General features: G+C 45.8%; 2 protein-coding genes across 7 annotated transcripts; both read right to left on the reverse strand.

Annotated features, from left to right (window-relative positions):
• Nucleotides 1-58,574: 58,574 nt before the first annotated feature.
• Nucleotides 58,575-77,318, reverse strand: FBXO5 (F-box protein 5). 3 transcript variants are annotated; one of them, XM_066595963.1, is made up of 5 exons: nucleotides 77,194-77,318; nucleotides 71,303-71,988; nucleotides 69,707-69,797; nucleotides 68,643-68,816; nucleotides 58,575-59,399 (listed from the first exon to the last, which is right to left on the reverse strand). In XM_066595963.1, the coding sequence occupies exons 2-5, from the start codon at nucleotides 71,953-71,955 to the stop codon at nucleotides 59,130-59,132; spliced, it is 1,188 nt and encodes a 395-aa protein (XP_066452060.1). In that variant the 5' UTR covers nucleotides 71,956-71,988; nucleotides 77,194-77,318; the 3' UTR covers nucleotides 58,575-59,129. The 3 variants fall into 3 exon arrangements, with proteins under 3 accessions (XP_066452060.1, XP_066452061.1, XP_066452062.1); XM_066595964.1 differs by having other exon boundaries at nucleotides 77,208-77,298; XM_066595965.1 differs by having other exon boundaries at nucleotides 77,174-77,289.
• Nucleotides 77,319-81,487: 4,169 nt separating this feature from the next.
• MTRF1L (mitochondrial translation release factor 1 like) lies at nucleotides 81,488-102,851 on the reverse strand. 4 transcript variants are annotated; one of them, XM_066595966.1, is made up of 7 exons: nucleotides 102,481-102,851; nucleotides 101,332-101,411; nucleotides 96,883-97,066; nucleotides 96,633-96,796; nucleotides 93,334-93,451; nucleotides 89,504-89,640; nucleotides 81,488-81,716 (listed from the first exon to the last, which is right to left on the reverse strand). In XM_066595966.1, exons 1-7 carry the CDS (start codon nucleotides 102,791-102,793, stop codon nucleotides 81,507-81,509), a joined length of 1,206 nt encoding a protein of 401 aa, XP_066452063.1. In that variant the 5' UTR covers nucleotides 102,794-102,851; the 3' UTR covers nucleotides 81,488-81,506. The 4 variants fall into 4 exon arrangements, with proteins under 4 accessions (XP_066452063.1, XP_066452065.1, XP_066452064.1 ...); XM_066595968.1 differs by having other exon boundaries at nucleotides 102,468-102,590; XM_066595967.1 differs by lacking the exon at nucleotides 102,481-102,851 and adding an exon at nucleotides 101,546-101,728.
• Between the last annotated feature and the right edge of the window lie 41,328 nt (nucleotides 102,852-144,179).

Genomic DNA, 144,179 nt, shown 5'->3' on the forward strand with positions numbered 1-144,179 from the left:
TTTAAATATACAACTCAGGGCTCTTTCACATGAGTGTATATCGGCCGCCATTTTCACAGCCGGCTGATATACGCTACGATCTGATGCATTGGATTCCAATGCATCTGATCACGTGGCCGTATTCCCGCAGCGCAAAAGCGCCCGGCCGGGCCAATGTAGTGCCAGGCACTTTTACCCTGGGCCGGAAAGATAGTCCTGGAACTATCTTTCCAGCTGGAATACGTCGGGCGCTGCATGGGCTCCTATGGGAGCCAATGACAGTGGCCGGGGAAGGGAGGTGGGAGGGAGTTTAGCAGCCTGACTGCTAAATTCCCTCCCCCTTCTCTCAGGCTGTTTGCAATGGGAGGGGGAGGGTTGGGTCAGAGCTAAGCTCCGCCCCACTGCCATTGCTGGCTGCGGAAAAGGGGCAGGAGCTTAACTCCACCTAGCCCCACCCCCTCCAATTGGAAATAGCCAGAGGGGAAGAGAGAGGAGGTGAGCGGGCGAGGGAGACGGAAGGGGGAGACAGCTAAACTGTCTCCTCACGCCCAACAGCATTGCAGCCTCGGCGTATATGCGTCGGGGCTGTGCTGTTTGAATGGGCGCACACTAGACTTGTGCGCCCGTTCACGCGGTTTTACGGCGCAGTTGGGCACACATTAAAATGCCTACAGCCGTGTGAAGTGTCCTTCATTCCACAAAAAAACAATTTAAAAAGTTTATGGCGATTAGAATGCGGAAAAAAAGAAATCCAAAATCAAATGCTGCATCCTTAAGATGCAAACTATGTCATCTCCTGTAGGGGTTAATGACAAGCAATGAAATTTGATGATATATAAATATATATTTTATCTCCATATACACTTACAGATTGCAATTTTCAGGAATGTTTCTATAAAAAAAAATTTTTGTGCTCTTATGCCCTCTACACACTGAACAAGAACATGTCATCATCAGCTCATTCACGCTAGGGTAACTTGTTTACTCTGCACGATTCTCATTGAGAACTATACAGTTCTCGTTCACTTATTGCTCAATATTTCACAGTCCTATGAACGATCAGTGTTTAACCCCTTAGTGACGGCGCTATCGTAAAACTACGTCCTGCTGTCGCAGGACGTGTATGGAGGGGGGTAGCGCCGCTATCTCCCTCCATACAGCGCGGGCGTCAGCTGTTTATTACAGCTGACACCCGTGGGCAATAGCCGCGCTTGGCCGTTTGGCCGATCGCGGCTATTAACCCTTTAAATGCCGCTGTCAATTCTGACAGCGGCATTTAAATCCCCCGAACGTTGTTGGGTGGCTTGATACACTGCCTGTAAAAAAGCAGTATGACGTAATGCTACAGCATTACGTCATAGTGCAGGAGCGATCAAAGCATCGCATGTTAAAGTCCCCCAGGGGGACTTCAAAGTAAAGTAAGAAAAAAGATCAACAAAGTTTTTTAAATTGTAAAAAAAAAAAAGTTATAAAAGTTTAAATCACCCCCCTTTTGCCATATCAATTATTAAAAAATCTAAATCATAAAATAAAAATACGTATTTGGTATCGCCGCGTCCGTAAAAGTCTGATCTATCAAAGTAGTGCATTATTTTTCCTGCACGGTGAACGTCGTCCGAAAAAAAAATAAAGAATGCCAGAAATACACTTTTTTAGTTATCCTGTCTTCCAGAAAAAATGCAGTAAAAAGCGATCAAAAAGTTGTATGTATTCCAAATTGATACTATCGGAAACTACAGGACATCCCGCAAAAATTGAGTCCTTGCACAACTACGTCGACAGAAAAATAAAAAAGTTATTGCGCGCACAAAATGACCGCAGAAAATAATTGAAAAAAATTAAATATCTTAAAAAAAAAATACAAGTACTACAGCAAAAAAAACTATATAAGTTTGGTATCGTAGTAATCATACTGACCCATAGAATAAAAATATCAGGTCGTTTTTGTTGCAGTTTGTGCGCCGTAGAAACAGGACGCACCGAAAGATGGTGGAATGACGTTTTTTTTTCCATTTCTCTCCGCTAAGAATTTTTTAAAAGTTTTTCAGTAAATTATATGGTACATGGTATATGAAAAATACAACTCGTCCCGCAAAAAACAAGCCCTCATACAGCGACGTCGATGGATAAATAAAGGAGCTACGATTTTTTAAAAGTGAGTAGGAAAAAACAAAAATGGAAAAAAGCAAAAAAGCTCCGTCACTAAGGGGTTAAACCTACTGACACGTGAACGCGCCGGACGGCTGAAACTGAACGACAAATGAGAACTGCATGATTCTCATTCATTAATCAGTGGCTGGCTCGTGGTTAAACTGAATGATTATTGTTCAGTTTCGCTCATTTGAATGATTTTCTTAAAAACTTCAGCCTAAACGCAACATTATTTACAGATGCAGCAAATTTTACCTGGATTGTGATATCACTTCGCAGAAAGTTATCTTGATTGTGATATCACTGTGCAGAAGCTACTGTCCTTTTATATTAACAACAAAACCCATTGTACAGCAAGTGGAAGTGGAAATAAACCACCGATAGCGCAGCACACTGCGATATCCCCTCATGTTAACCCTTTCCAATCCACTATCTGACGTCTAAAGACATTCTGATTGAAGGCTGTACAGCTCTGATGTCGAAAGATGTCCGGCAGGGTAATCTTACTGTATATTACTGGCCGCTTTGTTGTCGGGGGCCTCTCCGGCATGTCACATACTGCAGTACTGGCTCTAGCCAGCAGATGGCACCATTATATAATAGCAGAAAGAGAAAGCCCTCTAGGAAACCATGAATCAAAAATTGGATTGCAAAGGGTTAAGAGTCAAGCTAAAGTAAAATACATCTGTAATACACTTCTCTACTGCAGTCTCTTTGCATTAAGGCCACCTGAATGATATGTTGGAACTACAGGATTTGTTTTCTGTATTCTCGACATCTAGAATGCTAAAAGTGGATCCCAGTTGGTAACCCAGCTGTGGCCCTACGTATGGCTGAGTAATGTACTGCGCATAACTGCGTACTCACACAGGTGGTCAAGCGCAGTACACCTTTTTGTTTATATTTCTAGCACCGTCGCTTAGAGATGACATGGGTACCCGCAGTCCGTACACAATGTAGTTACGTATGGGCTGTGGGGATATACACAACCATAGAGCACAATAGGCTCTATATTGCGGATATCCGTGGTAAAATAGAATATGCTGCGTTCTTTTTTTCTGCGAGTGGATTACATAATTCCGACCTGCTAATGTGAGCGGAATTGTGTAATACAGTGCATTTGATTAATCCGTGGATTACCACGGATTAAACGCACATGCAAACCGCAATTTCTACCTGTTCATGTGAGACCGTCCTAAGGTAGATTGCTACCTTTTTATCATGTGACCAGGGACCGCATACAGCAGTCCCCCATGACACCTCTCTGCTCTCAGCTACTAATGCTGGCCGAGAGCAAGGAGATTTTAAATCTGACGTCTGGCATGCATGTGTAGAAGGCAGTATCAGCACCAGGAAGGACCAGAACACAGCGTAACATCGAGGAGAACGGAGGTGAAAGTTTAACTTTATTTGACTTTTTATTCACTTTTATGCGATCGCCGTTATCCATTGGATAACGGCAATCGCGTAACTGGGGGTCACTCACCGTGGCCCCCCATGAGAGCTCCAGGCTGTCGGTTACTTCCGTCAGCCGACACCAGGGACCTGTCACCCGCACAGACCACGGGGCTTTATTCAACAGTCAGCCGTATAGAATAAAGCCCATCTAGTGAGCCCGACAAAAGGCATATCGGCGGTCACTAAGGAGTTATGGTTAACTTAAAATCCATCGTTCAGCCACTGAGAGATAAAGCAAACACCTATCTCTCAATAGACTGCATGCTGGAATCTGCCCAACACTTGATACATTCTTCCAATTGGATGTGAAGCACACTGCGATATCTCATTGTGTCAAGAGTCAAACTAAAGTAAAATACATCTGTAATATACTTCTGTACTGCATACATTTGGTAACATTGTGTTTACACAGTTGTGTTAGTGGCAAACTAATTCCCCCTGCACACGGGTGGAAATTCTGCAGCAGGATTTCCTGCAGAATTTTCGCCCGTGCCTGCCTGCATAGGACTGCATTGCAAAACGCAATCCTATGCACACAGTCGCAATTTGTCCGCGTGAAAACACACGCGGAAAACAAATCACGTCATGCTCTATTATTGTGTGGGTCTCGCAGAGGCCCGCACAGAAATGTCAGTAGTGCCGGGCCGGCTCCGCTCTGCACATACGCTGGCTGGCCGGCAGTCGGTGCATAGCAGAGACGGGAGATGCCGGGAGCGGGTGAGCCGCAGGCCTCTGCAGGGGCACGGGTCCGCATCCCGCTGCGAGAATTCTCTCTGCAGGATCCGACCCGACTGTCTGCAGGCAGCCTACGTGATATTATATATCATTGCTGATTACAGCGGTGGCTAAGATTCAGCAATACCGTGACCCATGAATGCCATGATGTGGCTCATTAGTACCTATATAGCAAATACAGTGCTCATATGATGCTGACAGACAAGTAAGTAAACAGTAGACCTCGCTTTCATATTACTGCTTCTTTAGCTTGTTCAGTCCCACAGACTATGCTCATAAATGTGTAGCCAAACGAAGCTTAAAATCCACACTATTTACAATACAAGTCGTGTGGATGAGATATTAACAAATGTCATCCATTTAACAAATCTCATCCACATGGTGCAGAAAAAAATCCATGCAGAATACACAGGAGAATTGATATGTGATGTAGATTTTAAATCTGCAGCATGCTAATTATATTTACCATCGATTTTCACAGTGAATTTCATGATTTGCAATGCATAGAGTGATAGCTAGGGTAAATCTACACTGAAATTACAACAAAGACCACATTTTGTAAATGCAGAAAATCCGTTGCAGATTTGCTTACTGTGCACTAGAGATGAGCGAACGTACTCGTCCGAGCTTGATATTCGTGCGAATATTAGGGTGTTCGGGATGCTCGTTACTCTTAACGAGTACCACGCGATGTTCGGGTTACTTTCACTTTCATCTCTGAGACGTTAGCGCGCTTTTCTGGCCAATTGAAAGACAGGGAAGGCATTACAACTTCCCCCTACGACGTTCAAGCCCTATACCACCCCCCTGCTGTGAGTGGCTGGGGAGATCAGATGTCACCCGAGTATAAAAGTCGGCCCCTCCCGCGGCTCGCCTCAGATGCCTTGTGAGTTAGCTGAGGGACAGTGCTGCTGGTGCCGGAGCTGCTGTAGGGAGAGTTTTAGTAGTGAGTGTAGGCTTCAAGAACCCCAACGGTCCTTCTTAGGGCCACATCTACCTGTGTGCAGGCTGCTGTTAGCAGTGGATATATTTTTTTTTTTCTCAAAATCGGCTGTGCAGAGCATTGCACCCTGCATTAGGGACAGAAGTGGTGGTTAGGCAGGGAGAGTGTTAGGAGTGAGTGTAGGCTTCAAGAACCCCAACGGTCCTTTCTAGGGCCACATTTAACCGTGTGGAGTACTGTGCAGGCTGCTGTTAGCTGTGTTGCATTTTTTTTTTCTTCTCAAAATCGGCTGTGCAGAGCATTGCACCCTGCATTGATACTACAGGGACAGAATTGTGTAGGCAGGGCCAGAAGACATATATTATTGATTGAATATAGTCAGTGGGCCTTTTCTTTAAAAAAAAAAGGGAAAAAAGTATATTTGGCCTGCCTCTGTCAGGGCTCTGGGTACGTGTGTGCTGCGCGGAGAACGTAAAAAAATCAGACGCAGCCAGCTACGGTTGACTGCAGGCTTGCGCCAATTTCTTTCCTGCCTGGGAAATACCTGCTCTGCCATAGTTAATAACTCTGCAACACTAAAGTTCTGTGACACATTTGCAGGGGCACAACACAGTTATTATTCATTGAATAGACGCAGTGGGCCTTTCCTTTTAAAAAAAAAGGGGAAAAAGTATATTTGGCCTGCCTCTGACACTCCTCAGGGCTCTGGGTACGTGTGTGCTGCGCGGAGAACGTAAAAAAATCAGACGCAGCCAGCTACGTTTTACAGCAGGCTTGCGCCACTTTCTTTCCTGCCTGTGAAATTCCTTGCTCTGCTCTAGTTAATAACTCTGCAACACTAAAGTTCTGTGACACATTTGCAGGGGCACAACACAGTTATTATTCATTGAATAGACGCAGTGGGCCTTTCCTTTTAAAAAAAAGTGAAAAAATTATATTTGGCCTGCCTCTGTCAGTCCTAAGGGCTCTGGGTACGTGTGTGCTGCGTGGAGAACGTAAAAATAATCAGACGCAGCCAGCTACGGTTGACTGCAGGCTTGCGCCAATTTCTTTCCTGCCTGGGAAGTACCTGCTCTGCCATAGTTAATAACTCTGCAACACTAAAGTTCTGTGACACATTTGCAGGGGCACAACACAGTTATTATTCATTGAATAGACGCAGTGGGCCTTTCCTTTTAAAAAAAAGGGAAAAAAGTATATTTGGCCTGCAGGCTTGCGCCAATTTCTTTCCTGCCTGGGAAATCAAATCACTGGTAATACAGCATGCTGAGGGGTAGGGGTAGGCCTAGAGGACGTGGACGCGGCCGAGGACGCGGAGGCCCAAGTCAGGGTGTGGGCACAGGCCAAGCTCCTGATCCAGGTGTATCGCAGCCGACTGCTGCGCGATTAGGAGAGAGGCACGTTTCTGGCGTCCCGACATTCATCGCACAATTCATGGGTCCACGCGGGAGACCTTTATTAGAAAATGAGCAGTGTGAGCAGGTCCTGTCGTGGATGGCAGAAAGTGCTTCGAGCAACCTATCGTCCACCCACAGTTCTGCGCCGTCCACTGCTGCAAATCCGAATCCTCTGTCTGCTGCTCCTCCTTCCTCCCAGCCTCCTCACTCCACTCCAATGACACATGCTCAGGAGCGGGAAGACTCCCAGGAACTGTTCTCGGGCCCCTGCTCAGATTGGGCAGCAGTGGTTCCTCTCCCACCAGAGGAGTTTATCGTCACTGATGCACAACCATTGCAAAGTTCCCAGGGTCCGGGGGATGAGGCTGGGGACTTCCGGCAACTGTCTCAAGACCTTTCTGTGGGTGAGGAGGACGATGACTATGAGACACAGTTGTCTTGCAGTCAGGTAGTAGTGAGGGCAGTAAGTCCGAGGGAGGAGCGCACAGAGGATTCGGAGGAAGAGCAGCAGGACGATGAGGTGACTGACCCCACCTGGTTTGCAACGCCTACTCAGGACAGGTCTTCAGAGGGGGAGGCAAGGGCAGCAGCAGGGCAGTGCGGTGGCCAGGGGTAGAGGCAGGGCCAGACCGAATAATCCACCAACTGTTTCCCAAAGCGCACCCTCGCGCCATGCCACCCTGCAGAGGCCAAGGTGCTCTAAGGTCTAGCAGTTTTTCACAGAGACGCCTGACGACCGACGAACAGTGGTGTGCAACCTTTGTCGCGCCAAGATCAGCCGGGGAGCCACCACCAACAGCCTCACCACCACCAGCATGCGCAGACATATGATGGCCAAGCACCCCACAAGGTGGGACGAAGGCCGTTCACCGCCTCCGGTTTGCACCGCTGCCTCTCCCCCTGTGCCCCAACCTGCCACTGAGAAACAACCCCCCTCTCAGGACACAGGCACTACCATCTCATGGCCTGCACCCACACCCTCACCTCCGCTGTCCTCGGCCCCATCCACCAGTGTCTGTCAACGCACCGTCCAGCCGTCGCTAGCGCAACTGTTGGAGCGCAAGCGCAAGTACGCCGCCACGCACCCGCACGCTCAAGTGTTAACCGTCCACATAGCCAAATTTATCAGCCTTGAGATGCTGCCGTATAGGGTTGTGGAAACGGAGTCCTTCAAAAGTATGATGGAGGCGGCGGCCCCGCGATACTCAGTTCCCAGTCGCCACTACTTTTCCCGATGTGCCGTCCCAGCCCTGCACGACCACGTCTCCCGCAACATTGTACGCGCCCTCACCAACGCGGTTACTGCCAAGGTCCACTTAACAACGGACACGTGGACAAGCACAGGCGGCCAGGGCCACTACATCTCCCTGACGGCACATTGGGTGAATTTAGTGGAGGCTGGGACAGAGTCAGAGCCTGGGACCGCTCACGTCCTACCCACCCCCAGAATTGCGGGCCCCAGCTCGGTGCTGGTATCTGCGGCGGTGTATGCTTCCTCCACTAAAGCACCCTCCTCCTCCTCCTCCGCAACCTCTGTCTCGCAATCAAGATGTGTCAGCAGCAGCAGCACGTCGCCAGCAGTCGGTGTCGCGCGGCGTGGCAGCACAGCGGTGGGCAAGCGTCAGCAGGCCGTGCTGAAACTACTCAGCTTAGGAGATAAGAGGCACACGGCCCACTAACTGCTGCAGGGTCTGACAGAGCAGACCGACCGCTGGCTTGCGCCGCTGAGCCTCCAACCAGGCATGGTCGTGTGTGACAACGGGCGTAACCTGGTGGCGGCTCTGCAGCTCGGCAGCCTCACGCACGTGCCATGCCTGGCCCACGTCTTTAATTTGGTGGTTCAGCGCTTTCTGAAAAGCTACCCACGCTTGTCAGACCTGCTCGTAAAGGTGCGCCGGCTCTGCGCACATTTCCGCAAGTCCCACACGGACGCTGCCACCCTGCGCACCCTGCAACATCGCTTTAATCTGCCAGTGCACCGACTGCTGTGCGACGTGCCCATACGGTGGAACTCTACGCTCCACATGTTGGCCAGGCTCTATGAGTAGCGTAGAGCTATAGTGGAATACCAACTCCAACATGGGCGGCGCAGTGGGAGTCAGCCTCCTCAATTATTTTCTGAAGAGTGGGCCTGGTTGGCAGACATCTGCCAGGTCCTTGGAAACTTTGAGCAGTCTACCCAGGTGGTGAGCGGCGATGCTGCAATCATTAGCGTCACCATTCCTCTGCTATGCATCTTGAGAAGTTCCCTGCAAAGCATAAAGACAGATGCTTTGCGCTCGGAAACGGAGGCGGGGGAAGACAGTATGTCGCTGGATGGTCAGAGCACCCTCCTGTCTATATCTCAGCGCATTCAGGAGGAGGAGGAGGAGCATGAGGAGGATGAGGAGGAGGGGGAAGAGGCAGCTTGGCCCACTGCTGACGGTGCCCCTGCTGCTTGCCTGTCATCCTTTCAGCGTGTATGGCCAGAGGAGGAGGAGGAGGACGACGAGGATCCTGAAAGTGATCTTCCTAGTGAAGACAGCCATGTGTTGCGTACAGGTACCCTGGCACACATGGCTGACTTCATGTTAGGATGCCTTTCTCGTGACCCTCGCGTTACACGCATTCTGGCCACTACGGATTACTGGGTGTACACACTGCTCGACTCACGCTATAAGGAGAACCTTCCCACTCTCATTCCCGAAAAGGAAAGGGGTTCGAGAGTGTTGCTATACCACAGGACCCTGGCGGACAAGCTGATGGTAAAATTCCCATCCGACAGCGCTAGTGGCAGAAGGCGCAGTTCCGAGGGCCAGGTAGCAGGGGAGGTGCGGAGATCGAGCAGCATGTACAGCCCAGGCAGTGCAACAGTCTTTAAGGGCCTGGACAGCTTTATGGCTCCCCACCAAGACTGTGTCACCGCTCCCCAGTCAAGGCTGAGTCGGCGGGAGCACTGTAAAAGGATGGTGAGGGAGTACGTAGCCGATCGCACGACAGTCCTCCGTGACGCCTCTGCTACCTACAACTACTGGGTGTCGAAGCTGGACACGTGGCCTGAACTAGCGCTGTATGCCCTGGAGGTGCTTGCTTGTCCTGCGGCTAGCGTCTTGTCGGAGAGGGTGTTTAGTGCGGCTGGGGGAATCATCACAGATAAGCGTACCCGCCTGTCAACCGACAGTGCCGACAGGCTAACACTCATCAAGATGAACAAAGCCTGGATTTCCCCAGACTTCTCTTCTCCACCAGCGGACAGCAGTGATACCTAAGCAATACGTAGGCTGCACCCGCGGATGGAAGCATCGTTCTCTCTCACCATCCAAAACGGGGACATTTCTGCTTCATCAATCTGTGTATAATATTCCTCCCCCTCCTCCTGCACCTCCTCCTGAAACCTCACGTAATCACGCTGAACGGGCAATTTTTCTTAGGGCCACAAGGCTCACTCATATAATTTTTCTAAAATTTTTTTATACGTTTCAATGCTCTTAAAAGCGTTGGAACTTTAACTTGAAACAATTTTTCGTTAAACTGGGCTGCCTCCAGGCCTAGTTACCACTTAAGCCACATTAACCAAAGCGATTAATGGGTTTCACCTGCCATCTTGGTTGGGCATGGCCAATTTTTACTGAGGTACATTAGTACTGTTGGTACACCAATTTTTTTGGGCCCTCACCTACAGTGTAATCATAGCAATTTCTATGTTCTTCGCCTGCACTCATGGTACAGAAAGATGTGTGGGGTTGGCCTACACTTTAGCTACATAAATGTAACTTGGGCCTTGGCTATACTGCAGCTACTGAAATGGAACTAAGACTGCGCTCCCACTATACTGCTGCTTCGGAATTGTTCCTGGGGCCTGTGTAGGCTGCTACTATTACTTAAATGGAACTTAGACTATGCTCCTCCTATACTGCTGCTTCGGAATTGTTACTGGGGCCTGTCTTGAGTGCTACTATTACTGAAATGGAACGAAGACTGCGCTCCCACTATACTGCTGCTTCAGAATTGTTACTGGTGCCTGTCTTGAGTGCTACTATTACTGAAATGGAACGAAGACTGCGCTCCCACTATACTGCTGCTTCAGAATTGTTACTGGGGCCTGTCTTGAGTGCTACTATTACTGAAATGGAACTAATACTGTGCTCCCCCTATAATGCTGCTAGTGATATGTTAGTGGGGCCTGTCCTAATGCTACGGCTGAAATGTTACGAATTATGGGCTCTGCCTATACCGCTGCTAATGGTATGTCTCTGGTGTGTGGAAACAGAGGCTTCCCAAAGACATGATGGCGGCGAGGCCATTTCCCACCAACGCGGTTACTGTTAAGGTGCATATAACCACGGACACGTGGAGAGGACACATAGTGCCTCAAAAACATCCCCCTCCTCCTCCAACAATGAAAACATTCTTGGCAAATGCCTTTGCATTGGTTCGTCTGGTGGCAGTCCAAGAATTTCACCTTTACCGACACAACAAGAGAGCCCCCCCACCATCCCCCCGCCACGGCCCACTTAATCCTGGCCACATTCCGAAAACCAACAAAATAAAACCGCGCTACCAGGTCCGCAGTCACCACCACATTACCACCAACGCGGTTACTGTTAAGGTGCATATAACCACGGACACGTGGAGAGGACACGTAGTGCCTCAAAAACATCCCCCGCCACTGCCAACTTAATCCTGGCCACATTCCGAAAACCAACAAAATAAAACCGCGCTACTAGGTCCGCAGTCACCACCACATTACCACCAACGCGGTTACTGTTAAGGTACATATTACCAGTCTGACTGGGGCATGCAGACACCTTGACAGAATGAATAGTGTGTGGCACATAGGTTCCCCATTGCTATGCCCACGTGTGCAGCTCCTGATGGCGGTGGCACAGGATTATATTTCTCATTGCTTCTGTACAGCATTGTGGGCAATCGCCCCACCACTTTTAAAGAGGGTCGCTGTCTAGCCGTGCCAACCCTCTGCAGTGTGTGCCTGCAGTTCCTCCTCATGGCAGACGCACTTATAAATAGACATGAGGGTGGTGTGGCATGAGGGCAGCTGAAGGCTGGGCAGGGACAATTTGGTGTACGCTGTGGACACTGCGTCGTGCAGGGGGGAGGGGGGTTGGGCAGCATGTTACCCAGGAGAAGTGGCAGCAGAGTGTCATGCAGGCAGTGATTGTGCTTTGTTGTAGGTAGTGTGGTGCTTAGCTAAGGTATGCCATGCTAATGAGGGCTTTTCAGAAGTAAAAGTTGTTGGGAGGGGGGGGGGCCCACTCTTGCCGGTATTGTGGCTTAATAGTGGGACCTGTGAACTTCAGATGCAGCCCAACATGTAGCCCCTCGCCTGCCCTATCCGTTGCTGTCGTTCCCATCACTTTCTTGAATTGCCCAGATTTTCACACATGAAAACCTTAGCGAGCATCGGCGAAATACAAAAATGCTCGGGTCGCCCATTGACTTCAATGGGGTTCGTTACTCGAAACGAACCCTCGAGCATCGCGATAATTTCGTCCCGAGTAACGAGCACCCGAGCATTTTGGTGCTCGCTCATCTCTACTGTGCACATACCCATATAAAGATTTTTTTGTTTTAAAAGAAGTCTGTCATCTAAAATTAACCCTACTAACTATTAGCGCTATCAGATCAGCACTCAGATGTGGAGGGGTATCATACAGACAAATCTTTTTATTCGGCCCTGCACGCTGTATGCAAACAAGCCCGAGACTGTCCGATGGAAGGGCTGCTTGGCTCAGACTCATCCTGGGCTTCTGTTCTCGGTCTTCCTTCCTTCCCTAATGACTGCAGAAGAGATCTTTCAATCATTAAGCAAGGAAAGAGGCTGAGGAAGACCAAGAGCAGAAGCACAAGATGAGTCTGAGCCAAGCAGCCCTCCCATTGGACAGTCTCGGGCTCATTTGTATACAGCGTGCGAGGCAGAGGAATAAAGATTTCTCCGTGATGGGTGCGCCGCCAGATGAAATCATGGTTTGCCCCTCCATGTCACAGCGCTAATAGTTAGTAGAGTTAATTTCAGATGACAGACTTCCTTTAATACCTAGCTACTCAGTTTCTGTGCCAGTATCTCCTGGATAGCGCTCCCAACCCTCGTATACTCTATTCTATTACACAGTTTACAATCATATATATATATTTAAAATTCTGCTCACATAACTTTTATATACTAATGCAGCAGACTCCTGTCTTAAGTCATGTCATTCCCCCTTCTACACTTTCCACCTTTAGCTATATATGTTCCAGCTGTATTTATTGTGCTAGCTGGTTATATTTCTAACTTCTAGTGTTGCAACAGCACCATCTTGAGGGCATAATATGGAACTGTTATGGTTTACCTAGCTACAGTTGCAATCAAAATTATTCACCCCAATTAAAAATTAGGTTTATTTGTCAAACAACAATAATTTCAGTAGCGCAGCACAATAATATGGGATTTCTCCATATTCAATATAAAATGCCCCTTTTAATGACTACTGCAGTCTCAGAATTATTCAACCCCCTGAACAGAAACTCTGAGTTAGAGTTAACATTTGCAAATCAGATGTTGTCTCAAGCACACCTGATGCAACAAATCAAGGGCTTCATTAGTGACATCAGTTGTGCTTATGATAAAACACATCAAATACTTGGACTGGCTATGGCTTTGTTGACTGTGACATTTGATTGCATGTTATAAATATGGTTATGTCAAGAAAGTGGTCCAAAAAGAGTAAAGAACATTGCCTAGCACAGACAAGGAAAAGGTTACAAAAAGATAACAAAGGTGCTGAATGTTCCCAGAGATACAGTTAAAAGCATAATTCACAAGGTCAAAGTTAAAAGAACACTGGCTATATTTTTCGGATGTGGCAAAAAGAAAAAGCTAATCAACAGCTGCCACCAGATTCCTGATTAGGCAGGTAGTCAATAACCCTAAAGTGGCAAAAGACCTGCAGCAAGATTTAGTGGCAGCAGTTACTGAGGTTTCCATTTGCACAGTAAGGTGCATACTAAACTCTGAAGGTCTTTATATCTAAACTCCAAAACGTTCACCTCTACTGACCCAAAGGTGCAAGAAAAGTTGACTCCAATATGCTCAAAACCATATAAATAAGCCACAGAAGTTCTGGGATTCTGTTCTGTGGAGCAATGAAACAAAGCAGGAGCTTTCTGAGCCTACAGATCAGCAGCGTTTCTGGAGAAGGAAGAATTAAGCATACACTGAAAAGAACACTGGGTCTGTAGTGAAGCATAGTGGTGGCTTGGTGATACTTTGGGGCTGCATTCCTCTGGCACTAGAAACCTGCAGAATGTGGAGGGCTAGATGGATTAAGTCACGTATCAGGAATTGCTACGAGAAAACATCATGTGTTCTATAAGGAAGCTGAAGCTTGGGCATCATTGGACCTTCCAACAGGATAATGATCCTAAGCAAACCTCAACAAATTCTGACAGCGGCATTTAAATCCCCCGAGCGATGTTTGGGGGTCCTGTACGGCCCCCCCCCCCCGCCCCGTGGTGAGATTGGGAGAGCCGTGCAGGTATCATGGCAGCTGGGGGTCTTCTGAAAGGCCCCAGGGCTGCCTTAGCAGACTGCTTATCAAGCCATCCCCGTGGGGTGGCATGATAGACTGCCTGTCAAAAAACAGTATGACGTAATGCTATAGCATACTGCAGGAGCGATCAAAGCATCGCTGCTTGTAGTCCTCTAGGAGGACTAAAAGAAAGTGTAAAAATAAGATCAATAAAGTTTTAGTAATTATTTTTAAAAAAGTAATAAAAGTAAAAAAAAAACCCTTTTGCCATATTTGCAATAAAAAAATCAAAATAATATAACAAAAAATATGTGTTTTGTATTGCTGCGTCCCTAAAAAGTCTGATCTATCAAAGTAATGTATTATTTACCCCGCACGGTGAACGTGGTCCGAAAAAAAAATAAGGAACGCCCGAAATGCACTTTTTTGGTCACCCTATCTCTGAGACAAAATGTAATAAAAAGCAATCCAAAAGTCAATTGTATGCAAAAATGGTACCAATGGAAACAACAGGACACACTGCACAAAATGAGCCCTCACTCAACTATGTCGACAGAAAAATAAAAAAGTTATTCAGCGCAGAAAATGGACACAGAAAATGATTTTAAAAAAATTAAATATCTTAAATACAAAATACAAGTAGTACAGCAAAAAAAAAAAAAAAACTATACAAGTTTGGTATTGTAGTTATCGTGCTGAGCCATAGAATGAAGTTTGTTGCTTTTGTTGCAGTTTGTGTGCCATAGAAACAGGACGCACCGAAAGATGGTAGAATGCCGTTTTTTTTCCCATTTCTCTCCATTTAAAATTTTTTTAAAGTTTTTCAGTACATTATATGGTACAATAAATAGTACCATTGAAAACTACAACTCAAAAAACAAGCCCTCATACAGCTACATCGATGGATAAATAAAGGAGCTACGATTTTGTAAAAGGGAGAAAATGAACAATGGAAAAAAGCAAAAAAGCTCCATCACTAAGGGGTTAATATAAAATTGAAATGAAACACTATTACTATTCTTATGATTTATTCTTCTCCTTCAGGTATATTATAGATACTTATACTTAGTTATATTTCACTCATGGTATTATACTACATATTTATTATAACTATCTGGTATCTTTTAGCTTGATTTAGAATTTTTTTTAGAATATTTATCCTCCCTGATTCCCCTTTGGAATACGTATAACTAGAGATGACCGAGCACCAAAATGCTCGGGTGCTCGTTACTCGAGACGAACTTTTCGCGATGCTCGAGGGTTCGTTTCGAATAACGAACCCCATTGAAGTCAATGGGTGACCCGAGCATTTTTGTATTTCGCCGATGCTCGCTAAGGTTTTCATGTGTGAAAATCTGGGCAATTCAAGAAAGTGATGGGAACGACACAGCAACGGATAGGGCAGGCGAGGGGCTACATGTTGGGCTGCATCTCAAGTTCACAGGTCCCACTATTAAGCCACAATAGCATCAAGAGTGGGTGCCCCCCCCTCCCAACAACTTTTACTTCTGAAAAGCCCTCATTAGCAATGCATACCTTAGCTAAGCACCACACTACCTCCAACAAAGCACAATCACTGCCTGCATGACACTCCGCTGCCACTTCTCCTGTGTTACATGCTGCCCAACCCCCCCCCCCACAACCCAGTGTCCACAGCGCACACCAAACTGTCCCTGCCCAGCCTTCAGCTGCCCTCATGCCACGCCACCCTCATGTCTATTTATAAGTGCGTCTGCCACAGGAAAAGCAGGCACACACTGCAGAGGGTTGGCATGGCTAGGCAGCGACCCCCCCATAAAAGGGGCGGGCCGATAGTCCACAATGCTGTACAGAAGCAATGAGAAATCCAATCCTGTGCCACCTCTATCTGGAGCTGCACACGTGGGCATAGCAATGGGGAACCTATGTGCCACACACTATTCATTCTGTCAAGGTGTCTGCATGCCCCAGTCAGACCGCGGTTTTTTATAAATAGTCACAGGCAGGTACAACTCCGCAATGGGAATTCCGTGTGCACCCACAGCATGGGTGGCTCCCTGGAACCCACCGGCGGTACATAAAAATATCCCATTGCATTGCCCAACACAGCTGAGGTAGTAATGTCGTGCTTAATGCCGGTGGGCTTCGGCCCACACTGCATGCCCCAGTCAGACTGGGGTTCTTTAGAAGTGGACACAGATGCATTTACAACTCCCTGTGGACCCACAGCATGGGTGGGTGCCAGGAAGCGACCGGCGGTACATAAATATATCCCATTGCATTGCCCAACACAGCTGAGGTAGTAATGTCGTGCTTAATGCAGGTGGGCTTCGGCCCACACTGCATGCCCCAGTCAGACTGGGGTTCTTTAGAAGTGGACAGATGTAGGTTAAACTCCGTGTGCACCTACAGCATGGGTGGGTGCCAGGAAGCCACCGGCGGTACATAAATATATCCCATTGCAGTGCCCTACTCAGCAGAGCTAACGTCAGATACAATACAGGTGGGCTTTGGCCCACACTGCATGCCCCAGTCAGACTGGTAATACGTACCTTAACAGTTACCTCGTTGGTGGTAATGTGGTGGTGACTGCGGACCTAGTAGCGCGGTTTTATGTAGTTGGTTTTCGGAATGTGGCCATGATTAAGTGGGCCGTGGCGGGGGGAGGGTGGTGGTGCTCTCTTGTACTGGTGAAATTCTTGGACTGCCACCAGACGGACCAATGCAAAGGTATTTGCCAAGAATGTTTTCATTGTTGGAGGAGGAGGGGGATGTTTTGGAGGCACTATGTGTCCTCTCCACGTGTCCGTGGTTATATGCACCTTAACAGTAACAGCGTTGGTGGGAAATGGCCTCGCCGCCATCATGTCTTTGTGAAGCCTCTGTTTCCACACCCCAGTGACATACCATTAGCTGCGGTATAGGCAGAGCCCAGAATTATTCACATTTCAGCGGTAGTATTAGGGACAGGCCCCACTAACATATCACTAGCAGCAGTATAGGGGGAGCGCAGTCTTAGTTCCATTTCAGTAATAGTAGCACTCAAGACAGGCCCCAGTAACAATTCTGAAGCAGCAGTATAGGAGGAGCGCAGTCTTAGTTCCATTTCAGTAATAGTAGCACTCAAGACAAGCCCCAGTAACAATTCCCATTGCAGCAGTATAGGAGGAGCGCAGTCTTAGTTCCATTTCAGTAATAGTAGCACTCAAGACAAGCCCCAGTAACAATTCCGAAGCAGCAGTATAGGAGGAGCGCAGTCTTAGTTCCATTTCAGTAATAGTAGCACTCAAGACAAGCCCCAGTAACAATTCCCATTGCAGCAGTTTAGGGAGATAACAGTCTCTTTCACATTTCAGTAGCTGCAGTATAGACAAGGCCCCAGTTACATTTATGTAGCAAAAGTGTAGGCCAAACCCACACACCTTTCTGTACCATGAGTGCAGGCGAAGAACATAGAAATTACAATGATTACACTGTAGGTGAGGGCCCAAAAAAATTGGTGTAGCAACAGTAGTAATGTACCTCAGAAAAAATTGGCCATGCCCAACCAAGATGGCAGGTGAAACCCATTAATCGCTTTGGTTAATGTGGCTTAAGTGGTAACTAGGCCTGGAGGCAGCCCAGTTTAACGAAAAATTGGTTCAAGTTAAAGTTTCATCGCTTGTAAGAGCATTGAAACGTATAAAAATTGTTTGGAAAAATTATATGAGTGAGCCTTGTGGCCCAAAGAAAAATTGCCCGTTCGGCGTGATTACGTGAGGTTTCAGGAGGAGGAGCAGGAGGAGGAGGAGGAATATTATACACAGATTGATGAAGCAGAAATGTCACCGTTTTGGATGGTGATACAGAACGATGCTTCCATCCGCGGGTGCAGCCTACGTATTGCTTAGGTATCGCTGCTGTCCGCTGGTGGAGAAGAGAAGTCTGGGGAAATCCAGGCTTTGTTCATCTTGATGAGTGTAAGCCTGTCGGCACTGTCGGTTGACAGGCGTGTACGCTTATCTGTGATAATTCCCCCAGCCGCACTAAACACCCTCTCCGACAAGACGCTAGCCGCAGGACAAGCAAGCACCTCCAGGGCATACAGCACGAGTTCAGGCCACGTGTCCAGCTTCGACACCCAGTAGTTGTAGGGGGCAGAGGCGTCACGGAGGTCGGTCGTGCGATCGGCTATGTACTCCCTCACCATCCTTTTACAGTGCTCCCGCCGACTCAGCCTTGACTGGGGAGCGGTGACACAGTCTTGGTGGGGAGCCATAAAGCTGTCCAGGGCCTTAAAGAGTGTTGCACTGCCTGTGCTGAACATTCTGCTCGATCTCCGCACCTCCCCTGCTACCTGGCCCTCGGAACTGCGCCTTCTGCCACTAGCGCTGTCGGAGGGGAATTTTACCATCAGCTTGTCCGCCTGGGTCCTGTGGTATAGCAACACTCTCGAACCCCTTTCCTCTTCGGGAATGAGAGTGGAAAGGTTCTCCTTATACCGTGGGTCGAGCAGTGTGTACACCCAGTAATCCGTAGTGGCCAGAATGCGTGCAACACGAGGGTCACGAGAAAGGCATCCTAACATGAAGTCAGCCATGTGTGCCAGGGTACCTGTACGCAACACATGGCTGTCTTCACTAGGAAGATCACTTTCAGGATCCTCCTCCTCCCCCTCCTCCTCCTCCTCCTCCGCCTCCTCCTCCTCAGGCCATACACGCTGAAAGGATCACAGGCAAGCAGCATGGGTGCCGTCAGCAGTGGGCCAAGCTGTCTCTTCCCCCTCCTCCTCATGCTCCTCCTCCTCCTCCTCAACGCGCTGAGATATAGACAGGAGGGTGCTCTGACTATCCAGCGACATACTGTCTTCCCCCGCCTCCGTTTCCGAGCGCAAAGCATTTGCCTTTATGCTTTGCAGGGAACTTCTCAAGAGGCATAGCAGAGGAATGGTGACGCTAATGATTGCAGCATCGCCGCTCACCACCTGGGTAGAGTCCTCAAACTTTCCAAGGACCTGGCAGATGTCTGCCAACCAGGCCCACTCTTCTGAAAATAATTGAGGAGGCTGACTCCCACTGCGCCGCCCATGTTGGAGTTGGTATTCCACTATAGCTCTACGCTGCTCATAGAGCCTGGCCAACATGTGGAGCGTTGAGTTCCACCGTGTGGGCACGTCGCACAGCAGTCGGTGCACTGGCAGATTAAACCGATGTTGCAGTGTCCGCAGGGTGGCAGCGTCCGTGTGGGACTTGCGGAAATGTGCGCTGAGCCGGCGCACCTTTACGAGCAGGTCTGAGAAGCGTGGGTAGCTTTTCAGAAAGCGCTGAACCACCAAATTAAAGACGTGGGCCAGGCATGGCACGTGCGTGAGGCTGCCGAGCTGCAGAGCCGCCACCAGTTTACGCCCGTTGTCACACACGACCATGCCCGGTTGGAGGCTCAGCGGCGCAAGCCAACGGTCGGTCTGCTCTGTTAGACCCCGCAGCAGTTCGTGGGCCGTGTGCCTCTTCTCTCCTAAGCTGAGTAGTTTCAGCATGGCCTGCTGACGCTTGCCCACCGCTGTGCTGCCACGCCGCGCGACACCGACTGCTGGCGACGTGCTGCTGCTGCTGCCACATCTAGATTGCGAGACAGAGGTTTAGGAGGAGGAGGAGGAGGAGGAGGGTGCTTTAGTGGAGGAAGCATACACCGCCGAACATACCACCACCGAGCTGGGGCCCGCAATTCTGGGGGTGGGTAGGACGTGAGCGGTCCCAGGCTCTGACTCTGTCCCAGCCTCCACTAAATTCACCCAATGTGCCGTCAGGGAGATGTAGTGGCCCTGCCCGCCTGTGCTTGTCCACGTGTCCGTTGTTAAGTGGACCTTGCCACTAACCGCATTGGTGAGGGCGCGTACAATGTTGCGGGAGACGTGGTCGTGCAGGGCTGGGATGGCACATCGGGAAAAGTAGTGGCGACTGGGAACTGAGTAGCGCGGGGCCGCCGCAGCCATCATACTTTTGAAGGACTCCGTTTCCACAACCCTATACGGCAGCATCTCAAGGCTGATAAATTTCGCTATGTGGACGGTTAACGCTTGATCGTGCGGGTGCGTGGCGACGTACTTGCGCTTCCGCTCAAAGATTTGCGCTAGCGACGGCTGGACGGTGCGGTGCGAGACATTGCTGGATGGGGCCGAGGACACCGGAGGTGAGGGTGTGGGTGCAGGCCATGAGACGGTAGTGCCTGTGTCCTCAGAGGGGGGTTGGATCTCAGTGGCAGGTTGGGGCACAGGGGGAGAGGCAGCGGTGCAAACCGGAGGCGGTGAACGGCCTTCGTCCCACCTTGTGGGGTGCTTGGCCATCATATGTCTGCGCATGCTGGTGGTGGTGAGGCTGTTGGTGGTGGCTCCCCGGCTGATCTTGGCGCGACAAAGGTTGCACACCACTGTTCGTCGGTCGTTAGGCGTCTCTGTGAAAAACTGCCAGACCTCAGAGCACCTCGGCCTCTGCAGGGTGGCATGGCGTGAGGGTGCGCTTTGGGAAACAGTTGGTGGATTATTCAGTCTGGCCCTGCCTCTACCCCTGGACACCGCACTGCCTCTTGCAACCTGCCCTGCTGCTGCCCTTGCCTCCCCCTCTGAAGACCTGTCCTGAGTAGGCGTTGCACACCAGGTGGGGTCAGTCACCTCATCGTCCTGCTGCTCTTCCTCCGAATCCTCTGTGCGCTCCTCCCTCGCACTTACTGCCCTTACTACTACCTCACTGCAAGACAACTGTGTCTCATCGTCATCGTCCTCCTCACCCACTGAAAGGTCTTGAGACAGTTGCCGGAAGTCCCCAGCCTCATCCCCCGGACCCTGGGAACTTTCCAATGGTTGGGCATCAGTGACGATAAACTCCTCTGGTGGGAGAGGAACCACTGCTGCCCAATCTGAGCAGGGGCCCGAGAACAGTTCCTGGGAGTCTTCCCGCTCCTGAGCATGTGTCATTGTAGTGGAGTGAGGAGGTTGGGAGGAAGGAGGAGCAGCAGACAGAGGATTCGGATTTGCAGCACTGGACGGCGCAGAACTGTGGGTGGATGATAGCTTGCTCGAAGCACTTTCTGCCATCCACGACAGGACCTGCTCACACTGCTCATTTTCTAATAAAGGTCTTCCGCGTAGACCCATTAATTGGGTGATGAATGTGGGGACGCCAGAAACGTGCCTCTCTCCTAATCGCGCAGCAGTCGGCTGCGATACACCTTGATCAGGAGCTCGGCCTGTGCCCACACCCTCACTTGGGCCTACGCGTCCTCGGCCACGTCCACGTCCTCTAGGCCTACCCCTACCCCTCAGCATGCTGTATTACCAGTGATTTCCCAGGCAGGAAATAAATTGGCGCAAGCCTGCAGGCCAAATAGAATGTTTCCCTTTTTTTTTAAAGGGAAGGCCCACTGACTATATTCAATCAGATAAGATTAGATGTGTTCCACAGAACTGCAGTGTTATATGAAGTGCAGCAGAGCGGTGATTTTTCCCAGGCAGGAAATAAATTGGCGCAAGCCTGCTGTTAAACGTAGCTGGCTGCGTATGATTTCTTTACGTTCTCCACCCACCACACACGTACCCACAACGCTGAGGACTGTCAGAGGCAGGCCAAATAGAATGTTTCCCTTTTTTTTTAAAGAAAAGGCCCACTGACTATATTCAATCAATAATATATGTCTTCTGGCCCTGCCTACACAATTCTGTCCCTGTAGTATTACTGCAGGGCGCAATGCTCTGCACAGCCGATTTTGAAAAAAAAAAAAATGCAACACTGCTAACAGCAGCCTGCACAGTACTGCACACGGTTAAATGTGGCCCTAAGAAGGACCGTTGGGGTTCTTGAAGCCTACACTCACTCCTAACACTCTCCCTGCCTAACCACCACTTCAGTCCCTGTAGTATTACTGCAGGGTGCAATGCTCTGCACAGCCGATTTTGGAAAAAAAAAAATATGCAACACTGCTAACAGCAGCCTGCACAGTACTGCACACGGTTAAATGTGGCCCTAAGAAGGACCGTTGGGGTTCTTGAAGCCTACACTCACTCCTTACACTCTCCCTGCCTAACCACCACTTCTGTCCCTGTAGTATTACTGCAGGGCGCAATGCTCTGCACAGCCGATTTTGAAAAAAAAAAAAATTGTGCAACACTGCTAACAGCAGCCTCCACAGTACTGCACACGGATAGATGTGGCCCTAAGAAGGACCGTTGGGGTTCTTGAAGCCTACACTCCCTCCTAACACTCTCCCTACAGCAGCTCCAACACAACAACACTTTCCCTCAGCTAACTCACAAGGCATCTGAGGCGAGCCGCGGGAGGGGCCGACTTTTATACTCGGGTGACATCTGATCTCCCCAGCCACTCACAGCAGGGGGGTGGTATAGGGCTTAAACGTCACAGGGGGAAGTTGTAATGCCTTCCCTGTCTTTCAATTGGCCAGAAAAGCGCGCTAACGTCTCAGAGAGGAAAGTGAAAGTAACCTGAACACCGCGTGGTGCTCGTTAAGAGTAACGAGCATCCCGAACACCCTAATATTCGCCCGAGCATCAAGCTCGGACGAGTACGTTCGCTCATCTCTACTTATAACATTTATGCATAGGTCTCTTGTAGAGATGAGCAAGCGTACTCGTCCGAACTTGATACTCGTTCGAGTATTAGGGTACTCGAGATGCTCGTTACTCGAGACGAGCACCACGCGGTGTTCGAGTCACTTTCATTTTCTTCCCAGAAAATTTTGCGCCATTTTCTGGCCAATAGTATCACAGAGAAGGCATTACAACTTCCTCCTGTGAAACTCCAGCCCTATCCCACCCTCCTGCAGTGAGTGGCTGGGGAGATCAGGTGACACCCAAGTATCTAAACTGGGGCCGGCCGCGGCTCGCCACAGATGCACGCGGAGAGAAAGTGCCATCTTGCTGTAGCTGCTATAGGGAGAGTGTTAGGCTGTTATATTCGTCTTCAAGAACCCCAACGGTCCTTCTTAGGGCCACATCTGACTGTGTGCAGTACTGTTGAGGCTGGTTTTAGCAGTGTTGCACTTTTTTTTTTTTTGGTATATCGGGCGTACAGACCATAGCGTCCTCAGTCTGCAGTCATTTTACTGAGTATAGGGGCAGTACTGGTGAGGCAGGGCTTTTTCAAAAAAATTGGAAAAAAAAATCTTTGGGCTGCCTGTGACCGTCTTCAGTTTACTGCGTGTCTGCTGGGGGTAGTAGTCGCTCACTTATTACCCAGCTAGGTGTTACTGCAGCCTTGCGCATAATTTTTTCTGGCTGCACTGTGCTTTCAATAACCACAGTCATCCTCCAACAGGGAAATCCATATACAGGCTACATAGGCAGTGTGCTTTTTCCCAAAAATTGGAAAAAAATTCAATATTTGGGCTGCCTGTGACCGTCTTCAGTTTACTGCGTGTCTGCTGGGGGTACTAGTAGTCGCTCATTATTGCCCAGCTAAGCGTTACAGCAGGCTTGCGCATAATTGTTTCCTGGCTCTGCTGTGTCCGTTACATGATCGCCGTCATCCCGCCAGAGGGAAACAGTATACATATATACGCTGCATACGGTATCTGTCTGGTTTCTGACCTCACCATTTTAAAAAATGTAAGCAAAATACTTAAGGCCTACCACTGGCCTTTGGCCACTTGACTGGTTCTTTGCTTTGAATTCCAGTAGCTCAGTCATAAGCACCTAGGTCTCACTACAGGCTTGCACATAATTGTTTCCTGGCTCTGCTGTGTCCATTACATGATTGCCGTCATCCCGCCAGAGGGAAACAGTATACATATATACGCTGCATACGGTATCTGTCTGGTTTCTCACCTCACCATTTTAAAAAATTGAAGCAAAATACTTAAGGCCTACCACTGGCCTTTGGCCACTTGGCTGGTTCTGCGCTGTGAATTCCAGTAGCTCAGTCATACGCACCTAGGTCTCACTACAGGCTTGCGCATAATTGTTTCCTGGCTCTGCTGTGCGCTCCGTAAGCAAAGTCAGCCTCCAACCACAGGCCAATAAGCGGCACATTTAATTACAGCGTTCTGTTTCTGCTCTACTCGTAATACACCATGCTGAGGGGTAGGGGTAGGCCTAGAGGACGTGCTCCCCCTATACTGCTGCTAGTGATATGTTACTGGGGCCTGTCTTGACTGCTACTACTACTGAAATATCTGTAGGAAGGTTTAAAAACCACCCGCGCTCCTTTGTACAAAAAACTGTTTAAGATGTTGCTCCCAGCTTAGGAGATAAAATCTTCTTTATTGTACAACGCGTTTCATCTCCCACGTAGAGAACACTGCAGGCCTGTTTGTTCCTGCCTGGACGTCTCACTGGTGGCTGCCGACACACTGCGGGAGGAGAAGTAACCTGAGAGGAGCCACGGCTGCAGTGTTCTCTACGTGGGAGATGAAACGCGTTGTACAATAAAGATTTTATCTCCTAAGCTGGGAGCAACATCTTAAACAGTTTTTTGTACAAAGGAGCGCGGGTGGTTTTTAAACCTTCCTACAGATATTTCTTTGATCTGGTTCCCGAGAGGGAACGAGAACATCCGCATAGCTCTCCTGCTTACTAGCTCAGCGGGATTCCAGTAACAGCTGTGGATATATTTTTTTTTTTGTAAATCAAATTTTATTGGTATTTTTCATATAGTAAATCAACAACAGTTACAAGGTACAGGGTACAGTAACCAAAGATAAACACGTATGATCCAACAGGCAAGGGGGAGAGCATGCAAGGATGACACACTGCAGCTGTGGGAAGTAAAGTGCAAATTATAGATACATAAAACAGTATCCCAGTCCCAGAACGACACCCCCTTCGTTGGAACCTAGTTGGGTTAGGTTATTAGCGAAGAGAGGGAATATCATCGGTGTTCATAGGATAGAGCATACTATCAATCCCCTCGCGCATCAGCGTGGGGATCATCCTCTGCACCAATCAACCAGACAACTGTGGGGAAAGGAAATATGTAGGGAAGGAGGGTGGGGCAAGGGGGGAGGGGAGGAGGGGGGGGGAATCCCAGAACCATAGTCTCCAGTTCATTCGTTCCATATTGGTGAGTCTCTCACCGTCCACCACATGGACCAAACCTGGCTAAATTTTTCATGTGAATTTTTGGACCAGCTGTATAGTTCCTCTATATTGTAAAGGTTGTCCACTCTCTCTCTCCACTGTCCCATAGTGGGAGCCGTTTGTTGTTTCCAGAGAGATGGTATCAGGGATTTGGCTGTGTCCAGGATCAAGGCTACCATCTTGTTTCTCTGTGGTTGAAAGTATTTAGAAGGCTTCCAGAGGAGTACAAGCTCCGGTGACACTTTTAAGTTTGGTGAAATTAGATGTATTATCTTTTCTACTCCCTTCCAAAAGGGTGCCAGTATCGGGCACGACCACCAGAGGTGTAGGTAGGAGCCCAAGTGGTTTCCACATCTCCAGCAGGAACCATCAGAGGTAAGGTTGTGATCAAATAGCCACTGTGGGGTCCGATACCAGCGAGATAGCAGTTTGTAATGTGTTTCTTGTGCGAGAACACAGGGAGATAACCCAAAGGCGGTTTTTAATATCGTTTTTACCTCACTTGAAGATAGCGTGATTCCTAGATCCCTTTCCCAAGAGCTCAAGAAAGCTGGTTTGTAAGGGAGATTGGGAGCGACAAAGTTCTTCTTTAAGTAGGAGATTTTCCTAAAGGGCGATTTATTGTTCTGTACCGCCTTCTCGAATGGGGTTAAGGGTCTAGTAGATTTATATCTTGTGAGGAAGGCTTTTAGCACCCCTTCCAGTTGTGCTTGTTGTAGAAAGGAGAGTCTACTCTCGGGGAGGAGCCTCTGCAAAATTGTGGACGGGGGTAAGTGTGCCAACGGGTATAAATCCGACAGTAGCAGGGGCGCAAACTTTCTCCACACTGAGGATGAGCTCGGATCTAAAGGTAGTTCTAGTGTTTTAGTGATAATGCACAGCGGGAGTATGGGAGAGGGAGATGGGGCTAGATCTTTATTTAACTCATCCCAAACCTCGCAGGGGCCTCTAAGGAGAGGGTTAAATCCTTTGGCTTTGTATCTGCTTTTAGAGGGGAGCCACAGGTCTTTCAGCAGTTGATCTCTATTGTAGCCTTCCACTAATGTGGTCAGCAGGCTGTCTCTATGAGGTTGGGTTAGATCGACCCAGTATCGAAGTTGGGTGGCGCGATAAAAGTCCAACAGGTTTGGCAGGTCAATCCCCCCCTCTGATCTCCTCCTGACCATCAGACAGTAGGCCAGTCTTGGCCTCCTCCGCCTCCAAATGAATCCCGTGAACGCAGTGCGTAGTGTTTTGAAGAAACTGGTCGGCAAATGAATAGGTAACATTCTGATTTTATACAGAATAATAGGAAGTATGTATGATTTAATAATGTTTTTACTGCCGAACCATGACACAAATGGTATATCATAGTTCTTTAGGAGGCTTTTGACCTGGTCTAACAGTGGAGTAAAATTTGCACCATAGAGATCTTCCGCTTGCCGGGATAGTTTGATACCCAAGTAATCAATTGAGGAATTCGTCCAATTGAAGGGGGAGTTGGCTCTCAATGCGTCAGTCTGGACCTTTGGAATAGAGACATTCAGAATAGTTGATTTTGTGTAATTGATTTTGAAATTAGAAGCAAGGCCGAATCCTTCGAGCACTTCTGTTAGCCTGGGTAGGCTCTTTTGGGGGTCAGTTATTAAGAAAACTATATCATCCGCAAATGCTGCTACGGAGAGCATATGCTTGTTGATATGGAGACCTCTGATTCCAGCGTCCTGTCTGACCTTAAGCAGTAGTGGCTCCAAGGCCAGGACAAACAGAGAGGGGGAAAGGGGGCACCCCTGCCGAGTACCATTTTTTATGTCGAAGGGAGGGGAGAGAGTGTCATTGATTTTAAGCCTGGCGTGTGGACATGTATAGAGAGAGAAAATCGCCCTGATGAACTCCAATGGAAAACCAAAGGAGTGCAGGGCTCCCTCCATATATCGCCAGTCTACCCTATCAAACGCCTTTTCTGGATCCGTGCTTACTAAGGCTAGGGGTATTCTATGGCGTTGTGCGTATCGTGCTGCGTGTAGCAATCTGATGCAGTTATCCCTCCCCTCCCTTCCACTGACAAAACCCGTCTGCTCCCTGTCTATTAAAGTTGTCATGAAGGGCTCCATCCTTTTTGCTAGGAGCTTAGCCACAGTTTCATGTCTTGATTTATAAGAGAAATCGGGCGGTAACTACCGCACAACTCCGGGTCTTTGCCCTCCTTATGGATCAGAGTGATGTGCGCCTCCTGAGATTGTCTCGGCAGGGAGCCCCCCTCCATCAAATTGTTGAATAACTCTGTTAATTTAGGTTTTAAAATGGGGAGAAAGGATTTATAATACTGGATAGGTAGGCCATCAGGGCCTGGACTTTTGTTGGGCGGACAGGACGCAATTATCTCTTCCACCTCTGACTGGGTAACCTGAGCCATTAGGGTGGAAGCATCTGTAGGATTGATCCTAGGGATGTCAAGTTGGCTAAGGAAGTTACTTATCGTGGTAGAGGGGTCGTGAGGGGGGTTGGGTGAGGAGGAATCTCTCAGGTTATAAAGACTGGAGTAGTACCGTTGGAATTCCTTTGCAATCTCGGAAGTCGAGGTGCAAGTTCCGTTGGCGGAGGTTTTTATAGCTCCTATATGATTTTTTTTTCGTGCTTTTTTAATTAAAGAGGTCATCAACTTACTACCTCTATTGCCCTGGGCGTAGACCAAATGCTTTAGGTGAAGTTGCTTTTTATTAAATTTGGATTCCAACAAGCGCTTTAGGTCTGTCCTCAGGGAAGCAAGATTATCTATGTTTTGTTTTGTCTGCGTAAGCTTCGCAGCCAGCTCCATCTTAGCTATCTGCGAGGGCTTCTCGTCGATTTCTTTTTGTGTGCGTTTTTTAACGCGGGAACCTAAGGCTATTAGAAGACCTCGGATGAAAGCCTTATGTGCTTCCCACACAATTGGGATTTTTGAGTCGCCCGAGGAGTTAATATCGAAGTACTCCTCTAACAATTTAGATAGTTGTTCTCTCTCTTCATTGGAATCAAGTAGTGACGCATTGAGAGACCACCTCCATTCCCTAGCAACTGGGTGTGGGTCTCTTATGTTCAAGTGAACCGGTGCATGGTCAGAAATTGTCATAGAGTCAATTTCTGCCTGGATCATAGATAAGAGTAGGTCGGAGGAGACCAGGACATAGTCCAGTCTTTGGTATGACGAGTGAATTGCCGAAAAGTGAGAATAGTCCCTGGTAGTGGGGTTCAAGGTGCGCCAGGAGTCTATCAATCCCAATTCCTGTAGGCTTTTACTAAGTTTTCTCAGCCTTCTCTGGGAGGTTTGAGATCTACCCGCGGAGGAGTCCAAGAGCGGGTTGAATGTAACATTGAAGTCGCCTGCTAGGATTATTTGGCCCGTTGCGAAGTGTTTTAAAATTTCTAATTGTTGGAGTAGCCAGGGTATCTGATCTATATTAGGCGCATAGATGTTTGCGAAGGTCATTTTAACATTGTTTAGTGTACCTCTTATATACAGGACTCTTCCCTCGCCGTCCCTGTATTGGGCCTCTTCAACAAAATTAATTGTTTTATGAAAAAGGGTTGAGACCCCTTTAGAGGCCGACGAGGGGTGAGTGCTGTGAAACGCTTTGGGGAAGTGTTTGCCAGGGAGGGAGAAGACTTTAGTTCCTTTATAGTGCGTTTCTTGTAGAAAAAGTATTTTGGTATCATACCTTTTGATGAGAAGTGCGAGGTTATGTCTCTTGCAGGGGGAGTTGAGACCTCTGGTGTTGAAGGAGGTGATGCGAAATCCCACCATGGTTACGTTCCTAGACTACGGCGAGAGAGAGTGGACAAGTGAGAGAAAAGCAAACGAGGAACCAAAGCAGGTACCAAGAGGTAGATTAGATGGTAATTGGATCCGGTCCTTTGGGTGGTTCTGGTGAACTGGGTGGCTGGGTGTACGCAGTTCCGGGGGAGCTGAGGTACTGGGAGGAGTACACGAGGAATGAGAGGGAAGATAGGGTAGGGAGGCCGAGGGGGGGTAGGATGGGGAGACAGCACAAAACAGTAACGCGCTATAAATATAGCACAAAACACAATTTAACTTAACTTATGCAGCTAACTTAATGCTTTTGTGCAGGCGAGGGGGAGGGAGAGCCAAGGGGGCCCAATCCCCTGTCCTGCGATTGGGCGGACTACTGAAGTCTCGTGGGGTCAGTGACCACGACGAGAGTTCAGAGGAGTAAATACAGCCTGGACGGACCAGCAGCCCCGCGGCCCCTGATGAGGCAAACTAAACAGTAGTCACCGGACCAACAGTCTAGTGATTTGTAAATAAAGTAAACATACTAGACGGAATTTTAAACTTGAAAGCGTAAACATTCCTGACAACGCAATTTTCTGGAAAACCAACAGTAATATAGTATATGATGGAGACACTCAATCTGGCAGGGCAGGTGTTACAACTCCTCTAACATCCTCTCCCCCACTTACGGCCCCCGAATCAAGAGTCCAGGAGGAAAAACAGCGGTCACAGCCAGGGAAGAAATGAAAAAGGAGGGTGGAGCAAGACCCAGTGAGGGTAGTGGAATATTTATGGAGTACAAAGAGTTTTCAATGATTGAGTATTTTGAATGGTGGAGGTGCTGCCAACCAGATGACGCTCCACCAGTGTGGGCGTAAGTGTAGCGAAAAGAATGTGAAAAGAACTGGTATGGAGGCGCAACACTCTAAGCTACTAGAAGATGTAGATCATAGTCCAATGTGTGATGGTGAAAGCACTTCTTTTTTATTATTATTTTTTTCAGAAATTAAAAACCAGCAATGGAATACGCGTTTCGGGGAAGAACCCCTTCGTCAGTTCGGCTGGATAGGACAACAGGATGCCTAGGGGTGACACGATTCCAAAGATGTATAGAATGTGTCGGAGGTCCTGTGTGCAGGAGGACAGGGGAGAAAAAAAAAAAAAGGTTAAAGCATTTTTTTTCTCCCCTGTCCTCCTGCACACAGGACCTCCGACACATTCTATACATCTTTGGAATCGTGTCACCCCTAGGCATCCTGTTGTCCTATCCAGCCGAACTGACGAAGGGGTTCTTCCCCGAAACGCGTATTCCATTGCTGGTTTTTAATTTCTGAAAAAATAATAATAAAAAAGAAGTGCTTTCACCATCACACATTGGACTATGATCTACATCTTCTAGTAGCTTAGAGTGTTGCGCCTCCATACCAGTTCTTTTCACATTCTTTTCGCTACAGCCAGGGAAGGACATCGGTAGCCTTGGTCGACCGATTGCCAGACGAGTTCAAAGTTCCATATAAGGTTCGAGTCGCTCTCTAGTAGGCGATCAGGTTGAGTCGTCTCTTGGTTTTTTCTTTTTCCCCTTTGGGGATTTAGAGCTACCCGCTACCATCCACGCCTCAGGACCCTCCAGCTGGTGGAATTGGGGTGGGTCCGGCAGTGGCTGCCAGTAAGGTAGTTCAATAGGGTCAATCCCAAGGGTATTCCAGAGATTCTGTAGGTCTTCGTTAGTGCGGATATTAATTCTTTTGCCCTTATAGAAGCAACTCAGTCCAAAGGGAAAGAGCCATGAGTATTTTATGTCCATAGACTTCAGCGCTTCTAGGAGTGGGCGAAGCATGCGGCGCTTTGCCAAGGTAGAGGGGGCAAGGTCCTGATAGATTTGTATCGGGGACTCTGCAAAGCACACTTCTCTGTTGAATCTTGCGGCTCTCAATATGGCGGCAGCGTCTGGGAAGGCAAGAACCCTGCAGATGATGTCGCGGGGAGGATCCGATGCATTCGGTGGGGGCCTGAGTGCTCTATGGATCCTCTCAATACAAATGGGGCTGGCTCTGTCTGCCCCTAGAAGCGAAGCAAAAATTTCTTTCGCGATCTTTGGCAGATTCTCAGCAGTATGAGATTCGGGCAGACCCTTAATACGCACATTATTGCGGCGGTTTCTATTTTCAAGATCCTCCTGCATCAGGAGGGTCTTGTTGAGGTAAATATGCTGCTCCTTTAAAGCCTGCTCAAGCTGCATGGAGTGGGTAGTAGTGGCTGATATAGCTGTCTCCAGCTCCTCCACTCTGTGCCCCATCTGTTTAAGATCCCCTTTGATCTCAGCGAGGTCAGTACTTATGGGGCGCAGAGCATGTGCAATCAGTTCTCTCATGAAGGTTTTAGAGACTGTCTCCTCACCTTCATCCTCGGAGCACGTCTCCTCCTCCTCTCCCTTGCTGGGAGCAGCTATTAGTTCCCTCGCCGGCGCCATCTTGGCGGGGGGGTGCGGGGACCGGGCAGATCTTTCCCTGAAGAAGCGTTGCATCTCTGCTTGCCGTTTAGCCGCTCGAGGTGTTCCCTGCAGGTCGGTACTCTTTTCTTTCGTCGGTTTGCCCATTAATCCGTCAGTAGGTTGCTATTTGGGGTCAGCGTGGGTGCTTGGTCGGGGGAGCGCTTCTCTCAAGCAGCCATCACGCTCGGCGTCCGGGCTCCGCCCCGGATATTAGCAAAAATTAAGTTTTACAATTGTGGCAGACATATCAAAAAGTCCTGAAAAATTGAGTTGAAGAACTCTGTGTTACAGTTCCGTAAAAAATTAAAGCTATGCTCTTGGAAGGGTTTCTGCTTTTCTGTGAGCCAGTAGGCTTTTTGCTTATTGGTAGTGAAAAAATTGTTTAGCTTGATGTGATAGTAGTAGACTTGTGTCTGGAAACTTCAAAAATTGTGTGGTTTATGGAGCTGGTTAAACCAGCTCCTGAAAAATTGGGGCAGCACCCTTGTATAAGTTTTAGATTTGCTTTTGAACAGTTTGAGCTGGATGCTCTTTTGAGAAGAGAAGCCTCTGTTTTGCGGGGTGAGCCACTTTCTCGACTTGGCGATCTTTAATTGCAGGGGGGGGGGGGGTGAGATATTCTAGAGTTCTTCTTTGCCTGATGGCTAGGATTGACTTTAAATGGTAGTGAAGAATGCGTTGAAGAAGGGATATGTAGGAGTTCAGGTCCTGCTTTTATTAATTTTGGCCACTAGATGGTGCTGTGGTGCACTTTAATGAGGAGACTGGAGTTTTGCTTAACGGAGCCTGCTGTTGACAGAGAGTCCTTAGAAGCAAGTCTCCGTGCCCCTGCTGGACTTCAATGCAGTGAGTAAAGCCGTGGGGTGTGTGTTTTGACTTTATATTCCCCTTTGTTGCCGGTGTGGATGTGCTGGGGTTGCAGATTTCTCCCTGCCTGGCTTTGCTGCCCTGCTCCAGTAGCACTGAGCACACAGGGCGATTTATTAAACAGTCTTTATGCAGGATGGCCGGCTCCTCACAGAGCTGGACGCTGATCTCCAGGTGCACCCTCCCGTGGAGCCCTGTTAAAGGGGTTGTCTCACGCCGAAACGTTTGTTTTTTTTTATTCAATAGGCCCCCCGTTCGGCGCGAGACAAACCCGATGCATGTGTTAAAAAAAAACAACGGGTAGTACTTACCCGAATCCCCGCGCTGCGGCGACTTCTTCCTTCTTCTTACTTACCTTAGTAAGATGGCCGCCGGGATCTTCACTGTGCAGTCCATTGCCGATTCCAGCCTCCTGATTGGCTGGAATCGGCACACGTGACGGGGCGGAGCTACAAGGAGCTGCTCTCCGGCACGAGCGGCCCCATTCAGAAGACAGAAGACCGCACAGCGCAAGCGCGTCTAAAATCGCCAGAAGAGGCGATTTTAGACGGATCCATGGAGACGGGGACGCCAGCAACGGAGCAGGTAAGTGAATAACTTCTGTATGGCTCATAATTAATGCACAATGTATATTACAAAGTGCATTAATATGGCCATACAGAAGTATACAACCCCACATGCTTTCATGAGACAACCCCTTTAATTGCAGCTTCCGAGGAGTGCGTGGGGGGGGGGGGGTGAGTGTGTTATGTGCCGGTGGTATACCTAGCGGGAGTGCGGCCGCCGATAGTGTCGGAGGTTCCCCTCTCCGGGGGTTACCTTAGGCTGCTTTCCCCTGCCTGGAACTCCGCTGATCCTCTCCCCCGGGTGTCTCCAGACGCGGGTCTCCCGGTGCAAGCTGTGGGCAGGCGCACGCTGCTGTGCAGGGCCGCGGCTCTCCGGTTCTTTCCCGGCGACTAGGGACTCCGGGTAAACTCTCCCCGGGTCGGGTGCAGGTTCTGGAGGGTCCCTAAGTGTCTTATCTCTGCTTTGGTCCCTGGGTTGGGTCCAGAAAAGGCAGAAAATGCGGGTTCTGTGGAGGAGCAGGGCAACGTGCGACTTCTCTCTTCGCTTGCTAGGCCACGCCCCCCAGCTGTGGATATATTTAAAGGCCTTACAGGATACTGTGTGCTAGTGGAGACCCTGGTTTAGGGCTCTACAGCACACCGGGTGAGTTGAACACCATATAATTAAGTATATATTGCTGTGGAAAGTGTTTACTCTGTGGAGCGCTATTCTCATTTTCTTGTATTTATTATACTACTACTGAAATGGAACTAATACTGTGCTCGCCCTATACTGCTGCTAGTAATATGTTACTGGGGCCTGTCTAGACTGCAACTACTACTGTAATGGAACTAATACTGTGCTCCCCCTATACTGCTGCTAGTGATATGTTACTCGGGCCTGTCCAGACTGCTACTACTACTGAAATGGAACTAATACTGTGCCCCCCCTATACTGCTGCTAGTGATATGTTACTGGGGCCTGTCTTGACTGCTACTATTACTGAAATGGAACTAATACTGTGCTCCCCCTATACTGCTGCTAGTGATATGTTACTGGGGCCTGTCCAGACTGCTACTACTACTGAAATGGAACTAATACTGTGCTCCCCCTATACTGCTGTTAATGCTATGTCACTGGGGTGTGGAAACGGAGGCTTCCCAAAGACATGATGGCGGCGAGGCCATTTCCCACCAACGCGGTTACTGTTAACGTGCATATAACCACGGACACGTGGAGAGGACACGTAGTGCCTCAAAAACATCCCCCTCCTCCTCCAACAATGAAAACATTCTTGGCAAATACCTTTGCATTGGTCCGTCTGGTGGCAGTCCAAGAATTTCACCTTTAACGACACAACAAGAGAGCCCCCCCACCATCCCCCCGCCACGGCCCACTTAATCCTGGCCACATTCCGAAAACCAACTAAATAAAATCGCGCTACTAGGTCCGCAGTCGCGACCACATTCCCACCAACGTGGTTACTGTTAAGGTACATATTACCAGTCTGATTGGGGCATGCACTGTGGGCCGAAGCCCACCTGTATTGTATCTGAAGTTAGCTCTGCTGAGCAGGGCACTGCAATGGGATACATTTATGTACTGCCGGTGGGTTCCAGGGAGTCACTCATGCTGTGGGTCCACAGGGACTTCACATTACGGAGTTGTACCTGCCAGTGTCTATGTATTAAAAACCCCGGTCAGACTGGGGCATGCAGTGTGGGCCGAAGCCCACCTGCATTTAATCTGACGTTACTTCAGCTGTGCTGGGCAATGCAATGGGATTTATTTATGTAACGCCGGTGGCTTCCTGGGACCCACCCATGCTGTCGGTCCACACGGAGTTGTACCTGCCTGTGCCTTCTTATAAAGAACCCCAGTCTGACTGGGGCATGCAGTGTGGGCCGAAGCCCACCTGTATTTAAGCTGACGTTAGCTCTACTATCCGGGGCACTGCATTGGGACAAACTACAGGAGCAATACAGCTCTAATGAGACGTGCACAGCTACGCTAGCATTGGAGTCTGCTGTAGGCACGCGATTGCTGAGGGTTTGTGCAGAGGCCTATGTCCTGGGTGCAGTGAAAGTCCGCTTTCAGCCTAGGATTGCTGAATCTGTGGGCCGAGGCCTATGCCGTGGGCGCGGTGCAAGTCTGCCATGTTTGGCCGCTCAGCTCAATTTTTGGTTCATGTCTTGGGTTCCCTAGGACCCACCTATGCTGTTGGTGCAAACTTAGTTCCCATTGCGGTGTTTTACCTGTCTGGCACAAAGGCACTGACTGATTTGGGTAGGGGGCAGAGCGCAGATGGCTTTCCCCTTGCAGTGTGGATTGAGCTATGCGACACCTTGACAGAATGAATACTGTGTGGCACATGGATTCCCCATTGCTATGCCCACGTTTGCAGCTCCTGACGGAGGTGGCACAGGATTGGAGTTCACATTGCTTCTGTACAGCATTGTGGGCTATCGCCCCACCCCTTTTAAAGAGGGTCGCTGCCTGGCCCTGCCAACCCTCTGCAGTGTGTGCCTCCGGTTCCTCCTCATGGCAGACGCACTTATAAATAGACATGAGGGTGGTGTGGCTATGAGGCCAGCGTGTGGCATGAGGGCAGCTGAAGGCTGCGCAGTGACACTTTGGTGTGCGCTGTGGACACTTGGTCGTGCGTGGGGGTTGGACAGCATGTTACCGAGGAGAAGTGGCAGCGGAGTGTCATGCAGGCAGTGATTGTGCTTTGTTGGAGGTAGTGTGGTGCTTAGCTAAGGTGTGCCTTGCTAATGAGGGTTTTTCAGAAGTAAAAATTGTTGGGGGGGGGGGCACTCTTGACGCTATTGTGGCTTAATAGTGGGACCTGGGAACTTGAGATGCAGCCCAACATGTAGCCCCTCGCCTGCCCTATCCGTTTCTGTGTCGTTCCTATCACTTTCTTGAATTTCCCAGATTTTCACAAATGAAAACCTTAGCGAGCATCATCGATATACAAAAATGCTCGAGTCGCTCATTGACTTCAATGGGGTTCGTTACTCGAAACGAACCCTCGAGCATCGCAGGAAGTTCGACTCGAGTAACGAGCACCCGAGCATTTTGGTGCTCACTCATCTCTAGTCTCTTGTCCTCTTTTTTTTTTTTCCATAATAATTTTTATTGAATTTTATAGAAAGGTAGAAGCATAAACATATCATAGCGTATATAAGAAATAGTTAAATACATCGTTACAGATTTATACATTGTGATGAGAGATATTTCAATTTCATATTTCACACAACGATATGCTGTAAATGATATAAATTTCTTTTTGTGTTTAAGCGGTAAGAGAAATAAATCAACTAAACAATTTTGAACATGTTAGAACTTATTTTTTAGTTCAAACTGCTGCCAATTATTCCAAATGCTGCCAAATTTAGAAAGACAGTTAAATTTTGCATATATTTTTTCGTAACAGTAGTGGTCTGAAACTGCACCCAAGAGGTCCCCAATCAAGGGGGGAGAAGCTTTCCTCCACTTTTTGGCTATGACGCTTTTAGCGGTCAACAGGAAGTGGCATATCCATTTTCTTTTCTTTTTTGGTATTTCCTGGCAGCCGATAAGAAGGAGTGCCAATTGAGGCGTACACCCAAGACGAATGCCAGTTATGACTTGTATGGTATTAAATACTGTACATCCTTCCAATAGTTACGGATTTGGGGACAATCCCAAAACAGATGATATAGGGTGCCTACTTGACCGCAGTCTCTCCAGCAAGAGTTGGAATGGGTCGGGAAAAATTTTGCCATTTTTGAGGGAGTATAGTACCAGTTAGTTAATACTTTGTAATGTGTTTGGAGAATGTTGGCAGAGAGAGTGGCTTTATTAGCCCATTCAAAGGCACTCAACCACGTTGGGAGTGGTATGTTTTCTTTTATTGTCTGTTCCCAATTTAGAAGGTGTATGTTTTTTGATCTATTGGTATTTTGGGCAATTGTGCTGTAGAAGGTTTTAATTTGGGAAGCTTGGGAAGTTTTGCACTTGGTAAATATGACTTCCAATTCTTTCGGGAAGGAGAAATTGTATATACCAGCTTGTTTGAGAAAGGAGAGAATTTTTATATATGAAAAAGCTTCTGAATCAGGCATACTGAATTTGTTTTGGATTTCCTGAAAGGAAAGAGGTTTGTTTTTATCCAAAATGTCAGAGATAGTTTTAACTCCCCTAGTTGTCCATTTGTTTAAATTTAAATCTCGAATGAAGTAAGAAAGAATTTCAATTGGAAGTTCAGTTGGAGGGTCTCTGGAGTTGGCCTCACACCCAAATGCTAGTTGCTTCAAATATTGAAGGGTGTTTGACATTAGTAGAGATACTTCGGGGATAAATTAGTGGTGAAATCCTGGGGACCAGAGCTCCAAGGATGGAGGCCTTAATCAAAGAGCCTAGGTGTCTGTCTCCGTTTCTATTTTCCTCTATGTGGCACCAGGATGGAGCTGGCCGAGATTTCCCCAAACCACCGGAGTACTTCAAATGTAAAGCCCCAATGTACTCTATCGAACGCCTTCTCCGCATCCAGGGAAAGGAGAAGAGAAGGCGTCCGACTCGAGGCGATCTGCTCCAACAAATTCTGTATCTTACGAGTGCCATCTGTGGCACCTCTGCCTTTCGTAAAGCCCACTTGGTTATTATGAATGACCATGGGCAAGACCTCCTGTAGTCTGCTGGCCAAAATTTTAGCATATATTTTAAGGTCGGAGTTCAGGAGGGAAATAGGCCTGAAATGTTCTGGAGTTGTAGGGGATTTGCCTGGTTTGGGTATGGTGACGATAGTGGCCCAAAGTATCTCTTCGTGCATAGAGCCCTGTTCCATCACCTCATTAAATAGTGAATCTAGGTGAGGGGATAATAGTTGAGCAAAGTTCCTATAGTACTCATTTGAAAGACCATCAGGTCCTGGGGATTTGTGGTTTTTTAGATTTTGTATGGCCTTATGTATTTCTAGTTTTGATATTGGTTTGTTTAATGTGTCTCTTTGGGTATCTAGTGTGGGGAGATCCAATCCGTCCAGGAATTTATTTATTACCTCTGGGGTGGGCTGAAAGATGTTAGGGTTATCTTTAAGGTTGTAAAGGCTGTTGTAATATTCCCTGAACTGTTCAGCTATTCGCTGGGGGTGGGAGATTTTGTCATGGGGGGCATTTTTGCTAGTGATAAATGGGATTTTTGTTTTTAATTGTTGTTTTTTTTTTACAAGGTTACCCATCAATTTTGAGGGCTTATCCATATAAGAGTAAAAGTTTGCTTTAAAGTAAGTCAGGCCCCTATTGTAGTTGTCTAGGAGCGTTTTTTTTAAATTCCCTCCTCAGTGAGGATAGCTCCATTAGGTGGTCGTTTTGTGGAGATTTCTGGTGGAGAGATTCCAATTTTTTTATTTTTTCCAATAGAAGGTCTATTTTTTCTTGCTTGTTTTTATTTTGTTGTATTTTGAGTTTTATTAGCACCCCCCCCCCCCCCCCCATCCCTTATAACTGCCTTGTGGGCATTCCACAACATGGCAGTACTTACATCAGGTGTGGAGTTAAAAGAGAAGTATTCCTCTAAAGCTTTGCTGATAATTTTTTGATTCTCAGGGATGTTGTACAGGTTGGTATCGTTTCGCCACATTTTTGATAGGGTACAGGGGGCGCCTACGTTTAATTTTATGTATATCGGCGCATGATCAGACCAAGTGGAGACACCAATCGTGGAGTCAGTTATTGAGGTGAGGGTTCCTCTATCCACCAAGAACATGTCTATCCTCGAGTAAGTTTTATGCCTTGGGGAGAAGAAGGTAAATTCCCTTGAAGAGGAATTGAGACATCTAAATGTGTCGTATAAACCTTCTCTATGTAACCAAGGGTGAAGAACTGGCACATTCCTAATGGATGCAGTGGAGTCCACCTTTTTGTCGGCTATTATGTTAAAGTCCCCACATAATAATAATTTGCCTATAAGGACTTTTCTGACCTTCTTTATTACTTTGTTTAAGAAGGAGATTTGGGATTTGTTAGGTACATAAATGTTCACCAAAGTAATTGGTGAATTATCTATGGTACCCTGTAGTATCAGATATCTTCCCTTGTTGTCTGAGATTTGTTTATTAAGAGAGAAATGAAGAGTGTCTCTTAGAGCAATCAATACTCCAGCGTGTTTTTTATGGGCGTTTGAGAAGTAAATATGCGGGTATTGTTTATTTGAAAATTTAGGGCAAGATTGCCGGGCGAAGTGCATTTCTTGCAAACATAAGATGTCTATTTTGGTCGCTTTAGCATCCTTCCAGACCATTGAGCGTTTGAAAGGGGAATTTAATCCCCTAACGTTCTGGGAGCAGATATTTATATGCATTGTTAAAGTGGGTTGTGAGTGTATTTGTTTGGGATACATTAGCAGCATAGCAAATATACAAACTTAAAACAAAGATACAGGCGAAAACAGAAATATGCCTGTTAACACTAAACAATATATGAATTGCGTTGTTCATGTTATTCGTGAGAGCATGTTTACGATAAACTTATTATGTGAAAACATCAATAAGAGCCCTCCAAGGAAAGAGCAATAAAACTGTAAAATTAAACAGATAAAACTTTAGATAAGAGCAGGTATAAAAACCTGAAACCTGTTATGGGGGAAAGTTCGGCTTGCAGACCATCAGCCCGGTATTGAAGGTCGGCGAAAAACGTGTCCAGCATCATACGAGGAAGAAACTTGTGATGTTGATGTTGTTTTCATGGCGGGGTAGAAGGAAGCGTGCGGCGCTGAGGGGACCTCTGGGGTCTCTGAGGTTTGCCTGCCTGTGGTTCCTCTGGTAGTAAGATATTCCACTTGGAGAGGACATTTGCACCATCTTCTGGTGAATTTAGAGCATGCACTGCGTTATCTTTGTGGACTATTATTTTTGCAGGAAAGCCCCATTTGTAGGGAATTTTTGCAGCTCTCAGCGATGAGGTGATAAGAGAGAAAGCCTTTCTTCCTTGGATAGTATTCTGCGACAGGTCGGTGAAAAGGCTTATATTTGTAAATGGAGATGGTAGGACGCCCTGCTTTCTTGAAGCTGCCATCAGAGCATCCTTTATATGGTAAAAATGAAATTTGGCGATTACGTCCCTTGGAACTGAATCTGGTAGAAAGTTCGGCTTTAGTAATCTGTGCGCTCTAGTGCTCTGTGTGCTCAATAGTGCAATCTAATTCTGAGGCATCTGGAAGGATGCTTTCGATTAACTTGGTGAGGAAGCTTTTTAGATCATGCTGTGGGACATTCTCTGGGATGCCTCTGAACTTGACGTTGCACCTCCTACTCCTATCCTCCAGATCTGTAAGTTTTTTCTTTATGTTTTCTACTTCCTCCTCCAGGGAGTAGTGTGCATCTATTAATTTGTTGTGGGATGCAGTTACTTCTCCCATTTTGGTTTCAATATGGTCGGTCCTCTCTTCCAGATCTTGTATAGAGGTGTTTAGGGTATTTGACAGAGACTTAATGTCCTTTTGCAAAGATCCTCTTAATGCTAGGATCATTTGTTTTATAAAGTCTTCCGTAGCTGGCATATTGGAAGATGGGACACTTGTAATAGGGTCAGGCTCAGAAGTGGGGTCTTCTTGCTGTTGGTTAGTATGTGGAGAAAGTCGGGGGCGCTGTTTTTCAGGGCTTGATAAAGGAGTGGAGAGGGAAGATGGCGGTTGTGAGCTCAACGGCGCCATTTTGCGACCGTATGGAGTGGCGCCAGCACCCTTCCCAGAAGAATCACTCACCCCGTGTCTGGATGTGGTCTTCGGTGTCTCTTCACTTTGTATTTCTTTTTGACTTCTTGAGACGGGTGACCGAGGGGGAGAAACCCCTGTGTCTTTTCTAGGGCCTGCAGATGAGGGGGAACCCTCTTTGTTCGTCGGTCCCTGCCTCCTCGGGCCGCGGGTGCTGAAAAAGTCTGAGACTTTGTTGAGTGGTGTTTTAGTGTTTCTTCTCTTGGGCATTTTGCTGCCGAGGACCCTTGGGCTACTTTTAGGTGTTTTTTTTTTTTTGAAGGGGTTAAGGTCTCTTCCGAGCACTGCAAAAACTGCCGTCCGGCAAGGCTTTTTGATGTGTAGCTGACCTAGTCTTCGTTTGGGCTCCTCCTCCTCCAAAAGAGCTTTTTATTAGGTTTAAGTATAGTGAAGGCAAGAAGTGTCCGATTTGATTTACAGCTTATTTCAGCTTGCAGCTGCACCAGCACTGCTTAAAGGGAGCTCAATCTGAAAGCCCCAGTTCAGGGGAGAGACAGTCTCCAGAAGTTCTATCACCGGTAGTTAGATGTCACAGAGCTATTCTCTCTGTTGTCAGCCCTCTGACTAGTACAGTCAGTGAGCTTTCCCGATCTCAACCTTTTGTATGAGTGAGCAACTGCAGTTGTTTGTGTTGTAACAGGGGATTCAGGGAGGCAGCATGTAAGTTAGTAATGTCTCTTTCCTTTCTCTCTGTATACTGTGCTCAGCCGCGGTTTCTGGTGTCTAAAATGGCGGTCCGTTCCCGCGCTCCAGAAGGCTTAAGTTACGAGACTCAGGAGCTCTGTCTTTGGCACCTGTGCGCTGCGGAGCTGATCTCTCCGTTCTCAGCTTTTTCTTTAGTATGGGTAAAGCCTTTCAGAGCAGGCAGTAAGCCGTTCTGGGTTCACTTTTGTCGGGAGGTTTGGGGAGGTAATGTGCGGTCTGGTACTAGCGCTGTCACCTTTCTCTGCATGCAGCGCTCAGCCGCGGCCACCGGAGACTAAGCTGTCACCCCTTTCCCGTGCCACAGTAGGATTCTGAGTGTGCCACTCACCGGGGAAACCTAGCGGAGGTTGTGCTGGTGCTCCGGTCTAATTTCTCCATTATAGAGCTTCTTTCTGTGGATAATTGAGTCTTCTGACACGTCTCCAGGGGGATTTCACCTCTCCGATCACCCTGGATGGCAGAGAACTCTATCCCTCCCGGCTTCTCTCTTTGGTAAAGTGCTTTTACCTTCTTTTCTTCACTCTAGGGATCCTTAGTATAAATTTTGGCAAGATTTTAATGCTGGAAATGCTTTTAAAATTGCTTAATAACCGGGCTTGAGCAGAGCTTAGGAAAACACGACTGCTCGGGTCTGCATCTAGGCCACGCCCCGTCTCTTGTCCTCTTTTGAGACCTATGCACATAGTAGTTTTATCCTGAATCAAACATTATTAGACTTTAGGCCCCCTGTCCATGGCAGTTTATTAGTCGGTGGTAAACAGCTGGCAAATCACGCCAGCCAACGCTTCCCATAGCATTGCTATGGAAAGCGCCAGCACCTGTCCAAGAGCAGAGAATCACTGCGATTCTCCGCTCGTGGCGGGCAGTTCACAGCATGCGGCAAATTGCCCCGATTCTCCGCTCAGCCTATCTATTAGATAGGGCTGACTGGCGGAGATTTGCTGGCGGCTCCTGCTCCCGGGCGGCGGCTCCTGCTCCCGGGCGGCGGCTCCCGCGGTGGATACCACATCGCCTGTGGACAGCCGGCCTTACACCCATGACATAAATGCCATTCATGGGTGCCTGCAATGTGTTTAGCGCCTGTTGACAAGCATGTGGAACGCGACATTCTTCTTGTGTCACACGTGACGTCCATATTGTCACCATGGGGCAGTCCAAATTAAGAATGCCTATAATGTTCCTTATGGCACACACGCGGAACGCAACGTCGTCCTTGCATGCTGTGTGACGTCACTTGGAGGCGACAAGCCCCGGAGATACATCATCAAGACCTGACCTGCTCCAATATGAAAAATTACAAATGATAAACAGGCCCCCAATAAAAGTAAGCCTCTCTCTGACTATGTTATGCTTGATAAAGGGGTCTCCTGCACCTTGAAACACGTTTCCAGGCTATATACTCTTTATATTCATGTGCTTTGTCTTTATTTTCTTTTTGCGTATTTGCTTACATTTTAACCTATATTTTATGTAGTACTAATCCATGGGAATTAAATGGCTGGAAACGAGCCATTTAATTCCAATGGCTTCGGCAAGGCTGAGAGCAGCGGGCCCGAGGCTTTGAGGTGACCTCTAATCTGCCAACCTAGACTGGAGGAACCAGGTGGCATCCAAGTCCCCTCTGTGAAGTACCGTATATACTCGAGTATTAGCCGACCCGAGTATAAGCCGAGTCAATAAGTTTTACCACAAAAAACTGGTAAAACTTTTTGACTTGAGTATATACAAGCCTAGCTATACTTGAGCATATACTAGGTAAAAAAAAACGCAATACTCACCTCCCAGCCGACGTCTGTGTCCTCAGCGGTGCAGCAAGCTGCTTGAGAATTCTTCCTGCTGTCATCTCCCTGCTGGGCTTTGAATTCCCCCGCTGTCAGCTCTAAGTAAGCGCTGTGATTGGATCGAGCGCCAGCCAATCACAGACATTTAGTGATGTCATTCACTGACTGGCTGTGAATGATCGAGTGCCAGCTGTGATTGGCTGACGCTCAATCCAATCACAGCGCTTACTTAAACAGTGCTGAAAGCGGGGGAATTCAAAGCCGAACAGAGAGATGACAGCAGGGAGAATTCTCAAGCAGCTTGCAGCACCGCCAGGGAGACCATATCACCGGGTACACACACGCCGGCTGGGAGGTGAGTATTGCAGGGGCTTTTTTTGTTTTTTTTTACCTCTCTCGATTATAAGCCGAGGGGGGCTTTTTCAGCATAAAAAAAATGTGCTGAAAAACTCGGCTTATACTCGATTATATACGTTAAGTTCCATGTTTTTCCTTTACCTTCAAGCATATTTAGCAGCACAGGAAAACTTTTCTTCGTTTGTAATTATATTTTCTGTGACTGAGGTCGATTGGCGACAGGTATTTCCATTCCAGCTCTCCCTGCTATCTAACACCAGACGGGATCATATGCTTGTCATGACTATTGAACGCTAACTTGGACCATAGGTGTCATACCTGTCATTCGACAAGCCCTATCCCAGGTGAGTCCAATTATATATAGCAGTGGTGGCAAACCTGCGGCACACAGAGCCCTCACTCCTGGCATGCGCCGCCATCGGCCGCTCACCACTTGTGAATACCGGTAGGGGCCACGGCTTCCTGCCGGCATTCACTCAGGTGAGCTGTGCATATTAACTTTTTGCACACGACTTCTGCCCTATTCAGCAATTCCAGCAACCTGATTGGTTGTTCAGCCAACCCAAACAATCAATCAGGTTGCTAGTATTGCTGTATAGGGCAGAAGTCTTGTGGAAAAAGTTAATATGCTCTTGGTACTGGTGTACTATGTCGCCAAGGGAGATAAAGGGTGGCGACATAATACACCAGTCAATCAACTGATTCGCGCCCCCAGCTTCTGATTGGCTGGGGGCAGTGGACTGCGGCAAGGCTGAGAGCAGCGGGCCCAAGGCTAGGACCGCTGGCCTGTGGAGCTGAGACAGGCGGCGGCACAGGTAGCGCAGAGTCTGCCCATCAGCACCAGCATACAGGACAGCGGCGAGGCTGGGAGCGCCAGGACAGCACCACCCTGGGAGATGGTGGCAGAGGCTGAGGAACAGGAGAGCGCACCACAACAGTGACTGTGGGAGGGGTGTCACTATTACACCGGGGCGAGGTGAGGGATGTCACTATTACCACTGGGGCCACCGTGGGGTGTCACTATTATCGCTAGGGCCTGACCAGGAATGTCACCTTTACCGCTGGGGCCGGCGTGGGATGTCTCCTTTACCGCTGGGGCCGCCTTGACATGGCAGGGCTCTTTCAAAATAGACAGCATGCAGATTTTGACTGCTTTTTAAATGCGGAAATACTGCAGAATTTTCCAATGAAATTTCCACTGAGGACATTCTGCAGTATTTCTGGATTCAGAAAGCAGTTAAAATCTGCACACTGTCTATCTTGAAACAGCCCTGTCCTTTTTATAATGACGGAGGTAAAATCATATGTCAGGATAGGCCCCGCCCCCTGACGTGTTGGCACTTTGCGATAAAAAGTGGGTTTGGGGTTGCAGTTTGGGCACTCGGTCTCTAAAAGGTTCGCCATCACTGATATATAATAAAGTAAAATATCTATAAAAACCCCACCTTGAAGAGCAGATACTACTACATAAAACTTTAAGGGGATCCTGTCAGAAGTCAACAAATGCAATCTTACCTCCAGGTCCCGATTTGGGCAGTCCTTGAGGATCAGGGGCTTCTGGAAATGGGTCAACAGGACTCTCCTGTCAAGGAACTTTCCAGACATGACCTGAACTCCAACATTTCCAAACCCAGATGATGTATCATCTACAGAACCATGCTAGTGCAATGCAGAAGATGTCCATGTGGTGTGTAAAGATCCCTTACTATCTCTCCTGGCTCCCATTCCTAGAAGGACCTAAACCATCCCCAACAGAAAACCCACAGAGGAAGCCTCTCTTGCCAGAGGTTGCCTATGTTGATCTTCACAAAAGGTGTTTCTTGTAAACATCACTGGGTCCTATTCTCCTCATGGGGTACATAACATTTCTCCTTACTAGGTTCAACCTATTTTCCCACAACATTAAGAACAGATTGCGGGGGCGTGTCCTGACATCCCTTAATGGCGGAACGTCTCTTACTGGAGCTCTGACAGTCTGACAGTAAACAGAGCATACTAATACCTCCAACTGCCAGAAAACACCATGGAAAACAAGCCACAATCTTCTGAAACAGCAGAGCACCTAGTGGCCGTCATTGATATCGTTAAAAAAAAAGCCACATCAGCAACCTTGGATCAACTATCTAGCGATCCCGGGGCTGCATAACATCTCCTCTACCATGTAAGAACCCTAAACACAAACAGACCTTAAACCCCCAACAAACCCATACTCGGAGGGAGATGTGGATCCTCCACGGCCCCCTGTTTCGTTTAATTCCCCCTGTTATCCCCTCCCCAATACTTTAAACCAAGAGTAAAAGACTATACTGTACTGCAAACCAACATGTACCAGAATGCTGAATATAAGCCCCCTGCGTGGGCAAACAAAGATGTACATACTTGTTACACTCTTGGAAAAAAAAACCCTTAATAAAAACCGTTGAAACTAAAAAAAAGCCACATCAGCTCCACTACTGTGATTAAATTAAGTACAAGAATATCCAAACCTTTGCAACAAAAATAAACGTCACACGCACTAATACTATAGTGTGCAGCACAGAATTTAATAGAAGAAGCGACTTTAAATAACCAAAAACATGATATCCTTCTAATGTACCCTTAGCCACATGCAGCTCTGTACGGTGGCTGAACCCCCAAGTAGACCCCAAGCTCCTCACTACTAGAAATTTGAACAAGGAAGGAGGGAGGGAGACGAGAAAGAAGTGAGAGACAGGAAAACTACCAAAAAGCATAACCATGCTCCCTACACAAACCAGAATGGGGAAAACTACCCAAACCCCACAACCGCATACCAAAAAAACATTAAAACATCAAGACACCCCTACTTCCTCTGATGAAAACTCCCGCTCATCAATAGAGGAATCACAACTCTTATCACAATCAAACAGCGAAGAACTAAACCGAAACCCCACGAGTTTCGCTTCAACTCTCCCAGAAAATCTTTTAAACCAAATAGAATCGCTACTACAAAAAGAACTGTCCAAAACCTCCTCAGAAATAACAACCAAACTCTCAGGCGAAATCCGAGAACTTAGTCAGAGGACAATCGCTCTTGAAGACAGAATGGACAATGCTACCATAGTCCTTGAATCTCACGAAAAAGACATAGAACAACTCCACGACAAAAACCAATTCCTACATGATAAATTAGAGGAAGCGGAAAATAGAGCCCGGCGAGATAACATACGTATTCGTGGAGTCGCTGAATCGATAAAAGATCTGCAATCAACAATAACTGCACTATTCCAGGAACTCTGTCCCAGTATCCCAATCGACTGACTGGAATTCGACAGGATCCACAGAGCTCTGAGGGCGCCAAACCCAAATGGGCCCGCCAGAGATGTAATACTTAAACTCCACTTTCATTGTACTAAGGAACAGTTGATGCGTTCAGCTCGTTCCTCCCACAAACTAACCTTCCAAGGTTTCGACTATCAATTATTCCCCGACTTGGCTCCATCAACGCTATTTATTCCCCCAATACCCTACATTTTACTCAGCAAACGTACCAACCAAAACTAAAGGAGTAACCATCTGCTTTAGCAGATCTGTCCCTTTCTCACTCTCCTCGACAATCGCGGATCCCGAAGACCGCTACCTAATACTAACGGGCTCAATTCAAGATGTCCAAACAACTATTATTTCCTATTATGCCCCAAACCCGAGACAGATTCAATTTTTCACAAAACTATTTGAAATAGTTGAAAACAATAAAATAGGCATGGTAATCCTCTGTGGAGACTCAAAATACATTGTTGACCCGAGCCTGGACAGGAACTCCACCACCCTCCCAACTCATTCTCCGCTACCCCAACACTCCATCTCTCACAATTTTAAATCTCTTCTCCAACAAAACCGCTTGGTAGACATCTGGCGGGAAATAAACCCAACTACAAAAGACTACACACATTTCTCAGCACCACACTCATTATATAGGAGAATAGACCACATCCTAGTCCCTGATACTTTTGTACCTCAAATACCACAATCAAAAATACTATCAGTCCCATGGTCTGACCACAGCCCAATGTCCATTACCTGCAATTTCCTAATGTCCAAACCCACAAACACATCTTGGATTCTTAATGACTCCCTTATTTCAATGCCTGAAGTAATAACCTTACTAGGACCACAAATGGAAGAATATTTCCAAATAAATAGCCCATCCGTATCCTCCCCCATTTCCCTTTGGGAAGCACATAAAGTAGTTATCCGAGGCCACCTGATACAAATAGCAGCACGACATAAACGAGAACACCTAGCACAACAACAAAAACTGGAACAAGTAGTCACCCAATTAGAAGAAACTACCAAAAAACACCCAACTAAAAATAAAAAAATCTCCAAGCACTATCACACGCCAAAAACGAACTTGACCTCTGCCTCACTGATATAATAGAAAGAAAGTTACGCTGGTCCCACCAACGGTTCTACGTCTTTAATAATAAACCTACTACGCCACTTGCACGTAGACTCCGTTCGCACCCAGACACAAACTGTTTCTACAAAATAGGTATAAACCAGAATAGAATAACAGCTAACCCACTCACTATAACACGAGAATTTAAAAAGTTTCTAGCGAAACTATATTCCCAACAACATACTATCCCGAAAGTGGAAATCACTTCCTACCTACAAGAAATACCCCTCCCAGATTAGAGCCAACAGCCCTTGAATATCTAGCCTCCGAAATCACCCAAGAAGAGGTAACTAACGCTATCAAAACACTTAAAAGCAACAGGCCCAGACGGCTTCTCTGCCCCTTATTATAAGAAATTCTCTTCAATCCTTATCCCCCATCTAGTAAACTACTTCAATGCAATAAAAGAAGGCAACCACATAGGCCAAACGGCCCTACTGGCCACAATATCCATGATACCGAAACCAGATAGGGACCCATTAGACATACAAAACTACCGCCCCATATCTTTAATAAATGTTGATGTAAAACTCCTTACCAAAATCCTTGCAATACGCCTAAACACAGTTCTTCCCTCAGTGATAGGAGGAGACCAAGTAGGATTTGTCCCAGGTCGACAAGCCCCAGACAGTATTCGAAGAATAACCCACCTTACCCACCTTTGCAAGACCAGGAAAATCCCAGCAATGCTTCTATCTTTGGATATTAACAAAGCGTTTGACACCCTGAGCTGGGACTACCTATTTTCAGCCCTTGATCAGTGGGGGCTCCCTGGCGGGTTCCTTTCCTGGATTCGGATGTTATATACTCACCCTAAAGCTTCTGTACGGTATCGAGGCTTCTGCTCTGACACATTCCCGGTCTGCAGAGGGACTCATCAGGGCTGCCCATTGTCCCCGTTACTTTTCATTATGGCCATGGAACCCTTAGCCATTAAAATCCGTAACAACTCGAACATAAAAGGAGTCGAGATTGCCTCAGTCCACCACAAACTCTCAATGTTCGCAGACGACCTGCTCATGCTCATAACCTCTCCCCACATCTCCTTACCCAACCTAGTTGGGGAGCTGTCCAGGTTCGGGTCAATATCAGGACTAACTATAAACCAAACAAAATCTAAAGCATACAATCTTACACTACCACCTGATATACAAAATACACTCCAGAAGAACTTTCCCTTCCAATGGGCAACAGGCTCGCTGAGCTACCTGGGCATCCAATTAACTAACGATTATGCATCTCTATATAGCCAAAACTACATCCCCCTCCTTCGTAAGATAAGAGTTCTTCTGGAGAGCTGGAGTCGCTATCACATTTCCTGGATAGGGAGGGTTAACGCCCTGAAAATGACACTCCTCCCCAAACTACTATACTTTTTTCGAGCACTCCTGATCCGAGTGCCTGGATACTTATTAAAGACTTTCCAACAAATATCCCTCAGATTTGTCTGGAACGGAACGATTCCAAGGAGTATCAAAATCCACGCTATACAGACATAGATGGAGAGGGGGCCTGGGAGTCCCAAACTACCATAAATACTACCAGGCTGCATAGGTGGCTCAGTTGGCCCTACTACATTCTTCTTATAACACCCCACTCTGGGTCTCTTTGGAAGCCACCGAGGTACATCCTCTTAAGATAGTAAGGAGTCTATGGACCATTCCCAAACACAGACCCATAATCAATAACCCATTATTAACCACTCTCTCCATATCTGGGACTCCATAAAATACTCGGGGAAATTGATATCGCCTCATTTACCCCTTGCGCCACTACTGCGCAACCCTATGTTCATACCAGGCAGAGAGTCGCCGCAATCATGCACGAATTGGACAAATTCAGGTCTTACCAAATTATACCAATTATACTCAATAAATGGACCCATTTCCTTCCCCACACTACAAGAAAGATACAATCTGCCATCTTCAGAAATCTTTCGATACTTGCAAATAAAAACACTTTATATCCACCCTCCTCAAAAATACGAACTCTCCACTAACTCTTACACCATTTGAAAGACATTGCAATAAAAATCCAAATGCAAGAGGCCTTATATCACAGATTTATTTAGACTTAACTCATTCCTCCTTCCGAACACAACTCCCATATGTAACGCGCTGGGAAAGAGACCTGGGTAAAACCCTCCCAGAAGAAGAATGGACCCAGATATGGGAGACCACCAACAGCAGCGCCAGAAATATATTAATGCTGGAGACATCCTTTAAAGTACTACACCGCTGGTACCTAACCCCAGATCGTGTAGCTCATGCAATCCCTGGACAATCTCCCAACTGTTTTCGCGGTTGTTCAGCCCCAGGAGACATGCTTCACATATGGTGGACATGCCCTCGAGTCAAAAGGCTCTGGATTAGAATCTACTCTCTAATATATTCAGTCACAAACCACAATATCCGCAAGGACCCTTGGGAGGCTCTCCTAAATAAACGTATAAACAATATCCCCTCTGACTCTAGAAAGCTAATATACTTTTTCTTTCTAGCCACTAAGCAAGTAATCGCCAAATTGTGGCGCAAAACCTCCCTAGATTTCACAGAAGTCAAACGTAGACTAGACTGGTACTTAACAAACAAAAAACTAACCTCTATCCTAGCAAACACGAAAAATTTCAAAAAATTTGGTCTCCATGGCTAGATTATTCATACCCCTCACAAAACAACAGGTTCTTGACCTCTTTATAGGAGGTAGAGAAAAACACCAAACAAAACCTGCTCTACAGTAACTACGCAGAACGGAGCGGTCCCCGACGACATCCACCCCATGGGAAACCCTCAAGCCGTTTCGGATACACACACACCCCTCCACCCCCCCCCCCCCCTCCTCACCTACCCCCTCTACTCCTCTAATCTTCTCTATAAAACCAAATTTGGCCCTGGCCAGGCCGATTATACTGTACTTTGTTTCTTTTACTTAACAGTTTAAAGTTAAGACTAGACTGGGATACAACAAGAGAGAACCGCACAATAGGCTTCTAAGAAAGTATCCCCTCAGTCTATTCTACTTCTTTGTTGACAATGTTTATTGTACATCAATATGACAGAACTACATTTTGGTAAAATGTCTACCATTTTATTGTAAAATTTGAAAACTTCAAATAAAAAACAAGTATTAAAAAAAAAAGAACAGGTTGTAGACCAAAGTCCAGAAAGGGTCCAGCGAAATGCATACACTGCCCAAATAGATAAATAAAGGGAGCAGGTATGTTTTGATCAGATTAACCCTTTACGGAAGAGTCAAAGACTATTGCTTCCACTGGAACCACCTTCTGAGTGGCACCATCAAGCCTGTTCAATGCAAACAAAAGGTGCTTACCCCCACAAAAAGGTTTTCCTTCATGGAATTGAAATTTCCTTAACTAACAGAGCTTGAGAATTAGCTAAAGATTTACAGCAATGCAACCTAGTTTGTCTAGAGAGGATTAAAACTTTATGCTCTTTCATAACAACAAAGAGCAATACATTTGAGGGGGTAGTGGGGGGGAAGCTTAACGCATTAGAAAATCGGGTGTTCAATTTAAGGATCCAGAATGCTTCCCGTTTGAAAACTCTAGTTCTTCAGTCACCTCCTCATGGCCCTGGAGAAGCTAAAAAAAAACACCTCAGAGTAGCGATCCACCTGTGACATCACATACTCTGCCTTCTGTCTTGTGGACACAAAGATGACCTCATCAACATGCATTACCAGAGTGGATTTCAGCACTGCTAGCTCCATCTCAACCCCCAGCCACAATCAATCCTCTTAAAAATTTTTTTAAAAAATCAAAGGCAAACACATATAGCAAGGGGCTCAGAGGCCAGCCTTGACAGATACTAGACCCAACCTCAAAAGGGCAGCTTACCCAACTAATCACCAATTGGAAAGTCTCAGCTCCTGCATTCAATGCTCTGAGCCATGTCCACCATAAAGACTGAGAAGTCATAGCAGAAGAGTGACTCCTTGAGGGTCAAAATGGGTACACTTGACTCCAGTCTGGCAAGTTGCCACTTGTGCAGCAAAATGTTGCCAGCTAGGCTCATCTTTCACCAGTTTATGTTTCCCTCAAAAGAGCTCAAGGCCTGGGTAAACAAAGCTGATGCTGAACTCCAGTGTGCCATAAGAATAGATTAGAGCATAGATCTCTTCGACCTTGAAGCCCATCTTCAGTATAAACTACAGCATCATTATGACCTCTGCTCAAAAAACAGCCCATGTCCCTATTACAATCCTACTCAGCTAGTGGCAGGGACAATACAGTCGCTCCTCTATGCCATTGGAAGGCACTAAGTCTGTCTCTACCCAGAAGTAGGCTACCAACAATATTGAAGGCTCTCGACTGACGTAAACCTTTTTGCCGCCTCCTTCACTCCTCCACTTCCACTAGTGTCACAAGCAGGAAAGCAACTAGTGGCCGCCTCAACCCTTTCTACCCCCAATCCTTGCCCTAGAACCCACAACTCGTTATCCCGCATCTTGCAGATTACTTAATGTTACTGGAATACCGCTTTAAAATTTTTCCTTAGTGTTTAACCCCTTCCCTCCCCATGACGTAAGGGTAAGTCCTGGGAGCGGGGTACTTCCCGGAAAATTACGTACCCTTACGTTATAGGAACAGCGTGAGATCATGACAGATCTCACGCTATCCGGCAGCGGGAGCCGGTTGTCACTGATGGCCGACTTCCCGCTGCAACAGCGGGGGGTGCATCACAGAAGTCCCCCCTGCGCTGTTAAACCCTTCCCTGCTGCAATCTATGTAGATCGTAGCATGAGAAGGGTTCGCAGAGGGAGCGCGCTCCTCTGTGAAGTTGACGGGCTCTCTCTATATAATCGCAGAGAGCCCGGCTGGTTGCTATGGCAACAGGAAACCACATACTGGCGTCCTGTATTGCCAGAGCCTGTGATCGCTGTATAAGCGATAGGCATGGCAGGACAGAAGACCTGCCATGCCTTTTCACAGCAATCATCAGTGCTGTGCTTTAGACCTCCAGAAGGACACAGCTGCTGTAAACACAAAAAAAACCTTTTGGGTGTTTTTCTCATATTAGCGTAAAAATTTTAAATCCCACAAACTTGGTATTGACGCGTCCGTAACGACATGTACAATAAGTTGATCATGCTTTTTATCCTGCACGGCAAAAAGTGTTAGAAAAACCACTAAAAAAGCTAAAGGCAAAAATGCTAATTATTTGCATTTTGCCTCCCAAAAAAGTGCAATAAAAGTGATCAAAAAAGCCGTATGTTCCTCGAAATGGTAGCAATAAAAACTACAGCTCGTCTTGCAAAAAAACTCAGAGCTCCGTACATAGAAAAAAAAAAGGGGGGGGGGGGAGGTATTGCAGTAAAAAAAAAAAAAAAAAAGGAATTTTGGTATCGTAATCGTACCGGCCCACAGAAAAAGACAAGAATTATTTCTTACCGATAATTCTTTTTCATGAGTCCATCATGACAGCACACATGGAGGTTGCTCCACCTGTGATCCTTGGGACAGGAAGAGGAGTTCTTTAAAAGCCACCTCCCACCGCTTGACTCCAGTGACTTCCAAATCATCACAACGGATACGAGGTCCAACAGTTTTTTAATTAGCACTGAAAGACATCAATCGTATGTACTGGCATTATATACATCAATCAAGGGTGGAAAAAACATGTGCTGTCATGATGGACTCATGGAAAAGGAATTATCGGTAAGAAATAATTCTTGTTTTTCCATCACGTCCATCATGACAGTGCACATGGAGGTATACCAAATCATAAGACCTTCTTTAGGGGGGGGGGGGGGGGGGGGGGGGGGGGGACCATTGCCTGGAGCACTTTCCGTCCAAAGGCCAGCTCTGTATTTGAGTGGCGATCTAGTCTATAATGCCTTGCAAATGTATTTATACTAGACCATGTTGCTACCTTGCAAATTTGATCTATCGTGGCCCCCCTGCGTTCTGCCCAGGAGGTGGCGAGGGCCCTGGTGGAGTGGGCCCTCGTCCCCTCCGGAGCCACCAGACCTCTGGTCTTGTAGGTCTCCCGGATCGCTAATTTGATCCATCTAGCTATAGTGTCCTTTGAAGCTGGTCTGCCCTTATTGGCCCCTTGGCACTGTAGGAAAAATTTTTTCTGATCTCCGGAAAGTTTGAGTAATTTCTAAGTAGGTTTTTACTGCTCTACGGACATCTAGGTTATGAAGACGCTCTTCTTTAGTGTTACTAAAATTGTGACAAAACGAGGGCAGTATTATTTCTTGATTCAGATGAAAAGTGGACACTACTTTTGGTAAGAAGTCTAGGGGGGGGGGGGGGGGGGGGGGGGTCGCAGAGGCCTTCCAGGACTACATTAAGATCCCATGAGGGTGATGGTCCCCTCACAAAGGGTTTTGATCTATCTGCCCCTTTCAAGAATCTTCTTACCCATTTATTTTCCATGAGTTTAACATCAAACAGGGCGCTAAGAGCTGTTATTTGTACCCGCAGTGTTCTGGGACTAAGGCCTTTGTCTAGCCCTGCTTGCAAAAAATCTAGGATTTTGATAAAGTCTGGGCAATCTAAATCCGGGCTCTCTGGTTTATACCAAGTACAGAATAATTTCCAAATTCTATAATAGATTTTCAAGGTAAATTTCCGACTCTTGAATAATGTATTAATCACCTTGTCGGAAAGTCCCGGTTTCTTTAATCTCTGCCTCTCAGCAGCCAGGCCGTCAGTTTTAGCCAGTGGATTTTCTGGAACAAAACTGGGCCCAGGGACAGAAGATCCTCTCTGAGGGGTAGCGCTATCGGAGATTGTATTGACAACCAATTTAGCATTGGATACCACGGTCTTTTGGGCCATGCTGGAGCGATGAATATGGCGGTGGTGTGACTGTGTGCGAGTTTTTGCAGGCATCTGGCTATCAGCGGTAAGGGAGGGAACGCATAGGCCAGGGGCATTTCCCATTCCTGTGATATTGCATCCAATGCTAGTGGCTGGTCTGCTGGATCTAGGGAGAAGTCCCAGCATTTTGTATTTTATCTTGATGCAAAAAGGTCCACTTGTGGTAGACCCCACTGACCAGTAAGATGTCGGAATACTTCCGGGTTGAGGGACCAGTTTCCCGATTCCAGTCTTTTTCTGCTTAAAAAGTCCACCACCTGATTTTGAGTCCCTTTTAGATGGACCGCCGAGAGGGATGCCATGTTGACCTCTGCCCACGATAGTATTTTGCTCGCCATATACTGTAAGCGAGGATGCTGGGTGCCTCCCTGGTGACGGAGAAAGGAAACTGTAGTCATATTGTCTGACAATATTTTCCCGTGTTTGTTTCGTAATAAGTCCTCTGATCTAATCAGGGCCTCCCAGACTGCTCTTAGTTCCCTGTAATTAGATGAGTGGGTACTGGTGACCCTAGACCAGGATCCCTGCAAGGCTTCACCTGCCACTTGGGCCCCCCATCCTGTACTGCTGGCGTCCATATTTACGGTGACGCACGGAGAGAGTGACCACTGAACTCCTTTCTTCAGGTTTGATGGTACTAGCCACCACTCTAGAGATTTTCTCCACCCATAGTGGTAATTTGAATTTCTCCTCCAGGGACTCCTGAGAACGATTCCAGGTTCCCAACTATTTTTGTTGCAGGGACCTGGAGTGAAATTGAGACCAGGGTACCGCTGGAAGACAGGATGTCATTAGGCCCAGGATGTGCATTGCTTCCCTTACGGACACCTCTTTTTTTTCCTTTCTAAATTTCTGTATCTCTTTCAAGATGTGGGAAATTTTTGCTTCGGGTAGAAAGGATCGATTTTTATTTGAATCCAGGAGAATCCCCAGAAATATCTTTTTGTTTCTGGGACAAGGATACTTTTCGTAATTAACGAGCCAGCCCAGCTTTTCGAGTAGATCTAATGTCTGCTCTATATGGGACCTCATGGTTTTTATGTCGCTTGCTATCAGCAGAAGATCGTCTAAATAAGGGACAATTTTGATGTTGTGTTCCCGCAGGAACCTAACTGGTTCTATCATGATCTTTGTGAATACTCTCGGGGCTGAAGAGATACCGAACGGTAGGCAGATAAATTGAAAGTGTCGTATAGTGTTAGTTATATAAAACTGAAAATCTTAAAGAGTTTTTGAGATGTCGCATGTATGAGGATATGAAAATACGCATCTTTTAGGTCTATAGTGCACATAACATTACCCCGACCTATTAGTGGGACCGTCGAGTGTATGGTTTCCATCTTAAACGTATGGTTGTTTACATATGTATTTAACTTTTTGAGATTCAAAACAACTCAATGTGCCGCTTGGCTTTGGAATTAAAAATAAACGGGAATAATAACCCTGGCCTTGTTCTGCCGCAGGGACAGGGATAACTGCTCCTATGTTAATTAAATACACCCTCCTCCAATCTTGCTTAGAGGTCGGGGAGCTCCAGAGATGTTATGCAGAAATTGTTGGGGGGGGGTTCGAGTTTAGCCTGATTTTATAGTCTGAAGAGACTATCTCCAGTACCCAGGGGCTTTTTGAAAACTGCAGCCAATTTTCTGAATGCTGGAGAAGTCTACCCCCCACCCACCACCGTAACTCCTTTATCTTGGGTCAGATCTGGAGGGAAACCCTGAAGTTCTCCCTCTGCCCCCTTTCGGGTAGGACCACCTACCCGTCTTCCCCTTGTTTTTTCCCCCTCGGAATATAATCTCTTTGGAAGGGCACGGGTTTCTTGGGTAGGTAACCCGTTGGGAAGCCTAGTTTTTTTATCTGCTGCCTTCTCCAAGATTTTGTCCAGTATTGGTCCGAAAAGGTATTCGCCTACAAGAGGGATCGTGCACAACCTGGACTTGGACGTTTGGTTTCCTGCCTATGATGAGCCATAAGGCCAGTCTAGCCGAATTTCCTAGTCCTGCACTTCTTGCAGCGGACCTTACAGACTCCCCTGATGCGTCTGCTAAAAAAAGCTGTCGCTTTTTTAATTAATTAGAGGTACGCATTTGAGCTCTTCCCTAGGGGTTTTTAAGTGTAGGTGGGAATCCAGCTGGTCGAGCCCCAGGTGTAGGGATCTTGTCACCGATGTGGCCGCTATGTTGGTCTCTATAACCGTAGAAGCTGACTCCCATACCCCTTTTAGCAACCCTTCAATTTTCGGCTCCAGTGGGTCTTTCAATTGAGAGCAGTCCTCAAAGGGGAGCGCGGTCTTTTTTGTCAGTTTTGCGAATGGCACGTCGACTTTTGGGATTATCCGCCATAGGGAGGCATCCTCTGTGGTGAAAGAGAGCCTCTCTCTGAAGTCTTTCTGGATGATGGAACCCCGTTTGGGTTTGTGCCACTCATCCAAGATCATGTTCCTTAATTTTTTGTTAACTGGGAAACATTTCTTATGGCAGGTTCTGAGACCCCCAAACATTTCATCTTGCACTGATCTGACCTGCTGAGTATCAGTGACCTCCATGGTGTTACATACTGCGGAGAGGAGTTCCTCTAGGTCCAGTTTTGCTAAAAAAATATTTTTTATCTCCTTCTGGCGTGGGGGTTGACATTTCCGATAAGTTGAAAATTCTCCCTCGGAATGTTCAGGTGAAGAGACCCCATAATCGCCGCTGCGGGCCCTTTTCCGGGATGGCCCCTGCTGGGCGTCAAAGGTTTGCTCTTAATGCCTGTACCTCTTCACGCACCATTTCCCGAATACCCTGTAGCAGGTTATGTTGCTCGTTCTTAACTATTTTTGTAGCGCAGTCCGAGCATATGGGCCTCTTGGCGTTATCGTCCACCTTTTTGGCGCATAACGCACACCTTTTGATCCTCTTTTTCTCCTGTTTAGTTTTTAATGCTTCCTCCTATAAGGAGAAGCAATTGCTAATACCAGGTGTGAAACTCAATACTCACAAAAAAACAATGTCCCATTTTTGTCCAAGTGGACTACTTACAGTGGGCACAATCCGTTTATCACCTTCAGCGCTATCCATGGCAGTCAGTCAGCAGGAAGGAAAGAAGCCTGGGAACTTGGAGGAATTTTAAATTTGGCGCCTTTAAGCGCCCCGCGCTGCGTCTGATGTCATCGCGCACGACGCAGCGCCGCTCCATACCCGGAAGCCAGCCGCCGCGAAACAGGAGTGCAGAACAGTCGCACCTGTCGCTCCCCTCCCCACAGATGGTGTCGACGTCCGGATGGAGCGTGGAACTGCCTCCCCTGGCCGGATACTGGCGACCCGGTGAGTAGCACTTGCAGCCCCATCGCCTCCATCCTCAGCACGGAGAACTCCTGTGTCCGTTTGGGACAGGAAGACACTGGAGTCAAGCGGTGGGAGGTGGCTTTTAAAGACCTCCTCTTCCTGTCCCAAGCATCACAAGCGGAGCAACCTCCATGTGTGCTGTCAGGATGGGCGCGATGGAAAATGTATTGTATCATTTATGCTGCATGATTAACGCTGTGAAAAAAAATTATGGTAGAATTGATGTTTTCTCTCCCTGTTATTTGTTTTATGATAAGTTTTACAATATAGTCTGTGTACCCAAAAGTGGCACTAATAAAAACTAGCATTTGCAACGCAAAAAACAAGCCCTTATACGGCTGTGTCGACTGAAAAGTTATGGCTTTTGAAAAAAATTGAGATGAAAATCCGCTAAAAATCGTTGCGTCCTTAAGCCCAAAATAGGCCATGTCCTTAAGGGGTTAAGAAAAAAACCCAAAAAACCCCACATATTTAGAAGATTTATTTCACTTAGTGCAAATATTGCACACGTAAAAGTACATCACAATTAAACACTTAAATATTTACATATGTACACTGTCAAAAATTTATACAGACCTTAAAACCTTATCAGACTTTGAAATACATTAAAATGTTTTTTTGCCACTTAAATAATGTCTTTTTTGCTTATAAAAGATTGAGAAAACAATACTTTAAGATCAGTTACAATTAGGGTGGCAATTTTTTTTCTGCTCTCACCCACTTAATATATAAAAGGACAGTGGTAAATGGCTGCGAGCTAAACGACAATGTAGCTCCCAACACTCCATCTAAATGTCCTTTCAGCTGAATACTAGGTTTCTAGAGCCCCATCAAAGAAGGGAGTCTTTTGCTGTAAACATTCATGTTCTGCAGGCTAAACTCAACCTTAAAGTTCCTGGTACGAATGATAACTTTGGAGAAAGATAAATACATACTGGTTGGTAAGACCCTGCAGTAGAGTTTACCAATCAGCATTAAAATAAGTACCCGTTCCTCTTTTACAACTGGTATAAAACCAAACTCTGAACTAAAAAGGCTTGCTTATGTACTCGAACAAATATTTGATCAGTCCATTTTCTTAAAAGTTATAGCCTTCGTAATTTTGTTTGCTCTTTTACTCCCTGGAAGCGGGTCAGAAAAGTATCTGTGATTTTGAGGTTTGCTGGTTGGACAATCTTTGGAAAAGTGATATCTACAGTTGCAAAGTGTGCAGAAATCCAGACGACAGCTTTCCCTAGTACAGATCGCTCGGTGTTGGTAGGCGTCATACTTTGCGGGAGCACCACAGTCTCTGCAAGGTTTAAGGCTTTGGTCACGAGTTAGAGTTTTTCCAACCTGTCAAAGAGACAAAAATATGTTGAAATATTTACATTTTAAAACAGTTTAAGTTACAAAAAGGCACTTGGCTATGCAAGTTATATATGAAGAGCTGTTGTCCAGGCATTCAACACCACAAAAAACAAAAAAGACAGTCCATGCAGCCGGTAAAAAAAACTGTCCTAGGACAGGTGGAATACATTTGTAGATCAGAGAAGGAATGGGACCACAGCAGAACACCCCATTATCCATTCCTGTTGAGTTAAATGGTAAAGACTAATAGAAACAATGCAACTTCCTTCCCCTCCAGAGATGCATTTAACTCACAGGATGGGTTTCTCATCGGTTACATGGCAGTTATTATGAATTCTCAGACAACCCCTTTAAATATGGAGTACAGGAAGTTTTCACATTCAAGTTTAGACTATACAGCAATTCAGTAGTCAAGAAGAGATCTCAGGGACCATCTGCTACACACAGACCAAGTATAAACACTTACACTTAAAGGGGTTGTCCCGCGATAGCAAGTGGGGTTAAGCACTTCTGTATGGCCATATTAATGCACTTTGTAATATACATCGTGCATTAAATATTGGCCATACAGAAGTCATACACTTACCCCCTCCGGTGCTGGCGTCCCCGTCTCCATGGCGCCGCCCAAAGCCGCCTTCTCCCTGGATTAGCCGCTCCGGCGTGCTCGCGCCGCACAGGTCTTCTGCGCATGCGCCAATATTTAATGCACGATGTATTATTACAAAGTGCATTAATATGGCCATACAGAAGTGCTTAACCCCATTTGCTATCGCGGGACAACCCCTTTAAAGCGCCCCCCCCCCCCCCCCCCCCCCAAGTCAATTCCTGAGCTTTATTTTAGTTTTATCTTTTGACAAAAGGCTAAGTGATCTGAGGCAACTTGTGTTATGATAGTCAAGTGGGACAACTACAGCGTTTCCCTGAAAATAAGTCCTAGCTAAATTAAAAAAGAAAAACAAAAACATTGCCTAGCAGAAGCGGTCCGAGTCCTCCCTCTGCGCTCCAGAGCTCTACGAGAATCATAAATCCCGCCTCCAAGAATCGATGCTCCGATTGGTTCATTGAGAGCTGCATTGAAGGGCTCAGCAGAGCTCGAGAACCAATCACAGCTGTCACATTGGTTCATCGAGCACTGCATTGACTGGTTTTCAAGCGCTGCTCAGCCAATCAGAGCCATCGCTTCCTGGAGGCGGGGTTTATGAAACTTATAACCCGGACATGATCTTCTGTCAGCGGCCGAGGACTGAAGCAAGTGCGCTGGAGCTTCGGAGCGCAGAGGGAGAACCATGGACTGAGCCTGCTAGGCAAGTATAAGACACCCCCCCTGAAAATAAGACCTGGTGCCTTTGGGTCAAACATAAGACAAGGTCTTATTTTCAGGAAACAGGGTAGCACATGCACAAATTTTTTAACTGAAGTTTTTTTTGCGCCAAGCAAAAATAAATAAATGCTTGCCACTAGCAGTCTCCCTGCTAATCTGCTGTCAACTGCCTGTTAAGTGAAGTCTGTATCTAATAAGATAAGAGTGAACACAGAATGTGGAGCTTGATGACCCATGCTACCTATAGAATTCTAGGAGAGATGGAAGCACCTCAGAGGTGGCTGCTGCTAGTAGTAAGCGATTTTACAGTTTTATCAAAGTTTCCATCTATGAGCTTTGAGAAAACAGATTTAGGCCTCATGTCCACTGGCAAAATTGAATCGCGGAATCCGCATTTAATTTTGCCCATAGGGAATCATTGGCCATCTGGGGTCAATTAAATTGAGTTTTGCACCCGCAGATGGCATTTTAATAGATTTGCGCTTTTCACGCACGGGAGAAAAACGCAGCATGCTCCATTTTACTGCAGATTCCGTGCAGATCGGCCACAGTGCTAGCAATAGGTGCAGATATCCATATGAAAAAAAACAAACAAAAAAAAAAAACAACAAAAAAAAACACATTTTAAGCAAATCCGCACGGAATCTGCTGTAGAAATCCGCAGCAGATTCTGCACGGATCGTATTTTCCTAGTGGACATGAGGCCTTAGAGATGGACTTCTGCAGAGGGAAAACTGGCAAAAAGTGCAGAATGCAAGTCATAATGGCCAAAAGTCATACCTCATGTACACAGCTGCTTATTTCAAAGTCATAAAAAAAATTGCAGGCATGCCTAAGGCCAGCTTCACACGAGCGTACTTGCAGAATTAATTTTTTTTGTGCACGCGATGGTGTATATGGCAAAATAGACGCAGATTTTCCCGGCCCTTGAAGTGGCTAATTAGTTTGAGTTCCAAATGTGTTTTTTCCTGCATCTTAGCGTATTGTGCATCAACATTGACTTCCATGGGGGGGGGCGTGGCCTAACCAGGGACCAAGATGGAGGTTTGAGAGAGAGCTCCTCCATGAACTACGCTCATTAGCTACTGCACAGCAGCATTTGGACATCTAAATCTCTCAGATAAGTGACTGGAAGGAGTAAGGAACATAATGGCACCAAAAAAGAAGCAGCCCAAGCTTCCTCCACGCAAGCTGGAGGAGTTTTTCCCAGCACTGGAGGATACATCCAAGATGGCACCTGCCATGCGGCCGAGTGCAGTGACTGCTGCTATTACAGAGGAGGAAGAGGACAGAGGCTCTGTGTGCTCCCTATCAGAGTCACAGGAGGACAAACAGACAGATGAAGAGGCTGCCCTATTGATGGAAGCTGTGGGAGCAGAGGAGTCTGTGTGTGCAGGGAGTGCAGGCACCGAGATCTCCAGGATGGAGCCAGCCACATGGGTGAGTGCAGCTGCTGCTGCTATTACAGAGGAGGTGGATGGGGGTTTGGTGTGCTACCAGTCAGAGACCACACTGTCAGGGAGAGAGGACTGTTTATTAGTGGGCACAGTAGGAGCTGGAGTACACAGCATGGGAAGTGCAAGCAAGATGGTGCTGGTGCACGGACAGCAGGCAGGGGTAGCCACGCCCACTAAAGCAACATCATCAAAACCACACCCCCTCATCCCAGCTAACAAAGTACAGGCACAAAGTTCAGTACATCTCACCTCAGCAGAGGATCACAGTACACAGTCAGCACTGGCATCTCCTGGCCTGTCAGCCTCTGCTAGAGCATCAGTGAAGGCAGGCAGTGTGGGTGGCAAGGGAGAATCCCACAAGCTAGAGACAGTGAAGAGACCATGGGCCCGTGAGGCTCCGCCCACTAAGAGGACATCATTGAAGCCACACCTCCCTCCTACAGCTAGCATTGAAGAGCCTTGCAAAGCTCCGCCCACTAGTACAGCATCACCAAAGCCACATCCCCTTGCCTCAGCTAACAATGTACAGGCACTAAGTTCAGCACATCACACCTCAGCAAAGAATCAAAGTACACAGTCAGCACTGGCATCTACTAGCCTGCCAGCCTCTGCTGGAGCATCAGTGAAAGCAGGCAGTGTGGGTGGCAAGGGAGAATCCCACAAGCTAGCCCCAGTGATGAAAGTACAAGCTAGTGAGGCCCCGCCCATAACTGCAAACAAGAAGTTACATGGAGCAAAATCACCAAGGCTGCTGGAGGAGTTTTCACAGCACCCTGCTGTGTCTGATGGTGAGCAGGCTTGTGGCCCAGCACTGCACACAACAGCAGAGAGACAATGTGATCTGTTAACCCTTGCAGGCCCTGAGCTAGCAGACTCTGCTGCTGGTGACCCTATAAAGCAGCTTCACACTACTAATCAACCAGCCACTGAAAACTTCATCAAAGAGATTGTTATGGCTCTGAGAGATGCTTTACAATCTGAAATGAGAAGTCTGTCTAACTCAGTTAATTCCTCTATACAAGACCTCAGCAACAGGGTTGAACATACTGAACTGAAGATGGGTGAAGTGGTCAAATCACACAACGAATTGATTGATGCGCATTATACCTTAGAGGAGGAAGTACAGCAATTAAAAACCAAACTCGCAGACATTGAGGATAGAAGCAGAAGGAACAATGTAAAAATCCGGGGAATTCCAGAGTCTGTCCCTAATCAAGAAATTCAGGAATATTTAAAACGCTTGATTATAAAAATCCTACCCGAAACTCCTAGAAACGAGCTCATCATAGACAGAGCCCATAGACTGCCCAGACCCAGCTTCATCTCTGAAAAAACACCCAGAGACATAATAGCTCGCATCCATTTCTTCCATATTAAGGATGCCTTAATGTTCGCAACAAGAAATATGGACTGTCTTCCAGCTCCCTTCTCGGATTTACAAATATTTACAGATCTTTCACAAACAACAATACAAGCGAGGCGCGCATTTCTTCCAATTACTTCGTCACTCAGACAGGCGGATGTCAAGTACAAATGGGGCTTCCCCACAAAGCTGTTAATTAATAGAGATGGTAAATTCTACTCAATTAATAATCCATCATCTGGAGAAGAGATTCTCAAATCATTGGGGATCCCGTTACTTACATCATCTAGCCGTCCACAAACGGCCAAACCCTCCAAACAAGGAAGAGATTGGTCCCATAGGAAAACCACACGTTAAGTTCAAGGTTGCTGTCTAAAAATACTCTGTGTGATCCACTGACAGAAATAATCATCACCCTCATCCTTCCAGACACCAAGGCAACGACAAGAATGCATTTAGTTGAGATTGTTGCTGTCTAAAGATTTACTTTTAAGTGAGCGTTTGTTCACTGTTCCTGTAAGACTTTCCACGCTGAACCAACGCAGGTCGTATCCTGCAATGTTAATAATGCATTCATGTAGGCCGGGGGTCCGATGTGTCTTCCGTGGGGGTGCCTCAGATCTTGTGGGGGCTCCTTTACTGGGGGTCGTATTGGGTCTCAGACAAAATGTTAATTCTACAGTCGTTACTGTTTTTGTTATACTGTTTAATTTCATGCTCACTCTTCCAAAATGCCAGATGTTCTCTGTCACTAGCTTACCGCTAACAAACCAGACACTCCTAATCATCAGCAAAACACCATCACCCCTCAATGGCGGTTAATATACTGTCGCTCAATGTGAATGGTCTAAACTCCCCCTTCAGAAGAAGGTCTGCATGGAGGGAGGCATTGAAGTCCAGGGCCGACATACTGTGCTTTCAAGAAACGCACTTCATGGCCTCCGCACCCCCCAAAATGTCACACGCAAAATTCCCGGTAACATTCTTTGCCAACTCCAGCAAGAAACAAGCTGGAGTTATGATAGCAATTAAAGATTCCCTAAATTTCTCAGTTATTGATCAAATCATAGATCCTAAAGGTCGCTTTATAATTCTATTATGTACCATTGACTCCTCTCCTGTGACGCTGGTGAACATATATGTTCCGAATTCTAATCAAATCAAATTTCTACACAGAGTGATGAAAAAGGTGCGGAAGTTATCAAAAGGTAATATAATTTTATGCGGAGATTTCAATGTAGCACCAGATAAAGTCATGGATACTACAGGAAGCAGTAATAGACATGCCCCTAATCTGAATAACTGGCTTCAAACAGAGGCGCTGTATGATACATTTCGTTGTAAAAATGCCTCATCTAAGGAATACTCCTTCTATTCAGCTCGCCACCAAACATTCACAAGGATTGACCTTTGTCTTGTGAATAGATCTCTACTTTCTAGTGTGTCATCCTCAAAAATTGGAACGGCTACTTGGTCAGACCACGCGCCCTGTACCACATCTTTGGTGCTGGGCATGGCCCAATCACCCCCCCGCAATTGGAAAATAAATACCTTCCTACTAAAAATCCCCCACTACAACAGATTAATTGCGGAAGAACTAGAAAATTATTTTAAATGGAATAACACGGAAGGGATTAACGCAATGTCTATATGGTTAGCACATAAGGCCTATATCCGGGGAATTCTAATCAAAATGGGTTCACGCTACAAAAAAGAGAAAGCCTCAATAATAGATCAACTTCTAAAACAGATTAAAGTAGCAGAAGGTAATATAAGAGCTTCCCCATCAGACACAACCCACAAACAACTCTTTAAACTCCGAGAAAGCTTGAGAAATGCTTTACTCAGTGACTATGATAAAGAGTTAACAAATCTGAGAACAAATATGTATGCTTCATTAGGCAAACCATCCAAATGGTTAGCAAACCAGGCAAAAAGGAAGGAAGCTAGAACAAAAATTCCCTTTGTCTGGGATCCTGGGGGAAAAGGCCATAAGATATCTCACCCACAACAGATGGCGGACGTATTTAGGGGATACTATGAAAAATTATATAACCTGAAAAAAGACCCAAATATTTCCCAACCCACTAACCAAAACATATTGGATTTCCTTCAAAAAATCCCCCTTCCAAAAATATCTAGAGAAGAGGATAAGAGATTAGCAGCCCCAATAACATTAATGGAAATAGTAGAGGCAATAACTAAACTAAAATCCACCAAAGCGCCTGGACCTGATGGTTACGCTAATGAGTATTTCAAATCATTCTCAACGCAACTCTCCCCATATTTATTAAAAGCAGTTAATTCAGCCACCAGTATTGGTCACTTTCCTGAGGAATTTCTACAGGCCACAATAGTAACCCTTCCCAAACCAGGTAAACCCCCCCACTCACCAGAAAACTTCCGTCCAATTTCTTTACTCAATACTGATGCAAAAATATTTGCGAAAATCTTAGCCAAAAGACTTCTAGACATTCTACCTAACATAATTCACTCGGACCAAGTAGGCTTTGTTAAAGGTAGACAGTCTTCGGACGGGACCCGGAGAATTATTGACCTGCTACACTGTGTTGAAAAAACCCAAACCCCTACTATACTGCTAGCCTTGGATGCAGAAAAGGCATTTGACAGGGTTCATTGGGGGTATGCCTTCTTAACTCTAAAGAAATTTGGACTAAGTGAAAACTCTATAAACTTAATTAAAACCTTATATGCCAATCCTTCCGCGAGAGTCTTGGTGGATGGCACCCTGTCAGAACCTTTCCAAATTACTAATGGTGTGAGGCAAGGTTGCCCATTGTCTCCACTAATATTCACAATGACTATAGAACCACTAGCTGAAGCGTTACGGATTAACCCAGAGATAAGGGGAATTACCGCAGGCCTTCGCCAGCATAAAATAGGCCTCTTTGCTGACGACATCATTCTTTCATTAACCAACCCACTAACATCACTACGAAAAGCATACCAAATCATAAAAGAATTTGGAAAAGTATCCTTCTACAAATTAAATACAAACAAATGCCAGATCCTTGGCACCAACATTCCCACAAAATTAAAATCAATAATAGAAACAGAATTCCCTTTTAGCTGGCAAGCAGAATGTATCCGATATCTAGGCGTTATCCTAACCTCCCCGCTAAAACTTTTGGTTGAAAGAAATTTCATCCCCCTCCTTGAATCCATGCAAAAGGACATTAACTCCCATAAAACTCAAGGACTATCTTGGTTAAGCAGAATAATGGTATATAAAATGATCACTCTACCCAAGATTTTGTATGTATTCAGGGCCCTGCCAGTCATTGTCCCTAAACAGATTCTTAACAAACTCCAAAGGCAAATTTCCAACTTTGCCTGGCAGGGCAAAAGACCCAGGATTGCAGCAAACATACTGACACTAAGATTAGGCAAAGGGGGAGTGGGAATTCCCAAACTGGAAGCTTATTACAAGGCCATAATCATAAACCAGACCAAACAATGGACAATAGCAACACCAGCACTAGGGTGGAAAGGAATAGAAAACACAATAATTAGTCCCAAACCTTTGGGAACATTGTTATGGGCGACCACTTTGTGCCATTATCAAAAAGGACAAACATTAAGTACCACTAACCTGGTACTGCCTCCAACTATGCTAGCCTCTCTGGACTCTTGGCATGCTTTCCTTGTAAACCAAAACACATCACCCCACCGATTAACACCAAAAATACCTCTAGAGGTGATAGAACATTTTATTAATTATCTATCAACCAGCTCTTGGAAAACCAAGGGGATCACCTACATTAAGGACTTAATAGAAAATGACAGAGTCAAATCATTTCAAGATCTACAGGTCCAATTTGGATTAGGTGAGGGTGAAAGATTGCGTTATTTCCAGGTCCGCTCCCTACTAAATTCCTCTAAAATGGGCGAAATAAGAATTCCTAGATTAGTACTACAATATTTACAGAAACAAGATTTGTTAAACTGCTCATTCACTAGGAATATTTATGATTGTTTAACAGGGAATTATGAACTCAGCAAAAAAATCCACTTGTTGAATTGGGAAAAGGACCTGGGGAAGGCGTTTTCTATGGATAGCTGGGAATCAGCCCTCAGGTTAGCTTCACAAGCGACAAAAGGAGCAGCGATACTTGAAACTTTCACGAAAATAGTGACTCGCTGGTATCTGACGCCGAGAGCTCTTAAAAATAGAGGATTAAGCGACGACGACCAATGCTGGAGAGGATGTGGCCACTCGGGGACACTTCTCCATGTTTTTTGGGAATGTCCACGAGTGATACCCTATTGGGAGGAGGTTTATGACATGTTAAATAAAATAACAATTTCTCAGGTGCCCAGAAGACCTGAATTAGCACTACTCCTACTAGGCCTAGAAAATTATCAAATAGACACCAAAAAAATACTAGCCCACATTCTTATGTCAGCTGCAAATTTAATTGCCAAGAATTGGAAGGCCCAATTACCACCTAAAGGGAGTGACCTCCACAATAGGCTTCATGCCCATGCCACTATGGAAAAATTGATGGCAATGAGATCCAACACCCTGCACAAATACGAGAAAACGTGGCACATCTGGCTCACACACTATCCGAATTAAATGAACGAGAGCAATTTAAAGTTATGTTCTGTTGTTATGTTATTAAACTGTTTTTATTTTAAAGCTATAAATGTCAATAAAGATAAGCTCTTGAATAAAAACTTATCAAAATTGTATGGAGGAACAGGAACATGTTACGCATACAAGAGGGACGGAAGCCCTCAAAATTATTCTGTTGCAATATAATTGTAATGTATTTCTTATGTTCCCTACTACTAAATAAAAAATGTTCAAAACATTGACTTCCATGGGGACTTTGTGTGCAAAAAGCACAGGCTAGTAGATCATGCTGCGCATTTTACCTACGCATGTGAACGAACCCATTAAAATCAATGGGTTCTATTCATTGCATATTGCAAACAAAAATACACCACTGTGACTCTAGCCTAAGCCTTATAGAACAAAGTAAACAAGTAATTTCAGCAATTTTGGTTGTTAAAAATATCAGTAGCCAGGATTGGACATTTATGTATTCCAGAAGTCTTACCTCATTAAACTCTGAGTAACGACTGTATGAGGAAGACTGCTTGGTTTTTTTATTATTTTTCTTCTTGGAAACACAGCAAGCAGCACTGGCTACTTTCTGAACAGAGGAGAGGGGTATTCGGAATAAAGAGGAGTCTCGTGTAGCAGTATGTTCCGTCTTCTTTGCTTCTCTTTCCTGTTGAAAACAAAAAAAAAAAAAGGAAGTTTATTGGTGAAGACCCAAATAGTGAAACTGCCACCAGTCAGTAAAACAGAGGATATGGTCTTCCTGTCTCTTCAGGCTACACTTAAGACCTCATTCACACAACTATTTAGCCATGTAAAATAAAGCACCAGGAAAAATAGCACATATGCGGCCGTTTTCAGACGCCATTTTTATACGCTGTGTCAAAAGACAGGTCTTGCGGAGATATGCAGGAAGCTCCCATAGACTTGAATGGAAGAGGGAGGAAAAAAAAAAAAAAGAAGAAGGGGGGGGGGGGTGGGGAGAGAAGTTACCTGGCGTACAACACTGGGAAAGAACATTGCTCGCCCGATTTAAGAATTAGTCATTCAGAGCGTTTTACAGCAATTGATGGTTTTCCGTGCGCCTTCCTATTTTCTGCCCATCTGCAGCAGCAGCCCGTGTGATTTGCAGAAAATACACGGCTAAAGCTCAGGACTCGATCGTGGACTTTATTCATGTGATAATACAGTGCATACAGGTGAACATAAAAATGCATACGTTGTGTGAGAGAACCCTTAGAAGGGACACAACATGATGGACATGAACAGTACTTGACACCTCACTGATTATAATTGGGTCCAGTAGGTTTATATGCCACCTTGCATTTTACTGGCTCTACGCCAAAGCTCTGATATAGAGGTGAACAGTCCCCCACAAAACAGCAAATACTCTAACGCAAGAGTGAATGCTAGTAGTAGTGGTTCTTATGTCTGTTAACATTTACCTGCCTCGTCAATTTAAAACCTTTTCAGAAAGTTACATTTCGAGAACTGAAGAAGCTCTGAAGTCTGATTCATTAATCTCCTAAACAATAGCTATAGCATACAACAAATACTTACACAGATTTCTTTATGACACTTTGTATAAACACTGTAGGCCCAGCTGTCCCTCTGCAAGATCTTCCTCCAAGTCGTGCTCACGCTGATTACACTTAAAAAAAACAAAAAACAAACAAGTGACATTAGCACAGCAGTATAAACCATTAAGATAAGATAGACAAAGCAGCTATAGGACAGCCAAACCCCGATTTAGAGCTCCTGTCAATGGGCGTTTCAGTAAAATGCTGTGTGCTTTTCCATAGCATTCTACTGGTGTTTTTATGCTGGCAGAGACTTTATATGGGCAGTGAGTGTACTGCGCGTGTCCACAAGTCTTCCTTCCCATCAACTCCCCACCCCACCCATTCCCCCTCAAAAAAGAAGATAGCCACACTGTGCATTTCTGATTTCGCAGTGTCTTTCTAAATTCCCTACTTGATTTCATATCGGGGTTGCATATAAATCACCACCCTTAAGCAATGTACTGCACATGGACAGCGTTTGCATACGCTGCCCATACAAAAGGTGTGCGAGGTGGTGGTGTGTGGGGATGGGGGGGGGGGGGGGGGGGGGGGGGGGGGGGGAAGCCACCGGTGGACATAAGTCCTTAAGCTGGGCTGCACAAGCAACGTGTGATAGGAGGTGCTGTGATTTACAAATATTGTAACATCGCATGAGTGAAAACACCGCAGTTCTGAATGAAGCCATTAAAAGAGCATGGGTTTCATAATTTTGCGTTTTCACTCACATCACTCAAAAAACAGGCAATTTTCTCGCAAGTGTGAAGGCACCATAAGGCTACATTCACACAGGTGAGTGGAATATCAGACCGAGAAACACTGCCTCATATCGTGCTTACCAATGTTCAATGCTAAGTGTTTTTTATTTTAAAAAAATCACAACACTTTTGTGACATTGTGATACTTGCAAGTAAAAAGAATAGCAAGAGTTTGAAAAACAGTTGCACTCACATGCAGACTGTACGGCATGCAAGTACCATACAATGTCTTAATGACAGAATAAAACCAATGAGGGGTGAAGGAAAAAAAAATGATGTGTAAATGAATCTATTTAAAATAATGGGTTTCATATTCATGCAAGTTGTGTGTGTCACAAAACTGGTGCGAGACTTGTGTGAACTAACATTTAATGGATCTTACTCAAAGCATTTAGGTTTGAAACAATGCTGCAAGTTTTATACTCCTAGTCAGGTGCTGCATTTTGTCTGCTTTCATCCCACAATTACACCTGCCACCACTACAGGATTTCTGTACTGCGCCACCTGGATTTGAAATAAGTTGTGTTTTTAGCTCTGAACTGAATTGCAGTCTCTTGGATCTTCACTAATCTTTCTATTCTCAGGGAGATAAGCTGCTACCAGAGTTTCTGACAGGGCTTATCCCCTTTTAGTCCAATGGAAAACATGCATGCAAGGCCAAGTGCAGGTTTCCCATGCTACAAAAACCTTTAACATGTAAAAACCTTGATTTTTTTGTGCCATGGAGTTAATGAACAGGCTTTATATATGGAAGCCAGATAATCCATCTAATAAAAACACCACAAGAGAACCTGCATAATGCCATATGGCAAGTAACAAACTAAAATAAAACAACTTACTTAATTAAATCAATTGCACTAAGATGTCTTAAGATTTTGCTGAGCAGATGCTTAAAGTCCTTCTGGAAAAGCTCCCCAAGAATGTCCGTTCTTTCCAATCCCATTTTTTTGCCAATGAGTTTATCAAGGCCAAAAGTCTCAGGGTACACCACTGCTTCGACAGTGTCCCAGTCAACTTTTGGGCTTCTTTTGTAACTTTTTTTCAAAGTAGAACAAACAGCCTCCTCAAAACGGAGCACTGGTAACGAGACAGTACATAGATGGACGGGAGCAGTTTTTTCCTGAGAGACTTGCTGCGTTGGCGTCTCAAACAGAGGAATGGATGTATTGCTGGTACTGAAGTCCTCCTCATTGTGGCTTGGAGAGTCGCTAAGCAGCACCGATGAATAGCCACTGTCCTGAAGAGGGCTACACTCCAAGTCCTTGGTTTCCACAGCACATAGCCTACGCAGAAGATTTTCCTTGTTATTTACAGGTCTGTCTTCATGAATGACACCCCCTCGAGTTGGAGACAATGGTTCCACACAGATGCCAGAGTCCTCCGCCTTTGGAGAGAGTTCCGGTCCTTTGCCAGGCTCATGCTTGGTTGGGCTTGCTTCTGGTTTCACCTTTGGTGGCGATGACTTGGTTGGAGTCCTAACACCGCACTTCATTATTAAGCTTACGTGACAGTACTAGGAAGAGACCTGCAAAGAAGAGCAATAATTTAAAGACAAAAACAAGGTTTCTCAAAGTGTCAAATGCCAACCCAAGCCACCCCAGACTACACATCAAAACTGAAGAAGGCATTTTAAACTGCCTAGAGGTCTTTTACACAGGCGGATAGATTGCTAGTAGGCATCTGTCCAACCCAAGTCAATCAGCATTAGTTTACTGCCTTTTATATTCAATAATTGAAAGGCTTTCACACAATTGTTCTTCCTGGGTTACATTATTGTTGGCAGCACACTTCCTGTTTATACAAGGGAGCGTACTGCCAACAAGGGATGATATTTATGTTCACACAAAAAGATGCGATGAACATTCACGTAATCAAACATTCATGTGTAAAAACACACGGACACCCATTCAGTGTAAGGCTGGCTGCATGGTTGGATTCCAGATGCGTGAGCCTGCAGCAAAACCTGGCCTGTCTCAGTGCCGATTATTTTCTGGATTATGGATGGTCCAGACGGCTTGTGGTCAGACATGCACAGTAGATTTCTTCAATTCCCCCCCCCCCCCCCCCCTGCGCCATTGCTAGGCAATAATGCAGGTATCCACAATGTCAATTGCGGATGGGCTGTAGATCAGACAGCTTCCAATAGAAGCAGTCTGTGCGGAATCCATAGCAAACTAGAGAATGCTGCCATTTTTCTTCTTCCAACACATACAAAAACACAACGCAATTGTTGCTGTGAGCGAGCAAGAAAAAGCGCTTTTACATAGCATGTAACGACTGGTATTTGCAGTGGATCTGCAGTGCAGATTCTGCAATGCAAATCTATTTGTGTGTCGATGGCCTAAGTCTGCAAACTGAAGAGATTGAAAACACACACAAAAAAAAAATAGGTTTGTGGTAAATTGTGTTGAGAAAAAAAAAAGTTAAATTTGAGATGATAGTTAGGTTCGTAAGCCATTATGTGTCCAAAATTACTAGTTTTGCTATTGAGTATTCCTTATGGTCACCAATCAGAGGAACACACCGCAGCAGAAGAGCATTACTGAGCGTCTTGGCTCAGATGAGCATGCGGTAAGTGCTGCGTGCATAGCAGCGGTTTACAGTGGTGGGAACCGCAGTATTGTGATGTATTACAGCGATTTTTGACTGCGCATGAGTATCTCACACGCTGTCATGCAGTCTTCCGTGCTTTATTTCCCGCTCAAACACAAAACGCCACACGTTCAGAGTGTAATTGCGTATGTGCAGTGTTTTATACACACCCATAGAGAATAGGGCTCCATTGCACACAATATGCAGTAAAAACATGCGGCATTCTTATTTACGTGATTATATGCAATAAAAACCTGCTGAGGAGTGGGACAGCTAAAATCAATGTGGAAATAGATTTGAATTGCCACGCTATAGGCACCCCGCACACAGGCGGAAATTCCACGGAGAGATTTTTCCCGCAGAATTTCCGCGTGTGCCCGTCTGCATTACAAAACGCAATCCTATGCAGATGGCCGAGATTTGTCCAGGTGAAAATGCATGCGGAAAACAAATCACAGCATTCTCTATTTCTGTGCGGGTCTCGCAGCAGGCACATCACAAAGCCGAAGCTGCAGGAGCAGGTGAGAGCCGCACTGGTCTCAACAGGGGCGCAGGCAGGGTCCCTCTGCAAGAATTCTGTCTGCCGGCGGCCTTACAGTGCATTATACACGTGTACATCGCATACGTAATTCAAATATGCTTGTGTGAGTCTGGCCTGACGTGTAGTATCAGACTTGGCGGTCAGCCATTTACTAGACTGTGCGATTCTGTCACTACTGCCAAAGCCAGCACTGTGGTTGAACCCCCAACACCGGGCCATGCCACCCAAGACCATAAGGCCACCTGCAGACGAGCGAGTCGGATCCGGCAGCCGGCGCATGCGCAGACCGGAGCCGGCGGCTGGGTGAGTGCGTGCCCCGCAGAAAATTAGGACATGCCGCGGTTTGTTTGCCGCGCGAGATTTCGCGCGGCCGTCTGCATAGGAGTGCGTATTTTAATGCACTCCTATGCAAACTTTCAGCGGCGGAAATCCCGCGGCGGGATTTCCGCTCGTGTGCAGGCGGCCTTAATGTACCCCGTTACCCTATAAAGTCTCAGAGGTTGCTATTGTGTGGTACAGAGATCCTTAACTGCGAAACGCCTCTAAGATGTACATTTTGCCCAGCAGAGACATAGGGGGCGCATCACTGGAACAAGAGAAGCAGGGTTGTTTTGATGAATTGTCAGCCATCTAGGCCGCTCTGCCAAGCTGTTAAACAAATGGCAAACAAATTCCAATCAGGCCACCAGAAGAGCGGAAGGTGTGATCTGCTGACAAGAAGATCCAGCAGCTCTGTTGCCCACCATCCGGACATAGGGGGCAGCTGGATTACAAGACATCATCTCTGCCCGGACCATTCCCAGTGTCGCTGCACCCATTACATGCCCAGTCAGTAACACCCCCAAGATTGTTGCCTACATTTGCAGGGCTGTTGTGAATGATGAAGGGTTAGGCACAATGTCCACGGCACACACAGATTATCACTGTGGATCATCTAAAATTTATTTTATTAATGGCTTGCAGGTGATCGTGGATTGTGCGGTTTCATCTCCCATAGAGATGAATGGAGCATGCTGCAGTTTTAGATCCGCGTGGGGCATCCGCAAAGCAACTAAAACCAAATCCGCAGGGTTTCATTCAGTTGTGGATGCCCCATTATTATTTCCTATGGGCGTCTAGAGCTGGAGATCCACGTGTGGACATCGGGCCTGACGGTTCAGCATTTTGCATGAACCGGAGCTGCACGGAAAGCATTTACACATTTCTACAGCGCACACTCCTTCCTGTCCCCGTTGGGGCTCAGTCTGTGTTTTTTTTTTTTTTTAATTAAGACCAGATGACATTCCATTTTTCTAATACTTTTTATCTTTTGACTCCAGACTGTCATTCTATTGTCTGTGATGACCACGGGGAGCGGCCATCTTACACAAAGTGCAGTTAGTGATACAAGTTACAGCAGCCACAGACACAATGGATCACAAGGGACCCATTTACTTCTATGGGGGGGGGGCGAGTGTTTCAGTCGTTGTGCAGGGAAGGAGGTGAGCTGTGACCATCACTGTGAGTAGTGGATCTAACATCTTTCTATACAGCTGCTGGCCTTCAGTGTAATCCTGCCTGTGATAATGAGATGAGTGCTGAAAGGTCTCTACAGAACAGGAGATGTCAGACTAAGGCCGGTCTCTCACGGGTGTATTGTCATTGCACGCCACGCACACAAGGCCCCTCTCACACAGGTGGGCTTTTCTGATTTAACGCTGTGTTTTCAGCACAACGCTGTAATCACTACTGTGGATTTCTATGGGGCTTCTCGGACAAGCGCTAAAATGCAGGGTTTTAATGCCGTCTGTTCTATTTTCATGCGTCCGTTTTAAAACACGATGCTTCGCCCATTTAAATGCATGGGGTGCGGCTCAGCGCTGCTGAAACACGGTAGAATGTGGTTACTGTGTTTTCAGTTCTGGCGTTGTCAGCTTGCTTGGCTGCTTTTCTAACCGTACTGAAAACACAGCATTCTTACACGCGCCTGTGAGCGGCGCAACCCAGTGATCTCTCACACGCATTTCTTTGCGCACCTGTTACTTGCGTGAAAAAAAAAATCATGGCCGTTTCCCCATGGCAGTTATTACGCACAGTTCAAAGCCAAGATAGTGTATGGGTGTTGGCGTCACACAGTAAACGTGCCCTTGTGTAGTGCTATGTGAGACGGGGGTGCCGACGGCAGGGTGGGAGTCGCTGTGGGCATGATTACCACTAGTGACTGGAGGTGCAGCAGTCGGACTTATGCCCGCCGGCACCTATTCACATTAAACAGGCAGTCATTCATAAGGGATACTGCCTGTTCACACGGCCGATCCCTCGTTCAGTGCTATGGTATGTATGCAGAAACCGAAGGAGGGCATGAATTCTTGTACATTATTCAGTCGGGGCGTGCCTTTACACTGATTTATCAGCCTGTGACAAACTACAACGTGCCGCCTTCTTTATATGCACAACATATGCAGGTATGAGGGGAACTATCAAGATCTATGTATTTTCATCAGACGTTCGCTCGTAATACACCGCGGCGAGCCCGGCCCAATCCACAGTATTTGTGGTTACAATACGCACAAAATAAAGCCCATGGGTTACACGGTTCTGCTCACACATGTGCATGCTGGCCCTGTAAAAAAATACACAACACGGTCTCTTCTTGCGCAGGGAAACAGAAGGAGTTACACTAACTGGCCATTGGACGTACGGGACTGCGGCTTTTTCTCGTGCGCAAATGCACACAAGCCGCACGGGCCAGAGTATATTTAAAAAATGGAGAGGCTCATGCAAAGACACAGTGACAATGCGCAAGTGTGTGTAGATGTGCGGCCGTCCGGCCTAAGACACAAGGAGCCGCGACAGAGCGCCTGCGCCCCGCAGACTCCCCATGCCCATGACATCCCCTTGTTGTCTCCATATACACAGTCCCTGTACCCTATATACAGCCCCTCCCCCCCCTAGTCCACTCTGTTCCTATACAGAGCCCCTGTGCTCTTATATACGAGCCCCCCCTCCCTTATCTCCATATACAGTCCCTGTACCCTATATACAGCCCATCCCCCCTAGTCCACTCTGTTCCTATACAGAGCTCCTGTGTTCTTATATACGAGCCCCCAAGCAGTCCCTTATATACAGCCCCCCCCCCCCCCCCCTTATCTCCACAGGCCCTGCATCCCATTTATGTACAATCCTGCCCCCCTCGCCAGCTTTCCCTCTCTCCACAGTCCCCCCTCCTCCCGCCACTTTCTGTCCGCCTAAACCGGCTATTGTCTGGTCGGACGACCGCCGTGAGGACAGAGCCGCCGCACCTCCATTACACGCCGAACATCCCCGCACAAGATGGAGGAGAGCCGGCAGGCAGTTTTGGCGGGCGCCGCCTGTGTGTGAGGGGAGCCCTGTGAGGCGGGCGGACGCGGCAGCTCCTCAGGGAGGGCGTGCGGCACATACAGGGCGCCCGAGCTACACCGACCTGCCAGAGCCCGCGCTATAGAGAGCCCTGCCAGAGCCCGCGCTATAGTAGAGTTAGAGCTCCAACGTACCCGGTTTTCCCTCCAGCCCCCCACCCCACTGACCGCCTGGACTCTACACCCCCCACTAGTACTACCTGTAGCACCGGACACTTACTGCTCCCCAGTTACAGAGTCCTGGCGCTGCCGCTCTCCTCCGCTGCGCACTGAGCTCCGACGGCGGCTGCTGCTCTCTACAAGTTAAAAGGCGCCAGCTGCTGAAGCAGGCTTGGAGAAGGTTTAAATTTCGCGACGAAAAGCGCTGACCAATGAACGACCACTTCCGATCCCGGCTAACCAATCAGGAGGCGTCTGGCGCCCAAGCAGTCTGCGCTTCTCATTGGAGGAGAGTAGGCACGTAGGTCTCTGCCCACGTCAACAGGTGGACGCGCGCACGCCGCCATCTTAGTGTCTGGCAGGGCTGTGTTGCACGGAGATTACGGGGGAGGGTTACGGGCTAACGATAGCGCCATGGACGCAGCTCATACGTTGTTAACGCATTGATTTCAGTGTGTTCATTCACGTGAACGATTTTTCTCTCGCAGTGAGACCAGCGGGAACAAACGTTGCACATTTACAAGCATATGATCAGTCCAAGTTTCTCAGCCCAATAAGGCAGGCAGCTGTGTGAAGGCCTCCTTAGGCCAGCTTCACATGGGTAAGCACTTGCATGAGTTTTGTATATTGTGAGATGCACAAAACTCGTGCGACTATGAACTCCATTCTTTTGAATAGAGTCATACAGATGAATGATGCTTTCTCTTACAGCGATGCTGCGAGGTTAAAACATTGCGGCATGTACTATTTTTTGTGTTCACCAGAACGCATCAGCCATTGATTTAACTGGGACCTTAATTACACCGTACGCGTGTGATGTGCACACGAGTGCGAGGTTCCCCATTAAAAACCAACCGTAAACACTTCTCATCCCCTATCTCACGTGAAACCTATATATGGGGATCAGAATTTCACAGAAGCGATGGGAGGCATTTTACCCCCCCAAATCACTCGTATCTGCAGGTAAAGCTCACGTTAACGAGCGTGATATCGGGATGAGTTTCTCGGCCCAATATCACACTCGGCTGAGTGAAATGAGCCTGACGGTGTATTTACATGGCCGAGGACAATATTGCAGTTCTGCGGGTGCACCCACAAGGACGACAAAATCGTGTGTTTTATGCATTACAGACACACAAAAACCCACCAAAACATCATTTGCAAGAAGTGTGTTTAGCTGGGCGATTCTTGTCCTATGATATGGAAACATTGTAGCATGTTCAATTTGTTTGCGAATCTCATACGAGAATAGAACATGCGGATGTGCGGTCTACCCCACAACACGCAGCATACAGATGGGGTGTCTGTGTGATGCGAGTCGCACCTGAAAATGCCACGCATGGCTTGCTGTCACCCGTGTAAATGCAGCCTAAACTTGCAATTCTGCTTGGGAGTGCGATGCGTTTTTTTTGCTTAAAAAACAAAACTCATCTACATACTTGTGTTTTTAACGCATGTTAAATTAAAAAAAAAAAAAAAAAATCACAAGTACTTCCAATAGTTTGTGTCAAAAATTGTATTGCATTCACATGCAAATAACATGGCAGGTGAGCGCAATGCAATGTTTTTCATAAGATCCCTTAGGAAATGCGCAATTTTCCCACACATGAAAATCGCAAGTGCACCAATGTGAGTGCGATGCGATTTTCTCACAAAACACGACACTCACATAAAACTCACAGGTTTATAAGTGCCAAATTGTGTATATATATCATGTAGTTTCACAGCAAGCAGGGTGTGCTGGTAAAAACCTGCACTGTGTGGCAATATGAGGAGAGTAGGGGGCCCAGCGTCCAAACAGAGAATCCGGTGAGCTGACGGGGAGAGCTGTGAAAGATGAAGCCATATCAGCCATTCCTATAGTCTCTCTTTCTTTCTGGCATTCTGAATGTTGGACAAGAGGACCCTTGCACTCGTGGGAGGCAGCAGAACCAGCACCTTCCAGACATGCTTAGAGCCAAACAACAATACTAGAACCGCTAGATCCGACCCATGCCAGACAGAGGACAGACCCCACTTACTACAATGAGGTCCGTCCAACTTCTAGCATGTTGACCAAACGTTTACCGGACGGAGTAGTGCAGCAGCTATGAATGCCTCTTCACGTTTTATCGTGGCCCTTGGATGCGGCTCTCAGATCAAAAGGTTTGAGCGTGGCTTGATTTAGGGTCTTTTAACACTCTGTTCTGTAGTATACACCAGGAGGATTTCCCAGCATGTACCTCTGACATACAGTAGCATCTGTCACCCATAGGCTCCCAGGCCACGCAGTATACATTTTTTCTATTGCAGAAACCCATCATGTCCGGTACTGCAGCTGAGGCCCAGTTACACTTTCTTCCACTGCTTCTGAAATATGGATCGTAGGTGTAATTCTCCTTACCTCAGCTATAGTCCCCTCTCCATGATGAAGACCAGGATTCCACTTGTTCTAACATACGTCATTATCTCACACAGGTGGGAGAGAGCCCGGATCGGGATGTTTTCTCTCCCAGGTTCTACCAACTGCTCAGAGAGTATATTGCACCATTCCTTTTACCACAGACTCTCGGTGCTGTCCCCTTCCTCTACAGGCCCTCCAGGTGCACATTGTAGTTTTACCAAAACTAGGAAAGGATGCATTATTTTTTGACCCATAACCCTCCTTAATGTGACCGTTAAGCTTTTCACCAAAGTACTAGCTTTGATTCATAAAGAACAGGTAGGGTTTGTTCCTGGCAGAGAAGCTAGAGATAAGAGAGAGTTTTAAGTGTGTCAAGTATGAGGGCTTGCTATTTTGGGGACCCTCTGTGGCTTCTAGCGGTTGATATAGAACATGCCTATGAAAGGGTGTGTTAGGGGTTCAAAGACAGAACCCTTCACAGAATTTGCAGGGCGGAAGGCGGACTGGGAAAGCCCGCTCCATACAAATTCTGCCCATGCTCATAGGTGACGAGATCAAGACAAACTGTTTTTGGCAGTGGAAGTGTCATCAAGCTATACATTTTGCCTTCTGGGCAGAGGAGCTACTTTTAGCAGTCTACTTCATTTTATGGAGGAGGTGGCCTTAAAGGGGTTGTCCCGCGCCGAAACGGGTTTTTTTTTTGTTTTTTTTTTAACCCCCCCCCCCCCCCCCGTTCGGCGCGAGACAACCCCGATGCAGGGGTTAAAAAAACAAACCGCTCAGCGCTTACCTGAATCCCGGGGGTCCGGCGTCTTCATACTTACCTGCTGAAGATGGCCGCCGGGGTCTGCTCCCTCCGCGGACCGCAGCTCTTCTGTGCGGTCCATTGCCGATTCCAGCCTCCTGATTGGCTGGAATCGGCACGTGACGGGGCGGAGCTACACGGAGGCAGCATTCTGCACGAGCGGCTCCATAGAAGAGAGCAGAAGACCCGGACTGCGCAAGCGCGGCTAATTTGGCCATCGGAGGGCGAAAATTAGTCGGCTCCATGGGAACGAGGACGCTAGCAACGGAGCAGGTAAGTAAAAAACTTTTTATAACTTCTGTATGGCTCATAATTAATGCACAATGTACATTACAAAGTGCATTAATATGGCCATACAGAAGTGTATAGACCCACTTGCTGCCGCGGGACAACCCCTTTAAGCAAGGGACCCTCTCACCATCTTGATAAAACCTCACCTTTTAGGCACATTTACAAGATTACAATGTTCTAGCACTATTAATTTTATTGCATTACTAAAACAGAAAAGCTTCAGGGAAAATTCTAAAGCCCCATTGACACACGATTGTCGTTTGACAACTGAACAAATTAATGCTGAGGATTTACACTTTAAGATAATAGTATGAAAGCCATCTCCATCCTTAGCTATGTAAACTCTGCATATGTTTGCTCATGTGGGCGTGTGTTTATGCGAGGAATCTCTGGCCTGGAGGTTTTTAATCAATGTGAACAAAGCCATGGTCTTCTGCCACATCCGTAAACAAGTAGGCCTTGTGTTTAGCAAAGCAAACAGAAATCACCCCTCCACTCAGTCTTTCTAACGACTAAACAAATGTCATTTAAACCAAGCCAAAAGTGAACAAACGACTATTTTTATGCAGGCTAAAAGTCAGCGATAAACAACTGAACAAATAGTGGCTTCGCATTTACACGTTTGAACGAATTTTGACTGATGATATTGTGTGTAAATGGGCCTTTAAAAACAACACACACCCAACAGATCATTTAACCTGTAACAATACTGATTCATTTGCACTACAGAGCAAATAAAACATTTTTGGATGTAACACATTGTTTGGCCTTATGCTTGAAGCCTACAACCAGTTTTGTAGATTCACGTTGTTCCTTGTGATTTGGCAAACTATTCTGAAAAATGATTGAAGTCAAGTTGAATACATAAGACAGGAGTCTAAGAATTGCAGCGCCTTTATTTACAAATGTTCACGTTATCAATAATTTCCTTCAGGGATTCGTAGTCCGAAAAGTCACTAAGAGCCTGAATCGTCTCATCTAAAAGTTCATTACCAAACAAGAACTTGTCGATATTGTGCACAGACATGCCAATCCGATGGTCCGTAATACGGTCCTGGGGGAAGTTGTAAGTTCGAATTTTCTCTGACCTTCCTTTTGTCCCAACCTAGAGAAAGCCATTCATAGTATATGAAAATGTACCGCTCAATCATGAACACAAGCATCATTACAGCAAAGATGCTACCAAGGATCACGCCAGAAATAGGCAAAATATACCCAGCACGGACACTGTAAAAATATTGCAATTGTGTTAATATTTGATCATTTTTGTCTTTATATGAAAATATGATATTTGACTCAGACACATCATCTAATAGATGCTGGAAAAATACTGTTCAACAGTTGTCTTAGGACTAGAGATGAGCGAGTATACTCGCTAAGGCACATTACTCGAGCGAGTAGTGCCGTAGCAGAGTATCTCCCCGCTCGTCTCTAAAGATTCGGGGGCCGGCGCCGGTGACAGTAGAGTTGCGGCGGGGAGCAGGGGGGAGAGAGGGAGAGAGCGATCTCCCCTCCATTCCTCCCCGCTCTCCCCTGCCGGCCCCCGACTCTTTAGAGACGATCGGGGAGATACTAGGCTAAGGCACTACTTGCTCGAGTAATGTGCCTTAGCGAGTATACTCGCTCATCTCTACTTAGGACCAATACGTGGCTCAAGCCAACCGTATGCGACGGCTTTATTATCGTCGGGGTGGTGGCATGAGTCATTTCTTTTCAAGTGTCATTTCTGCCACGAGCTGGGCTCAGACAACCGTACGGTAAAATGCAGCATTTGACTGGCGTGTGGAGCTGTGTATCACTGCGTTTGTGATTGCGTACGTCTGCGCATGACAGCACATCTTGCGCACTGGCATCCTGGTTTCTTTCTTTTTTTTCAACTTTTACCTCATGCTTCCTAGAAATCTACGTAAAACATGCCGTACATACGCAATGTAATTGCGTATCTACTGAGTTTTTATACTCACTGATAGGGCTGTATTGTGAGTAATACATGGTAAAATAAAAAAATAATTTGCATGTTCTAAAACGCACATATTATATGTAATGGATGTATGCAAGTGTGAATGGATCAGTGAAAATCAATGTACTTTCATTGACTCCATTCCACACATATTATGTGCACGTAATAAGCTATTAAATTAGGCTCGTGTGAGCCCAGCCAAAGTGTCCTGACAGTTCAAGAGGGCAGGAGACAGCTACATAAGCTACCTAAACTGACATTTCAACACCAATTACTACCCAGCTTCCCCAAAAATAAGCCCTAGCATGATTTTTCAGGATTTTTGAGGATGTATGAAATATAATACCTACTCCAAAAATAAGCCCTAGTGACCCGTTTATATGGGGGGAAAAAATGTAAAGAGTCCAGGCAGCTATACAGGTAAAAAAGTAAAATCTTTTGAAGCAAAAATTAATATAAGACCATGTCTTATTTGCAGCAAAACAGGTTATTTAGCGCTCATTCACACGGGCATATGCAGTTTCCAGTTGCACGAAAATGCAGAATATTTACACATCGAAATGCACATATTCCCTGCGTATTGTGGGGGTTTTTTTGGTTCGAAAGCTCGCTATAACATTTTTGTTAGCCATTAAAAAGATTACTTTGTTTCTCTTACTGAGAACAATCATATTATGCTTACATATTTACACGATCCCATGGACTTTAAAGGGGTTGTCCCGCGAAAGCAAGTGGGGGTATACACTTCTGCATGGCCATATTAATGCACATCATGCATTAAATATGAGCCAAACAGAAGTTATTCACTTACCTGTTCCGTTGCTGGCGTCCCCGTCTCCATGGTGCCATCTAATTTCAGCGTCTAATCTCCCGATTAGACGCGCTTGCGCAGTCCGGTCTTCTCCCTTCTGAATAGGGCCGCTCGTGCCGGAGAGCTGCTCCTCGTAGCTCCGCCCCGTCACGTGTGCCGATTACAGCCAATCAGGAGGCTGGAATCGGCAATGGAACGCACAAAGCCCACGGTGCACCATGGGAGAAGACCTGCGGTCCACCGTGGGTGAAGATCCCGGCGGCCATCTTAGCAAGGTAAGTAAGAAGTCGCCGCAGCGCGGGGATTCGGGTAAGTACTATCCGTTTTTTTTTTTTTTACCCCTGCATCGGGTTTGTCTCGCGCCGAACGGGGGGCCTATTGAAAAAACAAAAAACCCGTTTCGGCGCGGGACAACCCCTTTAATGGCCTATTTTAGTGTGCAATTCTCACTAAAACAGGACATGCTGCATTTTTTTTTTCTTCACACGACTGAAAGTACCTTGAAAAATACACACTAATTTGAATACCCCAATGCAAACCAATAGATATTTAGCACTCCGTATTATGTGCATATAAAGTACACGAGTCATACAGAGCTTATATACACCCGTGTGAATGAGTCCTTACTATAGCTTCAGTTTTAATTTTTGCCCTTTGCTTCAAAACTTTCCACCAATTTTCACCCTCAGAGCCCCCCTCTCCTTCCCTCGAACACGTACAGCTCACACACACGCTTCTCTTCCTTAACCTCCTAATGCTATAGGACGTACAGTTACGTACTGCAGCTTCGGGGTGTTTATGGATGGGGGAATAGTCAAAGCATTGCACGTTCTCGTCCCCTCTGGGGACTGAAAAAAATGAAAAATAAAACTTTTTACAAATCATCAAAAAAATAAATAAGGTAATAAAAGTTAAAACAAAAACCATTTGCCATATTTACAATAAAAAGGTCCGTAAAAGCACATCAAAATAATGTGTTATTTACCACGCACGGTGAACGTCGTCGTCAGGAAAAAGAAAAAAAAAAAAAAAGCTTTTTTTGGTCACCTGTCTCAAAGAAAAAGATTAAATAAAAAGCGATCAAAAAGTTGTACATACTCCAGAATGGTACCAACGAAAACTACAAAACATCACACCAAAAAGTGAGCCCTCGCACAGCTATGTCAAAGAAAAAAATGTAAAGCTCCCCCAAAACCCTAAATATTGTATTGCAGTAATGATACTGACCTCATAGAATAAAGGTATCAGGACATTTTTGTTGCAGTGTGTACTCTGCAGAAACAAGACACCCAAAGATGGGAGAATTCTGTCTTTTTTTTCAATTTCGCTCCACTTTTTAAAAAAGTTTTTTAGTACATTAAATAGTACCATTGGAAATTACAACTCTTCACGCAAAAAAAAAAAAACAAGCCCTCATACGTCTATGGATAAATAAGTTATGAATTTGTAAAAGGGGGAGGAAAAAAAACAAAATAAAAAAATAAATAAAATCTATTCCATCTACTCTCCTTGTGAGTGGTGGGCATCTACTGTCCCTCCCCACCAGTTTCTAACTTCCTAATTTTGTGAAATTCAAAAACCCAGAATGAGAGTTGAACATCCGCATGATCACCGAGCCTCCCTTTCAGTTTCTTATCATCACTAACCTCCTCCCCTAGGTCTCTCACAATTTACAACTTCTCCCTCGCACAAAAACAGCAATATGCTTGATCTGGTTTAGGTCTTACTCTTTAAACTCCTCTGCCCCGCTCTCTGACCACAACTTCCTTTCCTTCACTATGAGGTATCCTTGTCATTCTAAACCTACAGTCTGTTCATACTCAGCTATGTATATACTCCCTACAGTTATTGTCCTCAATCTCTTCTCTGCCCCGATCTGGCTGCCTAATGTTATAACGAAATCCTCAAAGTGTCCTGAACAAAGCAGCTCCCCCATCCTAACGCAGACTGTAGCACACACCTCTAACACATTTCCTTCAGGGGTGCTCTAGGTGTGTTTAACACCCATTGAGAAAATCAGATGGCAGCAGATTTCCTCCATCACAACTTAACTCTTCACTGGGCCAAAGAAATCTACTTCACCACTCATCTCCTAACATTTTTTACTTTCTCCTTAGCCCTAAAGGGCAGCTGCCTAGGACTAATCTTCGTCCTGATTGGCTGGCTACTTTTTTCAAAGAGAAGATTATTAACATCCAGCAAGCAAGAATTTCAGAAATCACCGAGTAGCTTTTATTCCTTTCCCTCCCGCACTTCATCTAGTTCACCCTCAGCATTTGACTGAACTACAGAAAAAGAAGTCTCAAGTTCCCCTACTCGCCCTACAACCCGCATCACTGACCCTATTCTCTCACACCTTGTCCAGTCCCTCCATGGTTGTCATTATTCACCTTGCAACAATGCTTTCTTCTGGTATTTTTCCCTCCTCCTCTAAACATGCAGTCATATCCCCATTGCTAAAGAAATAGTCTTAACTTATCCTATGCTACTAATCTCCCCCTTCTCAAATTCTGGGAATGCTTGGGCTACTCTTGCCTAATAACTCTTCTCAACCCCTTACAATCTGGTTATCGTACTCTACATTTTACAGGAACTGCCCTTACACAAGCATCATTCAATGTCCTGATGGCCAAACCGAACGGCAACTACTCTACCGATTCTTCTGGATCTCTCTGCAGCGTTTTATAGTATAGACCGCTAACTGGTTAATACAGTTTTATGTATAGTTTCCAATTTATGTAAAAGATGGTGCGACCATTGTTCAGCACAAGCACTTCTACCTTGTGCCACACCCCTATTACCTCCTAATGTGTAGGCTCTTTCCATTATCTTAGTTGTTTATTGATTTAGCCCCTTCTTGACCGCCCTATATTGTTCTTATGTCCTGACATTGCAGAACATGTATGGCAGAAGATCACGCGGCTATCTACCTCCATACACTGCGGACGACAGCTGTTTATTACAGCTAACACTTGCAGGCGATGGCTCTGAAGAGCCACGCAGCTCATCGGGGCTGTTAACCCTTTAAATGCCGCTGTCAATTCTGACAGCGGCATTTAAATTCCTCGACCGATGTTCGGGTGTCCCGTACAGCCCCCCCGCAATGAGATCGCAGGGAGACGTGCAGGTGTCATGGCCACCGGGGGCCTTCATCCCTGTGGGGTAGCTTGGTAGACTGCCTGTCAGATTGCAGTATGATGTAATGCTATGGCATTACATCATAGGGCAAGAGCGATCAAAGAATCACAAGTTGTGGTCCCCTAATGCTGAGTTCACACAAGGCGGATTTGCGGCGGAAATTCTGTCTGAAATCTCGCCGCGGCAATTCTGCCTGCGGTTGCTAATCCCAGGTTTGGCCCACCATGTGGACAAGATTTCTCAGAAATCTCGTCCACACGGGACGGCAAATCCATCGCGGCGCGGATTTGCCAGCCGCAGCATGTCCATTCTTTCTTTTTATGTTGCGGACGGCGCTCCCATGGAGTACCGCGGGTTTCGAAGCAGCGCTTTCCTGGCGGAAATCTCGCTGCGGCCAAACCGCCTAAGGGGAATAATAATGAAACATGCCTTTTGCCATATTCATAATAAAATAACACAAAAATACATATTTGGTATCGCTGCGTCCATAGTGGTCTGATCTATCAAAATAACGCATTATTTACCCCACATAGTGAGCGCCAGAAATGCGTTTTTTTGGTCACCCTGTCTTCAAGAAAGAATGCAATAAAAAGCAATCAAAAAGTCATATGTATTCCAAAATGTTAATATATTTGAAAAAAAAAAATACTACATGTAGTACAGCAAAAAAAAAAAACAAAAACAAAAAAACAAAAACTAAGTTCGGTATCGTAGTAATTGTTCTGACCCATAGAATAAAGTGATCATATAATTTGTGTTGCAGTTTATGCACCGTAGAAACAAGATGCACCGAAAGATGGCGGAATTTCATTTTTGTTCAATTTTTCGCCACTTAGAATTTTTTAGGTTTTTCACTACATTAAATAGTATCATTGAAAAATACAACTCATCCCGCAAAAAACAACGGATACGTCAACGGATAAATAAAAGGAGTTATGATTTTTTTTTTTAAAGGGCGGGGGAGGAAAAAACAAGAAAAAAAGGAAGAACACAAAAAAAACTCGGTCACTAAGAAGTTAATACTGTAAGTAAATATATTAAGGTGCGATTAGACAATGATTATCGTTTCAAAAACTGTTCAAACGAATGAAAGTGAAAGATAATCTGTCAGTTTAAAAACGCAAGCCAACGACGAATGAGAATCGTGCGCTTCTCATTTGTCATTTAGGCATAAAAATCATTGTCCTCTGGTTGCGTTTACAACACTGATCATTCAGGGTGTCACATAGGACTGTGAAACACTGAACAAGAAGTTCACGATTCTTAACCCCTTAATGACACGGCCTATTTTGGCGTTGAGGACCAAGCGATTTTTTGGTATTTTTCCATCTCCATTTTTCAAAAGCCATAACTTTTTTATTTTTCCGTGGACGCGGCCGTATAAGGGCTTGTTTTTTGCGTGGCGAACTGTAGTTTTTATCGATGCCAATTTTGGGTACATAGACTATATTGTAAATTTTTTTTTTTTTTTTTAATGATCGCAGAGAGAGAAAACGCATCAATTCTGCCATAGATTTTTTTATTTCTTTTTTACACCGTTAATCATGCAGCATAAATGAGACTTTCCATTTTTTCTGCGGACCGGTACGGTTACAACGATACCAAAATTCTAACATTTTTTTTAGGTTTTCCCACTTTTCTGCAATAAAAACCCTTTTTTTTGGAAATCTTTTTTCTATTCTAAATTGCTGCATTCAAAGTCACGTAACTTTTTTATTTTTTGATGTACAGAGCTCTATGAGGGCTTATTTTTTGCGAGACGAGCTGTAGATTTTATTGGTACCATTTTGGCGTACATACGACTTTTTTGATCACTTTTATTGCGTTTTTAGTGAGACAAAATGCTAAAAATGAGCATTTTGCCTCAGTTTTTTAGCTTTTTTTTAGCGTTTTTTTCGGTGCACAGTCAAAAGCATGTGCAACTTATTGTACGCATCGTTACGGACGCGACAATACCAAATATGTGGGGTTTTATTTTTTTTTTACCTTTTTTTATGCTAATCTGAGAAAAAGCATAAAAAATGGTTTTTTTACTCTTTTCTTTTACATTTTTTTTAATTCATTTTTTAAATCTTTCTTTTTTTTATACTGTTTGTGTCCCTCTGAGGGACTTTAACCACTGCCCTGATGATCGCTGGTATAAGGCATGGCAGAGCTACTGCTCTCCCATGCCTTATCGCTCATACAGCGATCTCAGGCATAGGCAATACAGGACGCCAGTGTCTGGCGTCCTGTTGCCATGGTGACAGGCCGGGCTCTCGCGATGACATCGCAAGAGCCGGCCGGAGACACAGAGGGAGCCGCGCTCCCGCTGTGAACTCTTCCCCTGCCGCGATCTACTTAGATCGCGGCAGGGAAGGGGTTAAAAGTGGCGGGCGCATCTCCGATGTCCCCCCGCTGCTGCAGCGAGACGCCGGCTGTGACTGACAGCCGGCTCCCGCTGCGGGGTAGCGCTGGATCACCCGCCCTGCTTACGCCCTGCAGCGGGAATGGGTTAACAATGATCTGCCTGTCGAGTGTGAAGGAGCTGGTGATGACATCAGCTTGTTCGCTCTTGTGAATGAGACTCATGAGGTTCTCGTTTGGTGTAAAACAGCCATTACTTTGCCTTTTCAATCTCCCTCTGATTTTGTAAGGTGCTACAGAATAAGTTGTCACTATACAAATTTAGAACTATGGTAAATAAAATGACAGTCATCAGTTAATACTAGATATTACTTGGTCATATCTTTACTAGACTTTCTTTTTAGTAGTCAGCGTGGCTTAACACCATATATCTTAAAATTGTCTCACGACCTTTTAACGATTGCTGACCTCTGCCCTAAGCAATACATGCCAGAAAGTGGCTATATAGGCATAGAGATATATCAAGTGCCATCCAGATCATTACTGCATTTCACCCAACCAATAATGGACTCTCATCCCAAGCCACAAGTCTGTCATCAAATAGCGAAGGCATTTTGTAGCTTTTCAGTTAATTTACCTGGATTTTTCTTGAACTTTGTCGCTTACTACCCTGCTCTTCTAACTTCATGTTATATAACTTTGCATGAAGAACTTTCATGGCAATCTCTTTGTTTTTTATTTGCGATCTTTCTTGCTGGCATTCAGAAACTACGCCTGTAAGATAAGAAAAAAATACGTAAAAGAAGAAGTGTGTAAAAAGGGCAATATCCATTCCAGTTCAGCCAAGTTACAAATAATCAAATAGCTTTCTTTCCAGTAATCAGCTAATAAAATCAGAACGTATTAATATATTACAGTTTTAGTATTAATATTTTAAGGCCTTGACATCAAGTTAACAGACACCTGAAAAGCTCACTGGATAAGCTCTGGTTAAAGTGTACCCGAGTTTTCAACAAGTTTTCTAAACTACAACCGCTTCTAAGTTCTGATTTTCAGGTGATCTTCATTTCTCTTCTGTTTGCAACCCATTTTCAGGCAGGGGCATGTAGTGAGCCTAGCATTCTGCCAGTAGTTCATGTCCTGACTTCGCATGCTGCACTGCACTGTCTCTGGTCCAGTCAGCAAAAAGGCAGTAACTTAATGCCCGCCCTTCAGCTTTCCCAGGATGATCAAGCATTTATAGATCTTCTGGCCAAATGGTTAGCAAACCCACTATAATGTGTCTGTGTGAATTGTGTGTGCATACATCCACCAACAGCAAGAGAGGCAGAGACTGTGGAGATGGTTATCACAGTGTCTGCAGATCTGTCAGTCTGTAAGTGCAGGAAAACTGTCTGTGAAAATAGCCCCTCCCCCTGTTATGGAAATGTCCCTGTGTTCTTGTTACTAAGGAAGCTCCATACCCAACTACAGAGACTGGATTGCAGAGAAGCTGGATCCTTACCGACAGCCGGTGAAATGTGATTTACAGGGGTAAAATTACAAAATTTTTAATACAAGTATATTACAGAAATGATGAGACTCAAGGCCCATTTACACGCAAGGATCACTGGTAAACAGGATTTTTCGTTATAATGAATGTGAATGGTGTTCTTAGCCAAGTTATGGGTGCTGAATTCGAAAATGAAATCAGTTTTTGCCTATCGGGCTCAGTTTTCTTGTGACACGCTACCTTTTATAGAAATCCTTGAAAACACGAAATTTTGGTTTATTTTGCTGTGGCTTAGCATTTCTGTTACAAAGAAGGTGAATGGTGTTCTCAGCTAAGTCATGGGTGCCGAATAGGAAAATGAAATCAGTTTTTGCCTACTGGGCTCAGTTTTCTTGTAACATGCTACCCTTTTTATAGAAATCCTTAAAAATGCTGCATTTCGGTATTCTATTGTGGCTTAATTTAATTCAGCAGTTGCAATTGTTGAAAAACTGTTTGAAATATACTAGAAATTACAATACAAAACCCTTAGATTAGAAAGGCACCACCAGGGAGGTTTGGCAACATTGCCCATGAGTCATGCTCGAACATGTACAAACATGTTCCGTAGCGTCAGTTGCCACCTGTATCTCCGCATCGAGAGTTCAGTTAACAATTTCTGTTGGAAGTGACTGCTTGTAGTTCTACATATCTGAGGGTTTGTGTTATGGAACTCGCGTAGCAGAAGCGTGTAGTATTGCCAGATACATATAATAGCTACATACGCTGACGCAAGCATTTGCGAAAACCATTATCACATGAAAACTGGGGCTGATACAGAAATTCAGGGAAGAAGTATCTTCCAAAAACAGTGTGTTTTGTTCTTGCAACAGAAATATAGTTTTTTTTGTAGACCAGTATAATCTTTCAAATGACTAAAAGATTTAACGATCTATATGCATAAACTTTTAATGGACATTAACACTTTATTATTTTCATTTGCATGTAAAAGGGCCTGCACAAGTTGTTTGCAGACCCTAGTGTGTGATTAAACACATGCCCAGTTGTGTAAAAAGCTGGTGCACATTCCATATTTCTCTCTGGGTTACTGTAAACATGCCATCCAGAGAACAGCGTGTGGTCTATTGAGAGGTAAATGAGTTTGCTTATCTCTCAGTAGCTAAATGATGGATTTTAAAGTTAGCCATAAAAACATCTTTCAAAACGAAAAGTGCACGATGCCTGTGTAACGATTATCGCTCATTTTCGGTAGTTTGAACAAATTGTGAGTGATAATCGCTGCATGTAAAGAGGCCTTAAAGGGGTTGTCCCGCGCCGAAACATTTTTTTTTTTTCAATAGCCCCCCCCCCTGTTCGGCGCGAGACAAACCCGATGCAGGGGTTAAAAAAGAAAACGGGATAGTGCTTACCTGAATCCCAACGCTCCGGTGACTTCTTACTTACCTGGTGAAGATGGCCGCCGGGATCTTCTCCCTCGGTGGACCGCAGGTCTTCTGTGCGGTCCATTGCCGATTCCAGCCTCCTGATTGGCTGGAATCGGCACGTGACGGGGCGGAGCTACAAGGAGCCGCTCTCCGGCACGAGCGGCCCCATTCAGAAAAGAAGAAGACAGGACTGCGCAAGCGCGTCTAATCCGGCGATTAGACGCTAAAAATTAGACGGCACCATGGAGACGAGGACGCTGGCAACGGAACAGGTAAGTGAATAACTTCTGATAACTTCTGTATGGCTCATAATTAATGCACAATGTACATTACAAAGTGCATTAATATGGCCATACAGAAGTGTATAACCCCACTTGCTTTCGCGGGACAACCCCTTTAACACAAGCTTCTAGATGAGCCCAAGTTCTTTGAAAGGTTAGTGCCCCTTAAAGGGGTTGTCTCACGCCGAAACGTTTTTTTTTTTTATTCAATAGGCCCCCGTTCGGCGCGAGACAAACCCAAGGGATGGGTTAAAAAAAAAAAAAAAAAAAGTTTATTACTTACCCGAATCCCCGCGCTGCGGCGACTTCTTTCTTCCTTTACCAAGATGGCCGCCGGGATCTTCACCCACGATGCACCGCGGGTCTTCTCCCATGGTGCACCGTGGGCTCTGTGCGGTCCATTGCCGATTCCAGCCTCCTGATTGGCTGGAATCGGCACACGTGACGGGGCGGAGCTACGAGGACCAGCGAAAGTCATACTCACTTCACGTAATCTCCCGTAGCTGCCTCATGGTGGCCCACTCCCACCTGCAATATGCTTCTGGCTCTAGTGTGGTTGTCACAGGGTCATGTGACTGCTGCAGGCATTACCGGCTGAATTTAGCTCATAATCAGCTGGTAACTGGCTGCAACGTTCCTGCTGTAGCAGGAAGTAGAGTGCAGCTGTAAATTAGGCCCCAAGAGAACGGTAGCTGAAAGGGATTAAATCAGAAGAGTATGACTCATGTTTTTACACAGGGCTGAGAACACTTCAATTTCATTTTTTTCTCACCTCACTTACCCCCTAAGGCCCCCTGTCCACGTCCGTGATGGAATATGGCTGGGGGTGGGGAGAGAGCTGTCAAGTTCTCTGTGATGAGCCTATCAGACAGACAAGCTCACCGCGGAGAATCGCGGCATGCCGCAATTTGAATCCCGCGAGTGGAGAATCGCTACGATTCTGCGCTCGTGGACAGCGGGGCTGCGCTTTCCATTGTGGCCGCGGGTAATGCAATAAACTAGCGCCCGTGGACAGGAGCCCTATGGACCAGACATTTCAAGCATTCATTTTTTATTTTCCCTTTCGCACCTTTTTTTTTTAAATTACATTTTTGTCATTATGCTAGAGCTAAGATGGCCTTTCAGTTTGGGTATAAGCAGGCACCCATCATACCCACCCAACATTTTTTTTTTTAATGTAGATCAGTCCATTAGCCATCATGGGGAAAAAAAAAGGAGGGGGATGACGGATTATTATTAAACAAGATGAAGTCTCACATAGATCACCTACCAGTTGGTAAGTGGACAATCCTCACTGCACTGTCTGTAGTATTTACGTGTTGTCCTCCAGCACCACTTGCTCTTTTGGTATCGATACGTAAATCCTTAGGATTAATTACTAAATGAATCTGGAGACGCACAGAAAAAAAAAATCATGTATTTTCCATTAGCACTTTTTATTCTAGCTATAAAAGCAGTTTATAAGGTTGTTTTCTTGCAAGTGACCTTCGGTTTGGCTGCCCAGAAAGCAGTCTCCTTCCAGCCCAAGTAGCCACTAAATCAGTACAAGCACTGCAGCCGTTGTTCCAAGTTTTAGCTTAAAGCCGCTGTTCAAAGAGCTCAATCACCATATAAAATGTTCTTCAGCCTTCTAATATTCTTACACCCAATATACTCAGTTTCAATTCCTCGCTATTTTCAAAATCACTATTAGAGAAAGCAGCTTTGCTTGCATTCAGGGGCAGCGGCTGCTAGGGCTATAACAATGTATCACAACCCATAAGCCCGACAATGGGAGAGAAGTTTACAACTACGACTGCCTACAAAAGTTGTAAGGTGCAAACAGTCCCCACAGTCACAGATACAGAAGTATTTGGAGGTATCCTTAAGCCATGTTCACACAGTGCGGCTGCAATCCACTAAAATACTGAACAGCAAGGTTTTTAACACCTTAAAGGCATGGCCCTTCCCCACTCCTTTATAAAAAAAAAAAATTCACTTTTATTTATCCATCGCCACGGCTGTCTGAGGGCTTGTTTTTTGTAGGCCAAGTTGTATTTTTAATGGTCTTTCAATTTAAAAAAAAAAAAAAAAAAGGAAAGAAAATTTGAACGATTATTGTTCAGTGTAAACAATACTGATAATTCATTCACTTATCGTTCATTTCACGCAAACATGAAAATAATCATTGTCTCATTCACTAATCGCTTGGTTTCAATAGAGATCGCTCAGTAGTTTTTATTCACTGATACAGCGAACATAATGCAATTAATCCGCAGCACTCTTAAAGGGTCGTTCGTTTGGCTCACAAGCCTTAAGGTCCTTAATGCACATCACTTAAAAGACTCTGAGCCATAGACTCATATGCAAAATCCACCATATACAAAGGAAGTGACAGTATATCAGGCGTATAAATTCCACTAATAGTTTTATTCCTCCATAGTTCGCGATGTTTTGATCCACTCGGGGTCTTTGTCAAGCAGCGAACTGCACAGAACAATTTAGCGATTGATTCATTTTTCCGTCTGTATGAGCAGGTTTCACAAGCGAACGCCGACATCTTATGCTCATGTGAATGATAAATCGTTCCGTGTAAAAGCACCCTTAATCCCAGAATTTGTATATTGGGTATTGTTGATGGGCGTACTCTTTTGGGAATTCAGAGAGGATTGTATTAGGAAGCAGATTACTGCCCATTGGAAGCAGCCTGCCCCCTCCCCAAGTTATAATTGCATTGTTTGGGTGCGGTAATATTAGGTTTTGTGTGTGTTATGCTTATGAATGTATAAATGTATAGACATTAAAGTGTAATTGTATTTAAAAATATAACCTAAATAAAAATGATTTGATTTAAAAATTCAATAGCAGTTTACCCACAAAACTGGGTCCCTCAGCAAGCAAGTGAAAGCTGCACTGAACCGCAGACAGGCAGAGTGTTGTACTGCAACATGTGAACACAGCCTCAGAGTGTGGAAAGAAGTCTCATTTTGCATGCATTGATTTCTTAAGTAATCAAAAAATGATTTGTGGTTTGAAGAGTCATTGCTGAGGATCTAATGGACATTTCCATCATTACAGTCATCAGCAACAATAGAGAGGTTTCCTTCTGGCCCACAGGAGTGTTACATCATTACCTAGAGATAGTTCTCACAAGAGCTCTTTAACATGTCAGGAACTACGTAGACATGGTCTACTGATCCAGTAATATTTACTAATCAGTCTTTCAGAGCTGTAAGGCTGGGTTCCCATGGGACGGAAATCCTGCGATTTGGCCGCACAGAAAAAACACAAGATTTCCGCGGGATAAGCACTGCTTCAAAACCTGCGACAGTTTGCCATGTGTTTTGGAGCAGTCCGGCCGCCGGCATTCCGTTGCGGCTTTCTCTCCCCATAGAGAGGCAGCAGCGTAAAAGAAAAAAAGAAAAAGGTATTGACATGCTGCAGCTGTCAATTCCGTGTTGCAGTGTCGGGTCAGTGTGGCTTTGCCGCCCCGTGTGGGTGAGATTTTTGCAAAATCTCATCCACATGGCTGGCTAATCCCGGGATCAGGAGCCACGAGCAAATTTGCTGCACAGAAATTCTGCATGGAATTTCCGCAGCAAATCCATCCCGTGTGAACCTAGCCTTAATCCCCAACAAGACTCACCTTCCTTCTATGACCACATTCACATCAGTGTTGCCGGCTCCAATGCAGATCTGGCATAAAATCCTGGATGAACAGCATCTGCAAAATTCCGAAGGGCAGAACGGAAACTGGGCAGATGCCATTCTGGTCAGGGAGGTCCATTCAGCGCCATTTGATTCTGCCATATGACAGATCCATTCCGCCAGAGATTCCATTTTCTTGCCCCCATAACAGAGCAGAAAAATAGGAACCCAAACTAAACCCAAATGCAGATGTGAACGTTGCCAGAACAAAACATGCACAGAATGGGCCATCGAAAAGCAGACACTCTCTTTAACCATTTAAGGACCAAGCACGGTAAATATAGTGTTTTAATCCTGGCCAACAGCAAAAGTACAGCGCAAGATTAAAGCTTCTGCAAAAAAGGCAGGAACAGTTTGTACCTTTGGCTGTTAGACAGCTGGGGATCCAGATGAGAAGGGAGAAGTGTTTTTTAACACCAACCAAAACAGTCATCATATACACCCTGAATCTAAGACTATACACATTATATATCAAAAATTGAAAGAAAAAAGCAGAACTTATTTTAGCGTAAATATACAAATTTTAAAGATAGATAAGGTTTTACCCCCAAATAAGATTCTGAGGGGGAAAAAAGAAAAAAAAAAAAAAAAAAGAAATTTAAAAAAAAGCAAAAAACTGCAGTAAAGTGTGTGTGTGTGTAATATATATATATTAGCCCTTGGTCATAAAAAAAATAAAAAAGGAAAAGCAAAAATAATTTTGGTATTTGAAGAAATAAATAAAATAGGGCAGCAAAACCACCACATGGATAAAATCCATAAAAGAGGTCTTGTCCTTTAGGACCAAAACAGCCTGGTCCTTAGGTGGTTAAATAAAAAGGCACATAATACTGAATCCAGCTCTGTAGAGTCTAAACGTCATTTTTGCAACACAGTGCTTACCTCACTTGGCTGCGGTAGAATAGCGACAGTCATAGTGCTTGTGTGGATCCTCCCCTGTTTCTCAGTTTTGGGTACTCTCTGAACTCTATGTACGCCACCTTCATATTTCAAATGTCTATAAGCATCATATCCGCCCACACTTGCCGTTGCATGTCGCACTCCCCCTAAAACACACACAATATGGATGGTTATTAGCCACGACAACACGCCTTCGAGTTGGCAACACTTTAAAGCATGCAGGACTATTCACCCAAGTCACTGTAATAATATCCGAGAATGTCAAAGCTCCAGTTCTTATAGGTGGCATAACGCCGATACATATCAAATATCTCAGCCGTGAAGAGCATGGCCTCTTGTCCTCCAACACCAGCGGTCACCTCTAGTATAAGATCACTGTGGTCAGCTTCTTCTTTGGCGAGTAAGAGCCAAGCCATCTGTACAACAGAAATAGTAACGTGAGGAGATCTACAAGGCAAGCCGAATCAAGGGATTTCCCAAAGTAGGGAAAAAAACAAACTGCTGCACAAGTTTACTTTTAAGGACATGACAAATGTTTGTGATGGTATAAGAACGAATGAAAAACATGCAGAATTACAGTAAGAAGTGGTGACGGGTCACGTACTGCCCCACTGTAGTGGTGGCAAGACAAAACTGTGTGACAAGGTGGATGTAGTCCTGAGTTATAATACAAGTATGGAACAATTCCCCATGCCAGTATAGGCTGTATACTTATGTTTATGAACTCCATTTGGTCAAAATACGTCCAGAGGGCCCTATTCATCTGATGTATCCCAAAGTGGTACCCCTGTGGCATACATGAGGCTGGCATGTATCAGCATACTATTTGTTTATAGAATAGAGATGTCAGGGTGGTTTCACACCTGCGTTTGAAGTCCTTTTAAAACTGATCAGATTTTAACTAAATTACAAACTGAAGCAGAACTGATGCATGCAAATACCTTTTTGGGGTAGAGTAGCTGATATTGGATATGCAAGTCATTGTACACGCCACAAGTTTCACTCTGGGAGGTCTGCCAGAGCTATTCTCCAAACCAGCACAATGTACACTCCTGGCTAGTGGGTAGTAGCTGGGCTTTTCCCTCCCCCTTCTTGTCCCTCTGAGGTCACCTATTGTTTTGCTTTTTAAAAGGCAGAGGGAAGCCTTTCAGTTTGCTTCCCTCTGTCATTGACTTTAATGCCAAAAACAAAAATGGAAAAAGTTCTTTCCGTTCGCTGTTTTTTTTTGGGGGTGGGGTGGGGGGGTGGATGGGGGATGAGAACAATACTGCTGCAAGCTGCGCTTTTTTCTGTTCAGAGAAACTGAAAGCAATTGGAATGGAATAAAATTGAACCCAAACTGAGTTGTATCGCTCTCTATGGGTGCAGTTTGCTTCAGTTTTTTTATTTAAAAAAAAAACAAAAAAAAACACAACACAGAAAACAGAAATTGAGGGACAGATGCAGATGTGAAACCACCTCAACTCTATTCAAGGGGCTACAGTTAAAAAATAAATAAATAAAATAAGACCCGGTGTGTATTACTATACAGTTAAAGGGGTTGTCCAGTTACTGGACAACATTTCTGCAATAGCTCCAAGTACCTTACAATAAGCAAGACTTCCAAGTCCTCTGCCACAGGGATCCAGCAAAGCTGCTCTGCCAGCAACCTGGTGATTGTTGTGGAAGATGTCGTCAGCTGAAGCCACCTGACCGCTGCAGCATCTGCTCTGAATCCCTGGCCTAGGATGTGAGTGCTGATGCCAGGAGAAGGGAGGCTGCAGCATCATTGCCCAATGGGGAGATGGCAGATCAGCTTTGCTGGATTCACATGATCCCCTGTGATTATATAAGATAGACTATCACACAAGCGGGAGAAAACATCTAGCAGAGTCACTAATAATGATTACACAACTCCTGTCACATAATTTAAATAGAGGAGATCACAGCTCGTCGTCCTGACTGTATATTTATGAACTGAAGTTTATTTAGGCGAACACAGATGGTAATGGCAGTATTTTCCCTGCAGGCAGAGATGGTACTGCCTCTAGCTGGTCATGTGATGCTGTACTGATGCAGCATGGGAGTATTGACATAGTATAAAGAAATCTCAGCACCTAGATGATACTTGAAAAGCTCGATAGATAATGTGAGCAGAGACAGCAGCACACCAGAAAATAATACCACTTTTGTGGGGGAGTAACAAGAAAGTCCGTGCAAGCTTCACTATATGTCCAGACTTCAAGTGGACTCAAAACGAGCAATCCATCAGTAAGTAGGAAGCAGCACAGCAGAGAAAGTACTTATTGAGTCATTTCATAGGTAAAAAATCCTTGTCTTTAATGGAACATCTAGGTATAAAAGATGGCAGAACGCTTTTATACCTGGATGTTCCAATAAAGACTAGTATTTTTTACCTATGAAATGACTCAATAAGGACTTTCTCTGCTGTGCTGCTTCCTGCTTACTGATGGATACTTAAAAAGCATCAGACAGGAGGAAATCAGTGGGAGCTGCACTTGTAATTGGAGGCTGGGGTTGCATTGATTTCAATGAGAGCTGTGCCTGCAATTACGAGCACCGGCCACTACACAGTGGTCAGAGCAGCGGCTTCCGTTCTGACCCTGATGAATCCCAGCCGCAACAGTGGGCGCTGCCTAGAAAACCCCTTTAATTGCCACAGAGCCTCTGAGTATCCTCAGACAGCACACCCAAGTGAGACTTCCATCTTTGCACCATTTTACTAGCCTTCCTGTGTGCCACAGCTCTTAAAGGGGTATACCCATCATACACTGCTGCTATAAAGCGTTAGGTGCAGATCCCACTTTACCCACAATAACTGGCCCTTTTTGCCAGGCAATTCACAGCTGCATCGTAAAGGAGAATCAGGCTTTGTTTATATAAGCCACGATGTCCTTGCTCAGCCATCTTGACGATCAACTTTGTTAGCACAGATCTTTGTGTGAACTTATTCTATAAACTCTGTTGGCGTAATGATTAACTTGATGGTGCAGAAACTGTATTTTAGTATTGACTAAAGCGTCCTCCAGCAAGGGCCTAAGAATTACTAGACTGACTTATCAAAGGTCACCAGAGATGCCTTGAGAAGATGAGAGCGAGATAACCATGTCCTGCAGGTCACTGAGCTGGTTATATTCTACATGTACTGACAAATTTGCAACAGACATTGGAGACTTGTGTAGAGAATACTCTGGAAAGAAATTCTTGGAAAAGTGAATCACGTCAACTGGTATAATCACCCCCCACATAACACAGAAAGGCAGCCGTCGTCCCCCCCCCCCCCCCCTTCTCCTGCGCAGTCATAGGACTCCAATCTATGACAGCGATTTCTAGCAAGTTCTTCCAAATAAGACGGAGGTGGCCACTCTCGTGTGTGGCCTCTTCTATTGCAGTTCTAGAGAGTCGAGCAACTAGAGGTGGGACCGGATTTTTAACGCATCCTGTGGATATGCCATAGAGGAAAGTAATTGGAAATGCCTGTTTAACCCCTTAAGGACCAGTCTGTTTTGGTCCTAAAGTACCAGACACTTTTTAGGTGATTTTACTGCCCTATTTTTTTTCCCTTCAGCTACCAAAATTATTTTTGCTGCGTTTTTTCCTCGGGACATATAGGGCTATTTTATATGTTTTTTCACTGACTTCCCACCACCCTGTTTTTTAGTTTTATTTATTTATTTATTTTTTTAAATGTATAGTTATTTTTTAAAATAGCATATTTACTCTAAAATAAGTTACAGGAATGGGTTCCTCATTTTTGTTTCAAACATTTTTATATATAATTTGCATAGTTTTGGATTACAGGCCACATGCGGTGACGGTTTTGGTTGGCGTTGAATTTGGGTCATTTTCTTTTTTATGTATGTATTTTTATTTTATACTTTTTTTTTTTTACTTATTTTTGTAACTTTTTTTTACCATCTATATCCCCCATGACGTCAATTTAGACCCCTGGGGGGGCAGTTACAATGTCTTTTTTTTCTTCTTAATTTCACACTTGCACTGTAGCTGGGGCATCCATAGGAGCCCCAGTTACAGGGGAAAGCATCCTCCTGTAGCGACAGTAGTGTTGGCAGAGCAGATCGGGGTCTGCTAGGACCCTGCAGCTCTGCTGTGCCAGGGGACACCCAGCGGTCATGTGATCGCTGGGTCATGTAGTGGAAGTTATACTATCACATCTTAGTGCATAGTGCTCGTTGAGTGCTATGTATCCGGGAAAGGAGAAGGCAGAAGCAGTTAAAAACTGCTTCTCTCTTCTCCTCCAGGTCCTCCGTTTTGTCTAACAGCCAAGAATACGACCTGCTGCTGCTTGATTGCAGTAGAGGCTTTAATCCCATGCTGCCCATCTTATCAGCAGGGATTAAAGCCCAGGACCAAACACCATACATATATTTACCGTTCATGGTCCATAAGGGGTTAAAAAAGGTTCGCTAAACGTAACTACAACTCCCATCCTCCGTTTGCCCCTGGACAGGAGTACTGTATATTAGGCTTTTGATCATCCCATTCAAAAAAGACTTACAAAAAACTAGTGATGGCCGTGGTACCCAATCGCATTCCAGCGTTCACTTTTTTTTTAGCAATACTTGGAACATGAAGGCAGAGAACCAACTGGTTTCAGTGGGCGACGTGCATTAGTGCTGGTAAATCCCACTCAATGTGCTGTAGAGTATATATACGACACCTTGTACTTTAGCCCGATTATCTCCTCCTCGCAGGAAGTGATGTCCGCCAGCACCAGAGACTTCAAGTCTTCATTATCCTCTGCAAAGAAAAAAAAATGAGAGCACAGGTGCAACGAGGCAACAGAAGGGTCAACTTTGAGGAACAGAGCGTTTTGTACCATTCACTACACACGCCAGTCTCTGCCCTTAGTGGGCATGAGACCTTAGACTTACTTGCCCCAGGACACATCAGATGAGTCTGGCCTCCCTTATGTGTTCTAAGCCGCAGTATGTTCCAATCAACGTCACCAAGATGGTGCAGATTGTCACAAGATACCAGGGGCCAGTGAGCCCCGCACCCCATCGGTTGTCTAACTGAGGGGTTCAAAGTACTCTAGCGCAGTGATTGAGAACTTTTTAGAGACCGAGTGCCCCAACTACAACCAAAGTGCCAACACAGCAATTTAACCTGAAAACTCAGTGAAACTCATCCCAATACGTGCGATGTACCAATGGCTGCCAGGCGGTTCTCTGTAAAAAAAATGCCTCCCATCACTTTGAAGATTGGCAAGAGTTTCCCATCGCACTCGCGTGCACCTCGCAATGTGTTCCTGGCCCACTGAAAACTCCTCCTCCCTTCTCCGCACCCCCTGTGGAACCAAGGAGGAGAGGTCGGGGAGGAGGAACCAGAGTACACACACTGCCCGCAGTCTGTGCACCCGAAGCAGTGGTACTCACTTTCATGGTGATCAGAGCAGCTGAGTGCCACCGCCTGGCTACTTCAGTCAGTCACACTGAAGGGCAGCGCCAACCCAGGAGGCATATTAACAATTTCTGTAACAGCTCAGCCCTAACAACCAAATGGGTTGAATCCGACAACTTAAACAACCAATCAGTTTTCTGGAATTGCTGAATACGGGTGAGCTACTACAGAAATTGTTAATTTGCCCCCCTTTCCCGAGTGACAGGCAGGGGGACACCTGTTCTCAAGATCGGCAGGGCTCTCAGCGGTGACACCCCACCAATCAGCAGCTTATCCTCCATACTTCGGATAGAAGATGGGAGATCCCTTACATGAAACATATTAGCAGCCCCTATAGGTAACGGGCCGGAGTCACACGCCGCGGGGCGCCGATCGGGGACAGCCGCCACTTACCGCCAGTACCCACCTCCAAGCAGTTGCCGCAGCTCCAGCAGTTCCCTCTCTTTGCCCCGGAGCTCCCGCAGTACAGGCAGCTCCCGCCGCACATCCGCACTGCAGTCTGCCGCCTCCTCAGCCACGGCCCCCCATTCCTCCAGCCGCCGGAGGTGAACGGTCCACGCATCGCTCCTCACCAGCTCCTCCAGCAGCGGCGAGCGGCCATTATCACACAACGTCCGGCTGCTCCGCCCCAACACCGGGTACTTAGTTATTACATTACTGCCGCTTCTGGGAATGGTGCGGACTCCGCACAAAAGGCACTGGGCAACACGGAACAGCATGCCGGACTGCAGTTTCACCTCTAACCCGCCGCTCAAAGACGCGCCGCCATCTTTGTGACTGGCAACACGCTGATGTTTCCATACTCTGGCGCCACCGTGTGCTCACCTCTGGGTATTGCAGTACACAGGCTGAAATACTGAAGGTGACCTGAGTGATGCTGGACGAGGGGGGATGAGCTGAGTGGACTGTGAGCAGCGGATGTGTACAGGGGCTCCCCATCTTCATGTACCTAAGGCCTTAAGGCCTCCTTCCCACGAACGGATTTCCGCCGCGTAATTCGCGGCGAAAATCCGCTGCGTTGCCCGCAGCTATTAGGTTCTATTGAACCTAATAGCACAATGCTCACGATGCGTAATTCCAGCGCGGAATTACGCACCGCGATTTCTCCCGTCCTCACCCGCAGCATGCTCTATTTTCTGCGGGTGAGGACGGGCTGTACGCACTGACGGCTTCCATTGCAGTCAATGGAAGCCGTCCGTTCACGCTATCTCCCGCTGTAACCAGCGGGAGATAGCGTGAAAAAACGCTTTCCCGCCCACCGCCGCGCGTCATATGACGCCAAATGACGCGGCCGGCCGCGTCACGTGACACGGCCGGCCGTGCACGTGACACGGCCGGTGACGCGGCGGTGGTGGGCGGTGACGGGCGGTGACGCGGCGGTGGTGGGCGGGGAAGCGATTTCACGCTATCTCCCGCAGGTAAGTATAGGGGCTCTGGGGGGCGCCGTGACGGGCTTCACTGCGTAATATTACGCGGCGGACCCCGTCACGCTCGTGGGAAGGAGGCCTTAATGTGTTTTCCACCCCCGCTAAAAACACTGCACTTAGGCCGCCTGCATACGAACGGATTTGCATTGCAGAATCTGCATTCAGTGTCCGCACCACAGATCTACAGCAAATACCGTTCCTAGCATGCTATGGGAAAGAGCTTCTGCCTGCACACTTGCAGAAACGCATGGAGATTTCCGTGAGTGAAGGAAAATTCATAGCATGCTCTATTTTTGTGCGGTGTCCACACCGATGGCTTCCATTGAAGTCAATGGAAGCCATCCGACCGCCGGCCCATTTGCCATTGACATGGCAGATTGGGCGCAGGTACCCACGTCATCGCCTAGCAACAGCGCTGGAAGAAAAAAACATTTAAATAAAAATCTGTACTGCGCATGACTGACAGTGGCTCGCCGCAGCTATCCGCAGTAAAGGAAAAGAATAGAAATGACCGCTGCACAGTGTCACCAGCCAGAGGGTGCAGACGGCCTAAGCATCAATTCATTTCCATGTGGCCTATCAGACGAGTGTTTTAGCGCAGCGTTTTTAATGCACGCTATAATAAACACTGTAGGTTCTATTTTCAGCTGTGCAGCACGGTTTTGACACCCTGCGTTGCCTATCGAAAGGAATGAGGTGCGTTACAAGAGGCAGTAAAAAGGCTATAAAATCCTGTGTAGATTGTGCAAAGTTGTAGTCTGTCGAAGCTGGCGTCCCAGATGGTCCCATATATGTCTCCATGAGCCTACATGCCCACCCGTATCTAGGTACTAAAGCCTCCATGCGTGCCCGTATGACATCTTGTATCTAAGCTAGAGGCAGTACAACAGCATACTAGAGCCTCCATGCCTGCCTGTATCACATCTTGTATCCAAGCTAGAGGCGGTACAACAGGGTACTGGAGCCTACATGCCCACCTGTATCACATCTTGTATCCAAGGTAGAGGCGGTACAACAGGGTACTGGACCCTACATGCCCACCTGTATCACATCTTGTATCCAAACTAGAGGCTGTACAACAGAGTACTAGTGCCTCCATGCCCACCCGTATCACATCTTTTATCCAAGCTATAAGCGGTGCAACAGGGTACTAGAGCCTCCATGCCTACCTGTATCACATCTTGTATCCAAGGTGGAGGCGGTACAACAAAGTACTAGTGCCTCCATGCCCACTTGTATCTCATCTTGTTTCCAAGCTAGAGGCTGTCAACAAGGCACTAGAGCCTCCATGCCCGCTTGTATCATATCTTGAATTTAAGCTAGAGGCGGTACAACAGGGTTCTAGAGCCTCCATGCCCGCCTGTATCGCATCTTGTATCCAAGCTATAGGTGGTACAACATGGTACTAGAGCCTCCATGCCCGCCCGTATCACATCTTGTATATAAGCTACAGGCAGTACAACAGGGTACTAGAGCTTCCCTGGCCACCCGTATCACATCTTGTATACAAGCTAGAGGTGGTACAACAGGGCACTGGAGCCTCCATGCCCACCAGTATCACATCTTGTATATAAGCTAGAGGCAGAGCCTCCATGCCCACCCGCATCACATCTTGTATACAAGCTAGTGGCAGTACAACAGGGTACTAGAGCCTCCATGCCCACCCGTATCACATCTTGTATCCAAGCTATAGGTGGTACAACATGGTACTAGAGCCTTCATGCCTGCCTGTACTGCATCTTGTATCCAAGCTAGAGGCGGTACAACAAGGTGCTAGAGCCTCCATGCGTACCCGTATCGCATCTTGTATACAAGCTAGAGGCAGCCCAACAGGGTACTAGAGCCTCCATGCCCACCAGTATCACATCTTGTATACAAGCTAGAGGCGGTACGACAGGGTACTGGAGCCTCCATGTCCTCCCATATCACATCCTGTACCCAAGCTAAAGGTGGTACAACAGCGTACTAGAGCCTCCATGCCCACCAGTATCACATCTTGTATATTAGCTACAGGCAGTACAACAGGGTACTAGAGCCTCCATGCCCACCCGCATCACATCTTGTATACAAGCTAGGGGCAGTACAACAGGGTACTAGAGCCTCCATGCCCACCCGTATCACATCTTGTATACAAGCTAGAGGTGGTACAACAGGGCACTGGAGCTTCCATGCCCACCCTTATCATATCTTGTATCCAAGCTAGAGGCGGTACCACAGGGTACTAGAGCCTCCCTTCGAGGGGTCAGTTCTCCAGAAAAAATTATCCTTTCGCTCTGATATTGTAACCATTTAGCTATATCCACGTTACAATCACACAGAGAAGGTTTCATTGCACAGGCAATGATTAGTATACTCTGTAATACCTGAATAAGGGGTTTTGTGTCTCAGAGATTTATAGTGAGTTTGATTGATTGAAAAATTGCTTTTATTTGTGTAGTTGTGTTACACTTTCCATTTCTTCTCTATTCTAGGTGACCCTGTGAAAATAAAGTAACCACAGCCTGCAGCCCCCTATCACAGCGTGCATGCTGTTAAACCTGCAATTTCTGCTGCAACTGTGATGCGCTTTGTGAAGAAAGCACATCACGTTGCATCTAACGTGCTTTTTACACGTAGGAAGTCGCAATTAATACAAATGATCTTCCCAATATGGACCCCTCAATTTAGCGTAACTGTTTAACAGTAAAACTTTCCTCATTGCCCATAGGAACCAATTACAGCGCAGCTTTCATTTCTCAAGCTGTGGAGGTAAAATGAATGCTGTGCTGTGATTGGTTGCTCTAGTCATTAATGACAGAATTACCTTTAGACAGTTTTGCCAAATGAGGTCCAAAAAGTTTTATTCTGTCATAGTCATCGCTAAGGGGATATGAGGGGCCAATGAAGACAGGAGAGCATTTTGTGTCTTTGGTTTTCACGTCTACCAGTCTGTTATTAGTGTGCAGCATCATTTTCGAACAAACTTTGGTGAAGATGCATCTAGCGGGCGCACAATTCGTAAGTGGTACTCCAATTTTAATCAGAAAGGTTGCATCTGTAAGTGAAAATCATCCAGCCGTCCACCAGTTAGCGTGGAAACAGTGGAGCATGTCCGTGCAAGTTTCACACAAAGTCCTCAGAAATTCACCTTCAGAATGAGCAGAGAATTGGTTGTCCCGCAGCCTACTGTGGGATGATTCTTCGCAAACGTTTGTGATGTTCTCCCTACCAATTGGTATTGTTACCGGCCCTGAAACTACACAACTAACCACAGCAACGTGAAATTGTGCAAACTCTTAGGCCTCTTGTCCATGGGCAGGCTTGATTTGCGGAATCCACACAGGGCACCCACACCGAAGATCCGCAAATGAAGCCGCCCGTAGGAAAACATGAACGTCCACAAATGCATTGAAGCATACGGATTTGTTTTGTGGACCTCTTGGTCCGGAAAACAAATTGCAGCATGCTCTATTTAACTGCGTATCCCACACAGACGGCTTCCATTGAAGTCAATGGAAGCCGCCCGATCCATGGCCTGTCCACAATTCAATGCCCGGCCGCAATTTTCCTGCGGAAAGCAGGAGTTCCAAAAAATGTACTGCACTGGCGCGCGGCGACTGGCACATCTGCAGTATAGAAGATAGAAGACGCGGACAGGAAGCAGGTGAAATAGTGTCCTCAGCTGCTGGCAGGGTCAGATTTCGTTGCAGCCTCCCGCATGCAGAATGCAACCCGCCCGTGGACATGAGGCCTAATGGAATGCAATAGTTTCATGGAATCTTTAGTGGTTAGTTATGAAGCCGCCTTCCAGCTTTCAGGGAACAAACATAATGTGGGGAAGGGGAAACCCACCTGCCTATGTGGAGTGTATGGGCGACTTCTCCAAGGTAAATGTGTTTTGCGCTATAACCTATTCTTTTCCCATGAGTAAACAATCCTATTTAATACCTAGACATCCCACAGATATGGCTTCTGCCACAGCTGGAACAGAAGATCCAAGGTTTCATCTTCCAACAGGATGGGGTACCACCCTGCCCCCATTATCACAATAGAGTCTGAAGTGAACTCAATAGGTGACTCCCAAACAGATGAATGGGCCGTGCAGGTTGTGATGGTCGTGAACTTCTTCCTTGGCCTCCACGTTCCCCAGACCTTACGCCTTGTGATTTCTCTCTCTGGGGGAGTTTAAGAGTCTACTTGCCACCATTGCCAGCCACCATGATCTGCGAGGACACATCACAGATGCCATTGCATGAGTCAGCCGTGATCCGCTACAACGTGTATGGCAGGAGCTGGCCTACAGGCTCCACGTGTGTCCAGTGACAAAGGAATCACATTGATCACCTTTGAAGGAGAAAACATTTTTGATGTTGTGCAATAAAACTTTTTGAGTTTCTGTTTTCATTGATATCAAATTTCGGTATCTGAGTGTCATTAAATGCAGTTCTGAGGGTTTCACATTGGGAGGATCACTTGTATGTAACTTTCTGATTACTTTTCATTTCTGTTTTGCAGCGAGATTAACAGAAAACAGCTATTTACTGAATAAAATGTATACGGCTAAAATATAGCTTTTATCTATTTTTCATTAAAACCTAAATATCAGGCTTAGAAAATAAAGGTTTTGCCCAGAGATATCTCACTATGTGGTGTTTGTAATACTTTCTGTAACTCGGCTGGAGTCCGGTATTAGTAGCGCACATTATAGAGGTGTATTGATCTGCGTCCCGCTATCTGTGCTAGTGCTGTTGGCCATAGCTGCATGCTGAACTATCTTCACCCTACATGTGTCCAGATGTCAAATCTCATCAGGAGCTCTTTGGATTCTTTTTCCCATAGCTCATTTTGCCAATATTATAGCATTATGGTCTGTAGGCATTAATGTCAGCCGCCCATGGCTATATGCTGAGTTGCTTTCATTTTTCAGGAGCACTATAAGAAATGAGAGTTGCGCTGTGATTGGTTGCTTTAGGCAACAGAGACCGTTTCATAAATCTCCCCTAGAATGCTTATATCATGACAGGCTCAGGGTTGGGGCTGCATGAAGATATTTTGAAGCACGACTTTCCAGTTTTAACTATCCAGCTGCCGTCTAGCAGAATACTGTGAGCTGTATGCCGGGGAACTGCGGCAGTCATTCAATAGTTAACATGGGAAAGTAGTGCTGCGAAAAGTCTCTGTAGCCTTTTTTCTTTATATGCTGTATTTGTTAGGCCAGCTGCACATGACCAGCGACCCCGCGTACCTGCAAAATCTGTATTAGTGTTTCCCTCCCCGTCGCTAGATGATGACATGGGTAATCGCAGCCCGTCCGCAATGTTAATTGCGGAAAGGTTGCGGGTTGGACAGCCTCTATTGACTTCAGTGGAGGTCGTCAGCGCACAGTCCAAAACAAAATAGAGCATGCTGTGCTTTTCCCTCTGCTCACAGAATATTTAATTCATATCCGCGAGCGTGAAGGAAAAAAGCTAAAGTACATACCTTTCAATGGAGTGCGATTTGCTGCGGATTCTCCGTGTGGACCCTGACCGCGGAATCCACAATTGGAATCTATTCGTGTGAAGCTGCCCTCAGTGCACTGTGTCATGTTAAGTGATTCCTGTACATGTAAAGCACAATATAAGCTGGTTCAATCAGGTGTAACCCCTTAAAGACCGGAGTGTTTTGGTCCTAAAGGACCTGACACGTTTTAGTTATTTTACCCATGTTGTGGTTTTATGGCCCTATTTTTATATTTTTTAATGGCCTGACAAAATGATTTTTGCTGTGTTTTTTTTTCTAATCAAATTTAGGCCTTATTCACACAAGCGTGTGTTTTGCGCGCGCATAATGCACGCTTCTAAAAGAATCAATGGGTTCCTATAGAAGTGTTTATATGCACAAAATTTAAAGCGCAAAACAGCGCACACCTAAAAAAGATAGGACATGGGGCATGCCGTTAATGCACGTTTTGCAGGAGTTTCCATTGACTCCTATGAGAGCAGGTGTTAATGGAAACTCCTGCCAATAGCTTCCCCGCTGCTTAAAGCAGGGCATTTAAAACGTGCTTTTGGCCAGAAGCACCTTTTAAATGTCCCACTGTTAACTCCTTAGTCTCTGCGGGGATGAGCGGACTCCCCGAGGGCTCCGTTAATCCCTGCGGTGAGTCTCCTCATCACTGAACACTATGACAGCATTGTCACAGTGTTCAGTGATGACGGGACTGCCCATGGGGATGAAAAAATCCTCAGCCAATGAATGGCTGTGCGTTGCCTCTGATTGGTCACAGCACTCAGTCAATCACAGGCAGCTCTTTTACCAGAAAGACAGAAGAGGAATGCCGGGGACTGGGGAGAAGAGCCGGACAGTGCTTCTGGGTGAGTGAACATTTTTATTTATTTTTTTCTGCAGCTAGGGATGATTTTCGGAGAAAGGGTTATATTTCAGTGTTCAGTGATGAGGGGACTTTTGTGGAGTAGCTGCTCCAGTGAATGGGCAAAGTTTCATGCGCTGGGCATATGAAATTTAGCCTGTTCGCACGTTTTCCGCTTATGCGAGCAACGCATTTTTTTCGCACTCATAGGCGCACAAAAAAACACACTTGTCTGACCGAGGCCTTAGGGCTATTTTTTAATACCTGTTTTCCTGAAATTTTTTTACATTGTTTTCTTTCATCACGGGTAATGTGTACAAAAAAACAAAAAAAAAGATTTTTTAAATTAATAGTTCTTTTTTTAGTTCTTGTATATATTTTTTTACTTTTAAAATGATTATATTTACACTTAAAGGCTGGGTTCCCACAGGGTGGAATCCCACCGGAAATCTCACGGTTTGGCCTGCAGCAAAAAAAACGCTATGTAATTTGTATAATCTTGGGTTATAGGGCATATATGGAGATGGTTTAGGTTGCGTCGGCAGCAGGTTGTTTTCTTTTTTTACATAATTTTATTCTGTAATTTTCTTTTTACTTATTTTTGTAACTTTTTTTTACCCCCCTGTCGTCAAATAAGACCTCTGGGGTCATTCACAATGCATTTTGTTTTTCAATTTTACACTTTTCTACTGTAAGAGCGCCTTCACGTGACCGTATGCATAAAACGCTGCATGGATCACGCGTCTTACGTGTCTGTATGAGCCGGCAGAGAGCTGGCTATTGCTGTATATGGCAGCGAGTATGCTGCACATGAACGCGTATCTCTCACACGCTGCCATGCAGAGTGTGACTTTTGTCTCATTTTTCTTTTTTAATCTTTATTCTGTCTCATAGCAGGGTTGCGTATGTATTGTCACCCATATTGTATACGCATATATTGCAAATGGATAGTGTTGCATATGCTGCCCTTATAAAAGTATAGGGATCATGATGCATGATACGCTAATATGAATAAACCAATTGCAGCCATGCATCGTGTGCATCATATGCGCCGAAATCATGGTCGTGTGAATGAGCCCCAATTGGGGCATCCATAAAAGCTCCAGTTACAGGGAAAAACATTCACCAAGTGTGTTAGTAGTTACTGTCAGGGGTCTAACACCCTGCAGCTCTGACATGCTGGGCATCCACAGCGATCGCATGATCACCAGGTCCCATGCAGGAAATGTCAGTGCCGCTTCCTGCATTCTCTACATAATGCTCACTAAGTGCTGTACAGCTTGTAAAGGAGAAGACAAAAGCAGTTAAAAACGTTTCTGTCTTCTTCGGGTCCGCAGCTGCGCTGTATATTTACTATCAGCCAGGATTAAAGCCCAGGACCAATTGCCATATATTTACAGCACTTAGTCCTCGATGGGTTAAACTTGAATCTATGATCTTAACCCCTTAGTGACAGCCCTATCGTAAAACTACGTTCTGCTGTTGCAGGACGTGTATGGAGGGAGGTAGCGGCGCTATCTCCCTCCATACAGCGCGGGCGTCAGCTGTTTATTACAGCTGACACCCGCGGGCAATAGCTGCGCTCGGCCGTTCGGCCGATCGCGGCTATTAACCCTTTAAATGCCGCTGTCAATACTGACAGCGGCATTTAAATCCCCTGAACTCTGTTCGGGGGTCCCGCACGGCCCCCCCGCGGTGAGATCGGGGGAGCCGTGCAGGTGTCATGGCAGCCGGGGGCCTAATGAATGGCCCCAGGGCTGCCTTAGCAGACTGCCTATCAAGCCATCCACACAGGGTGGCTTCATAGACTGCCTGTAAAAAAGCAGTATGACGTAATGCTATAGCATTACGTCATACTACAGGAGCGATCAAAGCATCGCATGTTAAAGTCCCCCAGGGGGACTTCAAAGTAATGTAAAAAAAATCATCAATAAAGTTTTTTTAATTGTTAAAAAAAAAAAAAAAAAAGTTATAAAAGTTTAAATCACCCCCCTTTTGCCATATCCATTATTAAAAAATCAAAATCATAAAATAAAAATATGTATTTGATATAGCCGCGTCCGTAAAAGTCTATCTATCAAAGTAGTGCATTATTTTTCCCGCTCGGTGAACGTCGTCTGAAAAAAAAAAAAAAGAACGCCAGAAATACACTTTTTTAGTTACCCTGTCTCCCAGAAAAAACGCAATAAAAAGCGATCAAAAAGTCGTATGTATTCCAAATTAATACTATCGGAAACTTCAGGACATCCCGCAAAAAATGAGCCCTTGTTCAACTACGTCGACGAAAAATAAAAAGGTATTGCGCGCACAAAATGACCGCAGAAAATAATTGAAAAAAATTAAATATCTTAAAAAAAAAATAAAAGTACTACAGCAAAAACAATACTATACAAGTTTGGTATCGTAGCAATCGTACAGACCCATAGAATAAAAATATCAGGTCGTTTTTGTTGCAATTTGTGTGCTGTAGAAACAGGACGCACCGAAAGATGGTGGAATGTCGTTTTTTTTCCATTTCTCTCCGCTAAGAATTTTTTAAAAGGTTTTCAGTAAATTATATGGTCCAATAAATAGTGCCATTGAAAAATACAACTCGTCCCGCAAAAAACAAGCCCTCATACAGGCACGTCGATGGATAAATAAAGGAGCTACGATTTTTTAAAAGGGAGTAGGAAAAAATAAAAATGGAAAAACGCAAAAAAGCTCCATCACTAAGCAAGCAGTTGAATGAGGAATGCTAATTTGTTGTTCAGTTTGTACCATCTTACTGCAGAGATAGTGGTCCCAGTGAGCTGACGTACCACTAAGTTATCTAGTGCATGGTGGAAGTATGCCGTGGCACAAGATGACACACAAAGTTTGCTGCAGTGGAGTTCAAAGAGCCGGAGGGCTGAGTTGCAGAGACATTTGCTATGAAATATAAAGGGGTTATCTCCCAAATCAACACTTTAGCATCTTGCCACACGCACATGCAGTGACATGGAGATTTAATGAAGTAGCGGTCACACATGCACTGTGCTGCTCTATCCATTTCAATGGGGCTAACGGACATAGTCAAGTACAAGTATTCAGCTGTCTTCGGCAATTCTGCTAAAGATGAATGAAATGGCACTGTGCATGTTTGACCACCGCTCCATCCAGTCTCCTCTTCACCGTGGAAGGTGCAGCTAGCCTGCAAAGAGGAGGAGAGGGGAACATGAGACCCTCATTCTCAGAATCAGTAGGTTTCTAAGCGGTGGAACCCCTACCAATCCGAGTTTTATTACCTATCCTACGGATTGGTTATAAAAGTCAATCATGGTACAACTCTTTTAACCCCTCAAGGACGCAGCCCTTTTTCCTCTTCACTTTCAAAAAATCAAAACACTTTTTTGATCCATCGACATAGACGTCTAAGGGCTTATTTTTGTGGGGCGAGTTGTATTTTTCATTGGTACTATGTAATGTTTCATATAGTGTACTAAAAAACTTTACGAAATTTCTAACTGGAATGAAATGGAAAAAAGTGGCCATCTTCGGGGGGCCCTTGTTTTTACAGAGTACTGCATCAAAAATTACATGATAACTTTATTCTTTGGGTCAGCGTGATTACGACAATACAACATTTCTACCTGCTGTACTACTTTAAGGGCTTATTCAGATGACCGTATATCGGCAGGGGGAGGAGGCTGGAAGAGCCAGGAGCAGTGCACTGAGCTCCCGCCCCCTCTCCGCCTCCTCTCCGCCCCTCGGCACTATTTGCAATGTGAGGAGACTGGATGGGGCGGAGCTAAGTCCCAGAACTTAGCTCCGCCCCTACCCGGCTTTTCTCATTGCAAATAGTGCAGAGAGGTGGAGAGGGGGCGGAACTCAGTGCACTGCTCCTGGCTCTTCCAGGCTCCTCCCCCTGTAGAGAGGGACACCATATATCGGCCGGCGTGAATAAGCCCTAAAACAGTTTCCTGGGAAAAAAAGTGTTTCCTTTCTGACCAACATAACTGTTTTATTTTTCTGTCAGCATAGTTGTGTAAGGGCTAGTTTTTTTTGCGGGACGTCTTGTAGTTTCCATTGGTGCCATTTTGGAGCACATAGAACTTTTCGATCAATTTTTATAACATTTTTTCTTAGAGATGGGGTGACCTAAAAAGCACAATTGTGTGCAAAACAAATGATGCGTTACTTTGATACACCGGACATTACTGAAGCAGCAGTACCAAATATGTTTTCTGTTTGTTGTTTTGATTTTTTTTATGAATATAGGGGAACTAACTTTTTTCTAATATTAAAAAAAATAAAAAATGTTTCTGTCCCCACGTTTTTTTTTCAACTTTTTTTGTCCCTCCCTCCCCCCCCCGAGGTCTTATATTGAACTTGCGATCATTTGATCGCTCCTTCAGTATAATGTAATACTACATATTACATTATATTGCAATCTGACAGGTATTCAGACGTAGGCATGGCTTGATAGGCAATCAGTAATGGCAGCTTTGGGGCCATGGTAACCAAACGGCACGTTGCAGTCACTTCACGGGAGGGGGGGAGTCTTGGGCCTACGGATTTCAATTGGGGGATTAAAATGCTGCTGTCAGAACTAACAACGGCACTTAAAAGGTTAACAGCTGCCGGATGCCAGCTATAAGAAACAGCCAGTACCCAGTTTGTATGGAGTGCGAATGGCTCCCAAGCTCCCTCCATGCAAACCCTGAGCACACAAATTGTAACTGTATGTCCTGTGTCATTAGAGGGTTAAAGGGCTGGAAGGTTGATTTTATATGCCTGATTTTAAAAAGTCTGTCTTTGTGTTCTTTGCTTAGGCTGGCTTCACACGAAGATATTTGCGTGCGCTATATGCGGAGGATAGAGGCCATTGATTTAAATAGGTTACTTCACATTTCCGTATTTTGCATGTGCATTTCAGTTGCCCCCCCCACCCCCCCCAAAAAAGAGCATGCTCTAGTTTTCTGTGTATTTGTGCACCAAAGGTCCCCATATAAGTCAATGCAATGCACAAATGCGCACACAATACGCAACAAGATGCGTGTAATTGCACAGGAAAAATAACACATCTAGAACTCACTAAGGTTAATTAGTCATTTCAATCAATGCGTCTTTGTTTGCCCAGCGCTAATAAACATGCCCTGTGAGTGCAAAAAGTGCTGAGAGATATGCCGATGCGCACATATCGTACATTCCACAAACACGCAGCTCGGCGCACACAGATGCACATACTCTCACGTGAAACCGACCTTTAGGCCGGGTTCACACGAGCGTAAAATTACTGCATATTACGTGTGTGGTGCACACTTGTGTGATAAACTGTAATTAACAGGCAATCAAATGCTTTGCGGGTCTGCTCATATTTGTATGTAAGAATTGCGTAATACGCCAACGCAAAAAAATGAACCATGTTCTATTTTTCTGTGTATTACGTGCATGAAAGCCCATTGTTCTCTATGGGTGTGCAATCAATATATACGTGTCGTTGCGAAGGGACAGTACGGGAAATTTAAACAAAAAAGTTTTGCTATGCTACATCACGGTCTCATGAAACTGGATTGGGCATGTTGCGACTAGCAAGTTGCCACGGCCTTCCAATTGTAAGCGATACCGCCATATTGTGATTGTTGGGTCATAATAGTGGCAACTTGCGAGTCATAATGTGACGACATTCACCTACATTCAGTTGCGATGTAGCCGCCATAGTAATCTTTGGTGTATGTGTTGAGGCCAGATGTGCCAAGTAGCCCCAGCTCTAAAAGCAAAATTTAGCTGATTAGGTTTTGTGTTACAGATGAAGATTTTTCTGGTGAACAGATGAACACAGTCGAGGGAAATGAAAATCAGGACATTTATGGACCTTCATTTTTCCAAATTGTTTGTATCTTCTTCTAGTTGTGATATTGAAGGCCAGTAGGAGGCGCTCACGTACTGCGGTTGTATCACACCTGCATGACATTAAATCAATGTGTGGCAAGTGTTTTTAGCATAGGCAGTATATGGAAAGGTTGATTTATGCACAAACAAGAACAAAAACGATAGTCTATGATTTCCCATGTGCACTGCAATAGATTTACTCCAGTTTTCAGTGTTTTGGCGGTGATTGGGGCGTTCTATGTTATTGATGCCTGCAGGGTAATGAGGCGGTGAGTAAAATACCGCAGCTGGACATTAGCACTTACTGCTTCTCTAAATAAATGGCATGGTTAGTGATTTACTTATTGTAAGGGCAGAGACATATACGCTCGCTGCACACTCACAATGCAGTGTGTTTGCGCATGAATGAGTCTTTGGGCCCCTACCCACTTGCATTTTTTTAATGGTTATTCACACGGGCGTACATCAGCAGGGTTTTCAAGTTGCCCCTCTGATGCATTGGCTTACAATACATCAGTGCACAGGGGCATATTTCCGCAACATGAAAGTGACCGACTGGGCACTTTTACGCCGGCAGCAGCAGCTGCATAGCTACCTATGGGAGCCTAGGCTAGCTGCCGGAGAAGGGAAGTGGGAGGGGGTTTAGCAGCGTGATTGCTAAACTCCCTCCCCCTTCTTTTCTTCTTTCCATCCCTTGCCGCTGTTTGCAATGGGAGGGGAAGGGGATGGGACAGAGCTCCACCCTTGTCCTGCCCCTCTCATTGCAAACGGCCGGAGGGGAGGAGGCAGGGGGTGAGCCAGCGAGGGGGAGGGAAGCGAGAATGTCTCCCCAGGCCCTACAGCATTGCGACCTTGGCATAAATGCGCCAGACCCTTTGCAGCTCAGGCGTTTTTATGGCACCAGAGGGCACACGTTTCGAAATGCAATCAAAACCAATGGGAAAGACCTGCCAATCGTAATGCGCCTGAAATCCACACTGGAGGATCACTACATCACAGAAGTGATGGCAGGCATTTCAGTCAGAAAAGCGCCTTGCATATTGGCAGTGGGGGAAGTTTAATGGTAATTCGAATCTTAGGCCATGACAAGCTGAGTGGTTATACAAGTACAACACCATTAAGGAGCCACATGTTCGGGCTTGGGGAAGCACTTGGGCTTCCTGAAAGAAATTGCAGGAAGCACAAGTTGACCAATAGCTGGATAATTTATTGTCTTCATTCGCACAGTTTTTCCATGTACATCATGTGATCTGGAGCCTCCAACCACATCGACCTTGTGGGCGTGATCTGATTTTATTGGCTATTTAGCCTAATGAGCTTCAAATGTGTTCTTTTTTTCACAGAATTGCGCAACATATTGTGCATCTGTGTAACCCCTTAGTGACGAAACCTGTTTGAGCCTTAGTGTTGGAGCCAAATTTTGGAAATCTGACATGTGTCACTTTGACATAGAATAACTCCATAAAGGTTTTGCATATCCAAGTGATTTTGACATTGTTTTATTCACCACATATTATACTCCATTTAGATGGTAAAAATAGACTGATAGAATTTATGCGTATTTTTTAAAAGCGCCAACATTGGGAAAATTATTATTATTTCACATTTTCAATTGCAATATCTCAAATATTTGCAAACATACTGTACAAATTTTTGCTAAGATATATATTTCCATCTGTTTAGTTTATTCTGGACACACATTTCAAAAACTTTAGTTTTTTTAACCATTTAGGAGACGTACAAATTTAACATTGATCAACATTTTGAGGAACACTTTACTTTCCTGCACCAAGCCCAGATTGCAAAGGCTCATAGGTGTCAGAATGATAGATACCCCCACAAATGATCCCATTTTAAAAACTGCACCCCTTAATGTATTCACTGAGGGGTGTCATGAGTATTTTTACTACACGTTTTTTTTTCAGGAATTAATGCAATTTAGAGGAGAAAAAAATCAAATGTCATATTTTTGCAAATACTTAATTCTAAATCCAGTTATTTTTTTCTACAGTGCGCATGAAAATGAGTCTTACACCTCAAAATGGATACCCCTATTTGTCCTGTGTTCCATAGCACACTAGTAGAGCCCATAGCACACTGAGTGGCCAAAACGTTAGAGAACCCCCACAAATGACATTTTGAAAACTAGACCCCTTAACGAATTATTGTAGGGGTCTACTGCGCATTTTGACCACACAGTTTTTGAATGATTCTAGGCAAAACAGAAGGAAAAAATTATGATTTTCATTTTTTTGCAAATTGTGTTATTTTAAAAACTTCTTTTTGTACAGCACACATGAAGGCCTTAGGCAGACGGGCGTTTTTTGGCGCGATTTGCGCATGCGTCCGGCGATTTTTTAAAAGCATTCCTTTGCAATGGTATCGGACACATGAGCGCTTTTTATGCGCTCGTCCGATAAATTATAGAACAGAAATTGCAGATCACACCTATCTGCGATCTGTGATTCCTGTTCTTTTCTCTATATGCATTCAATGGGGCTGGCGGCAGCAGCGCCGACCCCATTGAGAACATATAGAAGACAAATCATTCTTCTCTGCCACAGCTGTGGCAGAGAAGAACGATGTTTGCCCATTGAATTCAATGGAGCCGGCAATACAGCTGGCTCCATTGAAAGCAATGGGCTGCCGGCGATCGCGGGATAAATTGTCGGGAAGGGCTTAAATATATAAGCCCTTCCCTGCAATTCATCCAGAAATGTGTTAAAATAAAAAAAAAAAATATACTTACCTTGTCCCGGCAGGCGGAGTTCAGCGCGGCCGGCCTGCAGTGGGTGTGAGTGGGTGTGAGTGAGAGCTGCCCCTATATTTAAGCCCTTCCCGACAATTCATCCCGCGATCGCCCACAGCGCATTGCTTTCAATGGAGCCGGCTGTATTGCTGGCTCCATTGAATTCAATGTGCTGGACAGCTCAGGCCCGTTTCTATTGAAACACGGCTAGGAGCAGTTTTTTCGGGCGATTTTTTTGGCCCCGGTCACGCGATTTGCGGATGCGCATCCGTCATGCGATCCGCAAATCGCGGCAAAAAACGCCCGTGTGACTAAGGCCGAATGAAGATTTGCACCCCAAAATGGATCCCCATGTTTGTCCTGTGTTCAGAAACATATCCATTGTGGGTGGTCCTAATATTATGTCTCTATGCACAACGGGGCCTAAACCGAAAGGAGCAGGCGGTGGCTTTCAGAACAGAAATCTTGCATGAAGGTGATTTAGGCACCATTGCACACTTGTAGATCCCTTAAGCGGCCAAAACAATAGAAAACCCCCACAAATGACCCCATTTTGAAAACTAGACCCCTTAAAGGGGTTGTCCCGCGCCGAAACGGGTTTTTTTTTTTTTCAACCCCCCCCCCGTTCGGCGCGAGACAACCCCGATGCAGGGAGGTAAAGAAAGCTCACCGGAGCGCTTACCTGAATCCCCGCGCTCCGGTGACTTCTCTACTCACCGCTGAAGATGGCCTCTTCCTCCGTGGACCGCAGCTCTTCTGTGCGGTCCACTGCCGATTCCAGCCTCCTGATTGGCTGGAATCGGCACGTGACGGGGCGGAGCTACACGGAGCTACACGGAGCCCCATAGAAGACTGCAGAAGACCCGGACTGCGCAAGCGCGGCTAATTTGGCCATCGGAGGGCGAAAATTAGTCGGCACCATGGAGACGAGGACGCCAGCAACGGAACAGGTAAGTATAAAACTTTTTATAACTTCTGCATGGCTCATAATTAATGCACAATGTACATTACAAAGTGCATTATTATGGCCATGCAGAAGTGTACAGACCCACTTGCTGCCTCGGGACAACCCCTTTAATGAATTTATCTAGGCGTGTACTGTAGAGATGAGCGAACGTACTCGTCCGAGCTTGATGCTCGGGCGAATATTAGGGTGTTCGGGATGTTCGTTATTCGTAACGAACACCACACGATGTTCGGATGTTCGGGTTACTTTAACTTTCTTCCCTGAGAAATCATTTCTATATGCGCTCAATGGGGCCGGCGGCAGCAGCGCCAACCCCATTGAGAACATATAGAAGACAAATCCTTCTTCTCTGCCACAGCTGTAACAGCTGTGACAGAGAAGAACGATGTTTGCCCATTGAATTCAATGGAACCGGCCAATCAGAGGCAGCCCTCACTCACCCATTCATGAATTCATGAATGGGTGTGAGTGAGGGCTGGCCTCTGATTGGTCAGGCTGTGACCATTCAGAGGCATCTTATTCAGCAGGCGGGGATTTTAAATCCCCGGCTGCTGAATACTACTCACAGCTGTTCAGAGCAGTTCAGGAGAACTGCAGCCTGCCGCGCTGAACTCCGTCTGTCGGCACCAGGTGAGTATATATATATTTTTTATTTTTACACATTTCTGGATGAATTGCAGGAAAGGGCTTATATATTTAACCCCTTTCCGACAATTCATCCCGCGATCGCCGGCAGCCCATTGCATTCAGTGGAGTCGGCTGTATTGACGGCTCCATTGAATTCAATGGGCTAACATCGTTCTTCTCTGCCACAGCTGTTACAGCTGTGGCAGAGGAGAACTTGCTGTGTCGTTCCCATCATTTTCTTGAATTGCCAAGATTTTCACACATGAAAACCTTAGCGAGCATCGGCGAAATACAAAAATGTTCCGGTCGCCCATTGACTTCAATGGGGTTCGTTATTCGAAACGAACACCCGAACATCGCGGGAAGTTCGTTTCGAATAACGCGAACCCGAACATTTTGGTGTTCGCTCATCTTTAGTGTACTGTGTATTTTTTACACATAGCTTTTGAATTATTCTAAGCAGAATGAAAAAAATTATGATTTTCATTTTTTTGGCAATCGTGTCAATTAAAAAAAACCTCATTGTACAGCACACATATAAATAAAGACTTTCACCCCAAAATTGATCACCCCTGTTTATCCCGTGTTCAGAAACATACCCATTGTGGCCCTAATCTACTTACTAGACACATAGCTAGGCCTGTAATGGATGGAACACCCGTTGAATTTCAGGGCACAACTGAATAAATTCCACGCACCATTGCTCATTTGTGCATAAAAAAATTGACTCCCTAAAAATAATCACCCCCCCACCCCCTTTTTGGCGTTCCCTAAATCCTAGATAAAAGTAATAATGTTAACTGTGTGGTATGTCCGAAGACAGGGGTAATTACAGGGACCTGGTTCGGATGGGCACATGGAGCAATAAAACCGGGTATTTCTCCTCCACCCATGCTTTTTTGGGAGGTATTTCTTGACCCCAGCGGCAGGGATGGGTTGTACAAAGTGGCGCTATGTGAGGCTTCGTAAGCTTGCTGAGGTGCGGCCGTCTCATACAGAAGGCGCTCAACAAGCTGCTCCTGGAACTGCAGGAAGGCAAACATTCCCGGGGTTTCTTGTAAATTAGGTATTACAAGTAGTGATCTGAATAACACCGGATTCACACGGCCGTACGTGGAATCCACTTGCAGAGGCCCGCAGTGGATACCAGCTGTGAGCCTGGCCATGGCCTCACATACGGCCGCGTAATGTACTGTGCATAACTGCGTATTCACACGGGCGGTCATGCGCAGTGCACAGTTTTTTGTTTGTATTTCCCGCACTGTCGCTTAGCGATGATGCGGGTACCCATAGTCCATGTTGTGGATATCCGCAGTGAAAAAGAACCTGCTGCATTGTGTTTTGTGGGAGTGGATTACATAATTCTGCCCCGCTAATGTGAGCGTAATTGTGTAATCCAATGCATTTTATCGATCTGCGTATTACCGCAGATCAGATGCCTGCGGAATCCATAATTCCTATCCGATCATATGAGACCAGCCTAATGGTAGATCGCTACCTTTTTATCAAGTCACCAGGGACTGCTCAACAAGGCCATCGGTCACTGCTCCAGGCTTTCTGCAACCTTTGGTAGCCGGGAGTAAGGAGATTTTAAATATCCCGGGCTCCCCGGGTGCTGCGAATGTGTCTGGCATTTTGTCGATGGGCACATGTGCAGAATCCAGATAAGGTCCGTGGAGGAGGATCGCACCAGGGTTCAAATATGGAGGTTTCTGGTAAAAAGTTTCATTTCCTCTCACCGATCGCATCGGTGAGGGGAGATAAAACTTCAATTTTTTTAAAAACTTTTATGTGATCGCCGTTATCCATTAGATAACGGCGAACACGTGATCAGAAACCGCTCGCCGCAGACCCCCGTGACATCTCAAGGCTCTCATCTACCTTTGGTCGCTAAGAGCAGGGAGATTTCAAATTTAAAATCCTCGACTTTTGCGCATTCATCTGCCATTTTACGGTCAGGTCCGTGGATAAAGATTCCTTTGTGGGAGAAATCCCGGGACCTTAGTTATGTAATTTCATCTCCCCTTAGGGCTCCCACACACGTGCGTTTTTTTAATACTGTATTTTTTTTAACGCAAATGTCAATGGGACTTTTTAATGTTAAAAACACATTGCAAATTTGTGCTTTGCGATTTTTGTGCGATGCGTTTTTAACATTAGAAAGTCCCATTGATAGTTGTGTTAAAAAAAACACAGCATTAACGCAGTGTTAAAAAAACGCAAGTGTGTGGGAGCCCTTACGGATACAATCTGTAAGGGGAGATGAAACACTAACGTTTTTAACTTTTTATTTTAACTTTTTTCTAAGTTTACATGATCACTGTTATCCAATGGATAACAGTGATCATGTGACCGGGAACCCCATAGAACGATCCCTGGTCACATCTCCCTGCACTCCACCCTCTTTGACAGCCGGGTGCAGGCAGATTTAAAATTTGCCAGGCCCTCCGGCCTTCTGCATATGCGTGCCCCACCGGCGCATGTGCAGAAGCCCGCAGCAGGTCCCAATCACCGCGGGACATCAGGGAGGACCGGGGTGAGTATTTTCAGCAGCACCTATGGATCCGATCCATAAGGGCAGCTGAAACATTCGCTTTTTTAAACTTTTTAAAAAATTTTCCGTGATTGCCGGTATCCATTGGATACCGGCGATCACGGGCCCGGGGACTGGTCACCACGGTCCCCGGGAACATCTCCTGCCTCCCAGCTACCTTCAGGAGCTGGGAGCCAGGAGATTTCAAATTTGCCACAGCTCTCGGCCTTCTGCGCGTGTGTGTGACGTCATACGTCTGGTGCGCAAGCGCAGAAGAGCGGTGTTAGGACCTCCGGTAACCAACAGCATGTAGCTGTCATGTCCACAGCCCACGTGGCTTTAATCCTCAGTGGATGCATGTTTTTACGTCTCTGAGGATAAAAGCCAACTTAGCCAGGACGTAAAAAGTCAATGGGGCCGTTACTAAGGGGTTAAGCATTGTGCGCACATTTGCGCACCTCCCATAGAATACTGTGGGGACTTTTGGTGAACAAAATAGAACAGGCCCTATCTTATTGCACGCAATGGAAATGCACGCGCATGGGTTCTATTCTCTGCGTATAATATGTGCAAATTTTGCAAGTGCAAATCCGTCCATGTGAATCTAGCCTTAGATTTAGGAATGTGATATACCTCCCTAAATGATGTGTTTTTGGGGGACACTTAACTCCTTTGCAATCCAATTTTGGATTCAGTGTTTCCTAGGGGGGCTTTCTCTTTTTGCCATTTGACAATGGCGCCATCTGCTGGCTAGAACCAGTACTGCAGTAAGTGACATCCCGGAAATGCCCCCGACAACAGAGCAGCCAGTTATATACAGTAAAAATACCCTGACGGACGTCTTCCGACATCGGAGCTGTACAGGCTTCAATCAGAATGTTGGAAGACGTCAGACAGTGGATTGGAAAGAGTGAAAACCCTGGAGGCATTGGAGTTTAACCTGATTGTCTGGGGTAGAGTAACGGGACGGAGACCTCTTATGCCCGCCTCCATTCACAGTAAACAGATGAGCAACTTCCTGTTTACACAGGCTGATCGACGTCTGATTTTGCACAAATTATTATTTGTCATTCAGTCGCTGCCGGTGTTTACAGCTAAGATCATTGTAAAGATACTGTGATCTAGCCAGAATTTTGACAATTATCATTCAATGTCAAACGGCATTGTTTTTTATTATATTATGTAAAAACATGGAAAATGTTCACCCCGAAACGCGTATCTGTTGCTGGTTTTAATATACTTGAATAAAGGAGTAGTTGAATATTTTATTCCAGTGCCTTACAACTTTTCACTGGTGACTTGCGCCAACTACCAGTTCTTTATATCCGCATATTCAGTTTGCCAACCATTTAGTGGGCTCACCTGGTTGGCAGCATCTCCACCACTTATTTTGGGGAGCCCTCCTCAAAGCTTTTGTGACCTGGGCTCATGCCAGGGACCCGGGCTTCTGACACATTTTGTTTGCGCCATCCTTTTATTTCATCTTCATCTATTTAATTTCTATGTCAACCTGAAGGCTAGATGTTGAGGTATTTCCACTTTTTTTGTGTGTGTGTTGTTTCCTGAATTGCGTTTTTTTCACAAAACATTTTTTGGCCACAAAATCTTTTTAATAAGTGAAGCACATTTTTGTAAAAATTGTATTGCATTGCCAAAAATCACACAAGAAAACGCAACCATTTACAGTAAAATCTATGCAGGCTTCAAACTCCATTTCTTTCCATGTATTTAACAGGCATAAAAAAAAAGATAAAATCACAGTAAAAATGAAAAAAAAAAGCATAAAAACCACAGCATGGAAACCGAGCCAGACATCATCATTTTCTTATTGGCAGGACAGTAAAATTAATTTTCCAGGTTTTAAATTTGAATTATCATTCCGTAAAATGTCTCGCTTTCTTGGTTCTCTGAAGCTTAATAAAAAGTAAGTCCTGACAATTCTGTATCTCTACTGTGAATGATGAAAAGCAGACAGTTATACCTTACAAATGAGGTGATTGATCATATCCAGACGTTGGGGTCTCATGAGTCATTGCCGATATAAACAAACTCCGACTCCAAGACAGAAACATCTTATGAGAGAGATTTCACACACTTTAAAACAAAAAGTCAAAGTTTTATGATAGTTTTTAAGCCAAAGCCAGAAGTGGATCCAACAGGAAGCAGAAATGTAAGGCTGCGTTCACATCCACACTTGCGGTTCCCTTTGCTTGCTCCATTTAGGGAGTCAGAATGGGGAATCCCCTGGCCAAACAGATCTGTCTTATGTTCAATCTTTTTTTATTAAGGATTTTCAAGAAACAGACAAACAAACTTATCAGGCCTCGCAGGACCACAAAAAATAAGTAGCATATATAATGATTAGAGATGAGCGAACGTACTCGGTAAGGCCGATTTCGCAATCGAGCACCGCGATTTTCGAGTACTTCACTACTCGGGTGAAAAAAAATAATTCAACTGTAGTAAGTAAATTAGGTAGCTAACATAAGGAGAGGAGGGATAGATATTTATGTAGGGATTTGATAAGGGGTATTACCTGGGACTGTGGGAAAGGGTGCAGCCCTATTTACACTGATAGATGATCACTCAAAAGTTGCTCAAACAATAGTTTGAGTGATAGTTTTGAGCAATCATCTTTACATACTTTATAGTAGCTAATTAGCTACTATAGAATATGCAGCCAGAGTGGTACACACCCGTGGCCACTAATAGAACAATACAGCTGCTTTGCCTATTCAAACAGCTGTAGTGTTCTCTGCACACTTACAGCCCCTGCTCGCTGTGAATTCACAGCAGGACACAAGCACAGAAAATCTTATCAGTGCAGCAGGCCAATAACAGCCTGCTCCACTGAAAACAGCTGATCGCTCAGTTCAAGCATGCTAGAATTCAGCTGTTAGCGACTCGTGCACGAAAACTGCATAATCTCCCTGCATTTAGACAGAACGAGAATTGTTGAAAAAACAGCTTTCAGCGATTTTTTTTTTTTCCAAATAATTTTTTATTTGAAATTTTTAAGACATACATGAATATCACATATTTAGTATCTACGTTTACGCTTGCAGTAAGGGTAAGAATATCGTACACTTGTCTCAACAATAGGGATATATTACATTAATCAAGGGAGAACATTTTAAAAGGAACGTATATATATATATATATTGTCACTTACTCTTACGCTAGCTTATGTTTAATCTTTTTCAAATTTATATTTGTGTATATTTATGTCCTTAAACAATTATTTCATAAAATTATCAAACTGATAAATAGTCGCCAAGGTTTCCACAAATCGTTAAAGCACTTCAGGTTATTATTAGATTTAGCATAAATTTTTCTGTACTCATATTCATCTGCTAAGGTATCAAATAGATCTTTTGTATTTGGAGGACATTCAGTTTTCCACTTTTTAGTAATTGTAAGTTTAGCTGTCAGCAAGAAATGACATCCACTTCTGATGGAGTCTGGGTATGCTGTCACTTTGAGCAATTTTTGAGCGAGTCTCGTTGTGTCTAAAAGGGCCTTAACCCCTTAACGACCAGCCCATAGTGTTTTTACGTCCTCCCGAAGTGGGCTCTATTCTCTGAGGACGTAAAAACATGCTTCCTGCAGAGAATAATGCCCCTCGGGCTGTGGACGTGACAGCTCTATGCTGTCGGTGTCCGCAGGTAGCTGACAGCATGGAGCTGTCATCCCGGGCTGTTCGGACCCCCCCCCCCCCGGCATTGCGATCGGCGCTATGCAATGGATAGCGCCGATCGCAAAAAAAGTAAATAAAAGTACACAAAAGTTAAAGATTCAGCTGCTCTGATGGATCGGATCCATCGGAGCAGCTGAAATTACTCACCTAGGTCCGGCACGCTGCTCCCCGCTCTCCTGCCGCTCCGGGGCCCGAAGCCGGTCTTCTGCGCATGCGCGCCAGGCGGCATTACGTCAGCCGCATGCGCAGAAGGCCCGGCGGCGCGGGAGATTTAAAATCTCCTGGCTCCCGGCTCCTGTAGGTAGCCGGGAGGCAGGAGATGTCAGCGGGGACTGCGGTGAGCGGTCCCCGGTACCGCGATCGCCGTTATCCAATGGTTAGCGGCGATCGCGAAAAAGTTAAAAAAAAGTTTTTAAAAAGTCAGTTTCACCTCCCCTCATGGATCGGATCCATGAGGGGAGGTGAAAATACTCACCCCCAGTCCTCAGCGGTGTCCCGATGTCCCGGGACCCGAATCCCCATCTGCGCATGCGCGCCCGATGATTGACATCGGGCGCGTGCGCAGACGGGCTCGAGCCCCGGGGAATTTAAAATCCCTCTGCTTCTGGCTGCCATGTGTAGCTAGGAGCAGAGAGATTATACCGGGGACATGATCACTGTCATCCAATGGATGACAGTGATCATGTAAAGTGAAAAAAAAGTGTAAAAAAGTTAAAAAAAAAAAAAGTAAAAAAAAGTTTTTAAAAGTTTAAAAAGCGTACGTTTCATCTCCCCTCATGGATCATATCCGTGAGGGAGGATGAAAGTACGTACCTAAGGCCCCCAGATTTATCCGCGGACCTTACCACAGCTTCTGCACCCGCGCCCGTCGCCAAAATGGCGGGCGCATGCGCAAAAGCTGTGGATTGCCAGGATAATTTAAATTCTCCCTGCTCCTGGCTACAAAACGTAGCCCAGAGCATGGAGATTTAATGGGGGTCCGCGGTGAGCGGTTCCTGGTCACGTGTTCACCATTATCCAATAATGCCGATCACGTAAAAGTAAAAAAAAAAATTTGAAGTTTCATCTCCCCTCACTGATGCGATCGGTGAGAGGAGATGAAACTTTTTACCGGAGGCCTGCGTATTTGAATCCCGACACAATCTTCCTCCGTGGACCTTCCAGGATTCTGCACATGCGATTGCCGGCAAAAAGCCGGACACATGCGCAGGAGTCAGGGAGCCCAGGAAACTTAAAATCTCCTTGCTCCCAGCGACCAACGGTCACAGAGAGCCTGGAGCAGTTACGGGTGGCCTTGTTGAGCGGTCCCCGGTCACGTGATAAAAAGGTAGCGATCCCCCTTAGGTCGGTCTCACATGACCGGATAGGAATTACGGATTCTGCATGCTTCTGATCCGCGCTAATATGCAGATCAATCGCATTGGATTACACAATTCCGCTCACATTAGCGGGTCGGAATTGCGTAATCCACTCGCAGAAAAGAGAACGCAGCAGGTTCTATTTTACTGCGGATATCGGCAACATAGAGCCCATTGTGCTCCATGGTCGCGGATATACCCGCAGCCCATACGCAACTACATTGTATACGGGCTGCGGGTACCCACGTCATCGCTAAGCAATGGTGCGGGAAATACAAACAAAGGTGTACTGTGCATGACCGCCTGTGTGAATAGGCAGTTATGCGCAGTACATTACGCAGCCATACGCAGGGTCACAGCCGGGCTCACAGATGGGATCCGCTGTGGGCCTCCGCAAGCGGATTCCGCCTGCACCCGCGTGAGCCCGGCGTTATTCAGACCGCTACCTGTGATACGTATTTTACAAGAAGCCCTGGGAACTCTCGCCTTCCTGCAGTTCCAGGAGCACCTTGTTGAGCGCCTTCTGTGTGAGACCGCCGCACCTCATCAAGCTTACAGAGACTCACGGAACGCCACTTTTTACACCCCATACCCGCCACTGAGGTCATGAAATACCCCCAAAAAGCATGAGAGGAGGGGGGGGGGATACCCGGTTTTATTGCCCCATGGGCCCATTCCAACCAGCCTCCGTAATTACCCCTGTCTTTGGAAATACTACACAGTTCACATTTTTACTTTTATCTAAGATTTGCGAATGCCAAAAAGGGCGCGGAGGGGGAGGGGGGGAATTTTTAGGGAGTCAATCTTTATTCTGTACAAATAAGCAATGGGGCCTGGAATTTATTCAGTTGTGCCCTAAAATCCAACAGGTGTTCCGTCCTTTATAGGCCTTGCCATGCGTCCTGTAAGTAGATTAGGGCCACAATGGGTATGTTTCTGAACTCGGGACAAACAGGGGTATCCATTTTGGGGTGAACGTCTTCATTCCTATGTGCACTGTACAAAAAAACTGTTTTTAAATTGAAAAATTGCCAAAAAAATTGAAAATCGTAACTTTTTCCTTCTGCTTTTCTTAGATTCATTCAAATACTGTGGGGTCAACATACGCAGTACACCCCTAGATGAATTCGTTAAGGGGTCTAGTTTTCAAAATGGGGTCATTTGAGGGGGTTCTTTATAGTTTTGGCCGCTCAATGGCTCTATAAGTGGGCAATGGGGCCTGAAATTTATTCAGTGGTACCCTGAAATCCAACGGGTATTCCTTTCATTGTAGGCCTAGCCATGGGTCCTGTAAGTCTATTAGGGCCACAATGGGTATGTTTCTGAACACAGGACAAACAGGGGTATCCATTTTGGGGTGAAAGCCTTCATTTATATGTGTGCTGTACAAAAAAAACTGTTTTTAAATTGACACAATAGCCCAAAAAATGAAAATCCTATTTTTTTCCTTTTGCTTTGCTTGAATTTATTCAAAAACTGTGGGGTCAAAATATGCAGTACATCCCTAGATAAATTCGTTAAGGGGTCTAGTTTTCAAAATGGGGTCATTTGTGGGGGTTCTATATGGTTTTGGGCACTCAAGAACTGTACAAGTGGGCAATGGGGCCTAAAAGGACTTCAAGCAAAATCTATGTTCTGAAAGCCACCGATTACTCCTTTTATTTTGGGCCCCGTTGTGCATGCGGACATAAGATTAGGGCCACAATGGGTATATTTCTGAAAACAGCACAAACAGGGGTATCCATTTTGGGGTGTAAGTCTTCCTTCATATGTGTGCTGTACAAAAAAAGCTGTTTTTAAAATGACAGAATTGCCAAAAAAACAAAAATCCAAATTTTTTCCTTTTGCTTTGCTTGAATTTATTCAAAAACTGTGGGGTCAAAATACGCAGTACACCCTAGATAAATTCATTAAGGAGTCTAGTTTTCAAAATGGGGTCATTTGTGGGGGTTCTCTATGGTTTTGGGCGCTCAAGAACTCTACAAGTGGGCAATGGGGCCTAAAAGGACTTCAAGCAAAATTTGTGTTCCGAAAGCCACCGGTCGCTCCTTTCATTTTGGGCTCCGTTGTGTATCCAGACATAAGATTAGGGCCACAATGGGTATGTCTCTGAACACGGGACAAACAGGGGTATCCATTTTTTGGTGCAAGTCTTCCTTCATATGTGTGCTGTACAAAAAAAGCTGTTTTTAAAATGACAGAATTGCCGAAAAAACGAAAATCACAATTTTTTCCTTTTGCTTGGTTTGAATTCATTCAAAAACTGTGGGGTCAAAATATGCAGTACACCCCTAGATAAATTCCTTAAGGGGTCTAGTTTTCAAAATAGGGTCATTTGTGGGGGTTTTCTATGGTTTTGGGCACTCAAGAACTCTACATGTGTGCTATGGGGCCTAAAAGGACTTCAAGCAAAATTTCTGTTTTGAAAGACACTGACTACTCCTTTCATTTTGGGCCCCGTTGTGGACTCAGATATAACAATAGGGCCACAATGGGTATATTTCTGAACATGGGAGAAATAGGGGTATCCATTTTGGGGTGTAAATCCTGATTTTCATGTAAACTATAGGAAAAAAATATGTCTTTAAAATGACAGATTTGCAAAAATATGAAATTTTACTTTTTCTCCTCTAAATTGAATTAATTCCTGAAAAAAAACTGTGGGGTCAAAATACTCATGACACCCCTCAGTGAATACATTAAGGGGTGTAGTTTTTAAAATGAGGTCATTTGGGGGGGTATCTATTATTCTGACACTCATGAGCCTTTCCAATCTCGGCTTGATATAGGAAAACAAAGTGTTCCTCAAAATGCTAAAAAGTAATGTTAAATTTGTACGTCTCCTAAATAGTTTAAAAAAAAAACGAAAGTTTTTCCAATGTGCGCCCAAAATAAAGTAAACGGGTGGAAATATAAATCTTAGCAAAAATTTCTATATTATGTTTGCACATATTTAAGATATTGCAGTTGGAAATGTGAAAAAATGACGATTTTTTCAAAATTTTCCCAATTTTGGCGCTTTTAATAAATAAACACAATTTCTATCGGTCTATTTTTTCCGCCTAAATGAAGCACAACATGTGGCAAAAAAACAATGTCAGAATCGCTTGGATATGCAAAACCTTTCTGGTGTTTTTCCATGTTAAAGTGACACATGTCAGATTTGCAAAATTTGGCCTGGTCATTAAGGCGCAAACAGGCTTGGTCACTAAGGGGTTAAGACACAAAAAGAGGAAGGGGGACGGACAAGTAAAGTCACAGCAAAATTTGTTTACCAAATGTTCCTAATCCGAATGTAATGTCATCAGAAGTTTCCCTCCCAAAAAATCATAGATATGAAAACAGGGTCTCAAATTTTGCAGAGGATGTTAACTCTACCCATGGCTTCCGAAGTGTTATAAATTCTGTTTTGAATGCAGAAATGCTGTTGAATTTGCCTTAAAATGTCCACTGCAGACATTCCGCAGCATTTTAGCCCTGTGTAAGCACACCCTTTAACAGAAAAAAACTGTGTGGAACCACCCATAGGCGGGTTTCATACAGTCTTTTTTTGCAAAACATCATATTTGTAATATGCTTTGGCCTACATTACTCAATGTATTGTTGCCAGTTTTGGTGGTTAACTGCTGCAAATTTGTGTAAAACTTTCAGTTTTTGCACCAGACTTACAAAAAGAAGTGGATGTTGTCACCTTGTTTAAGGCATATTCGAGGTTGATGTAGACACCGACACAGCAAAGATAAGCAAAATGGACATTTACTCCATTTGATGCAAAAGGTATGGTGGTTACAGTCTCTCAATGATAAGTTGATAGAGAGAAAACAGTGCAAGTCTATTGGCTCGCTCACACCAGCTTTTATTTCCGGTTTGAATTTTCGTCTTCTTGTTTTTGGAGCAGAGAGACAGAAAATGGTTCCGTTTGATTTCAATGAGTATTTAAAAACAAAAATTAAGGAAACGGGAGAAGTTTGATTTTCTTTTTTTTTTAAATCGCATGCAAATTCCGTTTTATTTTTGTCTCTCCGCTCCAAAAAAGGGTCAGAGAGACAGAAATCTAAAACATAATAAGAGCAAGTGTGAATGAGCCCTATGCCTGCTTATAGTTTATAGTCAAGAATATGCTTCCCACAGGTTTTTTCCCAAGGTATGATTCCCAAGTTGCATCCCAGTCAAGATTTTTATCGCACTTTTCCGTTCCCACATAGCACCAGTTTTATTGACATTTTAGCACTCGAGAGTGCCAGAAAGATGATTGTGAGTTTGACTGCATTCCAGTACATTATTTGTCCCCCCTCCTCATAATTTAATTAGTAATTTGACTTTTATTCAGATTGCTTGTTTTTAACCAATATCTTTACTAGAGATGAGCGAACACCAAAATGTTCGGGTGTTCGTTATTCGGAACGAACTTCCCGCGATGTTCGAGGGTTCGTTTCGAACAACGAACCCCATTGAAGTCAATGGGCGACCAGAGCATTTTTGTATTTCGCCGATGCTCGCTAAGGTTTTCATGTGTGAAAATCTGGGCAATTCAAGAAAGTGATGGGAATGACACAGAAACGGATAGGGCAGGCGAGGGGCTACATGTTGGGCTGCATCTCAAGTTCACAGGTCCCACTATTAAGCCACAATACCGGCAAGAGTGCCCCCCCCCCTCCCAACAACTTTTACTTCTGAAAAGCCCTCATTAGCATGGCATACCTTTGCTAAGCACCACACTAGCTACAACAAAGCACAATCACTGCCTGGATGACACTCCGCTGCCACTTCTCCTGGGTTACATGCTGACCAACCGCCCCCCCCTCCCCCCCACAGCGCACACCAAAGTGTCCCTGCGCAGCCTTCAGCTGCCCTCATGCCACGCCACACTCATGTCTATTTAGAAGTGCGTCTGCCATGAGGAGGAACCGCAGGCACACACTGCAGAGGGTTGGCATGGCTAGGCAGCGGCCCTCTTTAAAAGGGGCGGGGCGATAGCCCACAATGCTGTACAGAAGCAATGAGAAATAGAATCCTGTGCCACCGCCATCAGGAGCTGCACACGTAGGCATAGCAATGGGGAACCTATGTGCCACACACTATTCATTCTGTCAAGGTGTCTGCATGCCCCAGTTAGACCGGGCTTTTTAATTCATAGACACAGGCAGGTACAACTCCCTATTGTGAAGTCCCTGTCGACCCACAGCATGGGTGGGTGCCAGGAAGCCACCGGCGGTACATAGAAATATCCCATTGCATTGCCCAACACAGCTGAGGTAGTAATGTCGTGCGTAATACAGGTGGGCTTCGGCCCACACTGCATGCCCCAGTCTGACCGGGGTTCTTTACAAGTGGACACATGTAGGTTAAACTCCCTGTGGACCCACTGCCTGGGTGGGTGCCAGGAAGCCACCGGCGGTACATAGAAATATCCCATTGCATTGCCCAACACAGCTGAGGTAGTAATGTCGTGCGTAATACAGGTGGGCTTCGGCCCACACTGCATGCCCCAGTCAGACTGGGGTTCTTTAGAAGTGTACAGATGTATTACAAACTCCGTGTGCACCTACAGCATGGGTGGCTCCCTGGAACCCACCAGCGGTACATAAAAATATCCCATTGCATTGCCCAACACAGCTGAGGTAGTAATGTCGTGCTTAATGCAGGTGGGCTTCGGCCCACACTGCATGCCCCAGTCAGACTGGGGTTCTTTAGAAGTGGACACATGTAGGTTAAACTCCCTGTGGACCCACTGCCTGGGTGGGTGCCAGGAAGCCACCGGCGGTACATAGAAATATCCCATTGCATTGCCCAACACAGCTGAGGTAGTAATGTCGTGCGTAATACAGGTGGGCTTCGGCCCACACTGCATGCCCCAGTCAGACTGGGGTTCTTTAGAAGTGTACAGATGTATTAAAAACTCCGTGTGCACCTACAGCATGGGTGGCTCCCTGGAACCCACCGGCGGTACATAAAAATATCCCATTGCATTGCCCAACACAGCTGAGGTAGTAATGTCGTGCTTAATGCAGGTGGGCTTCGGCCCACACTGCATGCCCCAGTCAGACTGGGGTTCTTTAGAAGTGGACACATGTAGGTTAAACTCCCTGTGGACCCACTGCCTGGGTGGGTGCCAGGAAGCCACCGGCGGTACATAGAAATATCCCATTGCATTGCCCAACACAGCTGAGGTAGTAATGTCGTGCGTAATACAGGTGGGCTTCGGCCCACACTGCATGCCCCAGTCAGACTGGGGTTCTTTAGAAGTGGACACATGTATTAAAAATTCCGTGTGCACCTACAGCATGGGTGGCTCCCTGGAACCCACCGGCGGTACATAAAAATATCCCATTGCATTGCCCAACACAGCTGAGGTAACGTCAGCTGTAATGCAGGTGGGCTAAAAATTAATTTGATTACACTGTAGGCGAGGGCCCACAAAAATTGCTGTATCAACAGTACTAATGTACATCCCAAAAATTGGCCATGGCCAGCCAAGAGGGCAGGTGAAACCCATTAATCGCTTTGGTTAATGTGGCTTAAGTGGTAACTAGGCCTGGAGGCAGCCCAGTGTAACGAAAAATTGGTTCAAGTTAAAGTTCCAATGCTTTTAAGCGCATTGAAACTTATAAAAATTGTTCAGAAAAATTATTTGAGTGAGCCTTGTGGCCCTAAGAAAAATTGCCCGTTCAGCGTGATTACGTGAGGTTTCAGGAGGAGGAGCAGGAGGAGGAGGAGGAATATTAGACACAGATTGATGAAGCAGAAATGTCCCCGTTTTGGATGGTGAGAGAGAACGTAGCTTCCATCCGCGGGTGCAGCCTACGTATTGCTTACGTATCGCTGCTGTCCGCTGGTGGAGAACAGAAGTCTGGCGAAATCCAGCCTTTGTTCATCTTGATGAGTGTTAGCCTGTCGGCACTGTCGGTTGACAAGCGGCTACGCTTATCTGTGATGATTCCCCCAGCCGCACTAAACACCCTCTCTGACAAGACGCTAGCCGCAGGACAAGCAAGCACCTCCAGGGCATACAGCGCTAGTTCAGGCCACGTGTCCAGCTTCGACACCCAGTAGTTGTAGGGGGCAGAAGCGTCACCAAGGATGGTCGTGCGATCCGCTACGTACTCCCTCACCATCCTTTTACAGTGCTCCCGCCGACTCAGCCGTGACTGGGGAGCGGTGACACAGTCTTGGTGGGGAGCCATAAAGCTGGCCAGGCCCTTAAAGACTGTTGCACTGCCTGGGATGTACATGCTGCTCGATCTACGCACATCCCCTGCTACCTTGCCCTCGGTACTGCGCCTTCTGCCACTAGCGCTGTCGGCTGGGAATTTTACCATCAGCTTGTCCGCAAGGGTCCTGTGGTATAGCAACACTCTCGAACCCCTTTCCTCTTCGGGAATCAGAGTGGGCAGGTTATCCTTATACCGTGGATCGAGCAGTGTGTACACCCAGTAATCCGTCGTGGCCAGAATGCGTGCAACGCGAGGGTCACGAGAAAGGCATCCTAACATGAAGTCAGCCATGTGTGCCAGGGTACCTGTACGCAACACATGGCTGTCTTCACTAGGAAGATCACTTTCAGGATCCTCCTCCTCCTCCTCCTCAGGCCATACACGCTGAAAGGATGACAGGCAATCAGCCGGTGTACCGTCAGCAGCGGCCCAAGCTGTCTCTTCCCCCTCCTCCTCATCCTCCTCATGCTCCTCCTCCTCCTCCTGTACGCGCTGAGAAATAGACAGGAGGGTGCCCTGACTATCCAGCGGCATACTGTCTTCCCCCGCCCCCGTTTCCGAGCGCAAAGCAGCTGCCTTTATGGTTTGCAGGGAATTTCTCAAGATGCATAGCAGAGGAATGGTGACGCTAATGATTGTAGCATCGCCGCTCACCACCTGGGTAGACTCCTCAAAATTACCAAGGACATGGCAGATGTCTGCCAACCAGGCCCACTCTTCTGAAAGGAATTGAGGAGGCTGACTCCCACTGCGCCGCCCATGTTGGAGTTGGTATTCGACTATAGCTCTACGTTGTTCATAGAGCCTGGCCAACATGTGGAGCGTAGAGTTCCACCGTGTGGGCACGTCGCACAGCAGTCGGTGCACTGGCAGCTTAAAGTGATGTTGCAGGGTGCGCAGGGTGGCAGCGTCCGTGTGGGACTTGCGAAAATGTGCGCAGAGCCGGCGCGCCTTTACGAGCAGGTCTGACAAGCGTGGGTAGCTTTTCAGAAAGCGCTGAACCACCAAATTAAAGACGTGGGCCAGGCATGGCACGTGCGTGAGGCTGCCGAGCTGCAGAGCCGCCACCAGGTTACGGCCGTTGTCACACACGACCATGCCCGGTTGGAGGCTCAGCGGCGCAAGCCAGCGGTCGGTCTGCTGTGTCAGACCCTGCAGCAGTTCGTGGGCCGTGTGCCTCTTATCGCCTAAGCTGAGTAGTTTCAGCACGGCCTGCTGACGCTTGCCCACCGCTGTGCTGCCACACCGCGCGACACCGACTGCTGGCGACATACTGCTGCTAACACATCTTGATTGCGAGACAGAGGAGGAGGAGGAGGAGGAGGAGGGTGCTTTAGTGGAGGAAGCATACACCTCCGCAGATACCACCACCGAGCTGGGGCCCGCAATTCTGGGGGTGGGTAGGACATGAGCGGTCCCAGGCTCTGACTCTGTCCCAGCCTCCACTAAATTCACCCAATGTGCCGTCAGGGAGATGTAGTGGCCCTGCCCGCCTGTGCTTGTCCACGTGTCCGTAGTTAAAGGGGTTGTCCCGCGGCAGCAAGTGGGTCTATACACTTCTGTATGGCCATATTAATGCACTTTGTAATATACATTGTGCATTAATTATGAGCCATACAGAAGTTATAAAAAGTTTTTTACTTACCTGCTCCGTTGCTGGCGTCCTCGTCTCCATGGTGCCGACTAATTTTCGCCCTCCGATGGCCAAATTAGACGCGCTTGCGCAGTCCGGGTCTTCTGCTTTCTTCTATGGAGCCTTTCGTGCAGGATGCCGGCTCCGTGTAGCTCCGCCCCGTCACGTGCCGATTCCAGCCAATCAGGAGGCTGGAATCGGCAATGGACCGCACAGAAGAGCTGCGGTCCACGGAAGAAGAGGATTCCGGCGGCCATCTTCACAGGTAAGTATAGAAGTCACCGGAGCGCGGGGATTAAGGTAAGCGCTCCGGTAAGCTTTCTGTACGTCCCTGCATCGGGGTTGTCTCGCGCCGAACGGGGGGGGGGGGTTGAAAAAAAAAATAACCCGTTTCGGCGCGGGACAACCCCTTTAAGTGGACCGTGGCAGTAACCGCGTTGGTGAGGGCGCGTACAATGTTGCGGGAGACGTGGTCGTGCAGGGCTGGGACGGCACATCGGGAAAAGTAGTGGCGACTGGGAACTGAGTAGCGCGGGGCCGCCGCCTCCATGATACTTTTGAAGGACTCTGTTTCCACAACCCTATACGGCAGCATCTCAAGGCTGATGAATTTTGCTATGCGGACGGTTAACGTTTGAGCGTGCGGGTGCGTGGCGGCGTACTTGCGCTTCCGCTCCAACAGTTGCGCAAGCGACGGCTGGACGGTGCGCTGAACTACACTGCTGGATGGGGCCGAGGACAGCGGAGGTGAGGGTGTGGGTGCAGGCCAGGAGACGGTAGTGCCTGTGTCCTGAGAGGGGGGTTGCATCTCAGTGGCAGGTTGGGGCACAGGGGGAGAGGCAGGGGTGCAAACCGGAGGCGCTGAACGGCCTTCGTCCCACCTTGCGGGGTGCTTGGCCATCATATGTCTGCGCATGGTGGTGGTGGTGAGGCTGTTGGTGTTGGCTCCCCGGCTGAGCTTTGCGCGACAAAGGTTGCACACCACTGTTCGTCGGTCGTCAGGCGTCTCTGTGAAAAACTGCCAGACCTTAGAGCACCTCGGCCTCTGCAGGGTGGCATGGCGCGAGGGGGCGCTTTGGGAAACACTTGGTGGATTATTCGGTCTGGCCCTGCCTCTACCCCTGGCCACCGCACTGCCTCTTGCAACCTGCCCTGCTGATGCCCTTGACTCCCCCTCTGAAGACCTGTCCTCCTGAGTAAGCGTTGCACACCAGGTGGGGTCAGTCACCTCATCGTCCTGCTGCTCTTCCTCCGAATCCTCTGTGCGCTGCTCCCTCGGACTTACTGCCCTTACTACTACCTCACTGCAAGACAACTGTGTCTGATCGTCATCGTCCTCCTCACCCACAGAAAGTTGTTGAGACAGTTGGCGGAAGTCCCCAGCCTCTTCCCCCGGACCCCGGGAACTTTCGAATGGTTGGGCATCAGTGACGATAAACTCCTCTGGTGGGAGAGGAACCGCTGCTGCCCAATCTAAGCAGGGGCCCGAGAACAGTTCCTGGGAGTGTTCCCGCTCCTGAGCAGGTGTCATTGTAGTGGAGTGAGGAGGCTGGGAGGAAGGAGGAGCAGCAGACAGAGGATTCGGATTTGCAGCAGTGGACGGCGCAGAACTGCGGGTAGACGATAGGTTGCTCGAAGCACTTTCTGCCATCCAGGACAGGACCTGCTCACACTGCTCATTTTCTAATAACCGTCTCCCGCGTGGACCCATTAATTGGGCGATGAATGTGGGGACACCAGAAACGTGCCTCTCTCCTAATCGCGCAGCAGTCGGCTGCGACACACCTGGATCAGGAGCTCGGCCTGTGCCCACACCCTGACTTGGCCCTCGGCCGCGTCCACGTCCTCTAGGCCTACCCCTACCCCTCAGCATGCTGTATTACCAGTGATTTGATTTCACAGGCAGCTAATAAATTGGCGCAAGACTGCAGGCCAAATATAATTTTTTCCCTTTTTTGAAAACGAAAGGCCCCACTGCCTCTAGTGAATGTATAATCTAAGTTTAATAACTGTGCTGTTTTCCTGCTAATGTGTCACAGAACGTGAGGGTAGCAGAGTTATTAACTGTGGCAGAGCAGGTATTTTTTTTCCCAATTAAGGAAAGCAAATGGCGAAGCCAGGAGTAAAACGTAGCTGGGTGCGTCTGATTTTTAAAGGTTGCACACGCAGCCGACACGTGTCCACCGCCCTTAGGACGGACAGAGGCAGGACAAATAGAATTATTTTCTGTTTTTCTGCACCAAAAGGCAGCACTGCGTATATTCTATGAACATGAGAAGTTTAATAACTGTGCTGTTTTCCTGCTAATGTGTCACAGAACGTGAGGGTAGCAGAGTTATTAACTGTGGCAGAGCAGGTATTTTTTTTCCCAATTAAGGAAAGCAAATGGCGAAGCCAGGAGTAAAACGTAGCTGGGTGCGTCTGATTTTTACAGGTTGCACACGCAGCCGACACGTGTCCACCGCCCTTAGGACGGACAGAGGCAGGACAAATAGAATTATTTTCCGTTTTTTTGCACCAAAAGGCAGCACTGCGTATATTCTATGAACATGAGAAGTTTAATAACTGTGCTGTTTTCCTGCTAATGTGTCACAGAACGTGAGGGTAGCAGAGTTATTAACTGTGGCAGAGCAGGTATTTTTTTTCCCAATTAAGGAAAGCAAATGGCGAAGCCAGGAGTAAAACGTAGCTGGGTGCGTCTGATTTTTACAGGTTGCACACGCAGCCAACACGTGTCCACCGCCCTTAGGATGGACAGAGGCAGGACAAATAGAATTATTTTCACTTGTTTTACAAGCAAAAGGCAGCACTGCGTATATTCAATGAATAATAACTGTGTTGTGGCCCTGCTTATACAATTCTTTCCCTGCAGTATCAATGGAGGGTGCAATGCTCTGCAGAGGCGATTTTGAGAAGCAAAAAAAAATGCAGCACAGCTAACAGCAGCCTGGACAGTACTGCACACGGTTAAATATGGCCCTAGAAAGGACCGTTGAGGTTCTTGAAGGCTACACTCACTCCTAACACTCTCCCTGCCTATGCAGCACTTCTGTCCCTAATGCCAGGTGCAACGCTCTGCAGAGCCGATTTTGAGAAAAAAAAAAATTGCCACTGCTAACAGCAGCCAACACACAGCTATCAGTGGCCCTAATAAGGACCTTTGGGGGGTCTTGAAGCCTACACTAACTACCAATTCTTTCCCTACAGCAGCTCCGGTACAAACAGCACTGTCCCTCATCTAACTCACACGGCATCTGAGGCGAACCACGGGAGGGGCCGACTTTTATGTTCGGGTGACACCTGATCTTCCCAGCCACTCACAGCAGGGGGGTGGTATAGGGCTTGAATGTCACAGGGGGAAGTTGTAATGCCTTCCCTGTCTTTCAATTGGCCAGAAAAGCGCGCTAACGTCTCAGGGAAGGAAGTGAAAGTAACCCGAACACCGCATGGTGTTCGTTACGAATAACGAACATCCCGAACACCCTAATATTCGCACGAATATCAAGCTCGGAAGAACACGTTCGCTCATCTCTAAACTTTACTTATAATATTTGTAAGAAAGTCCTCCAGGGGGTGGGGTGGCAAGGACACACTGGACAAGTAGGTACTTAGAACTTGCTCCAGTCTTTTATTGCAAAGCACACACCAGGCAAAGTAAACAGACAAAGACAAACGGCGGTATCCATTTTGAGGTGAAAGTCTTCATTCCTATGTACATTGTACACAAAAACCTGTTTTTAAATTGACACAACTGCCAAAAAAATGAAAATTGTAATTTTTTTCCTACTGCTTTGCTTAGATTTATTCAAAAATTGTAGGGTAAAAATACATAGTACACCCCTAGATGAATTCGTTAAGGGGTCTAGTTTTCAAAATGGGGTCACTTGTGGGGGTTCTCTGTCGTTTTGGCCGCTCAAGGGCTCTACAAGTGGGCAATGGGGCCTAAATCACTTTCACGCTAAATTTCTGTTCTGAAAGCCACCGACTACTTCTTTCATTTTGGCCCCATTGTGCATCCAGACAAAAGATTAGGGCCACAATGGGTATGTCTCGGAACACGGGACAAACAGGGGTATCCATTTTGAGGTGCAAGTCTTCATTCGTGTGTGCTGTACCAAAAAAGCAGTTTTTAAACCGACAGAATTGCCAAAAAAACCGAAAATCACATTTTTTTCCTTTTGCTTTGCTTGAATTCATTCAAAAACTGTGGGGTCAAAATGGGCAGTACACCCCTAGATAAATTCTCTTAAGGGGTCTAGTTTTCAAAATGGGGTCACTTGTGGGTGTTCTCTTTGGTTTTGGCCGCTCAAGAGCTCTACAAAAGTGCTATGGGCCTAAATTTATGTTCTGAAAGACACCGACCACTCCTTTCATTTTGGGTCCCGTTGTGCATCCAGACATAAGATTAGGGCCACAATGGTATGTTTCTAAACACGGGAGAAAAGGGGGTATCCATTTTGGGGTGTAAATCCTCATTTTCCTGGGCACTATAGGAAAACAATATGTCTTTAAAATGACATATTTGCAAAAATATTAAATTTTATTTTTTCCTCCTCTAAATTGAATTAATTCCTGAAAAAAACTGCTAGGGTCAAAATACTCATGACACCCCTCAGTGAATACATTAAGGGGTTTAGTTTTTAAAATGGGGTCATTCGGGGGGGGTATCTATTATTCTGACACTCATGAGTTTTTGCAAACTTGGCTTGGTGCAGGAAACAAAGTGTTCCTCAAAAGGCTGAAAAGTAATGTTAAATTTATACGTCCTATAAATGGTTAAAAAAAACACAAAAGTTTTTCAAGTGTGCATTCAGAATAAAGTAAACAGATGGAAATATATATCTTATCAAAAATTTGTACAGTATGTTTGGACATATTTGAGATATTACAGTTGAAAATGTGAAAAAATGACAATTTTTTCAAAATTTTTCCAATATTGGTACTTTTAATAAATATACACAAATTATATCAGTCTCTTTTTACAACCAAAATGAAGTACAACATGTGGCGAAAAAACAATGTCAGAATCACTGGGATATGTAAAGCCTTTACGGAGTTATGCTACGCTGAACGGCGCATGTCAGATTTCCAAAATTTGGCTCCGTCACTAAGGCGCAAACAGGCTTCGTCACTAAGGGGTTAATTCAGTCACATTTAATTTCCATTTTTCAAATAGAACTAATAGCGCAGCTGATTATGCTATTGCTTCCGTTTGAAAACCAGAATTGAAACCATATAGAAATAAATGGAAATATTTCCTTAAAAAAACCCAAAACATTGAAATCAATGGAGAATAGAACGGAAACATTTAATTCCCTTATTTCCCATTCTCTGCTCCGCAAATGCAATAGAGAAGCGGAGATGGTTAACCAAGCGTGATGGCAATGTAAGCGAGCGCAGGCATTGTCAAACGCTATAAGGACTCCTATCTTTTGCAGGTGCGAATTTTATTTGCATATAAAAAACGCACATATGAACAGTTTAATTGGAAATCATTAGTTCTAATAGATGCAAATCAAAAAAGCACCTATACATGCGTTTAAAATTCGCTCATGTGACTGAGCCCTAACTCTGAACTGTCACCGGTAATTGTGTTCTATTGAGTTCTATACTGTTGCACTCCAAGCCTTGGAAGACGACCTACATGTCAGATACTGAAAATCACCTTTTATTTCCACCATGGTAAGACATACCTTTTTGGATTGTTGTTAGTCATATGCTGCTACTTTTGTCTATGTTTCTCTTCTAAAAACTGCTCACTGAAGAATGTTATGCTTATGCTACGTGTTTTAATCTGTGTATATTAATAGTAATGAACATTCTCGGTTTACTATAGTCTTAATTATAGTCTTAAAATGAAAATAGTTTAAGGTTTATGGACTTTTTTTAAGATCTGTTTCTCAGAAGTTTTACTCTTTGTTGCCCTTTTCCATTGCCTCTATTAATTCCCCTAGAAAATTCTATTTTTCCACTTTACTGATTGCTCACATGAAACTATTAGTAAGAAGTCTTTTCTTATCTCCAGAGACATGAATACTGAGGATTGATGTGGATTACCAGTAAATGGGATCAGTAGAGTGATACCATGCTGATGACAGCACCTTATCTGAAAGTAAAATCTGGGCTTCAGCACAATGTAGACCGCTTCAGTGCTTGTAAACATTTTATATTGTAATTAGCTTCCATGCACCTAAAAGTGTCGTTAATAAACACAGTCATATGGGCAAACATAGGATTATATATTGGTTCAGATTTGCTCATCCCAATAATGCTGGGGTAATCTTGCAGAACAAAATGTTTTTTAGATAATATATGAACAACATAATAACAAGTTTCTACAGTCTACAGGTCTGGTTTGGCTGAGGCTTCTTTCACACAAGTGCATATTGGCTGTCCGTTTCCACAGCCGGTCGATATATGCTACGTTGTTAGTAAAAAATCTGGTGAACAGGCACACAAATCAAATGTTTGTGCACACGTTTATATGGCCTGGTGCGGTTGTCTATAACCATCAATGGGAGGAGGCGGGGTGGACCGGTGCTTAGCTCTGCCCCTGCCCCCTCCCATTGCACAGAACAAGGAGGAGGAAGAGAGCTGAGCCTGCACAGGGGAGGAGAATGCCGATATATTCTCTTCCCAAAACATAGTTCCAGGACTATGTTTTGAGCTCGACCTAAAAACGCCCGGCGCTATGTTGGCTTGCCCAGGCATTTTTACGTCTCAGAAATACGCTCATGTGATCTGATGCATTGGAATCCAATGCATCAGATCACAGCGCATATCGGCCGGCCATGAAAACTCATGCGCTCATTTGAAAGAAGCCTATAACTGAATATGTGCTATACAAAAACCTTTTTGGGGCTGTTTTGCCTCTGATAAAGGTACTGATAAATTCGCCCCTTTATCAGAAGCATAACTGAGCAGGGGGTTGGATCTGATGACCCTGGAGGTCCCTTCCAACTCTACCATTCTATGATTCTATGATAACTTGAAACGCCTATCCCCAAAGTCAGATTTTTAACATTTGTTATTTATAACAGTATTTTCTTATGTGGCAAATGTAACTTTGGTGTTGCGACAGTGCTGGGATTGCTACCTTGCTGACAAGTCTGGTGCTGGTTTTGGAGATGGTTCTACATTTTCTGGCTCAGTGGGTGTGGTATTAGGTGTGATGTGTTCAGTTGCACCTGTTGGTAATTAGCATGGCTATTTAGCCTGGCTGGATGCTAAGCAGAATTGCTGTTGATTGCCAGTCTCTCCCTGGCTGAGCTCGCAGTCAGAGCTTGGTTGTGGATTGCTCAGTTACCTGCCACATCTCAAATCTAAGTGCTGCATTTGTTTTCTTTATAGTTCTGGTTTTCTTGCGTTCTTCCCCTTTTCCAAGTAGGCAAACAAAGGGCCAAGGCACGTGGTCGGGGGCCTTTCTTATCAGGACAATTACCCTGCTATCAGGCAGGGCCCTTTCCTGAGTTTGATTAGATAGTGACAGCGTTCCCACGTTTTGGTTCTATTTCTGGTTTTGTCATTTGTTAATTTGCATTTGTGGGAGATCTGTGGGTAACAGATCTAGCGCGTCCAGGTTGGACGTGATATTTGGATCTTCTCACACACCCGGGCAAGATTGCTATCTCTTCATCACCTTCCCTTTGTTTAGAGCCTGACATCCCTAAAAATTAGAAGATAGAACAGTTTATCATGAGAGCAGATACTGTCGCC

This window comes from Eleutherodactylus coqui, chromosome 3, assembly GCF_035609145.1.
Source record: "Eleutherodactylus coqui strain aEleCoq1 chromosome 3, aEleCoq1.hap1, whole genome shotgun sequence".
Taxonomy (NCBI): Eukaryota; Metazoa; Chordata; class Amphibia; order Anura; family Eleutherodactylidae; genus Eleutherodactylus; species Eleutherodactylus coqui.

Excerpts from the sequence above, each read along its gene's own strand:
- FBXO5 (XM_066595963.1), bottom strand. The coding sequence starts at position 71,955 with ATGAAGTGCGGTGTTAGGACTCCAACCAAGTCATCGCCACCAAAGGTG. Across the intron at positions 68,817-69,706 it reads AGTGTCATAAAGAAATCTGT|GAAAGAGAAGCAAAGAAGAC; the intron begins GTAAGTATTTGT and ends TGTTTTCAACAG. Across the intron at positions 59,400-68,642 it reads GTTACTCAGAGTTTAATGAG|GTTGGAAAAACTCTAACTCG; the intron begins GTAAGACTTCTG and ends TCTCTTTGACAG.
- MTRF1L (XM_066595966.1), bottom strand. The coding sequence starts at position 102,793 with ATGCTGTTCCGTGTTGCCCAGTGCCTTTTGTGCGGAGTCCGCACCATT. Across the intron at positions 97,067-101,331 it reads TAATCGGGCTAAAGTACAAG|ATGGCTTGGCTCTTACTCGC; the intron begins GTGTCGTATATA and ends TCTGTTGTACAG. Across the intron at positions 89,641-93,333 it reads GATTGTCCACTTACCAACTG|GCGTAGTTTCTGAATGCCAG; the intron begins GTAGGTGATCTA and ends CTTATCTTACAG.